The 136,479-nt window shown below is 40.2% G+C and overlaps 2 protein-coding genes across 6 annotated transcripts; one reads left to right on the top strand and one right to left on the bottom strand.

The window, feature by feature from the left end:
* Positions 1–18,600: 18,600 nt before the first annotated feature.
* Positions 18,601–48,938, bottom strand: chac2 (ChaC, cation transport regulator homolog 2 (E. coli)). 2 transcript variants are annotated; one of them, XM_060830928.1, is made up of 3 exons: positions 48,715–48,938; positions 27,866–27,901; positions 18,601–19,061 (listed from the first exon to the last, which is right to left on the bottom strand). In XM_060830928.1, exons 1-3 carry the CDS (start codon positions 48,847–48,849, stop codon positions 18,678–18,680), a joined length of 555 nt encoding a protein of 184 aa, XP_060686911.1. In that variant the 5' UTR covers positions 48,850–48,938; the 3' UTR covers positions 18,601–18,677. The 2 variants fall into 2 exon arrangements, with proteins under 2 accessions (XP_060686911.1, XP_060686912.1); XM_060830929.1 differs by lacking the exon at positions 27,866–27,901.
* A 208-nt stretch (positions 48,939–49,146) lies between these two features.
* On the top strand, positions 49,147–132,269 carry asb3 (ankyrin repeat and SOCS box containing 3). 4 transcript variants are annotated; one of them, XM_060830924.1, is made up of 13 exons: positions 49,147–49,491; positions 57,455–57,573; positions 57,791–57,974; positions 58,532–58,728; positions 63,416–63,574; positions 64,735–64,847; positions 68,005–68,140; positions 80,276–80,453; positions 81,201–81,398; positions 98,382–98,633; positions 117,255–117,388; positions 123,365–123,618; positions 131,927–132,269. In XM_060830924.1, the coding sequence occupies exons 3-12, from the start codon at positions 57,949–57,951 to the stop codon at positions 123,574–123,576; spliced, it is 1,605 nt and encodes a 534-aa protein (XP_060686907.1). In that variant the 5' UTR covers positions 49,147–49,491; positions 57,455–57,573; positions 57,791–57,948; the 3' UTR covers positions 123,577–123,618; positions 131,927–132,269. The 4 variants fall into 4 exon arrangements, with proteins under 4 accessions (XP_060686907.1, XP_060686908.1, XP_060686909.1 ...); XM_060830925.1 differs by lacking the exon at positions 57,455–57,573; XM_060830926.1 differs by lacking the exon at positions 57,791–57,974.
* Positions 132,270–136,479: the final 4,210 nt, after the last annotated feature.

The raw sequence follows: 136,479 nt of genomic DNA, 5'->3' as shown, positions 1-136,479 counted from the left end.
AGGAGCAGGAGATTCGACGTTTCGGGCAAAAGCCCTCCTAAATGTGGTTGCACCGGGACCTTACCTGTAGACTTCAGCTCTTCTGGTTACACTTGATACCAGGGTGTAATGTAACCACTGGCAAAGAGGCCCTGGCAGAATTTGAAAGGTTATTGCTGTTTAAGTATCATTTGATAACTATTATCAACACTGCCATTCAGCAATCTGTTGGTAGGACAGGAATGGTCCAGAATTTTTTTTTATGATTTACCTGAGCAATGTTTTTCATTGTCAGGGAGACAGCAGTTTTATAGCTGTGCTGGAACAGCTTGCTCTGGTGTGTGGCTAGTTCCGGAGCACACATCTTTAGTACCACTGCCATCATGTTGCCAGGGTCAAAAAGCATGGCACTGGAAAAGCACAGCAGGTCATGCAGCATCTAAGGAGCAGGAGAGTCTGAGTGCACGACTAAGGACTCTGGTCACTTTCCACAGGTTCACCCTTAAGGCCGATCTAACATCTGCAGCAGTGACTGAGTGTACAGGTGCCTCAGGCTGATGGGACACTGTCCTTCAGTTCAAAGTGAGTGTAGAATTCATTGAGCTCATCAGGTAGGGATGGACTGTTGCCTATGATTCTGTTCGACTTTGCTTTGTAGCTCATTACATCGTGCAAGCCTTGAGACAAGTGACGGGTGTCTGTGAGGTTGGTTTGTCTCGAACTTAGTTTGCCTCTTGGCATCCCTGATAGCCTTGTGAAAGTTGTACCTAGATTTCCTGTATAGGTCAGGGTTGCTTGACTTGAATGCCACAGAACTGGACTTCAGTAGGGAATGGATCCCTGATTAGAATCATAGAGATGTACAGCATGGAAACAGACTCTTTAGTCCAACCTGTCCATGCCAACCAGATATCTCAACCCAATCTAGTCCCACCTGCCAGCACCCAACCCGTATCCCTCCAAACCTTTCCTATTCATACATCCATCCAAATGCCTTTTAAATGCTGTACTAGTCTCCACCACTTCCTTTGGCAGCTCATTCCATACATAAACCGCCCTCTGTGTGAAAAAGTTGCCCCTTAGGTCTCTTTTATATCTTTCCCCTCTCATCCTAAACCTATGCCCTCTAGTTCTGGACTCCCCAACCCCAGGTAAAAGACTTTATCTATTTATCCTTTCCATAAACCTCATAATTTTGTAAACCCCTATAAGGTCACCCTCAGCCATGATATCTGTTTGGGGAATGTTTGGATTGACTTCTTCAGCATGCAGTCATCTGTATACTTACTAATGAAGTCTGTAATGTGTTAGGACGGAGCTACCGTCCCCGTGTTTGTTTGAAGGAGAGAGACACTGGATCTGATTCAAAATATAAGCTGGTTTAATGAGAGAGAGACGTACACAGAAAATACAGTGAGATATTTACTGCTCACTGGAGAAGGCGCGTTCCGAAATCTTTCCAAAAACCCCTGCTTGATATATTGTTTGCTAAGCTAACGCTACGTAATCACTCACACACGTGATCTCTCACAGACAAAGGCCTCCTGTGAACAGGCCTCAGCCTTGGCAGGTATCCACGAGATGGTCTGTCTTGTAAACAAGGTCTCCGAGTAAAGGCTGCCATTGTATTGGTCTGACCTTGGTAGTCCAGCTGCACAGGCAGTTTCGGTAAACAGTCCAAACAGCAGTTCCGCAGCGCCCCCCGATTTCCCAAGCAGCAACTACAGGTCCACCCTCCCTCGGCGTATAGATATACATCCCAACACTCCCTCCCTTGGCCTCGAAAGAGGCCACACAAAATACAGCAGTTCGCGCGCAGCAGTCAGGACCCGGACGGTCGGTGGGCGCCCCCCTGTCGCTCCTTTGCAAGACCGACCATTTAGCTAAACCCGGCTTGTCTGACTCTAGGGAGACATAGTTATAGGGGATAGGAATCCCTAAGCAGCATACAACTACACAAAGCATTCCGCGCCGCAAAATCCCTACTCTATGCGCCTCTCCAGTTCGCATACAATCGTTAAGGCACAAGAAGCAGTGAAATAATACATAACAGACGTAAGCACTTAAAAGTTGTAAACATATACAAAAAGCCATCACAAAACCAACAAAACGATTACTGAGTATGATAACAAAAGCGAAGAGAACCAGAGGAAAACACAAAGTGGATGAGTTAGGACGCCTGCAGAATGAAGCTCTGCTGTTCAAAGAACACCCAATTGTACAACCTCCCAGTAAAATCGGTCGTATTATACCATGACACCTTAAAATAAAATTTCAAACTACTGACATAGTGTCAAATCTTTTTGCAATAGGATTCAATGAGCTCTCCTTCCTTCCTAAAGGGTTGTTGTTAAGTCGGTTCTGGAAGATGACACAAAGCTGGCATTTTCCTTCGTCAAAAATACAGTGAATACAATGTCAAACTGCTGGGTCCACGATTCTCCTTATATCAAGTTGCTTTGCAAGCCAGAAACTTGACCAGATTCCTGACACGGATACAAAAGCCAGGCATCTGTTAAAACCAGATGACCACAGGCCATTATTCTGAAGGTCAATGCACGACTGTGCCTGTCTTAGGTTGTCCCTCACTCGAGGAATCTTACCCGTCATTGGCTAACCAGTCACCTTCACTTGACCAATAAAAACCCACATCCATTTTACAGCTGTCAAGTACGGACACGGGCAGTGGTAACTGGCTTATCATTGTGAACAGTGGCCGTCGAGACCAATCGAAGCCATTTAGGAATACCAGATGATGGCTAGGAATCTCTTGAGTCTCGAGGCATATAGCACTTCACAATCTCTAACTGCAGCATAAAAGCACAAATTTACCTGTTGTCAATTTGAACGGGAAAGAGAGAGAAAAAATACACAACTAGGGGGTCTCTGCACCTCAGCCCTCACATTCTGAGGCCCTAATATGGGAAGGATTAGAAATGAGAGATACAGTTATAAAGTAAAATCATAAGTTGTCCCGCGCTTCCCTCTCAGGCATATCTCCTCCATTCCCTCTGATACCGATCTCGTAATCTTTCCATGGGGTGCCCCCATCACAGGCTCCTCCAGCCCCGCTGCCTGGTATGCGGGTGGGGAGTTATCCTTTCCCGTCAGGGCATGGTCGATCGTACGTGTCACAAGCGTCCTGATACATGGTATACAACAACAATCACAGGTAATAAAGATAGCAACAGAAATGCATAAACCAAGGGCCAGCTGTCCCAGCACAGTTCCCCATATACCGAATGTGCTATTCAGCCAATCTATCACTGGGTTTTTTTTTACCCCCGGCTGTTGCTTCAGCTCAGTGGCTAAGGCTCGGAGTTTTATCAAGGTTTTAGTGAGCTTGCCATCCGGGCCAGTGTTGTTTGATACTGTCCCTCATTCCCAGCCTCCCATTCAGTAAATAACCTGTTTCTTCATAATCTTTCCACTTGCCAACCAATTTTATATCCACCTCAATAAACTAAATCTATTCCCACATTCTTTAATTTTACGCACTAATCCCTTAATGAGACTTTGTTAAAAGTCTTCAGAAATTCCCAATAAACCACCTCCACTGGCTCCCTTTCGGTAACCTCATTATTTACATCCTCAAAACATTCCAGTAAATTTGTCAAGCTTGACTTCCCTTTCATAAATCTATGCTGACTGTCTCCAATCCTGATAATGGTTCCCAAATGCTCAGCTATTCAGGCGATGGAGGATCAATTTACTGTGTAATCCCACGTATCTTAGGACCCAAATAGAAAAGTACAACACAGAAGATTTCCCTCCCTGCTGATACAGAATCTATATTTAACACCACATTTTGCAGAACAGTTCCAAAGGTTCCCCATTTTCCATAAGGACGAAAAAATGTTCAAATCTGTGGCCTTTGAAACAGTGACCTCCAATCCTCATCTCATTTTTAAATGGACTAACTCCTGAACGCAACTTTCCTTTCAAATACAGTTTTTTCATGGATTATTCCACAAGTGTAGTCATCACTATCCTTTATAAGAGCTCTAACAGATCATAATTTCATTTTCCTCTGCAACAGCACAGTGAAAATATTTAATGATAATAAAAGTACTGGCGATGTTTAAGTAAACAAAATGACCACTTTCACCTTAAGATTACCTCATCTGTTTTGACTATGCTTTTATACTACATTATATTCTTGATTTTATCATTCCAAATGCCACTTTCTCATTCCTTTATTTTCCTTCTGTTGCTTTTGCTTTAGTAGCTCAAATCTAAATGTATTTTCTTCAGTCAGACTATATTACCTTGCTCTCTGTTCAACTGGTTTTAAAACATTCTGCACGGTTATCTCACTATTCAAACTGTTTCTTTTAAATGTCGTCACTAAAATAAACATCCCGATGACTTTATCTTTCAGACTCCATTTTTTGATCTGAACCTAATCTGGTCGTTACTACCATATGCTAAGAGTTGAACCTTCAACCTTCAAGTCATTCACTCTTCTGTTTAACCACCTAGAACCAAAACTGGAAACATTCCTGGTCAGACATGCAAACTGCTGATTAACAACTAGTCCAGGATGCGCCCCAAAACCTTTTCTCATTTGTCCTCTATACAATTAGCGTGTGCATTATCATGATTCTGTTCCGACTTCAAACATCTCTGAATATTAGAACATAGAACATAGAAAAATACAGTGCAGTACAGGTCCTTAAACATCCTTAATTATAGCGTATTTCATTATAGTACCTAGTTCCAACACATCAAAACTGGCTGCACACCCAACTGAACTGGTCAAACAAGCTAACAACTTTCTTCTTTCAGATACAAAACCACCTTCCTGTGATGACCCAGCAGAATTTATCAGAATGCAAACAAGCTTAAGGCTGTTGTCTCAAAGTCAATTCCAACTTATCCTGCCCAATGTCTAAGCCTATAAAGTTTCCCAAAACCCGACCTCCAATGTTAAAATTGACTTTAAACATAGCTATAATAATTGCTCAAATACCACAGAATCACTCATAGAAAATTATTGGCATTTATTAACATGAAACATATCTGAAAGTTTAACTGTGGCACTGATAGAACATTGCTAGATCTAATTCAGTAAGACAAATTTAAATTCAATCCATAAATGCATTTGTACGATTTCCACAGCTTCCATTTTATACTTCCCACCTCTTCCGTTGATTTCAAAACTCAGCTTGGTCTGGGGCCAGGCTGACAGCCGCTGCAATTCCCTCTTTGCCTGCTATGAGGTAGATTAGCTTAACCGGTTCTCTCCTGTTCCTCTAAAATGCCCTATCCTTCCACAATAATGGCATCCTGCCTGTGGAGACCTTTGTCTCTGCCCCTGTCGCTCAAACTCTCTATCAAATGCTCCTCCATGTCTCTCCCTACTCCCTTTCTTCCCTGCCCTACATGCTATCACTCGCTGCTCCGGTTGCTCACTTTTGGCTGCATTCTTCCCCTAATTAACTCATCAACCGCAGCTACCATCATTTACGCGTTCTGCTCCTATCACTCGCCCTTTCTCTCTTTACAAACACTTTCTGTGCCCCTCCTAACAATGCGTGATGACAAAATGTTCAAGAACAAACCTTTCAGCTCAGTGAGTAAACTTAGAACCTGAGCTACATATCTTCTCAAAAAACTGCAAATACACTTCCTTTCTGAAAGATAGTCCTAATTTACTAAACTAGGCAAGATTCACCTGTGATCTGTTGTTGAATCTCAGAAGAGATTAGCGTCTGGTATTTGTACTGTAACCCATACCCATTATCCATTCACAAATTAATTACAGACCCATAAGCTCCTCCATCAACAGGGGTACAGTCATCTTCCAGTTTTTTGAAATCTTGTACTAAATTCATATCCAGTACTTAATAGTGAACAAGGGGAATAAGTCTCTTACTCTTAACCACAACTAAAATTTAGTGAATGAAAAGGCTAAAGTTAATCATAGCTGTCTTTGTACAGCCTACTAGGTATGTGTCCAGATGCTCAATAACGAAGACCTGTTCAAAGTATTAAAAAGGTTTTAGCCACCATCAGATCTGCATAAATGAAAAAAATGAAGAGAAAGTGCTTGACTTGAAGTCTGTAGGAATATAAATGCAACATTTTAGTACACTGTGGTATATTACCAATATGGAAAAAAATCCAACTGATTTCTTATCTCATCTTTCCTAGAACCGTCATAACCAGGTTTGGAATTGTGGAATTAAAATTAGGTGTTTGACCACAGTTGTATTAGGCATTGGCACAAAATCTGCGTGACCAGGACTGAATCCCTCCTGTTAGTGAATAGCTGTGAAAAGTACTACAAAACAACCAGAAATTTAAATCCAGACTTTATAATACAAAAATATAATATTACTCTATCATCCAAGCATCCTTAAGACTTAAAATTTATTCCTCTTCAGAAAATCCCATTTCCCTCTAGAACTAAATTTCGAATCAACCTTGTGCAAATAAACCATTCAGCAAGATTGATACCATAATGATGTCATTCACTGCAGAGTGCGAAGCTTGAACAGATAGAGCTTCAACACCCATTCCACGCAATCAGAATCTAAGCAAAACCGATGGCAGAATATTGGCATCTCAAAATCATTGATTGCTGAGGCTAAAGCAGAAGCACGATGGATCATGTAAAAAATGCTTGCCTGCAGGTCCTAGAAAAGACAGACACAGAGACCCACCAAACTTCACCCACAAAACTAAATATTAAATTGAGAGAGAAAAAAAATGCTGTTTGATTATTTTGATAAACTGCGAACAACTCCGGATGGTGCAAACGTCTTGTTAACACAAACAAAAGATCGAGTAAATAGAGATCCAAAAGTAGTTTTCTTAAGCACTGCTGATCAATCATTACTCAATTAAAATACTTTAGGTCGTAAAAATAATCAGAGCTGTCTTACAACAATTTGTCAATTCAAGTTAAAAAAAACTTCTAACGCATGCACAATGGTCGAATCCAAGGTCACAGATAATAACCATGGAAACATTCGTTTATAACAATTACCCACTGTCGAACGAAACTTTGTCCTTCATATATTGCTTTTATGTAAAAATAAAAGAGGTTAGTAAGAAAAGTAGTTAGGGAGTCATGACTCATAAAAGAACAGAAGTTATTAGCCTTAAAAAGTCATGTTAAGCTCACATAAAAAGAAATCAATTTAAACAGCAGTCCTGGAATTCAAGCTCTAGAAACAAAACTTACTCCTTCAATCACCAACAAACCAATGTGCATTCAAACCAAATCACAAAGGTTTAAATGTTTTGCTAGCTATACACGCGCTCTCTCTCTGTTTGCACAGTCCTTTGTGAATCCCCTTACCCCTAACCCTTATTTCTCGCATTCCTTCTATCTATCCTTCTCTCTTGGTTTCTCTTCCCTTTGTCTTTTTTTTCCTTCCATTTTCCTTTATCTGTCTCTGTTTGTTCTGAAACTTCAGTTCGTTATTTTGGTTAAAAGAAAAATTAACTCTGTCTGCAACTTGACCATGAAGTCACTGTCAACATAATACTGGGTCCAGGGCACTACATATTTTGGCTCTATATTGTTTTAATTTTAAAAATATCTCAATGTCGCTTATACAACTGTGAATTAAACTCAATGGGAGTTTAGGGGAAAAAACACACACAGACCTGGCTGCCGCCGAAGTCCATTGAAAAAAAATCACAGAAATTCACACCCACTTGAGAAAAGCAATCAAACCGCCAGTTGTGCAAACAGAAACCCTTTGAAAAAAAATCATTATAAACCACAAGCAATTTCACCCCGTGGCAATGGAAACCAGAGAGAAAAGAAAAAAAATTGAAAGTCAATGACTGCCAAACCATAAAATATATACATTAAAACATATTTACAATTTATTTGGAATTTGTACTTGCTATGAACTGACACAGGGAGTACATAAAAGGGAACTTTATAGGTTCAGTAATTATACCAAAGTTCAAAGCATTTTTTTCGTAATGTTTTAAAAACTTTACTCACGCAAAATAGAGTGTCTGAGCTATAGCTGAATCCCATAATACAAATACTCTAATATCTGGACTAGAAATTGCTTCGCTTATAATCCTTATCTGCAGCTTTAATACTATATTTCGAAATTGAGTCAACAATTATTAATTTAGAACATTAATTATTAAAATCAGTTTGTATTTCATAACTGATTACTAAATTCCATATTAATTTAGTTGCTTTACTGTCCTGATTCCCACAATACAGACATCCCAAGCTTTTTTGGACCCTATCCAATAAGATGCACTCTAAACAAGATATTCTTTTAAAATATTAATTTTGTTTTCCGACGTGTTACCTGGTGTGGTAAATTTTGAGCACGATTACCTACTGTCTCTTCTATATTTATAAGAACATTGGAATAGTCGGATGGAAAACTTTTTTTTATAATAGAACATAATCAAATCTGCCCTGTCTATCCTCAGCTAACTCTGCAGTCTCAATAGTGGGCAGCGTTAGTAAGTGGCTCTGGAATCGTGCCAATAATTCCCATAGATAGACATCCTCATCATCTATTTTCGTTGACAATTTGATTTTACTAAAAATATTCTCCTTTGCTTCCTCTTTTCTCTCTGTCAAATTATCTTGAATGTTTGATTGAAATTCGTCAAAATCAGCAGCTGTAAAAAACAGTTGGTCATCTGCGGGGAATCCGTTTCTGCTCCTCCACAGCTTAAGATTCTTATCCAGATTCTGTATTTCTCTTTGAGTTTCTTTAAATGTAATATATTTTATTCAATAAGTTTCTTAATGTCTTCTAAAACCTTCCCTGTCTGTGTTATCGGGTTTGTCGTTACAGGTGCTGGGTTGGACTCATTATTTTTTAACTCCGGGGGGATGTACACAGACGCTACCAAACAGTTCAAATCCAATTGTGGTGTAAAAGTTACCACAAATTTGGTCTTCCACCCCAGTGACTCAATCGTGTCCTTACTTATCCCCTTGGTAGGGGGTTTGCCCAAGTCAATCACTTGGCGTACTAAAATATTAGGAGACTCTCGGAGACCCCCTAGTATATTTGTCATTAATGTAACATTCTGAAAAGTCTCCTTAATCTTTTTATAATAAGTTCTTTTTGATTTAAAGCCTGTCCTAAGACTAGGTCTAAAGTTTCTTTCTGTAAAGCTACACAGTCCAATAGCAGTCGACCCGCTAGGGTCGTATTCCCACCTAGACTGAGTCTCCACCAGGGAACTCCAGGACATTCTGTCCTGAGGTAGCGCAAATTTGGTGGTCCAAAATTTAATTCCTCCATCTTATTTTCTCTTATCTGACTCTAAGCTTGCCCCCCCTTTGTTTCTGTTTCTATCTTTCTTTGACACTTTCCCCTTTTTCTCACTGTAAGCTGTTGTCAAAAATAAATTATTCTGCTGTCCACCTTATACTACTTTCATTTAAACATAAAATTTTCTCTCAAAAAATGGGGTTTAACCTTATCAGTTACCAACTAATCTTTTCTCCTTTCTCAATATCTATTAAAATTCTATCCTGAAAGAAAATCACGTTAAGTATTCATAAAATTGCAATAAAAAAACACACTGAATCAAATGACAAACAACAAGTTTCAAACATAAAACCATTAACAAACAGATGAATTCAAGCCAGAGCACAAAGTGTTAAACTGCTTGTTAGCTGAGAAGCCTTCTGTTCACAGACAGACACACTGATAAAGCTTGCAGCAGTAAAATTCTCTCTCTTTTTGAGATATGACACACAGTTTCTTAATTTCACAGACCCATACAAATTTTCACACAAAGAGATTCTTTTTTTTCCCTTACAGAGATTTTTATACAAAAAGATTCTCACACACACACAAATTCTCACATACACACAGAGACTACCTTTCTCTCGCAATCAGTTTTTACACACACAGAGATTCTTATACACACTTAGATCTTCACAAACACAGAAACTCTCTTACTCTCTCAGATTTTTACAAATTTAAAAATACTTAAACTCACACATTTTACACACCAAGAGACTCTCTCTCTCCCTCTCTCTTTCACAGGCACTGTCAGCTAACGATCAGCAGCATTCACACTCTCTCTCTCTCCCTCCAGGGCAACAATGCAAACCTCTCTCACAGACTTTCACACACAAACTGTTCTTCTCCCACACACTTTTGCTAACACCACAATACTTATACATACATACACACACCACACAGTCAATCTGTCAATGAATCTGTGTCTGTCACTGTCCCCGGTCCGCGGTCTTTGTCTCACGCTCCACCATGGAATTCCTGGGTGTCGGGCGCACGAAAGCACCACCTCGACTCCCGACAAGACCAGTCCCGATCAGTGCTCGTCCTCCGGTCAAGGGAAGTAAAATTTTTTTTACTCACCGGTCCTTAGTGCAAGTTGGGAAGCCTACGCTTAACCCGGATTCGTACTGCGCGGGGGGAAGCATACGCTTAACCCGGATTCGTACTGCGCGGGGGGAAGCATACGCTTAACCCGGATTCGTACTGCGCGAGGGGAAGCCTACGCTTAACCCAGATTCGTTCTGCGCAGGGTAAAGCCTAAGCTTTACCCATAAAAATACTTTCAGCGCCCACAAATGGGATTTTTCTCTTTAAAACACTAACCACCTCTAGGAATTTCAGTGCCCACCTAGAGGACTTTTTTCTCTAAAACACTACCCACCTCTAGGACTTTCAGCGCCCACCTAGAGGACTTTTTTCCAAAACAATAATACTCACCACCCCTAGGAATTTCAGAAACCGCGCGGCCGGGATGACCCTTCACCTAGGGGACTTTTCTTCATAAATAAACGGTCCGACTCTCTCTCGGGCTGCCAAGCCCACAATTTTGGTTGGCAAAGAGTTGTGAGACGCCGAGCAAATAAGAATTTAGCGTATTCAAATCCCTACTGGAGATCTTTTTTGAAAAAGGTGCCTCCGAGCCTGATTAGAAGTGGCCGGCCGTTCGGCGACCTCTCAATCCCTGCCAACAGGCGTGTCTCCACTCCCTTCACATGTTCGGGGTCACCAAAACTGTTAGGACGGAGCTACCGTCCCCGTGTTCGTTTGAAGGAGAGAGACACTGGATCTGATTCAAAATATAAGCTGGTTTAATGAGAGAGAGACGTACACAGAAAATACAGTGAGATATTTACTGCTCACTGGAGAAGGCGCGTTCTGAAATCTTTCCAAAAACCCCTGCTTGATATATTGTTTGCTAAGCTAACGCTACGTAATCACTCACACATGTGATCTCTCACAGACAAAGGCCTCCTGTGAACAGGCCTCGGCCTTGGCAGGTATCCACGAGATGGTCTGTCTTGTAAACAAGGTCTCCGAGTAAAGGCTGCCATTGTATTGGTCTGACCTTGGTAGTCCAGCTGCACAGGCAGTTTCGGTAAACAGTCCAAACAGCAGCTCCGCAGTGCCCCCCGATTTCCCAAGCAGCAACTACAGGTCCACCCTCCCTCGGCATATAGATATACATCCCAACAAATGGCATACTTGTTTAGGTTGGCCACTGAGTTCTTGAATATGGACCAGTCCACTAACTCTATGCAGTCCCGTAGAAGCCCTCAGACCAACATTGCACTACTTTCTGTGCTGGGTCCTCATGTTTCAATTTCTGCTTGTAAGTTGGGAGAAGGAGCACAGTGTTGTGGTCTGATTTTCCAAAGTGTGGATGGGGGATGGAGCAGTAGGCACTTTTTTATGACTGCAGCAATGGTCAAGAATGTTTGGACCACTAGTGAGACACGAGATCTGGTGGTGGAATTTTAGTAGCACATTCTTGTGGTTGGCCTAGTTGGAGTCATCGGCTACAACGAACAAGGCTTCAGGATATTGCAAGACTGTTAGTAGCATTGTACACTTCATCGAGTGCAGTCTTCACTTCTGCATGATGGCACAGAACCAAAAGAGGAAATGTAGGTCTAACTATTTCCTGCATGATCTGCAGATTAGCTCCACTCCAGTGGGAAGCGTGATGGCTTTTGGGGTGGGGTGTCGCAGCATGGAAATTAAAGGAGAGCAATGATAGTCTTGATTGATTCCAGGTTATTTATAACTGGGTAAGTGATGAAGGGCTTTTGCCCGAAACGTCGATTTCGCTGCTCGTTGGATGCTGCCTGAACTGCTGTGCTCTTCCAGCACCACTGATCCAGAATCTGGTTTCCAGCATCTGCAGTCATTGTTTTTACCTGGGTAAGTGGTAAATCTATTGTTGAGGATCACAGCTTGCATTTTGTCATGCAGCAAGTGGAATTTGATGACAACATTTCTATGAGCAGTCAAATTTGAAGAGAATGTCCCATAGTCCCTTTTGGTTGACAGAGTTGGAAGTGTTTGTGAGATTGAAGGTGATCATATATATATCTCTGATTTCTCAGATAGTCCCTTCAGCAGAAATGACATTAATCTCAGCCATGGGGTCCAGCAAAATTCTTCCTTCCCAATTAGCAATTCAGTTATTTTGTTCACTCAAAAGTTAACTGCAATATCTCATCTGATAGCAGCTTTATGTCTCCTAGGTCATCCACTTAAACAAATATCTTCACATCTCCTGTCTGAAATCAACCATTGCAGTCTACTTCCTCATCTAATGACTTTCTACCTTATTCGTTTTACACTGTTCATCTCAAAACCCCGGTCATTTCTTCAGCTGAAAATTCTGATGGGCCAAATGGCCTACTTGAACACTATAGGGATTCTATATATGGAAGTTGTTGCTGCTCTGCATTTTTCTTGAATTGGTCCTATCGTGTAGATCACGTCCATTGTGCTTCTTTTGGTGGACGGAACCCATGAGTCCAGAAAGAGTTCTTCAGCTACTGGAAGGAGGTTGTTGAGGAGAATGTTTGCAATGACCTTCCCTATCACAAACCGCAGGGATATACCCCTTTGTAGTTCCTGCAATTTGTGTTTGTCTTCAAGAAAGGAATAGTCACAATTACAACATTTTGGAGATCAGCTCTCCTCCTAGATGAGGGAGATAAAGTGGGTGGCACTGCTGCCTCACAGTGCCAGAGACCCGGGTTCAATTCCCGCCTCAGGCAACTGACTGTGTGGAGTTTGCACCTTCTCCCCATATCTGCGTGTGCTTCCTCCGGGTGCTCTGGTCTCCTCCCACAGTCCAAAGATGTGCAGGTCAGGTGAATTGGCTATGCTAAATTGCCCATAGTGTTAGGTGAACGGGTAAATGTATGGGTGGGTTGCGCTTCGGTGGGTTGGTGTGGACCTATTGGGCCGTAGGGCCTGTTTTCACACTGTAAGTAATATAATCTAAAGTCTTGTATCAGTGGTGAGTGATTTACTTCCATATTTCACTATTTTGGCAGGTGTGATTTATAATCTATTTTAATGTGATTAATTTGAGAGTTTGGATTTTGAATAGTGGCATGGAAGATTGGGCAAAGAATCTTCATGAAAGTTTAATAATTATAAACATTCTATAGCATCGATGATGTTTTTAAAAACATAATAAAAGGTACAAAATCCTATAGTTAGATAGGACTTTTATGCAGCATTTCTCAATTATTGTGTTCATTTTTCATTTCTGTATGAAGAATAAATGTACTTGCCTTGGAGGTTATACAGTGAAGCTTCTCCAGATTGGTCCTGTGATCAGAGAGCTGTTCAGTGACGAAAGGCTGAGCAAAATACATCTTTGCTTCTCATTTTAAAAAAAAACTCCAGAAAGTCATCTTATTTAAGCACAAAGTTCTGACGGGACCTGACAGGATGGACACCGAGCAGTTATTTCTCACAGCTGGGAACATCTCGCAGGGATGTAGTCTCTGGAAACAGCACCGATTATTTAGGATTTTTTTTTAAAAAAAGAGCATTTTTCGTTTAAAGGGTTGTGGTTCTTTGAAATTCTCTACCCAAGACAATCACGGGTAGTTCAATGTTAAGTATCATGAAGACTGCATGATCTTTGGTCTTGGGGAAATCAAAGGAGACTGGACGAGGGCAAGAAAGCAGAGTTGAAGCAGAAGATTGTATTGAATGTTAAGACGAGGCTTGAGGTTATATGATCCACAGCTGCTGTTTTTCTTATTTTCTGTATAGCTGATTCGTACATACATTAGGAGTCTCAACATCAATGATCACAAGGCAGTGGAATTCATGTTTTTAAGTCTTAATAGGACCAGACTTTCAATTTTCTTCACCAATTTAAGAAAGTTTTGGCAAATTTCATTATTTGCATTGCTTCCAGTACCACGTACTAATAACAAAAAAAAGTGTAGGTAAAGAAGTGTGCTGGACAAGTGGTGCAGAGGGAGACCTTCAAACTTCTAGAGCATGAAGACAAGTATTGGGGCAAATTGGTCCTTTACAATATTGATGTAATTTTTTAAATGTTGATTTAAATAATGTTGTCAGGGTGGGAATTTCATATTAATTTGGTAGGGAGAGGGATACCAGAACATAGCAGCAGTGAGGCGAGAGGAAGCAAAAGAACAGGGGATATACCAATCTTAATGAAGAAGATTAGTTCCACAGAGTTCCAAGACAAAATTAATCCCTTAATCAATATCACAAGAAACCTTGAAGTAGTTATTTGAAGCTGAGAGTGTAAAAGTTTAGCTGTATGAAGGCCTCAGGAAGAGGATATCAGATTCTCTTCCTGAGGAGAATGGGATTTGAAGTCGACATTAAACTAAGCGCTGTCAGGATATTAGGAAATTTTCCTCAGTGAAAGAGCTGTAAAAAAAAAGATGCTTTTGGCATTAGATTTCTATCATGTGTTTCAATATTTTTAAACTTGTGTTATATGTAAATAGTTTGGTTTGTTGTATTTTATCTTAATTTCCTTTGTGCATTACACTTCTGTTAAGCACACAATATTGCAAAGTTGGTTTTGTTTTTCCGTGACAGCGTGCCTCATTAAAACAAAAGAGAAACAAGATAGGATCTTTCAATCCAGATTTCAGTCTGGGATCTGACTTGTCCATAACAGTTTCTCATACTGCCTCTTTGCCCGGAGGTAGAAACATTGAAAAGGAACCCAAAACACTCAAAAATGTGTCAAATTGACAAGTGTTAAAGGAATGGTAGGTCTAATTAAAGACAAGGAAGGAAATCTTGAAGGTACAATGAATGAATACTTTCACTGAGTCTTCACAAAGGTCGAAGTTAATATAGTAGTAATTGGCAGGGTGAGAGATAAGGTGCAGAGATATTGCACAGCACCAAAACAATTGGCATCATAAAATTACTATGGACCTGATTAAAAAGGAATGAATCTTGGGCTGCTGAGAAAAGTTAGAGTGGAGCTGCAGAATTTTCAAACCTGTTGGACAAGGGAGTAGTGCCAAAGGCCCGAGAGGATTGCAATGTTTTTTTGTTTAAAAACATTGTAGGGATAAAACTGTAACCAAGAGAAAAGGATACAACTGTTACTGCAGGCTAATCAATGTAATATAAAACTACAGAATAATGTTCAGAACAAAATTGATTTGGCCTCAGATGCAATAGTGGGTAGAATTCCACGTTCACGCTTTAGGAAGAATGTCACAGTAATGTGACAGTGATGTTTACAAGACTTGTACCAAGGAGCCAGGCATTTGAATTATGCAAGAAATTGGAGATGCTGGGATTGAGAAAGTTAAGCAAAGCCACAATAGATGCTTGACAGATTTGCATTATAATACAGGTAATATATTAGAACAATTAGTTTTAAAAGTAATTTCAGTGTAGATCAAAAGTCTGACTAAATGTTATTTTGTTTTGAAACTTTCTTTCATGGGAAGTGGATATCACTGACAAGACCAGCTACTATTACCAATCCCTAAAAGCCTTTAATTGAGTGGCTTGCTGAATCATTTCAAAGGGCAACTAAGAGACAGTTACATTGCTGAGGGAACTGGAATCACAGACAGGCCTTAATATCTAATATCTTTGGACATGTCCTAAAAAATATTAGTCAACTGAATGGGTTTTTACATCAGTCATAATTTGATGGTCATCATTACCCAGATTAGAATTCTATCAGTTGCCATGGTGGCATTTGAAGCCATACTCCACAGCATTAGTCTAGATAATGGATTAATTGCCTACTGACAATTATGCCACTGTCTCCTCATCTCATTTTTAGTTAACATTAAGCTCCTATATGGATAAATCGGAGGAATTTTGATGGAGCAAGTAGGAAGTAAGCGTTTCTTTTTGCAAATGGGTTGGTAACCTGAGATCATAGATGCAAAAAATTTTGCAAAAGAACAAAAGGGAGAAATTGTTTTGTGGAGGTACTTATAAATGATCCTATGAAAGCTGAGTAGAATCAGATTCCATTGTAACTTTCAAAAAGCAATTGGATACGCATTTGAAGAAAAAGAAACAAAGTTAACGTTTCACATCTGGTATGAAGTTGTATCCCACTTGGAATTCTTTCTCTTTCTGTATAGATGCTGTTAGACTTCCTATGTTTCTTCAACACTTGGTTCCAGAATTCCAGTACCTGCAATATTTTGCCTTTATGCATTTTAAGAAAACCAACTTTCAGGGTTCTAAAGAGAAAACTGGGGTGGGACTAAACTAGGTGTTCATTTTTCAAAGAACTGACCAATGAAAGTTCTGCACTGCAAGATACTTAAGAAATTCTCTTATTAAAAATTGTAAAGGAATGGATTCTAGAAATTAATCCAACTTGAAGCTGTGAAAACAGTTGTATAGTAAACAGGTTAGAAAGGAATTTCAAATCAAAAATTAAGATTGATTTTTATAGTTTGACAGCATCCAGCAGTAAACAGCAGAGAACAAATACATTTTAATCAACATTCTTATTAATGATATTGGATTTATTTTTCTAAAAATGGCTCAATGTTTCTTTGAGGTTTGTTCAAAACTGGTAAAGTTTGATAATGCCAATATTACAATAGATTACATTCATGAAACACAGGATCACACATGCTCGACAACAGCAGCTTGACAAATGTGAATTACAAAGGTACCATAATGGAATCCCAATTTAAATGGTTTTCAGTGCAAGCGAAAATTCAGATACTTCTACTATAACTTAAACCATGAGGAGATGTTTCTAGTGATAACTTTTACAGTCTGAAAATAATTATTGGAACATTGTTTAAGATCTCATCTTTTCCAAATATCAATGTATGTATTTGAAAAAAATCAGCACATCAATTAGTATTTAAATCCTGAAGTATGAGGCAGAGTAAACCAGGTACAACAAGCTTGAGTGCAACTCAAACGTTTTCTAGTTGGATTTAGATAAATTACATAGGATAGTCAATACAAACATTTTCTATTACAAGAACATAATGCTGCTCACACTCAAAACTGGAAAACATTTTCAAAAATGCTTGGAAAAATAGAATTTTTCACATTAATATCCTTACACCAGAACTAATGATCTGTTATGTGTAAAAATTGAAATGATTAAATAAAAAGGGATGACACTGCAAAGTCAAAAAGAGAGAGATTCTTGTGGTGGCACATGGAAAGAAAGCATTGATCAAAAGGAACTGTGACTATCAAGAGTAGAACTGCCAGAATTTCACATTTGAAAGAAGTGAAAGCAGTGTTATGATGGTAAAAATAAAATTGACATAGTACTAAAAGACCATAGGACTGCTCTCTCATCAGAAAGACAACCGGTGGTGAGTTTAATCAGTGGGTCACCAAGACACAGACAAGGGGGGAGGTTGAGAAGGCAGGACCGTTATGGCGACCTCAGCCAGTGTGGGAATTGGACCCATGTTGTTGGCAGCATTATAAACCAGTCATCCAGCCAACAGAGCTACATCATTGATCTGAAAGCTTAAATTTGTTTCTCTTTCAAAAGATGCTACTGAATATTTCCAGCGTTTTTTGCTTTTTAGTTAAGTATTCTCCAGGGTGCATTCAGATGTGCTATGGGGACAATAGTTTGCTAAAGAATACTTCATCATATGCAGTACAGACAACATAAACCTCTTGGACTAATTTTGTACTCCAAGATTCATCTATTGCACATGTGATACAATCCTCAGATGTCATTTGTTTCCAGCAACTAAAAAGGCAAGGGGAGCAGCTGTATAAATAACAATTACTGGATAATCCGATAATCTTGCCACATTGAGACTTGACTTGCAACTTCTCCACTTAAAACTTATGGACAAATTTAAAAATCACACAACACCAGATTATTAGTCCAACAGGTTCATTTGGAAGCACTAGCTTTCAGAGCACTGCTCCTTTATCAGATAGCTGTGGAACAGGACCAGAAGAGACTGAATTTAGCTATAAATTCTGTATCTTATGGCCCTGTTCCACAGCTACTTGATAAAGAAGCAGTGCTCTGAAAGATAGTGCTTCCAAATAAGTCTGTTGGTCTATAACCTGGTGTTGTGCGATTTTTTTAACTTTGCCCACCCCAGTTCAACACTGGCTCCACCACATCATAAAATTTATGGAAACATTAAAAATGACCCAATATTCAGAGTATGTTAGTGCAAACCAATCCTGTCATCAGGTTTGTCAACAATTATATTTACAGAGTAAGCATGACTTCACCAAGGTCCATGGTTAAATAATGAGAACATTTTGATATGCAGAATACATGGACACATGTGTTTTTAATATCAGACTATGGTCATCAGAATTGCATGTAATACCTTTTACTCTATGTTTTGGTGGACACTATCAGGAATAATAGTGATACAGCAAGTATAAATTAGAGAGTGAGGGTTTAAATTGAAGATAGTCACTATTCCAGTCCTACTTTATTGTGGCAATCCTTCATATACAGTTACTTTTTCCATTTCTCTCCAAGAGTTCCTTGACCATTTTCTCTAATGAAAAGAGGTGTTCATCTGTATCTTCTGGAACGATCTTTCGTAAGGAGTCAGCAAGTTCAAATAGGTACTCTGTGTTCCTTCCACTTTGCCCAACAGCATTTAAAATCTGCAAAGCCATGTCTTCCAAGGGTGCTGGACCCAAGTAATTGGGATTATCACATGTTCCTATGTATTGAATCACAGGGAAAGGATCTATTGAAGTATCCTTTGGATAAAATGTAACTGTAATAGTCCTGTAACCATCTTTTTCTCGTAAGTCAAGATATTCCTTCACTTCTTCTTCTTTTCCATCTGGAAGTTTATACACCACACCCCACACGAGGCCCTGAATATAAACATACAATACATTTGTCCAAAATTAGGATGTCATATTGAATAATAAATTGTATTTATGTACTAAAGAAAATAAATTTTAAAGGACATTATTCATATTTCATAAACTTGGAATGGGCTATCTGCATTAAAATTTGGTTCAATAATCTATAATACAACCTTAATTATGTTCATGCATCAATGCAAATATTCATGTTTTGTATCATCCCATATTAATAGCATAGCAAATCTTAATGCTGTAGAACATTTATTAACAAATAAAACAAGTCCTTTGTATATTTCATACCCTAATTGTTATTGGTACGGTTTTATAATGTTGTCATACAACACTACAATTGCACAATGTTAGTAACGCATTATCTCCTATCTTGAATTATACATTTTAAATTACTGACCTGACATGCAATGTGTAAAAGATGAATTGTCATGAAACTTCCCTAACCATATTAGAAATTCCATCCTTTTTTCCCTCTCCCCATCCAACATTCTTACCAGAAGCAATCCTATTCCAGGTAAAGTCTTGGTTTGATTTTCCGTACAAATATGCTTGACTCCCAACATCTTGGGGCAAGATCAGAAATTCAATTTGGAAAAAATACTCAATGGCATAGTGGTATTATCACTAAGCTAGTAATCTAGACACCCAGATTATGTCTGAATCCTACCACAACAGATATGAAGAAAGTCAATCTTGATTGTTGTACAAGCCCATCTGGCTCACTATTGCTTATTTTGGAAAGGAACACTACTGTCCGGCCTACAAACAGATCTAACAACTCAAGACTAGGCACTGTGGGCCATTACTGGTAGCATACTATACTTCAGCACACAATCTGAATACCTGACTCTACTCTCAGCATAAAGCCAGAGGATTAACGTGGTTCAAAGAAAAGTGCACAAAGTCATGTATGACACAAGGCATACTGAAAAATAACAAGTGCCAATCCGGTGAAGGCACACAGCAGGACTATTTGCATGTCGAACAGCAAAAGCAACATGTGCCAGAGAGGGCTAAGTGATTTAGTCTTGCCATGCAGTGGTGGACAATTAAACAACTCACTGGACGTGATGCGATTCCAAGAATATCTCCATTCTCAAAGATGGGGAAACCCCATGCACAAAATAAGACTGATGAACTTGCAACATTTTTAGCCTGAAGTGCTGAGTGGATGATCCATCTCTAGACATCCCCAGCAAGATTGTTTGTTTTGGCTAAATCTGTCTTTAGGCCAATTTAAGTCACTCTATGAGAGATCAAGAAACAAGTGGAGGCGTTACATACTCTAAAAGAACCTGATGACGTTGATGAATACTCAAGATATCTGCTCCAGAACTTGCTATGCCAAGATGTTACAGTACAGCAGCAACATAGGTAATTTTCCACAGTATTGGGTAGATGCCAATGTCCTATATACAAAAAGCAGGTCAAATACAACCCCACTAATTACTGCATCAGTCTACTTTCATCAGTAAAGTGATGGAAAGTGTCATCAACAGTGCTATCAGGCAGCACTTATTTAGCAATAAAGTGTTCACTAGTGAGTTTTAAGAACATTTGTAGCTCAGGTTGAGGTTCTAGATGTAGGTTTACTCTCTAAGCTGGAAGGTTCATTTTCAGATGTTTTGTCACCATACTACGTAACATCATCAGCAAACCTCCGGATGAAGCACTGGTGGCACGGCCCGCTTTCTATTTGTGTGTTTAGGTATCCTTGGGTTGGTGATGTCATTTCCTGTGGGGATGTAATTTCCTTCTTTTTTGTAAAATCAGGGGGGTGGTAAATGAAACCAGACAGATCCAACACACCCCGCTTCTACAGATTACCCAAAATTCATAAACTAGGAGCCCCCCTCAGACCCATAGTCTCGCTACCTGGAACACCAACTTGCAGATTGGCCAAGGAGTTACATCAAAGACTAGAACACCTAGTAGAAGACTCACACCACACAATCCACTCCACCCAAGAATTCCTGAAGATCAAACATGAGATAGAAGGGGATGAAATAATGGTCTCCTCTGACATAACAGCCCTGTTTACATCCATCATCAACATCAACCTGGCCAAGAAAACACTGACTACACTATTAGAAGAACCAAAGGCACATACACCAAACACCACCAACTTCATCAGCAACAATAATATCGTCAAGCTAGTGGACCTATGCCTTACCACCCACTTCACCTTCAACAACAAAACTCCAGACAAACCAACGGAACACCCATAGCATCTCTGATATCAGGGTTCTTAGCAGAGGCAGTAATACAGAGACCCGAACAAACAGCTCTGCCAACCATCCAACCCAAACTTTGGGTCCGCTCCATGGATGACACCTTTGTCATCACTAAATGAAACAAATTAGAGGAAACCTTCAAGACCATCAATAATACCCTTACTGGCATAAAATTCATTAAAGAGGAGGAAAACAACAACAAACTGCCTTTCCTCGATGTCGCAGTAGAGCGAACAGCCAATGGAAAACTTCAAACCAGCGTCTACAGGAAAACAACACACAGACCAAATACTGAACGACAGAAGCAATCATCCCAACACCCATAAATGATGCTGCACTAGAACCTTACTTCAACGAACCACCACACACTGCAGCACGGAGGAGCTACGAAGAGAAGAGGAAAATCACCTGTACAGTTATGCAAAATGAACGTGTACCCAATGAACACAGTCTGCCAATTTCTCAGCAACAAACCCAAACAAGCAGACAAAACATGTCCAGAAATCCTAGCCACTCTCCTCTACATCAAAGACATCTCCAAAATGAGACCAACTTTCATTAGTATCCTTACACACAGGTCAGGAACAATACCACTTTGACTGGGACAACACATCCATCCTAGAACAAGCCAAACAGAGACACGCACGAGAATTCTGAGAAGCATGGCATTTCAACCGGAACTCTGTCAAGAAACCCATTGACCACCACATGAGAAAGAAAACAGGGAATTACACTACCAACCCAAGGAAACCTAAACACACAAAAAGTGGGCCATACCACCAATGCTACATCCGGAGGCTCGCTGATGACGTTACCTAGTATGGTGACAAAATGTCTGAAAACGAACCTTCCAGCTCAGTGAGCAAACTTATATCCAAAATGTTCACTGGTGCTCAGTGTGGGTTCTGCCAGGGCCAATCAATCAGCTCCTGATGCCATTACAGATTTGGTTCAAACTTGCACACTGGAGCTAAATTCCAGAGGTGAGGCATGTGACTGGCCTTAAAAACAAGGCTGCATTTGATCAGGCAAAGCATCAAGAATATCTATCAAAATTTAAGTCTGTGGGAACCTTGGAAAAACTCTTCCTGTTTGAAGTCATACCTGATACAAAGATGATTATGCTTGTTGGAGGTCAGTCATCTCAACTCCAGGACATTTCTGAAGGAGTTCCTTACAGTCATGTTCTAGGCCCAATCATCTTCAGCTGCCTTGTAATATAACCTTCCCTCCATAAGTTCAGAGGTGGGTACGTTCTCTCATGCTTGCACAATGTTCAGCATCATTCATGACTCCTGAGATACTGAATATACAGTCTCTCTCAATGCAGCAAAAGCTGGACAACATCCAGATTTGGGGTGACTAATCGCAAGTATTTGCGCAAGTGCCAGGGAATGACCATTTCCAACAAGACAGAATCCAATCATGCCCCCTTGACATTCAAAGGGCATCATTAGCAACATCCGGGGGTTACCATTGATCAGAATCTGAACTGGACTAGCCATATAAATACTATAGCTACAAGATCAGTTCAGAGGCTAAGAATCCATCACTACCTGACTCCCCAAAGCCTGTTCACCAACTATGAGACCCAAGTCAGAAGTGTGATGAACACAGCTGCATTAACACAACGTCAGAAGTGCAGACGATCACTAATGATTGCACAATGTTCAGCACCATTCATGACTCCTCAGATATTGAAGCAGTGTTCAAATGCAACAACATCTGGATAACATCTAGGCTTGTGCTGACAAGTGGCAAGTAACATTTGTGCCACACAAATGTCAGGCTATGGCCATCAATCTAACCACCTCCCCACGACATTCAATGGTATTACCATCCCTGAATCTCCACTATCAACATCCTGTGGTTATCATTGACCAGAAACTCAACTGGACTCACCACAGACACAGTGGTTAGAACAGCAGGTCAGAGGTTAGGAATACTGTGGCAAGTAACTCACCTCTTGAATCCACAAAGCCTGTCCATCATTTACAAGGCACAAGACAGGAGTGTGACGGAATACTTCGCACCGTTTATTAGTATATAGGTTGGGAGGTCATGTTGCGGCTGTACAGGACATTGATTAGGCCACTATTGGAATACTGCATGCAATTCTGGTCTCCCTGCTCGAGAAAGGATGTTGTGAAACTTAAAAGAAAAGATTTACAAGGATGTTGCTAGGGTTGGAGGGTTTGAGCTATAGGGGGAGGCTGAATAGAATGGGACTGTTTTCACTGGAGCATCACAGGTTGAGGGGTGACCTTATAAAGATTTATAAAATGAGGGACATGGATAGGGTAAATAGACAAGTTCTTTTCCCTGGGGTGAGGGAGTCCAAACTAGAGGGCATAAGTTTAAGCTGACAGGAGAAAGAGTTAAAAGAGACCTAAGTGGCATCTTTTTCAAGCAGAGTGTGGTGCGTGTATGAAATGAGCTGTCAAAGTGGTAGAGGCTGGTACAATTACAACATTTAAAATGCATCTGGTTGAATACATGAATAGGAAGGATTTAGAGAGATATGGCCCAAGTGCTGGCAACTGGGACCAGATTTATTTAAGCTTTCTGGTCGGCATGGACGAGTTGGCTGAATATCTCTCTGACCACTTCCCTCCAGAATGACAAAGTTAGCAGATACATGGGAACACAAGCATCTGTATGTTCCCCACCAAGCCACTCGCCAGCCTGAACTGGAAATATTGTTGCACCTTCAGAGTCCTGGGTCAAAAACCTTATTGTGTGTCTACCTACATCAAAGGAACTGCAGTGGTTCAAGGCAGTAGCTCAGCACCCTTTCTCAAGGCAAGTATGGATAACAAAGCTCAGATTCCATGAATGAATTATAATAAATACCTAAAATCAAAAGTATTCACAAATGAACCAAAAAGTAATTCTATGAAACCTTTCATCAAAGTAAATAAAACAAAGATTTCCTGAAAGTTCGACATTCTTGAAATAGCAGGGGTTTAATCAGATTGCCGACCTAGTTTAATGTTGCTTGTATCAGCCTCTTCAAAGAAAACTTTAGGTCTGAATAATCTCATGGTTATAGAACTCATGTTAACAGATGGCTGCTGGCTTTCTCATGGACAACTTAAGGTATAATTGATCCAGTTACTGTATTACTTGGTGGATATGTTACTTGATGTGCTATGGTACCACAGTATAAGATCAACACTGTATTTTTATTAGTCAGGAAATACTATTTACATTTCTGCAATGTTAATGTTTTTCAGGTCAGAAAGATACAGAACTATCCAAGAAGCACCCGCATAGGCTTCAGGTTAGGGGATGTTCTGGGGAATTAACTTCAACTACATCCAGTAATGTTTTTAGATCAAATTTACCTCAGTAAATGTGACATATTCCAACTGGGAAAGATTGAAAGCAAAAGTTAGGATTAGGATGAAGTAAAAAGGACAAACAAGGATATAGTGAAATAGATATTTGGCAAAATTTGGGCGTGCCATCAACAACATGAATTTATGTAGCATCATTAATTGAAAATGACTTAAGGATATCAAAAGGGAGAAATTTGATGGCAACCAAACGAGAAAGATTGGAGGCATCATAGGTTTGATCAAAGAGATGGACTTTAAACACAGTATATCAGAATAGGTCAGGCAACCAAAAGCAAAACAGCTGACTGTACGCCAAAAAGAAGAGAGACTGAGGTCACTGTGAAAAGTAACAAAAGGAAAACAAAAGCTGAGAATTGCTGGAAAAACTCAGCAATTCTGGCAGAATCAGAGGAGAAAAATCAGAGTTAAACAAGTATTTTGCATCAGTATTTACTGTGGAAAATGACATGGAAGAAACAGAATGTAGAGAAATAGTTGGTGACATCTTGAAAAATGTCCATATTACAGACGAGGAAGCAGTGGATGTCCATGAAAAAAGTGGATTAATCCCCAGGACCTGGTCAGGTGTACCCTAGAACTCTGTGGGAAGCTAGGGAAGTGATTGCTGGTCGTCTTGCTGAGATATTTGTATCATCGGTAGTCACAGGTGAGGTGCCGGAGACTGGAGGTTGACTAACGTGGTGCCACTGTTTAAGAAAGGTGGTAAGGACAAGCCAGGGAACTATAGACCAGTGAGTGTGATGTCAGTGGTTGGCAAGGTGTTGGATGGAATCCTGAGGGACAGGATGTACATGTATTTGGAAAGGCAAAGACTGATTCAGGATAGGCAAAATGGCTTTATGCATGGGAAATCATGTCACACAAAACTTGATTGAGGTTTTTGAAGAAGTAACAAATGGGATTGATGAGGGTAGAGCGGTAGATGTGATCTATATGGACGTCAGTAAGGCGTTTGACAAGGTTCCCCATGGGAGACTGGTTAGCAAGGTTAGATCTTAGAGAGAACTCACTTTCTGGATACAGAACTGGCTCAAAATGTAGAAGACACAATGGTGGCGGAGGGTTATTTTTCAGATGGAGGCCTGTGACCAGTGGACTGTCACAAGGATCGGTGCTGGGTCCATTAGTTTTTTGTCATTTATATAAATGATTTGGATGCGAGCATAAGAGGTATAGTTAGTAAGTTTACTGGTGACGCCAAAATTGGAGGTGTAGTGGACAGTGAAGAAGGTTACCTCAGATTACAACGGGATCTTGATCAGAGGGGCCAATGGGCCGAGAAAAAAGAGATGGAGTTTAATTTAGATAAATGTGAGCTGCTGCATCTTGGGAAAGCAAATCTTAGCAGAATTTATACACTTAATGGGAAAGCCCTAGGGAGTGTTGCTGAACAAAGAGGTCTAGTAGTGTAGGTTCAACGCTCCTTTAAAGTGGAGTTGCAGATAGATAGGATAGTGAAGTAGGCATTTGGCATGTTTTCCTTTATTGATCAGAGTATTGAGTTAAGGACATTGGTTAGACCACTGTTGGAATATTGCTTGCAATGCTGGTCTCCTTCCTATCGGAAAGATGTTGTGAAACTTGAAAAAGTTCAGAAAAGATTTACAAGGATGTTGACGATTTGAGCTATAGGAACAGGTTGAATATGGTGGGGCTGGTTTCCCTGGAACGTCAGAATCTGAGGGGTGACCTTAGACAGGTTTATAAAATCATGAGGAGTATGGATAGGATAAATAGACAAAGTTTTTTCCTTGGGGTGGGAAAGTCCAGAACTAGAGGGCATAGGTTTAGGGTGAGAGGGGAAAGATATAAGAGATCTAAGGGGCAACATTTTCACTCAGAGGGTGGTAGGTGTATGCAATGAGCTGCCAGAGGAAGTGGTGGAGACTAGTACAATTGCACAATTTAAAAGGCATTTGGATGGGTATCTGCAGGTGCTGGCAGGTGGGACTAGATTGGGTTGGGATATCTGGTCAGCATGGACAAGTTGGACCAAAGGATCTGTTCCATGCTGTACATCTCTATGAATTCTGACTCTACGAGTGACCCTACCTCAGAACTGACCTATAAGGAGTGAATATAAATAAAACATATCTTGTGTAGTAACCTTTTCTATGGCATCACGTAATTAAATACCTTATGGAAATCTACATTGCTTGTTCATTTCTCAAAGAACTCTAATAAATTAATGAAGAAAGTGTTAATTTTGCCTCATACTTATGATTTTCCAAATGTCTTGGCATAACCGCCATCATGGATTGTAACATTTTTCTTCTGACAGATATTAGTTTCATAGGCTTTTGCATTCTTTACTTTCTTTCTCTTTAAATACAGATTTTACATGAGCTCTCCACCCCCCAATCTGCTGGGATCGTTTGAAAGATCACAGTGCTTCTATTGTCTCTGCAACCAATTTTTTAAGACCCTAGATTGCAAGCCATTAGATTTGAGACTTTAGCTGAAATAATTTTCTATGTACCCATTCTCTGATGATTATGATTGTTTTAAGTTCATCTCTCCCTTTAAGCCCTTGTTTTTCCAAGAATATTTTGGCATGGTTTTATGCTTTACACAGTGAAAGCAAACAAGGAACCAGAATAACACTTCTTTCATTTCCTTGTTTTCCATTATTAATTCTCCAGACTCTCTTTTTTGCAGAGGACCAAAACCTTACTTTACTCTTGATATTTTGAAACAGGTTAAAATGCTTACTGTTGTTATATTTCAAACTGGCTGTCCCTTTTTCTTAAAAAAAAGGGAAATTAAAATGTGATTCTTTATTGGCTTTTAAAACTGTCCAAACTTTTGATCTAATGTTAATCTTACTGAATTTTCTCCTCACCTCCTTAGACAAGATAACAAACTTTAAACTAGACTTTAGCCAACCTGTCCATATTAATTTTCAGTACTGTGCAATAAGCATACTGAAGTTAAGCGGAGTTTCCTTGCCTTAAGTTGCAAGCTGACAAATGGAGCACCTGTATTTTACAAAGCTTGCATCCTTCAGAACTATAGACTTTTACAATAATACACAATGCTACAATTTAGAACAATTTTACTGGCATTTTACACTTGATCAGCTAATTAATATGCAATAGTTGTTGTTCCTATGCAGAAACAAATATTTCAAATACATTTATGAATTAATTGTAAATCAGTCCTGAGTCAGTTTAAAATTTTCAATTATGCATTATTCTTTTACCTCAGGATCTTCAACAAGTGTGACAACTCTTCCAGGCTACAGGGATGGAATGAAAAAATACATAAAGTCTTAACGAGGTACATAATGACATAGTATAATTAAACTACGATTATGGACAAGCCAAATTTGGTTGAACTTTAAAAGACCTCAAAATAAAAATTATTTCCTTGCTTTCTGACAAAACTAAAATATATTGGATTGTAAATACACTGGTTCCAGTTACAAAACAGAACTTAAATCAAAACTTCATTAACTACACAGATTGTGTCCCTTTCTTTCAGAAACCACTCTGCAGACGACTTACCTGACTTTCCAACTATATAACAGTAACAGATTACCTCACTGCTATCAGGCAAAGTTAGCCACCATATTGGTGAATCATGCTACACAATTTTGTACATTAGACTTTTGAATGTACCGAATCAGAATTGTAAGCCATACGCTTTTACAGTTAGTTCTTCTATAACGTAATGGTTACACTCTTGTGCAACCCTGCATTATAGAAAAATTGTGCTCTAGGAACAGCACTTGAAGTGTTGCCGATGTAATCGGGTCACACTCAGTAAAGTTCGCCCTTTAGAAACAGTGTCCCCAACTGTGTTACAGCGAATTTGCATTAAAAAAAGCACGTGTTATAGCAGAACAACCTGTATAAAATATTGGGTATCTGTGGATGTGAGAATTTGTGTTTGTGTATGGATTTTTTAAAAAAGGCTTCTCAGCTAACAAGTAGATGTGTGAAACTTGTTGTTTGTCATTTGATTCAGTGTGCTATTTTTGATTGTAATTTTATGAATGCTCAACGTTATTTTTTCTCATGATGTGATTTTATTAGAACTTAAGGAGGACCCTGATACTGGGAGAAAACAGCAGTATAGGTCGACTGTCTTAGCTGAAGGTTTTACCGAGTCACCAAACTTGTTTGGACAGATCCTAGAACAACTTCTTGAGGGCTTGACTTTAAGACCAACTTTAAAGTTAATTCAGTATGTGGACGACCTCCTGTTGTCCGGTCCCACCCAAACTGACACACAGCAAGGAACCAATGATTTATTAAACTACCTTGCAGTGAAGGGATTGCGAGTTATTCAGAACAAACTACAGTATGTGGAACGGGAAGTAAGATATTTAGAGCATTTGATCAGTCAAGGGCAGAAGAGAATAAGCCCTGAAAGAGTAAAGGGAATTGTAGAATTAGGACTACCCCGAATTAAGAGGGAACTCCGAAAGTTCCTGGGTTTGCTAGGTTATTGCAGACTCTGGATATATAATTATGCTACTCTTACAAAAAGACTATACCTGCAGCTAACAGAGGAGGCTCCGGACAGGGTTAAATGGGACCCAGAAGGAAAAATGCTGATTGAAACTTTAAAAAAAAATTAGTTACAGCACCGGTTTTGAGCTTGCCAGATTTTAATAAAGATTTTCGACTCTTTGTTAACGCCAAGCACGGGACGGCTTTTGGGGTCTTGACTCAGGAATGGGGTGGACATAGAAAACCTGTAGCTTTCCTCTCCAGAATCCTAGACCCCGTTTCACGGGGTTGGCCCGAATGTGTACAAGCAGTAGCAGCCACTGCTAAGCTAGTGGAAGAAAGCCAGAAACTGACGTTTGGAGCACCACTGACTGTGGTTACTCCTCACCAACTATTCTGAATCAAAAAGCGGGACGATGGCTCACAGACTCCCGAATCCTGAAATATGAGGCAGTGCTCTTAGATAGAGAGGACCTTAAGATAGAGGTGGGTGCATGTTCAAATCCGGCTGATTTCTTATGGAAAGGAGGACCATTCATGAGATTGAGTGCAAGGTAGTAATAAGTTAGAACAATTCCAAATTCACACGACATGAGGGGTGGTATCCACCTTCAGGAAAATGAGGCAGGGGAGCAGGGGCTCCAGGGGCAAATGTACCCAGTTACACAGAGAGATAGGCTGCCAGTGAGGCAGGGGAGCAGTGGCTCCGGAACAGATGTACAAAGAAATAGGCTGCTGATAAGGCAGGGGGGAACAGAAACTCTGAGGGTAGATGCGAATTAATATGGGTCACTTGAGAGTGAGTTTCAGGACGTTGAGACAGTAAGTAGACTGTATTGCGCTGAGATTGTTCATGGGGGCTATACGGCGCGTAGGGCTGCATTGAAAAACGGTAGGTAGGGAGCGGGAGCTCCGGGGGCGGATGCGCCCAGACACAGGGAAAACATTACATTTGACAACTGCGATGTGCTTGAAAGAATTAAAATGTTACTGACAACCGACCCTGAACAGTTCATAAGTAGAGCAGTGACCTCCGGGAAAAAGGGGGGGAAGATCTGCCACATGGGGACTGCCCAGCAGTACTGGAGACTGCGAGTGGAGATAGTTGGGGAAAAGAATTAGCACTTGAAGACCTGGTGGTCGAGAGGAGGTCGCTATGAGCTCCGATGCGCAGACACATGAGACAGTGACAGGCAGACATAGACAGAGAGACCAACACCGTATGAGAGAGAGAGAGAGAGAGAGAGGGCTGTGTGTGAGGACCTACAGAGAGAGAACGGAAGCTATTACATTTTGTTGTGTTTCTGGCTGAAAGTCATCTGTTCGTTAGTGCATGAATGTTTGAGTGTTTATCACCTAGAGCTTGAGTCACGAGATATGTGTATCTGTAAATATGTTGAGACCCTGGGCTTCGCTGTTTCTCGTTTACTTCACCAGGGACTCCTGACTCAGACACCACATCTGGATTTCGCTGTGCACACTATTGAACCCGGTGAAGGGGTTTTGATCAAACACTGACAACAGTTAACTCTCGAACTTTTGTGGGACGGCCCGTTCCTAGTACTCCTCACCATTGAACGGCGGAGAAAAGCTGGCAAATGGCCAGTCACCTCTCCAGTTAAGAAAGGAGTCTGGACAGCCCAATCAACACGTGACCCACTATAACTCAGACTGAACAGACTTTGATTAACTGACTATACTATGGCGACGTGAGTGCGGGGACTGTTTCTTCAGAATTGTATGTTAATCTTGTTTTGTGCTTTGATATATTGTTTAAGTTCTTAGTACTAGTCAGAATTATGCTGCTATTCCTGCTACTTCTGAGTTTTGCTCATATATCTTTTTCAGATGTTGTGTTAATGATTTCTGTTTCGGAATTTCCACAAGTTATAAAAATTGATGCTTGCAGCCTAAGTAGAATGCCCAGATGTAGAGTTTCAAAGGGAATATCTTTCCTCCAAGATATTTCTTCACACCCTACCGAACCGCAAAAGCCACCGCCTAGCATCACTATCCATAGAACACCCTTTAGCCCAGCCCTAAACTGTTTTGACAGGAAGTGTCATCCTATATATATCTCACCATTAAAAATGCTTCCTCTGAAGTCTCATTTCCCCATAAAAATGGGTCCCAACTCCTTAGTAAAGATTTAAAGATAGAGATGACAGTGTATGGGAAGCGTTTGTGGGCTGCTATTTTTGAATTGGCGTTGGACGGGGACAGCCTTTGGGATTCCTTGATTCTAAACTGCAACCTTTAACCCCTTACACTGATCCAAAGTCACTGCAGATTATAGAGGTTAAAGACCTGAGACAGACTCTTGAAATAGAAACAGGATATGGATAAACAAATGCCTGGATTGAATGGGTTAAATATACTGTAAAAAGCCTGAACAAAAGCAATTTCTATGCATTGCCTCCGGTAGGACAGTGTCTCAGGTAGTTCCCTTTCCGCTCGGGTGGGAGCGAAACAAACAGGGCATGGAATGCATGATAGCCCTATATCAAGATGAGACAGCATGGAAAAATCCGAATTGTGCTTCTTTGTCTTTGATGTTCTCTTCCTTAAAAGGACATAAGAGGCAAGCTCCCCCTGTGTTTTCTGCCGCTGTTGGGAATCACACACCGTGTGTTTATAGACAGGGTGGATCTATTGATTTGGGGGAGCTGAGATTGTGTTCGGTGATTAAAAACGTTACTGAAGCAGTGGAAGGAAGAAATTACTCATCTTTAAACATTCCCCGAGCGGATCTGTGGTGGTATTGTGGAGGAAAACTACTGAGACCCACCCTGCCCCCTGATTGGAAGGGGATATGTGCAATTGTACAATTGGCAATACCATTCACCTTGGCATTTGAAAGAGAACAGTTAGTTGGGAGAAAAGGAAGAGATAAGAGATCACTGCTACCCACTTCTGTTGATGAAAAGATTTATCTTGATTCGATAGGGGTCCCTGGGGGGTGCCTGATGAGTTCAAAGCTCGTAACCAGACTTCAGCAGGCTTTGAATCATCCCTATTCTGGTGGGTTACTATTAATAAGAATGTGGATTGGATAAACTACATTTATTATAACCAAGCACGGTTTATTAACCATACTAGAGATGCAGTAAAGGGTTTGGCCGAATAACTGGATGCCACCAGTTGTATGGCTTGGGAAAATAGACTGGCCTTGGACATGCTCTTAGCTGAAAAGGGGGGCGTTTGTGTCATGATAGGCTCTCAATGTTGTACTTTTATTCCCAACAATACGGCCCCTGATGGCTCGGTGACCCGTGCCCTGGAAGGTCTCCAGGCACTGGCTGATGAGATAGCTGAGAATTCAGGTGTAAATACTAATTGGACTGGCTGGCTAGAGCGGTGGTTCGATAAATTGAAGGGGGTGATGGTCTCAGTGGTGATTACACTTCTGTTGGTAATCGGGATTTTAGTTGCTTTGGGCTGTTGTATAATTCCATGTCTGCGTGGTCTAATTACCCGCCTTATTGAGACTACTTTGATTAAGAGTGACCCGCATACAGTTGTGGGCATTCACCTTCAAGCTGATGCAAATGATCCTGAGGCTGATTGGAATAGACAGGCCATGATTATGTTGCAGAAATTACAGACTGCATAAAAAGACAGGGGGGATTGATATAATATGGTTAATGTAATTTCTGCAGTTTCATGCATTCACACACCTACACACACACAACACACACACACCTCACACATAACCCACACACCTACACACACCCTCACTCACACACATACACACACACATACACATACACTCACACACATACATACACCCTCACACACTCACTCACACCTACACACACACTCACTGTACTAAAACTGAGGTTTAATGAATAGAAGCTAAATTATGAAACTAATGAAGCATGAACTAGAAGTTACCTCTGTAAAGCCAGGAACATGGTAACCTTGGGCAAGAAACCAAGGAATGCTTCGATTAGACACAGAGGGCAAAATACAATGAAAGCTCTTTTCATGACATACACAAAAATCAATAAATGTTATAACTAGTAGAACATGAAGATACCAAACAGCAGAAATTGTAAAATAATATAACATTTTAATTAAAGAAATTGGCAGAGAAAAGCGTGAAATGCTTTAACCAATGGAATTGTCATTAATGATTTTTAATGTAAGAAAAATCCATAGCGTGAGATGTTTAAACCAATGAAATTATCACCAATGTATTTGAATGGAAAAATAATGTATAAGTATTAGTGCTGTAAAATCTCTCGTTGCGATTTCCGAAGTCCTTTTTGGAACTCGCCCAATCTTCGAAGATTGAATAAACATCTGTTGCTCCGTCTGTGTGTGTCTCGCAGTATTTCGATTTGCCACGGGAGAAGTGATAGCCGGTGGGGATAAGGGCTGATACCAGTCAACTTGGAGTTCGCCTTTTTGAACTTAACCTTGCGGACAGTCTCCCTTGATACAAGGGTTAAAGGACAGTCCGCGGTTGGCAGAGTTCGGAGGCAGGACCCGGTTGTTCTGAATCAGATCCCTAGAGTTAGAATAGTTAGCCAAGTGTCAGGAACTATTCTCCGGAGATTCAGAAAGCCTAGACAGAATTCACTTATAACACAAAGTATGCCTTATTTAAGTTTATTCTATCCAAACAATAGAAATAGTGAAAAACTACACAATTCATTTAAATGGAAATAAACTCAAAAGTAAAACACTGACAAAATTTAGACTATTTTTATTTAAAAATCTGCTTTCAGAAAGAAACAATGATCATACAACACAATAGTCTATTAGTCAAGACCTGGGACGAACAAGTCACAGATGGAAAGTTCAAATCTCATGTCAAGTTGTAAAGCCAAATCAATAATTTAGTTCATCATAAAAGTTCACCTAGCCCATAAAAAGACAAAAATCAACTGAATTGCTTAATTTACCACACTGATCTGACTCCATAAACGTGAGAATTTAGTTCCACGTTACTGCCCACAAGCAACTAGAGATGGGCAAAAGATACAGGTTATCAATATGCCAAGAACAAATATTTGAATGCATCATTCTGATATTTTTGGTTTATAAATAATGGGTATTTTATCAATACAGCAGTTGTGATAAACATAATCAATAATCAACTATAACAAATAATAGGTTGTATTTGCCATAAATGAACAGGTTCATGAATTTACATTACTGACACCCAACTAGCTGGGTATTAACATGGACAGGATTTGACCATCCATAAAACTGTGGGGGTTACAAAAGCAGGTTAGAGGCCAACAACTCTATAGTGAGTAACTTACTTTTTGTGTCCTCAAAATTTCTATACACCATCAAACAAGGCACAAGTGAATGGCATGATGAAACATTTTGCCCTTGCCTCGGTGAGGGTAGCAATGACAACACTCAAGATGCCTGTATAATTAACACCCCATTTTCCTTCCTCAACCACATGATGCACAGCAGCAACTCACCAAGACTCTAATTTCTCCCACATAGAAGGGGAAGGCACAAGGGAAGACCACCACTTGCAAATTCTCCTTCAAGCAACACACCATCACATTTGGAGACATATTGTTATTCCTTGGCTGTCAACGAATCAAAATCTTGGAACTCACTTCCTAACAGTAGCAATGGTGTAGCTGCAATAGATGTGTAATAGCATTTCAAGAAGATGGTTCACTACCACCTTTTCAAAAGCAACTATTGACGTGCAACAATTTGGTCTTCCTCGTGGTGTCCAGGATGGTGAAAAAAATAATCAAATTTAATCCCAGCAAAGAATTCAAAACAAAATATCTGACACTGCACAAAAATAAAAAGAAACAAATGCAGAACAGTTCTCATTTTCAATGAAACATATAAACATTGGCAGTCACTCGCATCTCAGCTCTAGAATACAAATCATGTCCAAAATGGGACAAAGTCTGTGGTAAGAAATGGAATAAGTCTTCTTGGCAGAATCTAAATTGAACATCAAATAACAGGTTAAATGCTGCCTGACAGCACTGTTGCCAAGTTGTTCCATCATTTTACTCATGATTGCCAGTTGATTAATAGTGCAACAATGGTTGGATAAGATTTTGCACTGCAGCAGCACAAATCTGAATCAGTTGACCAGATCTGGTAACCTATCAAGAATAAAGACAAATGGAATAAAGATGTGGAAGATACACAATGTGGGGAAATAAAGGATTCTGGATAATCCAAGATGGAGGATGGGAAAACTTTCTGGCTATAACAGCTGCTCCTTTTTTTGAGGTATTTTAGGAACAGCAATTAGTCTTAGATGCTGTTACATTGTTTTGGAACATTGGAAAAAAAGTCAAAAACAACAGCAGTTTCAAAAGGGATAAGAACAGACAAAGGAAGCACATGGTGAGGTCAGTGCAGGAGAGAGGGGGGGGAGAGAGAGAGAGAGAGAGAGAGAGAGAGAGAGAGAGAGAGAGAGAGAGAAAAAAAAGAAACTGACATCACAGTTACTGCCTTTGCTGTTTGAAATCATGTATCGCTGGACATCGGATTGCGTTTGGGAAAATTAACAAACAGTGAAATTCACAACTGATCTTGGAAGAACTGTTTGGGCGAAGTCACAGCACAGAAACTGATAAGTGAATTGTTTTAAATGTGGCCTACAGAAAGTCTGCAGTAGAGTGGGTTCTTTCTTGATGATGGTTCTTGAGATACATCTCTTGATTAAACCTAAAATATAAGCCATAACTATTAATTTAATCTGGGGCAGTGTTTTGTAGAGGTTATTTTCTGGATCTATAGATCTGTAGATTGTGAAGGAGCAAACATGGCCTTCAGTAGAGTGATATGCGCTTAGAGACAGATGTACAGCATGGAAACAGACCCTTCGGTCCATGCCGACCAGATATCCCAACCCAATCTAGTCCCACCTGCCAGCACTCGGTCCATATCCCTCCAAACCATTCCTATTCATATACCCATCCAAATGCCTCTTAAATGTTGCAATTGTACTAGCCTCCACCTCTTCCTCTGGCAGCTCATTCCATTCACGTACCACGCTCTGTGTGAAAACGTTGCCCCTGAGGTCTCTTTTATATCTTTCTCCTCTCACCCTAAACCTATGCCTTCTAGTTTTGGACTCCCCCCACCCCAGGGAAAAGACTTTGCCTACTTACCCTATCCAAGCCCCTCATAATTTTGTAAACCTCTATAAGGTCACCCCTCAGCTTCCGACGCCCCAGGAAAAACAGCCTCAACCTGTTCAGCCTCTCCCATTAGCTCAAATCCTCCACCCTGGCAACATCCTTGTAAATCTTTTCTGAACCCTTTCAGGTTTCACAACATCTTTCCAAGAGGAAGGAGACCAGAACTGCATGCAATATTCCAACAGTGGCCTAACCAATGTCCTGTAGAGCCGCAACATGACCTCCCGACTCCTGTACTCAATACACTGACCAATACAGGAAAGCATACCAAATGCCTCCTTCACTATCCTATCTACCTGCGACTCCACTTTCAAGGAGCTATGAACCTGCACTCCAATGTCTCTTTGTTCAGCAATACTCCCTAGGACCTCACCATTAGGTGTATAAGTCCTGCTAAGATTTGCTTTCCCAAAATGCAGCACCTCACATTTATCGGAATTAAACTCCATCTGCCACTTCTCAGCCTACTGGCCCATTTGGTCAAGATCCTATTGTGATAGGAGGTAACTCTCTTTGCTGTCTACTACACCTCCAATTTTGGTGTCATCTGCAAACTTACTAACTGTACCTCTTATGCTAACATCCGAATGATTTATGTAAATGACAAAAAGTAGAGGGCCCTCCACCACTTGCCCACCAGCGACATCAGGCTCACTGGTCTATAGTTCCCTGGCCTATAGTTCCCTGGCTTGGCCTTACCACCCTTCTTAAACAGTGGCACCACGTTAGCCAACCTCCAGTCTTCCAGCACCTCATCTGTGACTATCGATGATACAAATATCTCAGCAAAAGGCCCAGCAATCACTTCTCTAGCTTTCCACAGAGTTCTCGGGTACACCTGATCTGGTCTTGGGGATTTATCCACCTTTATCCATTTCAAGACATCCAGCACTTCCTCCTCTGTAATATGGACATTTTCCTAGATGTCACCATCTATTTCCCAACAGTCTATATCTTCCATATCCTTTTTCATAGTAAATACTGATGCAAAATATTCATTTAATATCTCCCCCATTTTCTGCAGCTCCATACAAAGGCTACCTTGCTGATCTTTGAGGGGCCCTATTCTCTCCCTCGTTACCCTTTTGTCCTTAATGTATTTGTTATATCTCTTTGGATTTTCCTTAACTATATTTGCCAAAGCTATCTCATGTCCCCTTTCTGCCCTCCTGATTTCCCTCTTAAGTATACTCCTACTTCCTTTATACTCTTCTAAGGATTCACTTGATCTATCCTATCTATACCTTACATATGCTTCCTTCTTTTTCTCAACCAAACCCTCAATTTTTTTAGTCATCTAGCATTCCCTATACCTACTAGCCTTTCCTTTCACCCTAACAGGAGTATTCTTTCTCTGGATTCTTGTTATTTCACTTCTGAAGGCTTCCCATTTTCCAGCCACCCCTAATACCGTCAAAATTGGCCTTTCTCCAATTTAGAACTTCAACTTTTTAGATCTGTTCTATCCTTTTCCATCACTATTTTAAATCTAATAGAATTATGGTCACTGGCCCCAAAGTGCTCCCCCACTGACATCTCGGTCACCTGCCCTGCCTTATTTGCCAAGAGTAGGTCAAGTGTTGCACGTTCTCTAGTAGGTACATCCACATACTGCATCAGAAAATTGTCTTGTACACACTTAACAAATTCCTCTCCATCTAAACCCTTAACAGTATGGCAGTCCCAGTCTATGTTTGGAAAGTTAAAATCCCCTACCATAACCACCTATTATTCTTACAGATAGCTGAGATCTCCTTACAAGTTTGTTTCTCAATTTTCCTCTAACTATTCGGGGGTCTATAATACAATCCCAATTATCATCCCTTTCTTATTTCTCAGTTCCACCCAACTAACTTCCCTGGATGTATTTCCAGGAATATTCTCCCTCAGCACAGTTGTAATGCTATCCCTTACCAAAAATGCCAACCCCCCCCTCCTCTCTTGCCTCCCTTTCTATCCTACCTGTAGCATTTGTATCCTTGAACATTAAACTACCAGTCCTGCCCATCCCTGAGCTATGTTTCTGTAATTGCTATGATATCCCAGTGCCATGTTCCTAACCATGCCGAGTTCAACTGCCTTCCCTGTTAGGCCCCTTGGATTGAAATAAAATGCAGTTTAATTTATTAGTCCTACTTTGTCCCTGCCTGTTTGACTCACTTCTGTTCTCAAATGTACCAGTCACCGATTGATCTCTTTCCTCACTATCTCTCTGATGCTCTTACTAGTTTAAATCCTCCCGAGCAGCTCTTGCAAATCTCCCTGTCAGTATTTTAGTGCTCTTCCAATTTAGGTGCAATCTGTCCTTCTTGTAGATGTTAATTCTACCCCAAAAGAGATTCCAATGGTCCAAAAATGTGAATCCTTCTACCATACACCAGCTCCTTAGCCATGCATTCATCAGCTCTATCCTCCTATTCCTGCCCTCACTAGCTCGTAGCACCAAGTGTAATCCAGATATTACTACTCTCAAGGACCTCCTTTTTAAATTTCTGCCTAAGTCTCTGTAATCTCCCTCCAGAATCTCAACCTTTTCCCTTTCTGTGTCATTGGTTCCAATGTGGACAATGACCTTTTGCTGGCCCCTCTCCCCAGTGAGAACATTCTGCACTCTCTCTGAGACATCCTTGATCCTGGCACCAGGGAAACAATACACCACTTTGCTTTTTCGCTGCTGGCCACAGAAACATCTGTCTGTACCTTGGACTAGAGAATCCCCTACCAAAATTGATCTCTTGGAACCTGACGTACCCCTCGAGCCAGTCTCAATACCTGTATGCCCTAATTATTTATTGAACACTCTGAAGTTTAAATAAAAATCTAGGGTGAATAATGCATTTCACTTCCTGTAATCAGTTGAGATTGATATGGTTAATGTAATTTCTGCAGTTTCATGCATACACACACACACACACCTACACACACACACCTCACACATAACCCACACACATACCTACACATACACACCTACACACACACACACTCACACACACCTACACACACACTCACTGTACTAAAACTGAGGTTTAATGAATAGAAGCTAAATTATGAAACTAATGATTGACTAGGCCATAATGAAGCATGAACTAGAAGTTACCTCTGTAAAGCCAGGAACATGGTAACCTTGGGCAAGAAACCAAGGAATGCTTCGATTAGACACAGAGGGCAAAATACAATGAAAGCTCTTTTCATGACATACACAAAAATCAATAAATGTTATAACTAGTAGAACATGAAGATACCGAATAGCAGAAATTGTAAAATAATATAACATTTTAATTAAAGAAATTGGCAGAGAAAAGCGTGAAATGCTTTAACCAATGGAATTGTCATTAATGATTTTTAATGTAAGAAAAATCCATAGCGTGAGATGTTTAAACCAATGAAATTATCACCAATGTATTTGAATGGAAAAATAATGTATAAGTATTAGTGCTGTAAAATCTCCCGTTGCGATTTCCGAAGTCCTTTTTGGAACTCGCCCAATCTTCGAAGATTGAATAAACATCTGTTGCTCCGTTTGTGTGTGTCTCGCAGTATTTCGATTTGCCACGGGAGAAGTGATAGCCGGTGGGGATAAGGGCTGATACCAGTCAACTTGGAGTTCGCCTTTTTGAACTTAACCTTGCGGACAGTCTCCCTTGATACAAGGGTTAAAGGACAGTCCGCGGTTGGCAGAGTTCGGAGGCAGGACCCGGTTGTTCTGAATCAGATCCCTAGAGTTAGAATAGTTAGCCAAGTGTCAGGAACTATTCTCCGGAGATTCAGAAAGCCTAGACAGAATTCACTTATAACAAATTTGGGGGCTCATGTCCGGGATCCTAAATAGAACTCCCACGGGAGGCTCTGAATGATTCTGGGACACTGTGACACACACAGATGTTTGAGCAAACGATGTGAATAGGTGGCGCTCGCAATAAAGTAAAAAGGTTGAAGCTTCGAAAAAGTAAAAAGGTGATTTTTTACTTTGAGTCGGACAACTCCGTGCACAGGATCAAGGTAAGAACCTTCTCTGGTATTTTGGGGTTTTCGCGGAATTGAGAAGGGTACACTGCCTTGTCGACTCGGTGGTTGTGACAGGTAACCGGGATACAAGGGTTAATTGAGTAACCAGAGTGTAGGTTAGCCTGAAGACCAACCATGGGTGGCCGAGGTTCCAGGTCTAAAAAGGAACGGGAAAACGAAACCCCACAGATTCTCCTTAATAGTCTGCTGGGACGAAAATTGGGGAATTGGAGTCCCTACGAAAGTCAGGGCTTAAAGAAAAAGGAAATGATAAAATACTGTTGTTTTGTTTGGGTAAAAGAACCCATCCGTCCGCCATCAGTGATCTGGCCAAAATTTGGATCGGACGAGGATTGGGTTTGTCAAATTTTAAATGATTATGTAAAGAATAAACAGTATCCAGGTTTAAAAGAGAGCGAGTATGTTGCATGTTGGGTAGGGAACCTGACAGCAACTGCTCCAACCCCAGTACCCTTATATCCTTTAACCCCACTGAATGAGAGTACGTGGGAAGTGTTAGAGAACTTACCCCCGCCTGTGGCACCCCCGCCATATGCTCTTCAGGAGGAACAACGGCAGCGGCCGTTGGAGAATCGGGAGCGGGATCCAGGGGATCTGGCGAAGGGGACGTGGAAGCCACAGCAGCAGGGGCTGAGGGGGTAAGGAGATCTGCACGACTAAAGGAGAGAGAGATGAGGGGAAAAGGTGATAAAGAAGTAGTGAGACTGTGTCCCCTACGGGAGGTCCCGTTTGGGGAACGGACCACAGGATTTGTTGTAGCCCCATTAAACTCAAATTATATAAGACAACTGAAGTTTATTTTTTACCAGCAGCTTGCAGTAAGACCGACAGAGAGAGAGAGAGTGCGAGAACTGCTCGCAAAACATTTAACCCTCTGTGATTCGGTTTGAATGCACATTGGTTTGTTGGTGATTGAATGAGGAAGTTTTATTCACTGGAGCTTGAGTTCCAGGATTGTTTTAAATGTGATCTTTATGTAAACATAACAGGATTTATTTTCAATATGTGAAGGACAGTTGTAGTTTCAGTTCAACAGTAGACTGTCGGGAAAAAAAAGACGATAACTTCCATGGTTATTATCTGAGACCTTGGATTCGGCCATTAGAATTTTTTAAAAAAAAACTTGAATTGACAAATTATTGTAAGACAGCTCTGATTATTTTACGACCTAAAGTATTGTAATTGAGAAATAATTGGTCAGGAGTACATAAGAAAACTAATTTTGGATTTAAAATTAGGGTACTAAATCTGGGTGAATACAGTGGATTTTAAAATTGGGAACTGTATGCATTTTACATTTTAAATATTAAATACTGAATAAATGGACGTAAATATATAAATATGTTTACAAGTTAGGAACAGGCTTTAAAGTTAGTCAAGCATGAATTAATAAATTGGTGTTTGAGGATATGAGAAGCTAGGAACATTGCAATATTTCTTAAAAAAGGAAGAACGTATCGACTAAAGTGCCGATAGGGGACAAGGAGATTGGGTTTGTGTGTGACCCCCTCACCAGTGGGGAGGTCGGAACATTTAAAAGGAAATGACGGTCCTGGATGAGAATCCGATAGGATTGTCAGAACAAATTAATTTTTGAGGCCCAGTCTGTATATGTGGGCTGAGTTAATGTCTATTTTTGAATATACTATTTACTGGGGGAGAAAGGAGACTTATATGGGGATACTGGATAGGGAAAGTGTTAATTGAGATTAAAAAAAACTAGTAGCAGTGCCGGTATTAAGCTTGCCGGACAATTTGGCATGAGAGGGGGATGGTTAGGGGTGAAGACAAATATCCCCTTCAGAACCCTAACTGGGACCACCACAATATAGAAGGGTGGAATAATATGTTAGACATGCAAAATTTGATAATCCAAGGGATACAAACTTGCATCCCCAAACAACAAAATTTAGCCAAGGTTTTCGACCTGAGGCAGGGAAAGGATGAGTCTCCCTGTGCATTCTTACACAGATTAAGGGAGTCGGTTAGGAAATGTTCGGGTATAGACCCAGATGGGGAAATAGGATGACGGATGGTAAAGGTTCACTTCGTGACAAAGGCATGGCCTGATATCCAGAAGAAGTTACAGAAGATAGAGGACGGGAACGGTAGAAATGAGTCGGAGTTGTTACAGGAGGTTCAGAAAGTATTTGTATAGAGAGACATAATGGCGGAGGAACGGAAGGCTAAGATAATGGTAGCAGTAGTAAGGGAGGACTGTATGAAAGACAAAAGGAGTCGGATAAATAAGGTGGTTATCTAAATCTGAATATTTATGTCTTTGTGGGCCGGCCCCCGATAGGAATTTTGTGTTGGTGAAGATTTATGTGTGTCTTTGTGTGTGTAAATTTGATTGTAAAAAAAGTCTCTGTGGATGTGAGAATTTGTGTTTGTGTATGGATTTTTTTTAAAAAGGCTTCTCAGCTAACAAGCAGTTTAACACTTTGTGCTCTGGCTTGAATTCATCTGTTTGTTAATGGTTTTATGTGTGAAACTTGTTGTTTGTCATTTGATTCAGTGTGCTATTTTTGATTGTAATTTTATGAATGCTCAACGTTATTTTTTTTCTCATGATATGATTTTATTAGAACTTAAGGAGGACCCTGATACTGGGAGAAAACAGCAGTATAGGTCGACTGTCTTAGCTGAAGGTTTTACCGAGTCACCAAACTTGTTTGGACAGATCGTGGAACAAGTTCTTGAGGGCTTGATTTTAAGACCAACTTTAAAGTTAATTCAGTATGTGGACGACCTCCTGTTGTCCGGTCCCACCCAAACTGACACACAGCAGGGAACCAATGATTTATTAAACTACCTTGCAGTGAAGGGATTGCGAGTTAGTCAGAACAAACTACAGTATGTGGAACGGGAAGTAAGATATTTAAAGCATTTGATCAGTCAAGGGCAGAAGAGAATAAGCCCTGAAAGGGTAAAGGGAATTGTAGAATTAGGACTACCCCGAATTAAGAGGGAACTCCGAAAGTTCCTGGGTTTGCTAGGTTATTGCAGACTCTGGATATATAATTATGCTACTCTTACAAAAAGACTATACCTGCAGCTAACAGAGGAGGCTCCGGACAGGGTTAAATGGGACCCAGAAGGAAAAATGCTGATTGAAACTTTAAAAAAAAAATTAGTTACAGCACCGGTTTTGAGCTTGCCAGATTTTAATAAAGATTTTCGACTCTTTGTTAACGCCAAGCATGGGACGGCTTTTGGGGTCTTGACTCAGGAATGGGGTGGACATAGAAAATCTGTAGCTTTCCTCTCCAGAATCCTAGACTCCGTTTCACGGGGTTGGCCCGAATGTGTACAAGCAGTAGCAGCCACTGCTAAGCTAGTGGAAGAAAGCCAGAAACTGACGTTTGGAGCACCACTGACTGTGGTTACTCCTCACCAAGTCCGCACTATTCTGAATCAAAAAGCGGGACGATGGCTCACAGACTCCCGAATCCTGAAATATGAGGCAGTGCTCTTAGATAGAGAGGACCTTAAGATAGAGGTGGGTGCATGTTCAAATCCGGCTGACTTCTTATGGAAAGGAGGACCATTCATGAGATTGAGTGCAAGGTAGTAATAAGTTAGAACAATTCCAAATTCACACGACATGAGGGGTGGTATCCACCTTCAGGAAAATGAGGCAGGGGAGCAGGGGCTCCAGGGGCAAATGTACCCAATTACACAGAGAGATAGGCTGCCGGTGAGGCAGGGGAGCAGAAACTCTGAGGGTAGATGCGAATTAATATGGGTAACTTGAGAGTGAGTTTCAGGACGTTGAGACAGTAAGTAGACTGTATTGCGCTGAGATTGTTCGTGGGGGCTATACGGCTCGTAGGGCTGCATTGATGTTCCTGACAACCGACGCTGAACAGTTCCCAGACACAGAATACAGTGACAGGCAGACATAGACAGAGAGACCAACACCGTATGAGAGAGAGAGAGAGAGAACGGAAGCTATTACATTTTGTTGAGTTTCTGGCTGAAAGTCATCTGTTCGTTAGTGCATGAATGTTTGAGTGTTTATCACCTAGAGCTTGAGTCATGAGATATGTGTATCTGTAAATATGTTGAGACTCTGGGCTTCGCTGTTTCTCGTTTACTCCACCAGGAATTCCTGACTCAGACACCACCTCTGGATTTCGCTGTGCACACTATTGAACCTGGTGAAGGGGTTTTGATCAAACACTGACAACAGTTAACTCTCGAACTTGTGTGGGACGGCCCGTTCCTAGTACTCCTCACCACTGAACGGCGGAGAAAAGCTGGCAAATGGCCAGTCACCTCTCCAGTTAAGAAAGGAGTCTGGACAGCCGAATCAACACGTGACCCACTATAACTCAGACTGAACAGACTTTGATTAACTGACTATACTATGGCGACGTGAGTGCGGGGACTGTTTCTTCAAAATTGTATGTTAATCTTGTTTTGTGCTTTGATATATTGTTTAAGTTCTTAGTACTAGTCAGAATTATGCTGCTATTCCTGTTACTTCTGAGTTTTGCTCATATATCTTTTTCAGATGTTGTGTTAATGATTTCTGTTTCGGAATTTCCACAAGTTATAAAAATTGATGCTTGCAGCCTAAGTAGAATGCCCAGATGTAGAGTTTCAAAGGGAATATCTTTCCTTCAAGATATTTCTTCACACCCTACCGAACCGCAAAAGCCACCGCCTAGCATCACTATCCATAGAACACCCTTTAGCCCAGCCCTAAACTGTTTTGACAGGAAGTGTCATCCTATATATATCTCACCATTAAAAATGCTTCCTCTGAAGACTCATTTCCCCATAAAAATGGGTCTCAACTCCTTAGTAAAGATTTAAAGATAGAGATTACAGTGTATGGGAAGCGTTTTGTGGGCTGCTATTTTTGAATTGGCGTCGGACGGGGACAGCCTTTGGGATTCCTTGATTCTAAACTGCAACCTTTAACCCCTTACACTGATCCAAAGTCACTGCAGATTATAGAGGTTAAAGACCTGAGACAGACTCTTGAAATAGAAACAGGATATGGATAAACAAATGCCTGGATTGAATGGGTTAAATATACTGTAAAAAGCCTGAACAAAAGCAATTGCTATGCATGTGCCTCCGGTAGGACAGTGTCTCAGGTAGTTCCCTTTCCGCTCGGGTGGGAGTGAAACAAACAGGGCATGGAATGCATGATAGCCCTATATCAAGATGAGACTGCATGGAAAAATCCGAATTGTGCCTCTTTGTCTTTGATGTTCTCTTCCTTAAAAGGACATACGAGGCAAGCTCCCCCTGTGTTTTCTGCCGCTGTTGGGAATCACACATCGTGTGTTTATAGACAGGGTGGATCCATTGATTTGGGGGAGCTCAGATTGTGTTCGGTGATTAAAAACGTTACTGAAGCAGTGGAAGGAAGAAATTACTCATCTTTAAACGTTCCCCGAGCGGATCTGTGGTGGTATTGTGGAGGAAAACTACTGAGACCCACCCTGCCCCCTGATTGGAAGGGGATATGTGCAATTGTACAATTGGCAATACCATTCACCTTGGCATTTGAAAGAGAACAGTTAGTTGGGAGAAAAGGAAGAGATAAGAGATCACTGCTACCCACTTCTGTTGATGAAAGGATTTATCTTGATTCAATAGGGGTCCCTAGGGGGGGTGCCTGATGAGTTCAAAGCTCGTAACCAGATTTCAGCAGGCTTTGAATCATCCCTATTCTGGTGGGTTACTATTAATAAGAATGTGGATTGGATAAACTACATTTATTATAACCAAGCACGGTTTATTAACCATACTAGAGATGCAGTAAAGGGTTTGGCCGAATAACTGGATGCCACCAGTTGTATGGCTTGGGAAAATAGACTGGCCTTGAACATGCTCTTAGCTGAAAAGGGGGGCGTTTGTGTCATGATAGGCTCTCAATGTTGTACTTTTATTCCCAACAATACGGCCCCTGATGGCTCGGTGACCCGTGCCCTGGAAGGTCTCCAGGCACTGGCTGATGAGATAGCTGAGAATTCAGGTGTAAATACTAATTGGACTGGCTGGCTAGAGCGGTGGTTCGATAAATGGAAGGGGGTGATGGTCTCAGTGGTGATTACACTTCTGTTGGTAATCGGGATTTTAGTTGCTTTGGGCTGTTGTATAATTCCATGTCTGCGTGGTCTAATTACCCGCCTTATTGAGACTACTTTGATTAAGAGTGACCCGCATACAGTTGTGGGCATTCACCTTCAAGCTGATGCAAATGATCCTGAGGCTGATTGGAATAGACAGGCCATGATTATGTTGCAGAAATTACAGACTGCATAAAAAGACAGGGGGGATTGATATAATATGGTTAATGTAATTTCTGCAGTTTCATGCATTCACACATACACACCTCACACACCTACACACACACACATACACACTCACTCACACATACACACTCACACACACACACCTACACACATACACACTCACACACATACATACACACACACTCACACACACACACATACACACACACACACACACTCTCACACACATACATACACACACACTCTCACACACATACATACACACACACTCACACACATACATACACACACACTCTCACACACATACACACACTCTCACACACATACACACACTCTCACACACTCTCACACACATACATACACACACTCTCACACACTCTCACACACATACATACACACACTCTCACACACTCTCACACACATACATACACACACTCTCACACACTCTCACACACATACATACACACACTCTCACACACATACATACACACACTCTCACACACATACATACACACACTCTCACACACATACATACACACACTCTCACACACATACATACACACACACCTACACACACACTCACTGTACTAAAACTGAGGTTTAATGAATAGAAGCTAAATTATGAAACTAATGATTGACTAGGCCATAATGAAGCATGAACTAGAAGTTACCTCTGTAAAGCCAGGAACATGGTAACCTTGGGCAAGAAACCAAGGAATGCTTCGATTAGACACATAGGGCAAAATACAATGAAAGCTCTTTTCATGACATACACAAAAATCAATAAATGTTATAACTAGTAGAACATGAAGATACCGAATAGCAGAAATTGTAAAATAATATAACATTTTAATTAAAGAAATTGGCAGAGAAAAGCGTGAAATGCTTTAACCAATGGAATTATCATTAATGATTTTTAATGTAAGAAAAATCCATAGCGTGAGATGTTTAAACCAATGAAATTATCACCAATGTATTTGAATGGAAAAATAATGTATAAGTATTAGTGCTGTAAAATCTCCCGTTGCGATTTCCGAAGTCCTTTTTGGAACTCGCCCAATCTTCGAAGATTGAATAAACATCTGTTGCTCCGTTTGTGTGTGTCTCGCAGTATTTCGATTTGCCACGGGAGAAGTGATAGCCGGTGGGGATAAGGGCTGATACCAGTCAACTTGGAGTTCGCCTTTTTGAACTTAACCTTGCGGACAGTCTCCCTTGATACAAGGGTTAAAGGACAGTCCGCGGTTGGCAGAGTTCGGAGGCAGGACCCGGTTGTTCTGAATCAGATCCCTAGAGTTAGAATAGTTAGCCAAGTGTCAGGAACTATTCTCCGGAGATTCAGAAAGCCTAGACAGAATTCACTTATAACAAGATCAACAGTACACCATGGTTACTTCACTGCTTATTGCGAAAATTAGGCCAAAGGCTAATAGTATGATTTACTTATGTTTGATTCATGCTCATTTCGGTAGCTTCCCAGATGATGACAAAGAAGATGCTCTGGCCGTAAAAATTGTTGCTCCTGCTCCTTGGATGCTGCCTACTCTGCTGTGGCTTTCCAGTGCCACCCTTTCCAACTCCAGCACCTACAGTCCTGACTTTCTCCTAATTAAGGCTGAAGACTGTCCCCAAACGGAAAATGAGTTGTTCTTCCAGCGTGCGTTTCTGATTTCCAGAATTTGCAGTTCTTTAGTTTTGTTTAGTGTCACATATGCTATGGTGCCAGGCAAATATTTGGACTAGACTTATTCTAGACATTAGGCGAAAGTGAGGAATGCAGATGCTGGAGATTAAAGTCGAGAGTGTGGTGCTTGACCGGCTGTGCTTTTCCAGCACCACACTCTCGACTCTTATTCTGGACATTGGCTGTTTACGTATCTAGCATAAGGGACAAGTCCTGTCTGCACTGCTCCGAATTCTTACCGAGCAGATGTGTTACCATATGGAGAAGGGGAGGGGAGGGAACCCTCAGGGAAGCTCTGCGGCTTGGACAAGGAGACTCACCCGCTCCTAAAGATTTGGAAGGTGGCTGAGAAGGAACACCTTCCAGCCCCACTGGCAGCCGCCAGGATTTAAACAGCCGTCACATCTGGGGACGGTTATTGGGAGCAGCCAGAGGCGGTGCCGCCTACCCTGACTCACCTTGCCCGGGACACCCCGGTGGTCGGTGCTGCCCTGCCAGAATCGACGGATGTAGCCCCGAATATAACCCACCAACTTCTCCTGATAAGGGAAATCCACTTTCCAGATCAGCGAGCCGTACCCGAATATCCACATGCCGACACGTTCCTCCAGCACAGTGACCGCGTCCTTTCTTAACCGCAAACCGACCGACCACTGTCTCCGCCACGATCAGCCCAAGAACCGACTCACCAACGCATGCACGCATGGCACGGCGCCCTAAAACCCTCATGGGAAATGTAGTTTTACAGCCGACATATATCACGTGACCTCGTGCCATGCGGACTACAGTCCCCGGCAGTCCACACGCCCTGCCCCCGATTCCACCTGTCACTGAAGGGCTAGTGCGAGACGTACGAAATCGTTACCAGCCCCTTGCGCGAGCCAGCGGGCATGCGCACATGCACCGGCGAGGTCTCGGCTCAACAGGAAGTTGAGTCTCGAGGTGGTGATGATTCTCGGTAACGGAGCCTTCAGGCATTTCTGGGCAATGGGCTTGATTTTCTGGTTCTATTTCCATTCGTTCCTTTAACTGTGCTTTCGTAGCAGAGCCAGATTCTGAGGGGTGTTGCATCTGGAGGAAACGTATCGACTGCTCGTTCATTGCCATCGTTTAAAGTAAAGTTCATGTCAGTCTTGACACAAAAGCAAAACATCACGAATACTGGAAACTCTACAGAAAACTTAGGAAACACACAACAGGCGTCTGCGGAGAAATAAAAAGAACTAAAGTTTCAGGTTGGTAGTCCTGCAGCTGCAGTTCCGATACTGCCTGGCCTGCTGAGTATTTGCAGCATTTTCTGTTTTTATTCATTGTAATCGTGTGGCTGTTGAAGAATTGGTTTAAACTCGGAATGGTAACCGCGATTTATGTCTGTCTACCTTATCCTCATGTACGTCCTTTCAGTGTGTCAAACTATAGCGCTTTTTCCAATGGGATCAGGAAGTTGTTCGAAACAAACAACATGGCTTGGTGGATACTGGAGCACAGGTTCAGGGTCAATCTTTAGAGACTATGAACATACATGCAAAAATAGACTATTCGGCCCTCGAACTTCCATTGTGGTTCAATAAGATCACGGCTGATCTGTTGTATTTTGAATTCGCACATAACTCCGATAACCTTTGATTCCCTTATGAAATAAGGATTTGCCTTAAAATATTTAATGGCCATGCTTCCATACAGCTAGGGAATTCTGAAGTTTCACAACCCTTTGAGAGAAAATATTTCTCTTCATCTCTGCCCAAAAGGGCAAGCAGTATTTTAACAAGTTGTTCTCTAATTCTGGACTCACCCACAAGTGGAAGCATCAGGCCAGATTTTCCATTCCATTTTTTTTGTGATGAAAGAATGAACCTCTGTATTCTAATAGGTTTGTTTTGTATTGTTGAACAGTGGGGAAAGCAAACTATGCCCACTTCTCACAGCAATCAGCTGTCAAATTCTGAAATTTAAATATCATGAATGCCACTTTGACAACTGCTGTCAATTGGTAAGTACATAATGTAAGTGTGATGTTTGGGTGCTAGGATTGTAGGCTTCCAGATGGGTAGAGTGGTAGTATTATGACATGGAAGTCAAACCCATCTGCTAATTAAACTAAAATACCCAGAGACTATCGCCTCACTTCCTACTGTTAAAAAATGTGTGAATGAAAGAAGATCCTTGATTTCCACTGTATAAATAGAAAGTAACAATTTATTTATTCAATCCTAACTGTGAATACTAACCAAAACTATTAACTCTTCCCCCAATTAACCACTATTGCTTAGCTGACCTCAATTCTATTAATATGTTGTTCCAATAGCACAATGGTTAAACATAACATTAACTTAATTACTCAGAGTCCATACAATCTCTTATGCTGTCTTTCTTCTAGTCTTCCAATTCTACTGTCTTCTCCCTGGGGCATCTTTTTTACTTATTGCTGATTTTACAAGAAAAGGTATCTTTTGATAGCGCCTTCTGAGATTTCTTTGAGAGCAAGATGTTTATTTTCTTGGATGGCATTTGCTGTCCGACTCTGTGGCTGTTGCTCTGACCAAATTTCAAAGTGCCCTCGTAATTTATACCTCGCAACAACATACTCTGTCATTGGTCTGATGTTGTGAATTCAATAACTTGAAACTCAATTGTGTTTTAGTATCATCAGCAAAATTTAACCAATTAATTTAAATTCGAATCATCAAAACAGCAGCCATTTAATTGTCACATGGATCTATTTTGGACAGCCAGTTGTCTATACTGGCAGCTGTAGCTGTACTTAAAATTCAGAAAACACTTTCTATCTTAAAGTGACCATACACTGTTTCGACTTTGTAACAGTAGGTTCAAGGTAAGTAAATGCTAAATGATTAGGTGGCCAGGTAAGTAGGATGTCAGGTTTAGGGAAGGATGCCACATGGGAAACAGTTCAGCTTCCAGATGGCAAAGGGGCCAAGTAAGTGATGTAGTATTTAGGTTAGAGTCGATAAGATGTGGAGCTGGAAAAAGCATAGAAGGTCAAGCAGCACCAAAAGAGCAGGAGAGTCGACTTTTCAGTTGAAAGATCCTGACCTGAAATATTGACTGTTCTGCTTCTCTGATGCTTGACTTGCTCAGCTTTTTCTAGTTCCACATTTTATCGATTCCAGTATCTGCAGCCCTTGCTATCTCCAAGTACTTAGATTAGGTCAATGTGGATAGAAGAAATCAGGTTAGGGAGGGCAGGTGTCAGCACTGGGGAGGGGAGGTCTGGTATATTGATGGGGATCAATATACCAGGTCTGGTGGTCGGAGAGGGGGCCAGGTCGGGTCCGGTGCTGGGGGAGGTCTGGTCAGGTCCAGGCTGGCGATGCATGTAGGGTGTTGGGTGGTCTAGTAGGTAGGTGGGAAGAGAGACAATGTTCCATATTTTCGCTACATTAATTTAGGAAAGTACTCCCTTCTTCTAAATTTCCCATCGTGGGAAATCCTTTTATTACTTCAAACAAATAAAGTTAAAAATCACACAACACCAGGTTATAATCCAACAAGGTGAAAACAATGACTGCATTAGCTGGAAACCAGATACTGGATTAGTGGTGCTGGAAGAACACAGCAGTTTAGGCAGCATCCAAGGAGCAGCAAAATCGATGTTTCGGGCAAAAGCCCTTCATCAGGAATACAGGAATATAATCCAGCAAGCTTATTTGGAAGCACTGGCTTCCGGAGTAGCACTCCGAAAGCTAATGCTTCCAAATAAATCTGTTGGACTATAACCTTGTTATGTGATTTTCAACTTTGTACACCCCAGTTCAACACCAGCACCTCCATATCAAACAAATAAGTTAGATGATGCCTCTATTGTCTTAATTTGCTGGAATTCTGTCTTAATTTCGTTAACTGACTTTAATTGACAGTTCAGCAGAATCAGATTGTCATGGTGCTGAAGAGGGGTCACCAGAATTAAAACATTAACTCTACTTTCTCTTCACAATTGCTGCCAGATCTGATAACTTTATCCAGCAATTTTTTTTTCATTTCAAATCTTCAGCATCTACAGTTTTTATTTTAGTGATATCCCTAGGTAACATTTTGAGAAATTTGTTCAGTAGCTTTTGCACGGCCATTCCATCCTTTGCGTTTGGGTTTGGGTAGCCACAGTTGAATGTTGAGCTTTGAATTGAGTAGGCTTCAGTATAACTGAAAAATAGTTTAATTTATATTCTAGCCCTGTTGATAAAGCCAACCTTTTGTCTGTTTGTGTGGAGTTTTCATGTTCTCCCAGCATCTGGGTGGGTTTCCTCCCACAGACCAAAGATGTACAGGTTAGGTGCATTGGCATGGTAAATTGCTCCATAGTGTCCAGGAATGTGCAGGCTAGATAGGAAAGCCCTGGTAAAAGTAGGGCTCTGGGTGTAGGGTCAAGGTCTAGGTGGGATGCACTTCAGAGGGTTAGTGCAGACTCTGGGTTGAATGGCCTCTTTCCACACTGTAGGATTCTATAATCCCTATGTTATCTGATAATGTGAATCGTTTCCTCAGGCCTTATTCCTCTCCTCTTGAAATATGCTGTCATCATTCCACTCTTTAAACACATCCACGCTAGACATTGTGGTTTTGCAAACTAATGTCCCTTTCCAACTTCTCTTTCTTCTAACCAAATGTTGCCCACTTTTTCTTGTAACGTCAGTCTGAGTGCCTTCAAACCTCCTTTAATAAATGGTATTCTACTTGAGTGAAAGAAACGGTTCCTCCCCATCCTTTCCACCCTACATGCCTTCTTTGAGGATGACTACTATATCTTTTTCCAGGACCTACCCAGTACTGTTCAGCTGGATGGAATGGCCCACCTATACTATCCTTTTTTTTATTAAACAATTACAAAACACAGTTTACAAAAAACAGTTAACACATATAGCTATAATCAACAGCAATTTTACAAGGGAGAGGAGCAGCAAAGCCAGGCCCCAAACCCTACTGTTCAACCAGTTTACAGAGAGATGAAGACAAACCAAATGCTAGTTCCACATATAAAAGACAGCGACAATGACACTTGTACACGAGACAATCCAGTTACAAAAAAAATAGTGCAGACAATACAGACCCAGCAAGCCCCCATCCCTCCCACCTTCCGACCTAAGGCAGCCCGCCCTGCGCACCTTTCGGCTACTATCCTTGTTTATTTGGATATAGCCAATAAATTTTTTCTGTTGATCTCAGCTGTTTTCTGTCATCTCTGGAATCCTCTAATGATTTCTCCTTGGCTCAATGCCTTTTTCCATCTAAGTGCTGTGACTTAGTACATTAATAATGTCCAACTCTATCTGCTATATTTCTCAACCTCTCCACTGTCCATGGTTTGTCATGCTACTTGTCTAAGATCCAATTCTGACTGGAGACAAGTCTTTTCCAGCCAAGATGTAAGAAGATATAAGACTATTTTCAATCCTTGTCAAAACTCTGTTTGAGTGCTTGACCTCACTCTTGTTTAAGGCTGAAAAATAACATTTGCAAACCAGGTGTCCTATTTCGTCCAGGCATGAGTTTTTGACAGCACCTGTACTTCATTGCTAAGGCCATCTATGTTTACCTTGAACATCTCTGTCTCCGTCCTGCCTCAGCTCATCATTGAGGTGGTCTTTTGGCACCATGTAATGCCCGTACCTCTGGGCCAGGAGGTCCGAGTTCAAGTTCAATCTTCTCTAGTGTTGTGTAGTAACAACTCAGAGCAAGTTGATTAGAAAATATCCAACTAAACTTGTATGTGGTGAAAACACTATAACCACTTGTTGTTGTGGTTAATCAGTGAATTTCATTAGACAATGCATGAGTTTTTTAATAGGAGCTCTTGTGTGCAATGTTAGCTAGGAGGTCCAGGTTCAAGTCCCACCTGCTCCACAGATTGGTTAAAAAGATCTCTTAAACAGGTTGATTAGAAAATATGTGTTGGCTCATCAGCTGTTAAAACTCCTTTCTATGTCTGTATTACCTCTAGACTATTCCAGTGGAGTCCTGGTCGTTCTTCCATCTTTCACCTTCCATAAACCTGAGCTCATTCAGAACTTTGTTGTCTTATCCTATCAAAAACTCCCATTCCCATCACTGCTCGAATGCTTGCAGGAGTCATTGAGGAAATTTACAGCTGAAGCTCATGTTCCACCTCTCCTCCAATCCAAGTTGTAATTTCACAGGGCTATAAAGTCATCCAGCATAGAAGTAGACCCTTCAATTCACTATGTCCATGCTGACCAACAAACATCAGATTGAATTAATCCCATTTATCTGCATTTGGTCCATAGCCTATTATGTCCTGATAATTTTTTGTACTCCTCCAGATGCTTCTTAAATGTTGTGAGAATCTTTACCCACCGTCTTCTCAGGCAGCACATTCCTTATTTCTTCTAAACTTCTTACTCCTCACCTTGATGCCCCCTGGTATTAGACACATCTGCCATGGGGGAAGTGTCTTGTGATGCACTCTGTTTATACATCTCATCATTTTCTATGCTCTCAGTCTCCTCTGCTCCAAGGAGAGCAAACCCAGCTTATCCAGTCTTTCCTTGTAACTGAAACTTTTCATCCTAGGCAACAACCTGGTGGATCTCCTCTGCATCCTTTCTAGTGCAATCGCATCCTTCCGATCATGTGGCAATCAGAACTGTATATAGTATTTCATCTGTAGCATAACCAATATTTCGTAAAGTTGTATCAAGACATTTTGTTACTGTATTCTACACTCCAGCTAATTGAGGCAAGCATCCTGTATGCCGCCTTCACCACCCTGTTTACTGAGCTGACACCTTCAGGGATATATTTATGACTGATTTCACTCTAAAGTTTTGTTGGATTGCTGTGTTGGCTTATATGCTTGACACCTTGTTGGCAACACCATTGTATCCAACTCCAAAGAGATCTGTCTGGCTGTCTGTAATTCTGGCATCATTGTTGCATTGGCAGCTTTGTCTTTTTCTTTTGTAGCCTTCTCCTCCTTCGGACGCTGCACTGGTAAATCACTATTGCTTCTCCTTTCTATTCCATTAAACACATTTATATGCTTTTTTCTACAGCATCCTCCCTCGTTTCCCACAGTTCCTTTAAACTGGTGCAGTGAGCTGTCAGACAATGTGCTTGATTCCAGACTCCTCAGAGATGTAGTCTCAAAAATAAATGAGCTGAACTGTAAACCTCTGAAAGGAAAGAAACATGTCACATAATAGTGCTGTGAAAGCATTCAAATTGAAATTGGGGCTGTAGTCCTTGAGTCTGGAGAAAATACTAGAATAAAAGGAAAATTATTTCTCCCAGAAAACAACCCAAGGATATTAACAGAAATTCAACAGGTGATTTCAGGAATTAGATGTGACGAACAAATTGTCATATTTGTCTCAAATCCATTCCTCCAAGTAGACGTTGGTGGGTTTGTTACCAGTTCCATCAGGTAATTGTTTTTAAAAGCAGTGGAGTTGATATTGGAGATACTGTGCAAAATGATGTTGAGCTGAAAGTCCAATCAAGGTACAGTGATTTCTGAGGACTCACAGAGAAAACTACCCATTTCTATCATGCTTTGCTTTCAAAATGAAAGTTTACTTTGATTCCACATACCTCCTAAGCTTACATTCTTCCGAATGGAGATAATTCAGTCCAAATATCATACTTGCCTCACAGATAACCATTTGGTGAATTGTCTGACTGGACTTTCAAACTACAATCCTGATTTGAAGGTACTGGCATATAACGTATAGTCACAGTTTGTCATACAGAAACTTGGCAAGTCAAGGACAAAATGAAGAATTGTATATGCTTTCTTTAACATGTAAATAGCATTAAAAAATATCTGTATTCTGTGTTTTCTTCGAATGAGATGCTGGGTTGTACTTACATTCAAAAAAGACTTCTGGCCTAGAGAATATGATGTCACCTTTTGAGTGAGTTAACTCAACCCAAAGGTCACAATTGATACATCTGTACGTAAGCTCACATGCATACATGTGATACATATGTAAATTACAAAACTTAAGTATTTTAACACATAGCTGTGTTCTTGAATCAAACCTTCTCATGTCAAAGCATTCTCAAGTGTTAATTTAAGTTTACATTAGCTTCAATTATAAACAAGCAATAAAACATTAAACTTTACTTTTGATCTAGCCATTTGGATTGCTTCCTGAAATAAACAGTTTGCAATTAAACAAATCCAAATTTAATTTTTGTTTATTTGATCAAGTTAACATGGTTAATTATTGAAAAATAACTTAATCGTTACACCTCAATTTTCACCTCTAATGAGAAGCTCAAGGAGCTCACGGAGCTTTTTGTCACCTTTTTATTTCTAGATTTGCTTCCATCTTCCTCTCTGTACTTTTTAAGCTGGGTTCATTCCGTAGACCTGTTGTCTTTTCTCCTGATCTCCCTTCCATAAATTCCCATCCAACATCCCTTCCTGGCTTCATGCATGTTGGCCATGTAAGTGGATATGTTAACTATTTGGTTTTCGTAATGTCATTATTATTCCAGTCTTCAAAGAGAACCATCGGCTGTTGGCTCTTTTGCTTTTGTAGGTGGACAGATGACTGTTTTATGCAGGAGACTTAATTTTGAGTTCTTCTTTGTGATTGAAATCTTGTTTGACTTTTGTCAGAAAATGGCTATTTCAAAGATTGTTGCATTTCTCTTCTTCAAAGTGGAGCTTATGAACTTGTTGAAGCAGAGAGTTGTTGCAACGTGCTGTGGACCAGACCAGACCCCTCCAAAGTATATTGTGGAGATAGGGTCGACCCTAACTTTCATATTTATTATGCAAGTGTAAGATCTGTGTTCCAGATATGATTAAATTGGTCCACTACTAATCTTTAATCAAAACATGCTTTATTCTTACAACATAGTTAAGAGAAGAATTGGCATAACTTTACTCTGTTGAAATACTTAATAAGATAATATATTATTTAACCACTAATCTTCAACTATTCCCATTTAAACAGCATTCCAAAAACACACCCTTGGCAAAAATGCACTTCAGCAAAACAGTTATCATTCTCATGTTTCCAGTCGAGAAGAAAAAGAAACAATTACTCCCGTTTGATTTTTAAGAGAAAGTGTCTTAGTCTAAGACTTCACGTTAGCATCAGAGAACTCAAGCAGCCAGCAGGAACTAACTGTAAGCAAAACTAAAAGCTTTTCTGGCCTTGTGTGAGCCCTCACCCTACCCATTCAAAATTCTTTTTGTCTTATTTCAAGAAAATCATTCAGGAGAACTCAAAAACTGCTTACCAACTGCCTGTCTGAGGAAGACATTTTGATACCATTGTGACAACACCCCTCTGCAAGAGAAATAGGACAGAACACATTTATTATAGGTAAGGTACCATCATGCATGGATAGGGTAAATAAACAAGGTCTTTTCTCCGGGGTGGGGGAGTCCCTGGTATGATTTCCTACAGACAGTGGTTTAGACAGGCAACTGCATCTGTTTGAAAGAAAACAAAATAAATATTTAAACGCAGAGAATTATAACAGGGCTATAATGAGTGAGAATAATGGAAATAAATAGCTTTTCTTTATATTAATCTTTAGTGTCTCTGGACAGAAGAAACTTTAATGCTATGAAGTTCAGAGGAATCTTGCTTGAAATTGGGATTTGTTTAGTAAGGCAGAGTTCTCAGCAACGGCGCCATCAATTCTTGTGCATCAGTTAGTAGTTCGTATATCAACCGGACCTTTATTCTCTTCTGATGGTTTTTAACAGTTTCCAACACAGGTCAGTAATCAGCAGAGTTTTTTGGAGAGTTTTATTTTAGTAATGTTAACTAATACTTTTGATTGCGAGTGGGTGAAAATTAGTTCTGGAATATATTTACCAACTGTTATTGATACTTATGTGATTCATTTGTCTAATCACGCATCTGTTTGAGCAATATACAGAGAATCCTGGCTACCTCAATTTACCTGCTTATTTCATCCCTTGTTTTCTCACACTTACATTTTACCTACATTGGGGAAATAATGTTTAGCTTCAATATTAGATAGTCATGGCAGTTTGGTTTTCTACAGAGATATTAATCAGCCTCTAATCCTGTGGAGGCACTTCATGTATGTTCAATTTGTCATAAGGTATTGAACACATTTTCTAATAATTACACATGAGACCTTTGAATTTATGAACGCGTTTTGTTTCATTTCAGTTATTACTCGAATTGTAACCATTGTTCAATATTTCGGCACCAACTTTAATGATAGAATGTGCAGATGTGAGATGACTCTTAACATTTTCTAAACTCTATTTAATGTTCTTGCTTTAATAATTCAACCCTGCAGGATGGACTTCAGTGAGGCATACTCTAATACTTGTTCAGCTGCTGGATTTGCTGCAAAAAAAGGAAATGTAGAACTTTTGAAAACCTTGATTCAAAAAGGTCATAGCCTTGACATTGCAGACAACCGTGGTTGGTGCCCAATCCATGAAGCTGCAACTCACAAATCTTTGAGATGTTTGAGACTCTTAATTCATGCAGGTACTGCAGTTACCTTACTGTTATTGTTGAAAAAGACTTGTTCCCATCACCGAAACAACTGTTGTTATAAGTTGAATCTTGCTTTGATATCTTTTACAACCATAGAGTCATAGAAATAATTAGCATGGAAATAGACCTTTCTGTCCAAATCGTCCATGCCGACCAGATATGCTAAATACATCTAGTTCCATTTGCCAGCACCTGACCCATATCCTCTCAACCCTTCCCATTCACATACCCATCCAGATGCCAAATAAATGCTGTAATTGTATCAGCCTCCACCAGTTCCTCTGGCAGCTCATTCCATACATGCATGACTCTGCGTGAAGAAGTTGCCCCTTAGGTCCCTTTTGTATCTATTCCCTCTCACCCTAAACCTATACTGTCTGCTTTTGGACTCCCCCGACGCAGGGAAAAGATCTTGTTTATTTACCCTATCCATGCTGCTCATGATTTTATAAACCTTTCAGTCCCTGATGCTCCAGGAAAAATAGCCCAGGCCTATTCAGCCTCTCCCTATAGCTCTAACTCTCAAACCCTGGCCACGTCCTTGTAAATCTTTTCTGAACCCTTTCAAGTTTCACAACATCCTTCCCGTAGCAGGAAGGTCAGAATTGCATGCAGTATTTCAGTAGTGGCCTAACCAATGAACTGTACAGCTGCAACATGACCTCCCATCTCCTGTACTAAATGCACTGACTAATAAATGCATGCATACCAAACACCGTCTTCACTCTCCTGTATATCTGTGACTCCATTTCGAAGGAACTTTGAACCTGCACTCTAAGGTCTCTTTGTTCAGTAACACTCCCCAAGACCTTACCATTGAGTGTATAAGTCCTGCTCTGATCTAAATTAAACTCCCATCTGATCAAGATCCCATTGTACTCTAAGGTAATCTTCTTTGCTGTCCACTTCAGCTCCAATTTTAGTGTAATTGCAAATTTACCAACTACACCTCCTATGTTGACATTCAAGTCATTTATGTAAATGATGAAAAGCAGTGGACCCAGCACTGATCCTTGTGGCACACCACTCGTCGCAGACCTCCAGTCTGAAAAGCAACCCTCCACATCACTTTGTCTTCTACCTTTAAGTCAGTTCTGTATCCAAATGGATAGTTCTCCCTCTATATTTGACAACTAGTCTACCATATGGAACCTTGTCAAAAGTCTTACTGAAGTCCATATAGATCACCTCCACTGCTCTGCCCTCATCAATACACTTTGTTACTTCTTCAAAAAATTCAAGAAAGTTAGTGAAGCATGATTTCCCATGGACAAAGCCATGTTGACTATCCCATATTAGTCCTTGTCTTTCCAAATACATCCTGCCCCTCAGGATTCCCTCTAACCAATTGCCCACCATTGTTATCAGGCTCACTAGTCAATACAGAGGAACCTCTATATTCCGAAGGACACAGGCAGGGAGTACTTTGTTTGATTAATCAACTTCCGGATATTCAAATACCAGATAATGTAGTTTAGCTGCGCATCGGGACCTTACACTCTTGCTGGATAATCCAAAATTCAGATAATCGAATGCCAGCTAATCGAAGTTTCTCTGTAGTTCCCAGGCTAATCATTGCCACCCTTCTTAAATATTAGCCTGCCTCCAGTCTTCCTCCACCTCTTTTGTGGCTACCAATGATATAAATATCTCAGCAAGTGACCCAGCAATCTCTTCCCTAGCTTAACACAGTATTCTAGGATACACCTGATCAGGTCCGGGGGGATTTATCCACTTTTATGTGGTTTAAAATGACCAGCATCTCCTCCTCTGTAATATGGGCACTTTTCAAGATGTCACTGTTTATTTCCCCAAATTCTCTGGCTTCCATCTCCACAGTAAACACTGATGCAAAATACTTGTTTAGTATCTCCCCTATTTCCTGTGGTTCCATACAAGGGTAGCTTTGTTCATCTTTAAGGCGTCCTGTTCTCCCCCAGTTATCCTTTTATTCTTAATATATTTGTAGAATCTCTTTGGATTCTCCTTAATATTATTTGCCAAAGCCAACTCATGTGCCCCTTTTGCCCTCCTAATTGCCTTTTTAAGTATACTCCTACTACCTTTATAATCTTCAAGGGAATCACTCGATTTCTGCTGTCTATAGCTGACATCTGCTTCTTTCTTATTCTTGACCAAAACTTGAATTTTTCTCATCATCCAGTATTCCCTACACCTACGAGCCTTACCCTTAACCCCAACAGGAATATGCTGTCTCTGGACTCTCGTTATCTCATTTCTGAAGGCTTTCCATTTTCCAGATGTCCCATTACTTGCGAACATCTGCCCCCCAGTCAACCTTTGAAAGTTCTTGTCTAAAATTGTCAGAATTGGCCTTCTGGTAGTAGGAAGTGAGGACCGTGGATGCTGGAGAACTTTAACTTGTAAATTTGGTCTATTCTTTTCCATCACTATTTTAAAATTAATAGAATTATAGTCACTGGTCTCAAAGTGCTCCCCCACTGACACCTAAGTCACTTGTCTTGCCTTATTTCTCAAGAGTACATCAGGTTTTGCACCTTCTCCAGTAGATGTATTCACATACTAAATCAGAAAGTTTTCTTGTACACACTTCACAAATTCCTCTTCATTCAAATCCTTAACGCTATGGCAGTCCCAGTCTATGGTTGGAAAGTTAAAAATCCCCTACCATAACAGCCTTATTATTTTTACAGATAACTGAGATCTCCTTACAAATTTAGATTAGATTAGATTAGATTACTTACAGTGTGGAAACAGGCCCTTCGGCCCAACAAGTCCACACCGACCCGCCGAAGCGCAACCCACCAATTCCCTTACCTAACACTACGGGCAATTTAGCATGGCCAATTCACCTGACCCGCACATCTTTGGACTGTGGGAGGAAACCGGAGCACCCAGAGGAAACCCACGCAGACACGGGGAGAACGTGCAAACTCCACACAGTCAGTCGCCTGAGTCGGGAATTGAACCCGGGTCTCAGGCGCTATGAGGCCGCAGTGCTAACCACTGTGCCACCGTGCCGCCCTTATTCTCAATTTGTTTCTCAATTTACAACTGACTATTTTGGAGGGGAGTGGCATCTATAATGCAATTCCAAAAAGATCCCTTTCTTATTTCTCATTTCCACCAAATAATGTCCCTGGACGTATTCCCAGGATATCCTCCCTAAATACAGCTGTAATGTTATCCCTTATCCTTACATTTCACCAGAGTCATACTGTTCTCTAATATCCTTCATTCTCTATGAAATGTAACTTGATTGAAATCTTACTAAGTGTGGTCTATTCCAATTTTTGCTGATCTACATTCTCAATGTGCTCAACAATAACATTTAAAATTCTTGTTTGCAAATTTCTCCATCATTGTGGCCTTGTCACACACTATGCAATTTCATCCTTCCCTACTCCTAAAGGCTTTATTCCTCTGGCTGCAGCGTTCTGTGCATCTCACCTCTTCCCCTGTCTCTTACTTTCAAACCAGATAATTGCTGGTCGTGCTTTCAGTCATCTTGAAACATACTCTTTATTTCAAAATTTTGTAATTGATCAATTCTATAACCTCTTCTAAACTTATCCTTATTGACTCAATATCCATTTTTATGCACAGCTGTGAACGAGTTTGGGGTTTATATATATTGAATTTAGCATAATAATCCAAGATGTTTCAGCTTTCTCATCTGTTGTTTGATTCTTGCACTGCAATCTGACAGTGATTAGTATTGGTAAGTAGAGGAACCAAAAGATATAATGGGATGATAGGGAATTAGATTGGTGGTTAATGAATGTTGGCAATAAGTCTGGAAGGATCAGGAAAGCTTGACATTATATTTGTCTAGGTCATATTGCAAAGCTGGTCTGCATGAAACCTTGTCCGCTTACTTAACATCCATACAAAATGGGTAAGGCATCATTGAGCTTCTCACAATCATGGTGTGAGCACACAAAATGATCAACATGGCCACGAAGCTGAGTCCACATGTCTTATTGTCGTACCAACTGGAACGACTGTCAGAAAGACTTTGAAAAGAACATCAAAGGTGTCATGTAATTTGGACATCTCCCACCAGGGTTATCTCCGTAAGATCTTGGACAGCACTTGGAATGATAGAGGTCTGCTCAGAGATGCTGAAACTGAAACATATGTTGCCTCCAGACATATGCCCCACCAAAGTAGCAGTCAACTGGACAGGTATAAAGGGAAGGAACTATTTTGTTTTAAAAACTTGGTGATAAACATTTAAGAATGACTTTCAAGAACAGTAATCTACTCCGATTGCAATAGATCAGTCACTGGTGAGGTTTTGCTACCTATTGTCATGTTCAGGGGAAGATAAATTTAAATAGGTCTGGAATGTCTCCCACCCTATTCTCATTTTCCATTTCTGAAATTCCTTCTGAACGATTGGCTTATCTTGCCTGTTTGTTTCTATGTCAGTCCAGTGTGAATGGCTCTTGACCTTTTTCTAGTGTGTGTCATCTGTGCACTCAACTGCATGAGTTCTTCTGGTTTGCTGCGATGTGAAATTGGACAGTATGGGACAGCAAGAAGCAGAGGAGCAGTGAATGATAAACACAAAATTATAAGAACAAAGGAGAGGGCAATAGAGCCTGAGATACTGGAGTATATTATGTAAGCAATTTGAAGAAACTATCTTCATTTGGATAAGAATTGCTAATTTTTGTGTTTATTCCTCTAGCTTCTTCTGCTCAGTACATAGATTTAAAGACTTTTGAAGGTGAAACAGCTCTACATCTTGCTGCAAAATGTGGCCATTTAAAAATCGTTCAGATTCTGCTAAAGGCTGGGGCAAATCCGAATGCCATCACAAATGAAAACGTAACACCACTTTTTTTAGGTAAGGTTCTAAAATCGTGAATTTTTGGTTCATAATCTTCACATAGGAAACTTGAAGTGTCTTTAATTATTGAGACTTATTTTTGCAGTGGCAGGGTTTAAAAATTTCTGCAAGGCAAGTAGTTTAAATTGTTAGTTGTTTCCACCGCAGGGAGAGAAACCAGGGCTTGATGTTTTTTTGTTTGAGATAATTCAAGTCTTGCTGTGCGGTCAATAAAGCTCCATTTGTGAATAGCCAAATGACTGGGTGGTAGGTTGGGAGTAGAGCTTAGAAGGGAGCTGTTGGTTGTCAGTACTTTGGTAAGTGGTACGCTGATGATGTCTACAGATACACTCTGAGGTTGCTTTCTTTTTCTAATCTGCCATTCTTCTTAGTCTCTTCCATTCCTAGTTCATCCTTACCCTACTACTCTCTTACTCTCTTCAGTACAGTGACACTCGTACATAACTGAATACAATTCTCTGAAGATGAAATCCTGCTGTTTGCATGCTTGTCTCTAGTCAAATTTCTGTTCTGTCAGAGCAACATAATATCAGTATCTAAGCTACTGATAAATTTACGTAAGAGCAGAAACAGTTTCTCTCAGTAAGGACACATCACAGCTTACCTTAGTCCAGAGATCCTGATTACTGCACAGCCAAGGTTAAGGATCCCAATTGTGCATGGGATTGCATAAAAAGGAGCATCTTCCTTCCACAGGGATATCATTGATCATTAGATAACTATCAAACACACTTCCAACATATTCTGGGAATTAATATGTTGCCCTTGTGCAATCAATTAGCAACAAAAATGCACTAATGGTGTACATACTTGAACCAGATTGAGGGAAGGTGATTTCGGTGTAATATTTAAAACAGGAACGTATCTCCGAATTCTGGAAATAAAATTACTTGCAACTATAAAAGAATCCGCCCACAAAATCCCAAGCAGCAATCACGTGGATTCTAGATATAAAATTTTCAGTTTCTACTTGGAATTATATTTCAACTTGGTATCATTTAAGTTTATGGTTAATTTTTCATTCAATATAACTAGGACTTTAAATGAGTCTGTGTATCTTCTATGTATTCATATTGCTACAAGCTTAAATGCTTTTATATTGTATTATGTTGAAGCAAAAGTTTGATTTTATTTGTCCCAACTTGGCCTATTTGAAGCGATTGAGAAAGGTGACATTGCTGTTGCAAAGACTCTTTTAAAGCATGGAGGAAGAATTAATGGGCCCCATTCTGCGTGTTTATGGAGCGTTCTACATCAGGCTGCTTATCAGGTACTGCTACATTCATTATAGATTCTAATGGGGGAGGGTGTGGGTGGGGTGGAAAAGGGAGGTGGGGTTGGGTGTGGTGGGGTGGGAAGGGGGTTGAGTGGGCAGTGGGGTGGGTGGGGTATGTTGAGGGGGATGGAGGTTGGGATCCAGGGAGATAGTGAGGAAAGAGATCAGTCTGAGACTGGTCGGGCAGGCAGGACCAAAGCTGAGAACAGGGTAGGACTGGTAATTAAACTGCATTTATTTCATTGCAAGAGGCCTAACAGGTAAGGCAAATGAACTCAGGACATGATTGGTAACATGGGACTGGATAGCTTAGAGATGTGGCTCAGGAATGGACTGGGTTGGCAGCTTAATGTTCCAGGATATATGCAATAAAAAGAGGGGGCAAGAGAGGAGGAGGCTTGGTGTTTTTGAATAGGGATAACATTACGGCTGTACTTAGGGAGGGTATTTCTGGGAATATGTCCAGGGAAGTTATTTGAGTGGAACTGAGAAATAAGAAAGGGATGATCACCTTATTGGGATTGTATTATAGACCTTCTAATAGTCAGGGGGAAATTGAGAAACAAATTTGTAAGGAGATCTCAGTTATCTCTAAGAATAGTAGGGTGGTTATGGTAGGGGATTTTAACTTTGCAAACATAGACTGGGACTGCCATTGTGTTAAGGGTTGAGGTGGAGAGGAATTTGTTAAGCGTGTCCAAGAAAATTTTCTGATTTCAGTTTGTGGATGTACCTACTAGAGAAGGTCAAGTTTTGCACCTACTCTTGGAAAATAAGGTAAGGCAGGTGACTGAGGTGTCAGTGGGGGTGACCTTGGGGTCAGTGACCATAATCCTATTAGTTTTTAAATACTAATGGAGAAGGATCGACCAGATCTAAAAGTTAAATTGGAGGAAGGACCATTTTGACAGTTTTAGGCAAGAACTTTCAAAAGTTGATGGTGGATAGGAGGGGAGGAGGAATGTTTGCAGATAAAGGGACAATTGGAAAATGGAAAATGAGGTAGAGTCCAGAGACAATATGTTCATGTTTGGGTGAAGGGCAAGTCTGGTAGGTATGAGGAATGCTGGATGATGAATGAAATTGAAGTTTTGGTCAAGGAAAAGAAAGAAGCATACGTTAGCTAGAAGAGTATAAATGGAATAAAAGTATACATTAAAGGGAAATCAGGAGGGCAAAAAAGGGACATGAGACAGCTTTGTTAAGTAGGGTTAAGGAGAATCCAAAAGGATTCTACAAATACATTAAGGATAAAATGGCAACTAAGGAGAGAATAGGGCCCCTTAAAGATCAGCAATGTGTGGAACCACAGGAAGTGGGAGAGGTACTAAACAAGTATTTTGCATCAGGGGTATGGAAAGGATGAGTAGCCATGTTCTTTTACCCAAAGTGTGAGTGTCCAAAACTAGAGGGCATTGGTTTAAGGTGAGAGGGAAAAGTTTTAAAAGGGTAGTACGTGCATGGAATGAGCTGCCAGTGGAAGTGGTGGAGTCTGGTGCAATTACATTTAAAAGGCATCTGTATGGATGTCTGAATAGGAAGAGTTTAGTGGAACATGAGCCAAATGCTGGCAAACAGGACTAGATTCATTTAGGAAATCTCATCAGCCATTTGTGAGTTGGACTGAAGGATCTGTTTCCGTGCTGTACATCTCTAGGGCTGTGTGCCCACCTGTGTTGTAAGACTATTTATTGACCCTGCTTCCGTCGCCTTCTGAGGCAGAGATTCAAAAGTTGCTGAAAGGCCTAATTTTACAGTATTGCCGTCCAGTCTAGACTCCATCCAAGTGGAACATCAAGACTATTCAAGATATTAATCAAGCCATCTCTCACTCTTCTAAACTCCAGTGCAAATAAGCCCAAACTGCTCATCCTATTCTCATGAGACAATCCACTCATTCCTGGCATTGATTCAAGTTCCTCTAAACTTCCTCCAGTGCATTTACACCCTTCCTTTACAAGGAAATCAAAACCACAGTGTTTGAGATGTGGTTTCAACTATGCCTTGTAAAATTGAAGCATAACTTCCATACTTTTCGGTTCAGTTCTGGAGAGGATCCTGTTGACCTTTTGGATTACAAACTGTACCTGCATATTAACATATTATGTACTGGAATGCCCAAATCCCTCCCTCCCTTGGAATTCCAGTCATTCTCCATTTAAATGATGCTTTGCTTTGTTATTCTTCCTACCAAAATTGTATATCTTCACATTTCCCACTTCATGGTCCTTCTGCCAGATTTTCTGCCAGTCAGGCTACATATCCTTACTAATTTGCAATTTCCTTGTTTCTTCTTCACAGTATACTTTACTATCTATTTTGCAGTTTTCTGCAAATTTAGTTACCATTCCTTCACTTTCTTCATCTAAGTTATTGATGTAAATTATGCACAGTTGAGGCTCCAGCACAGAACTCTGGAGGATCCACTTATCAAATCCTGCTCATCAGATAAAAACGCAATTGAGCATACTGTCTGGTTTCTGTCAGCTGGGTAATCGTTGATTCATGCTAATTTGTTGCCACTTATACTATGAGCCTTTACTTTTTGCAATAAAATTTGATTTGGGACCTTATCAAATGCATTCTGAAGATCCGAGTTCAATATGTTTACAGTCACTCACTGTTTCGGCCTGACATGCATGCGCAGACAGACATGCACACGCATGTAATTATTAAATTTGTCACTTAACCTTGTCTGTTAATATTGAAATTTCACATGCTGTTATATTAAAATTCGTAATCATTTTGTTTGTGACTATATCTGACTGTTTGCTTAATTTTTGGGAAAAGGTTAATTCGTTTATTCTGCTGATGTGATCCTGCTAGAAAGTTGATCATGTAAATGCCAGCCCTGTCTGGTTGATGTGAGGAAGATGGGTGATTGAAGTTTAGGTGTAATTAACGTCTAGGCAGAGACGGATGATCATCCTAAAATAGTTCCTTGACAAGAATTTAAGGTGAAGGGATAACTGTCATTGAGTGAAAAATGGTAATCCATTTTTAGTTACATGAGCTTATAACTGCTCAGTAATTTAACTGAATGATTGCACTGAGCTGTTAAACTAGATTTCACATGCATTTGTACAAGTTCTAATCATAGTTAACTTCAAAAGAATCATGTCTACAGCCTTTAACTTATAATGTATTTTAGGAACACTTAGAAATACTGAAGCTCTTGCTTGAAAAAGGTGCTGATAAAGAAGCCAGGGACGATTATGGAATTACACCATTGTTTCTTGCTGCTCAGTATGGAAAACTGGAAAGTATAAGAGTTCTTCTGCAACATGGTAATTGTTCAGTCTTAATACTTTCATCTAATACAGTAAGCTGGCAATTTTGGATAGGCTAATTTAAAATCTTAATATTGTAAATGCTCTGTGTGTGTTGTTTTCTTTAAATGAGTATTCCAAAGCGCATCATTCCACTCCTAGTTAAAGTGCCTCAAGTCCTTTCAAATTAACTAGCTTGCTGTTTCAAACTTTTGAACAATATTTGCATATAGGCAATATTTCTGAAGTGTAAATATTCTCTGCTAGTCTAAGAACCTCCAATGAATCCAGTGACTGTTCCAATATACTTTTGGAGTACTATGACTATTTATTTTCAGACATAACAGTGTTTGGTTTCCAATAATAATTCATTACTTGATTGAGAAACTTCTTGTAGAAAAGCTACTACATTGTCTAAATACAAGCAATTTTTATTTTATGTGATGTGTTTGAACAAAGTAACTATAAATCCACTAAGTTTGTAATAGATATGAATGTACTATTTTAGTCAGAGAGAACATAAGGGCAACAGAAGAATACACTGCAGTGATTTTTTTTTCCAAAATATTAATTAAAGTATGGTATTGAGTGGAGAAGAGAACATGTTCTGCTTCAAAATATAAAATTTTATCTGACATTGCTTGATGCTAACACTTGGCAAAATGGAAAAGTAATCACTTTTTAATGCTTTATCCTTTGGTTGAATAAGAAAATTAATAGTCTTTGACCATTACAGTTCATCTATCCTTGATTGTCACCATCAATATTTACAAAATGTAATTGATGAATATTCTGCCCTCTGTCTCATACCTTCAATATTTAATACAAATATCACATTGTAATGTGATCTGTTCTACGAGTGATTTGTATTCTTTATCCACAACTCTGGCATTCATTAACAGTAGCTTTGATTGTTGTGATGAGGGATGAGCAAATTGTTTATGCACTTTCCATATAACCCTCTTCCTATCAGCCTGACTTCTATCTGCCGATGTCAATTATACTTCTTGGACCTTCTGATGAAAAATTCCAGGTTTCCTGAATAGAATACAAAAATATCTGGATTCCATGAATTGCAAGCTTACTGTGTTACCAAATAGAAATACTTTGTCATTTCACAAATCCAAACGTGTTTTCACACTTTTTAAAGGATGATGAGTAATGATTGGATGTTACTCTGGATGATGTCCTCATAATGAAATTATGTAGTCCTGCAATTTCACACAGGAGCATCATCCCCAAGTGGAAAGCAGGTGGAGTTTTTCTATTCTTTGATCCTATTCTTGCTTGTTTTGTCCAGCCTTTCCAAATAAAGTTTAGTCAAACACTGTTGAGGTACACCATTATCTATTACATCATAATTGAAGAACCAGCAATGAAGATACTCATGGAGTATCATATTCAATCTCTCAGCCATGTCTTTCTCATTACTTCAAATAGTTGACTCCTTATCCTTGAAGAATTCATGACAGTGATATTAAGAGTCACACTGGAAACATACCTTAATTATCCTTTATGAACTTTTGGGATTTACTTATTGTCTGCTATCATGTCAATTCTGACTCCGCCATGATTCAGAAATCTATCAAAGCCACAAAGCTCCAAAAATGTCTTTCAGCAATTCTATCCTCATACACCTGCAATTTAGGCCCCTTTCAACTCTGAGAGTTGGTAATCATAGATCTTTTGTTTTCTGCACCACCATGGAACTCCCAATATTTTCTCTAAGATACTTTGAAACAATTGACTTGCTGAAACATTTTTCGCGCGGCAGCCAATTGTTCAAAAAGGGGATCATTCCCGTGAAATTGAACATCAACCAAATATCAATATGATTGCTGCACAGTTTAACCGTTTCAGTACCTGCATATATTGTAGAATTTGTATATTAAATTAGATTTATTTCATATAACCTCTCAAATTCCGTGTTATATTCTTCCATCGACTGATTATCCATCTTATTAAAATGATCGATTTTAGGATTCCAACAATTCAACTTTTTTTCTCAGCTCTGTCCATAAATCATATTTAAATCACCAGATTGTCCTTGGTATCCATGTGTGTTACACCAGTCCAGAAAACACTTTATTTCTTATTTTGTTTTCTATTGGTAAGAATAAAGAGAACACCTTTTCTTTTCATGCTGCTTCGTAGTTAGAGAGATGATACAAGGCCACATCCCTACCATATTCCTCTTCTGCTCCAAATCTGAAAACACTATGGATTATCATAACTTTTGATCTTGCAATGTGACTCAGCATTTCATTTTAAAAAGCTATTGAAAAAGTTGTTTCTTCCACATATCTGAATTACCTTAGTGTTCTTTAACTTCTCATGGAGAGATTTACATTAATCTTCTACTACCTCAGCCTGAGTGTAACCATGCATCAGGTGAGGGGAGAAACTAAAAAGGACAGTCCTTCATGATAATCTCAGCTGGTGTGGCATTTAAACCACGTTGTTGGCATCACTCTGCATTGCAAATAGTTGTCCACCCAGCTGAGCTAACTGACTCAAAAACAGAAATTGCCAGAAAAGCTCATTGAGAGATTTCTAGCTTCTGACGTGCTGTTGTAGCCATAATATTTTTATAGCTGGTTCAGTTTCTGGATAATAGGAGCCTCGATGATATTGATAATAGAAGATTTAGTAATGGTAATGTTGATTCTCTCTTGTTGGAGATGGTCATTGCTGAACACTCCTGTGGCATAAACATTACTTACGTGGCTCAAACCGAGATAGTTTCCAGCTCTTGTGCATTTGGACATAGACTGCTTCTGTATCTGAGGAGTTGTGAATGGTGTTGAACATTGTATAATTATCAGCTACCCTCCATATTTCTGACTTTATGATCAACATTTCCTTGTAATGTTTTTCTGGCTATGCAGTACATGGCAGTGATTTCCAGATTTGGAAGTCAGTGCCCTTTTGGTGTGCTGATACTGAATGTCATGAATGGAACATTAGAGCAACCATGTAGTTGACATGGAATGTTGCTTATGATGGAGGGTAAGTTATTGAAGCAGCTAAAGGTGGTTGAGCATAAGACATTACTCTGAAGAGGTATTGCTGAATTGCCATGGAGCTGAGATGATTCACCTCCAACAACCACAATTATCTTCCTTTATGCCAGATATGATTCCAACCAGTGTAGAGCTATCCCACATTCCCATTGACTCCAGATTCACCATGGCTCCTTAATGCCACACTCAATCAAAATAGCACACCTTGCAATAGGGAATAGTTTGAGATACTGAGCATCAACTTGCATCTTGGTGTTGTAAGCATTATTCATGAGTGATCCTTAGTGGTCATTGTGGTGGAGGAGAGAAGGAGATTCACACATCTTGACCAAATGCTGTCTTTACATGGCAAAAACAGAAATGTATTTTCAGCATTTGCACAGCAATCGGGACTGCAGTTTATGTGCAACTTAAGAACCTTGAGGAGAAATTAGTTAGTGTGTGACTGTTTACAAGAAACTGCAGCCCTGGATAAATTAAAAAAGCATAAGGAAAATTAGTGTTTTTTTTAAACACACTGATGTTTTGAGTTACTGAAATGTGTCATAATGATTTATAGCCGTCACTTCTAGTTTTCACAACAATTGAGATTTTATGAAAGCTAGAACTAAGTCACATTATGCACAGTTTTGAGGGGGGGGGGGTGGCGTGGGGGGAATGTAGAGGATTTTGGTGTAATTTGATTTTTCTGTCTGAAAATAATGTTTGCCAGTGTGATTAAACTCACTTTTAACAAATCTCTGTATAATTTGCAATGGCCAATGAGTGATGAGCAGTGGAGCCTGCACTTTTCAATAAACTGGTCAGTATAGTGCCTCTGGTTTGCACTGCTGCCTCACAGCATCAGGGACTCTGGTTTGATTCCAGCCTTGGGTGACTGTCTGTATAGAGTTTGCAAACTATCCCTGTGTCGCGTGGGTTTCCTCCGGGTGCTCCGGTTTCCTCCCACATTCCAAAGATATGCAGGTTAGGTGGATTGGTCATGCTAAATTGCTCATAATGTCCAGATATGTGCTAGCTAGGTGGATTAGACATGGGAGTTGCAGAGTTTCAGGGATAGGTAAGGGATGGGTCTGGGTAGGAAGCTCTTCGGAGGAGCAGTGTGGACCCAATGGGTCAAATGGCCTGCTTCCACACTGTAGGGATTCTATAATTCTAAATCCACACACCTTGGGTATTGTCTAGTTTCAGGTTACTCCTGTCAGATAGCAAATCATGGCAGGGAGCATTAAACTGCATGTCATCAGGAAGGAGACATCACATCTGCGTATGAGACATAGCCCAAGTCAGTGTTTAGTTTGAGGAATGTAGAGGCATCATGGGAATTTTATGCAGAAGAGTGGAGGTGCTTTTTGCTTACCTTTTTCATTGTCAGGCCTTTTAATGGGATATTGATCAGGATCAGGGATGCAGCACAAAAGAAGGAGTAGCAACACAGGAAAACTATAAATTCATTGTATGGTAATAGCTACTCATTTGATTATATGTGATGGGTTACTCTCAGATTGAAGGTAATTAGGAGAAATATGTATAGGTTACAAACTAAAAGACCAGTAGGGATTTTTTTAAAGAAACGAATTAAGAACTAAGTAAATAAAATAGAGATGTTGTGTCTGAGCAATATGAGAGCTGGTGGGGCCCATTATGGTTCATTGTGACCACATCTGTAGCAAGTATTGTTTGCTTCATGAACTCTGTCTCAAAGGTGATGAGTTCAAGTCTAAGCTTTGGACACTGTGGCACATCAGGCAGAAGGGGAAGAATTAATTGGGATCCTATGTTTCAGGAGGCAGTCACATTCTTTAAATTAACTCTAATTTGGTCAGTGATCAGAGACAGGAGAGTGTGACTATGAGCAAGGCAGGTGAAGAGAGCTAAGAGGTAGTGCTTCAGCCTTGAGATTCTCTAACAGATTTGAGATTCTTGCTCCCTGTTTGGAATAGAGTAAGGGCTATAAGAATGATGAGCAAACTGAATATGGCTCTGTGGTACAGGAAGCCATTCAAGAGATGGAAGGAAAGAGAATTGTGGTTGTATTTGGGGATATTATAGTCAGGAATAGATATTGTTGTCTGTGGCAAAAATATGAGGGAGGAAGTTGATTGGAAGAATGGCCTAGCAGAGAAGACAGTGGGCAGCAATGGCTGGAGCTTCTGGGGGAAACTCGGGAGGCACAGAAGAAATTCATCCCAAGGAAGAAGAAATATATTAAGGTTGAGGTGACAAGGGAATTCAGAGACAGGATAAAAGCAAAAGAAAATATATTTAATATGGTGAAGATTAATGGGAAGCCAGAGGATTGGGAAGCCTTTTTAAAAAGCAGCAGAGGACAACTGAAAAAGCAATAAGGGGGGGAAGATGATGAAATATGAGAGTAAGCTCACTAGTAACATAAAAGAAGATTGCAAGAGTTTTTACAGATATATGAAAGGTAAGCGAGAGGCAAGAGTAGAATTGAACTGCTGGAAAATGAGGCTGGAGAAGTAGTAATTGGGAATAAAGAAATGACAGAAAACTGAATAGGTAATTTGTGTCAATCTTCATGGTGTAAGACGCCAGTAGCATACCAGAACTTCAAGGGAGTCAGAGGGCAGAGGTGAGTGTAATGTCCATCCCTAGTGCTGGAAAAGCTGAACAATCTGTAGGTGGATAAATCACCCAGATCCCAGATGGCCTACAACCAGATTTCTGAAGGAGATAGCCAAGGCGACTGTAGAGGAATTGGTGGTGATCTTTCAGGAATGACCAGAGTCCGGGATGATCCCAGAGCACTGGAAAATTTAAGAAGGGAGGTAGACGGAAGACTGGAAACTAAAGGTCAGTTAACCTCACCTTTGACATGGTAAGATTTTACAGTCCATTATTAAGGATGAGTTTGTAGAGTACCTGGAAGTGCACAATACAATATGGCTGAGCCAGCATGGCTTTGTCAAAGTAAAGTCATGCCTGACAAACCTGTTTAAAATTCTTTGAGAAGATAACAAGCAAGCTAGGCAAAGGAGAGCCAGTGGACGTGATTTATTTAGATTTCTAAATAAGTTGTGACACTAGAGGCTGCTAACTAAATAAGAGACGGTGGTGTTAGGGACAAAGTTCTGGCATGGATAGAGGACTAGTTGACTGACAGATGGATGAGAATGGAGATAGAGGTTTTCCGGATGGCAGCCGATGACTAGTGGATTTCCACTGGGTCAGGGTTGGGACCTCTATTCATATTATACATTAATTATCTGGATGAAGGAACTGAGGGCATTGTTGCTAAGTTAACAGGTGGCACAAAGATAGGTGGAGGGACATGTAGTATTGAGTTGGTGGGGAGGTTGCCGAAAGACTTGGACAGGCCAGGAGACTGGACTAAAAAAGGGCGGGTGGGAATACAGTGTGAAAATATGAGCTCATGTACTTTGGTCGGAAGAATAGAGGCATTGACTATATTTTTCAAGGGAAAAAGCTTTAGAAATCTGAAGCACAAAGAGACTTGTGAGTCCCAGCTCAGGATTTTCTTAAGGTTAACATGTAGTTTCAGCTGACAGTTAGGAAGGCAAATGCAATGATAGCATTTGTTTCAAGAGGGCTAGAATGCAAAAGTAGGGATGTATGACTGAGGCTGTATCAGACTCTGGTGAGACTGCATTTGAAGTATTGTGAACACCTTTGGGCCTTGTATTAAAGGAAGTATGTGCTGACATTAGGGGTCATCCAGAAAAGGTATCTAAAAATAATCCCAGGGTTAAAGAACTTGTCATGAGAGGAGTTGAGGAATTTGGGACTGTATTCGATTAAGCGTCGAAGGTTGAAGGAGAGAGTCTGATTGAAATTTACAGCATACGAGAGGCATGGAATGGGCATAGAGAAGATCTTTCTAATAGTCAGATAGACTAGGACCTGAGGGCATAGCCTCCAAATGAAAGGACAAACCTTTAGAATTGAGTTGAGGAGGAATTTCTTCAGCCAGAGGGTGATGAATCTATGGACCTCATTGCCATAGAAGGTTATGGAGGCGAAGCCATTGAGTATTTTTAAGTATGTATAGGTTCTTGATTAGTAAGGTGATCAAAAGTTATAGGAAGAAGGCAGGAGAATGGAGTTGAGAAACATATTAGACATGAATGAATGATAGAGCAGACGCAATGGGCCAAATGTTGTAATTCTGCTCCAATATCTTGTGGTCTTATGGTAGCCTTTTATCTTGTTCTAGCCAGATAGCTAATTTCTCTCCAATTTCTTGCTTGTCTCGCCACAAAATGTAGAAATTCACCACATAGGGCTCCATCTCCAGCTTTATTCTTCTAGCCCTTGAGCCTCAACATGACACTGTGTACTGATGCTCATTGGGGTTCTGTACCCTACCCCCTGGAAATAATTGTGGTGGTCACTGCTCATTTCCCTGCCGCAGCTTGCTTCTTTTCATTCATCTACTGTCACTACAGAGCTCCTGCAAGAACAGACTGTTTTCTAGCTCCAAGACTGATTTTGATGGACAGCCCCAGGAAAGACTGACTAGGCAGCTGACTGCTGCCCTTGCAGTTCCATAATTGATGAAGGATGATTTCCCCTGACTGCTTGCAATAGCCTTATAGGATTGAGTATAGCCCACTGTCTGGAGTTTAATCAGATAGTACCTGACAGTCACTGTCCCAAGTGGGCAAATGACCGTGGCAAAAGCTGGACTACGTGTGGACTTTGTTTAACTGATGTTTGTGAGACTCCCTGCGTGACAGCAGCCCTCTTTGACTTAATGAAGGACAACTTCCCATAAACAATGAGACATGACCCATTTGGATGAAAAATCATGCAGTGTGTTTGTCGTCTCGACAACTGTCACCTGCTGTTGGTGAGAGATTGATGTCTTATTGTGCCATACAGCAAGATGCCCGCCTGAACTGATCGCTATTTGCAAACCTAGTTAGCAGCGTTGCTCATTGTGTGCACTAAACAGCAAGTCAGCATGGCATACTGTGAGCAGTTAGGCCCTGGCTGAAGTGTCAATGTGTGAAAACACATGACAGGCCAAGGCAAGAGTAAGCAAAGGAGAAATGCTACAACCATCCAGGTAGGTGTTAAGTGAGTGAGTACAGTGAGAGTACGCAAGGAGCTTTGATGTATAGTCAGTTCTCCCAACCTGTACTCATCCCTTCGTGCAAAGTTTCCTTGCAGCGATGTTTAAATAGTAGTTGCTGAAGCACCCCTTAATGAAGCTTTAAAGTGCAAAAGTGGACCAGACCAATGCTGTGAAGTTTCTGCTAGTTGTCAGGTGCCTGCACCCATGGACATGAGGTGCAAATGGCCTGTGTCCTGAGATGTTGCTATGTGTCCAAGCTGGCAGTCTGGGGGAGCAAATAGCAACCTGAAGTCACCAAGTACCTGATCTGACTCTCATGTTGGTAAGTGTTGATGTCCAGTTTGCTCACAGCGGGTGGCAGAGTCGGAAGCTGCATGTTAATGAGACAAGATTCGGTGTTCCTGAGGCTATTAATGAATAGTAGTACCTTGTGAGAATCTCATTGTATTAGCTGGAAATCCTTGTGAAAATGCAATGAGTTATTTCAATAGTAGGAATAACCTCAGCTGTCTTCTCACACAATGAGTCCAAAATAACTCTTCTGAGCAGAGAATAAAAATTGATCCTGTATTTTAGTGAATGTACAGATTACTTTTTTTTGTTTATTCCAAAAGTATTGACTCTAGGTGACCTTGATTCTTAAGATTCTTGGCAATATTAGAGGTCAATATCCACATATACATTACTGTGTACAAGATTTCTAAAGGTGTGATAACTTGAGAGAAGAAAACATTTGTCTTGGCCAATGCCTATCAACATTTTCACTCAAAGAAAGCAAATAGTGTAATCATATTTTATTCAACATGTTCCTGTAGCTCAGTATTTTGTTTACTTTTTCTTTTTTCCCCTCTTCAATCTAATCTTGAATGTTGAACATTTCTGCCTTGACTGCTCATATTGTGCTGGAAATGGATTCCACAGCAGTATAGCTCTGTAAAAGAATATTCTCTTATAAACTTTGTATTTGTGGCACTTTTTTTTAAAGGAATACATATATATTCTGATACTCTGCATAGTTTAGCTAACCTACTTTATAAGAACTGTTGGTTAAGTTAATATTGAATGTTCGTTGCAGGTATATTGGGCTGAAAATAACTATGGTTGCTGGCATTGGTCCTGAATTCAGCAGAAAATAGCTGGTCCCAGCTATCTAATCATTTTTCTGTCATTTAAATGACAAAAGAGCGATTGTAAAAAAGATTTACTTTAGCGTCCCATTGACTTCACACTCAAAACTAGTAGAAGGAAAATTAAAAATAAAAGATTTTAGGGCTGAATATCAGGAATCAAGTTATACATGCAATACATGAAAAGCTAAAAATTTGATGCCAGAAGTGGGGAATCAACTCTTAAGATGTAGAAGCAGACGTAAGCCTTTGAGTCTACTCTTCCTATTGAATATTGACCCATTCAATAAGGTCAAGACTAATTTGATGCTCCTCAACTGCTTTCATTTTTTTTCCCATACTGAGTGTTGTCTCAGCCTTGAATATACTTAGCAACCCAACCTCTACACTGCTGTGTCATAAAGAAGTACACAGATTACTCTGAGAGAAGAAATTCTTACTTATATAAGTCCTAACTGTGCAACCCCTCACTCAGACTTTTTGCTCTGGTCCATGATGTGTATGGAATGAGCTGCCAGAGGATGTGATGGAGGCTGGTACAATTGCAACATTTAAGAGGCATTTGGATGGGTATATGAATAGGAAGGGTTTGGAGGGATGTGGGCTGGGTGCTGGCAGGTGGGACTAGATTGGGTTGGGATATCTGGTCGGATATGGACGGCTTGGACTGAAGGGTCTGTTTCTATGCTGTACATCTCTATGACTCTAATTCCCCAACATTTGCAATTTTTGCCTTAAGTTTGTGTTCTGCCAGGAAACATACTTGTGTTTGTTTGAGACCAGCCATCTTTGGACTTTTCTGCAGAAGCTACTCACTGTAGATATTTTCTAATCAACCTGTTTGGAGGTATCATTACACATCTCTGGAGCAGGTGGGACTTGAACCTGGGCATGCTGGCGCAGAGGTAGGATGTTATCCAGGACAGATTTGCTCAATGGATCAGTACTCCATCCACCAGCTTAACCATTCACTTCCTCTACCATCAGCACGTTGTATTAACAGAGTGTGCCAAAAAGTTGCTAAACTCTCTAAGGCAGCACACTCTAAACCTGAGAGCTAGATGTGTAAGAGCAGCTGATGCATGGGAACACCACTACCTGCAAGTTCTCCTTCAAGTTGCAAACCATCCTGAACTCAAACAGTATTCCCATTCCGTTACTATTGATGAGTCAACTCTTTCTAACAGCGTCGTGGTTGTACTTGTGCCATGTGAATGGCAATGGATGAAGAAGGTTGTTCTGTATCACTTATTGAGGGGAATTAGGGATGAACAACAAATGCTCGTCTTGCCTGCAATATTTACTTCCCATAGATAAATATATAAACAAAATTCAGCATGTACATAACTTACGAATATTTCCTCCATAATAAACTACCACTAATGTTCTGATAACCAGTTTAACCAGTGAGAATAAAGCAATCTTATTCAATGCTGTGTTTCTCGAATTAGTTGACCTTGAAAACAGGTTCTCCCATTGTGCTACTTTAGATAGAATGTTACTATTGATAAATAACTGGGCAAGATGCTGTACAATAACTATTTCAATTGATACAGGGTTTGCTTGGGAAATTGCTTCTATTTTTTGGACTAAACATTTTGGTATTTAACCAATGCTTTAGCTAGTTCTTTGCTTGTACACTTTGGAGTAGTAGGCTTTTTCATTTGAATGAGACTTGTTTCTCTTGGTTTTGCCTGATTAATTTATTTGATAGGTCTCTTTCCAAGCTGTATGACTCTGTCAGTCCAACTCATCCATGCTGACCAGACATCCCAATCTAGTCCCATTTGTCAGCATTTGGCCCATGTCCCTCAAAATCTTTCCTGTTCATATATCCATCCAGATGCCTTTCAAATGTGGTAATTGTACTTGCCTCCAACACATCCTCTGGAAGCTTATTCTTGACACATACCACCCTCTGTGTGAAAAAGCTACCTCTCAGGACCTTTTTAAATCTTTTTCCTCTCACTGTAGACTTATGATCTCAAGTTTTGGGTTCTGCACCTGAGGAAAAATACATTGACTATTCAGGTTATCCGTGCTCCTTATGTTTTTATAAACTTCTATAAGGTTACCCTTAGACTCTGACTCTCCAGGGAGAAAAAAGCCCCAGTCTATTCAGTCTGTCTCTGTAGCTCAAACCCTGCAGTTCTGGCAACATCCTTGTAAATCTTTTCTGTACCATCCCAAGTGTAACAACATCCTTCCTATTGTAACATATCAAAAAAAATAAGGTGAGTTAACTTTTGCAGATGAATTTGAATTGCAAGCCATTGATTTTGTTTTTTTATGTCTTTATCTGCTGTCTTCCAAGTGCGATTGGAGAACATATTATTTAGAGTTCTAAAAAATTAACAGCAAAAGTTTTAGCAGGTGAAAGATGGAGATCTGCAGGGATACCTTTTAAGCATGGCTCAGATTTCTGTATCTCCTATCTGTTTCAATAAACTAATCTACAGTTGATACCTAACAAATAATTTGGATTGCGTCTTCCCCATTAACATTATCAGCTGGGTAAATGGATTGGCATAGAATTTGCATGTAAAAGAAGTACTTATGTAAGAGCCAGATGTTCCTGAAACATGAAATCCAGGACTGTTCTCAATTGTAGTGTAAACTAAAAAATAGTGAAATTTAAAAGAAGTAGATTTGCTGTCATACTGCATTCTATCCATATAATTAATGGTGCTTTTATAAAAATGATTTGCATACAAATTGAGCTTTATTAGGTTGAACACTTGGATAAATTCTTCTATCATACAGATGCATTCTGATTATTTTGTCTAATTGCAAAATAATGGTGAAAATGCTTAGATGCTCAGTAACGAAATCGTTTGTATTTTAATATTCATGCACAATAGCCTTCTAACATAACTTTTTTTTAATCCATGAGACATGAACTGAATTTGCAGTGGACTAACCTATTGAATCTATTTTGCAGGTAGTGATGTTAATTGCCAGGCCTTTGATAAGGCCACACCTTTGTTTATAGCAGCTCAGGAAGGCCATGTAGAATGTGTTGAACTGCTGTTGTCAAATGGTGCTGATACAAACCTTTACTGTAGTGAAGATGATTGGCAGTTGCCCATTCATGCTGCTGCCCAGATGGGGAAAGTCAAGTGAGTGCTCTGACATATACTTTAAGTTGTGCTTGGAAAATTTTCACTGGGTAAATGCGAGGTGATGCATTTTGAAAGATCCAAATCAAGAGTGAACTATACAGTAAATGGAAAAGTTCTGGGAAAAATTTATGTACAGAGAGATCTGGGTGTTCAGGTTCATTGTTCCCTGAAGGTGGCAATGCAGATTGGTAGAGTGATCAAGAAGGCATACGGCATACTTTTCTTCATCAGGGAGGGCTTTGGGTTTCACCCTCAGACTCCCACATATATTTTCCTCGCCGTAAAGGTGAAGAAATGTTGCATATCCCTATTGCTTACATTACAAAGGCCTTGTATTTATCTGCTTTCACATGTCAGGATTGCTCAGAAATTTTCGACTTTTGAGGACAATATTTTTCATTTTCTAGATTGCCATCTGTGTGTTTCTACTTGGCATTTTGTTGAGGTTCATTGCTACAATGACTTATACCAGCTCAAATACAGAAATGGCTCTCTTGAGTAACCTTAACCAAAACAATTATCTTAAATCAACTTGTAAGAGATCTCACCCAATCTACTTCAAATTCTTTATGGCTTGTGTTTTTACAACATTGATTAGAATAAATTTACATATATTACATTGGCTGTATGAGCATTCAAAGTCTTGCACTATTTGTATTTTAAACTAAGAACCAAAAATATTTTTTGTGTTTCTGATGTGTGCGAATGAAAACTAATTTCATGACATACGTGGATTTTTGGCAGGGTATTGGAATTCTTGATACCAATCACTGATCGACTATGTGATACAGAAAGGAATAAAGTGAGCCCAGTCTATTCAGCCGTGTATGGAGGACAGCAAACATGCTTAAAAATGTTACTACAGGCAGGTTACAGTCCCGATGCCCAAGAGTGCCCATTGTATGACTGCCTATCACCATTGTGCATGGCTTTTTCTCGGAGGTAAGCTTGCAACTTTTAAAGCTTAAATTACAATTCCTGTGCAATTGTAAAATACTTATTAGCTAAGCAGCTACATCCACAGACATTGTAATATTGTTTAAAAGTATATTTGCATTTGCCTGATTATAGGATAATACTTTATGATCATTATGCTCAACGGGCAATTATTTACGCTTGCGCAGATTTTCTGTGGGATTTGACATTGGAACTCCATGTGATCAGAATGCCATCAAATGTACTGCTTTTTACATAGCTACTGTAAAGACACCAACTGAAAATTCATAATCCCTAAGATTTAAGAACAGTTACTGAGCAGCACAGTAACATTGGAGGTATCATCCATTGAGCATAATAACTTTTTGTTAATATTAATTTTTCCAGGATTTCCCATCTCACAACGGCAGCAACCTGTATTTTTATAGCACCTTTAGATTAAAACTTGAAGGAGCTGCCCAAAAGTGGTTTAAAACAAAACTTATTTTACAGGGATATATATTTGAACAAATTAGCAAATGCATATAAGAACATCTTAAAGAAAGAATGAGATGTATTTAGATTAGATTAGATTAGATTAGATTAGACTTACAGTGTGGAAACAGGCCCTTCGGCCCAACAAGCCCACACCGACCCGCCGAAGCGCAACCCACCCATACCCCTACATTTACCCCTTACCTAACACTACGGGCAATTTAGCTTGACCAATTCACCTGACCCGCACATCTTTGTGACTGTGGGAGGAAACCGGAGCACCCGGAGGAAACCCACGCAGACACGGGGAGAACGTGCAAACTCCACACAGTCAGTCACCTGAGTCGGGAATTGAACCCGGGTCTACAGGCGCTGTGAGGCAGCAGTGCTAACCACTGTGCCACCGTGCCGCCCACTATTGGCGATGGGAAAGCCAGAGCTCAGGGTTTTGACAGTTGAAGCCACTGTCAATGCTAGAACAATTATAGTTGGAAATGCTGAGGCCAGAGTTTGAGCAGTGCAAATAATGGAGACTTATGGTGCTAGATAATATTAGAGTCAGGAAGGGGCAAGTCAGTGAATTGATCTGGAAACAAGGACGAGAATGATAAAATTGTGATGTTTATTAAGAGGGAACCAGTGTGGGGCACAGTGAGCACATGAGTGGTGGTTGAAAGGGATTGGATGTGAGTTTGGATAAGGATAGTAGAGTTTTTGATGATCCCAAGTTTATTAAAGAAAGAGCTTGCAAGAGCTATGTGTACATTGAAATAGTCAAGTCTCAAGGTAATTAAAGCATGGATAAGGAGGGTAAAGTCACATCAAAGTTAAAAATTGCATCCCAAAAGCTGTTTCAGGGGATCTTGTGGCATTGGTTGTATCTTTATCTATGGGCCAGAAGGTCTGAGGCCACCTCTCTGTAGATGTGCCATAACATGTTTGAACAAGTTGATTTAAAAACAGAAGCTGTTTTCGTACTCTTTCAGGATGGAAACTTGGTTTAAGAGTTTTGAATACTGAGTTATAGGATTGCTGAGCATGGATTTGGGAGGCACCAACAAGTTCAATGACTTTGGACAGGAAAGGGAGGTTGGAAATGGGCGGTAATTTGGAGAGTTGCGGGGGTAAGTGTTTTATCTTTCTTTGGTGAGGGATGTTGAAGGCATATTTAAATAGGGAACAGTACCTGAAGAGAACAGGTTTTTTGCGAGCCATCAAGCAATGTTGGGTCATCAGAGGTTTAATGGGAATATGGTACAGCTTGGAGTGAGTTATTCACTTCAGAATTCCCAGTATCTAAATAAAGCTGTTCAGCAGTGACTTTTAGGATGATGGATGTTGCTACAGTGTTTTTCAAGTCCTTCAGACATTCCCTGAAACCATTTATAATCAATGAAATACTTTTGAAAAGTCGTTGTACAGGAAACATGGTAGCCAATTTACGTGTGCACAGCAAATTCCCAAAAACTGCAATATAATGTTTAGATATTTTATTTTGTATTGTTGGTTGAGTATTAAGAATTTTCTAGGATGCTGAGAACACCTCTCCTGCTCTTTTGAAATACTGACATGATCGTTTGTATTCGCTGAAGAGATAGATTGAGTCTCAGTTAAATGTCTTGTCCAGAAGACCTCTTCTCTAATAGCATAACACCCCTTCAATGCTAATGTGGAATATGGACCTAGGTTTCTATGTTCAAGTCAGTGAAATGTGTTTTGAACACAAAACCACCTGAGAGCTAGAAGCGTAAGAGCAGTTGATACATGGGAACACCACTACCTGCAAGTTCTCCTTCAAGCAGAGAAATGTCATGTGATTAATTTTGGTAGGAAGAATGAGGAGAGGCAAAATTGCAAGTATAATTTAAAGGGAGTGCCAAAACTTTGTGTATTTATATCGGTCTTTGGAAGTATAAGGACAAGTTGAGCAGGCTGTTAAAAAGGTATGTTTGATTTTTAGCTTTATAAACACTGGTTACGGCCCATACAGTGTATTGTGTCTAATAACTGGACATCACACTTTGACTACAGACAGGGCTCAGAAGATACTTAGTAGATATTGCCAGGAATGAAAGACTTCAGTTATACTGTGAGACTAGACAAACTGGAGAAGGTTAAGCAACTTGAACTGAATTACCACCACCTATGTAAATTAGATTAGATTACTTAGTGTGTAAACAGGCCCTTCAGCCCAACAAGTCCACACCGACTCGCCGAAGCGCAACCCACCCATACCCCTACATTTACCCCTTACCTAACACTACGGGCAATTTAGCATGGCCAATTCACCTGACCCGCACATCTTTGGACTGTGGGAGGAAACCGGAGCACCTGGAGGAAACCCACGCAGACACGGGGAGAATGTGCAAACTCCACACAGTCAGTTGCCTGAGGCAGGAATTGAACCCGGGCCTCTGGCGCTGTGAGGCAGCAGTGCTAACCACTGTGTTGTACGGTTCTCTGCCAAACTTAGGAAGAAAGGACATTATACTTCAGAAGAACATGGACACATGAAAAATGGAATTCAGAAGGTGAAGCAGATATTTTTGATAAGAACAAATCTATCATGTTTTCATGAAAAAAGTGATTGCAGCAACGGAACAGAGGATCTCTGTACAATTACACAGATCTTTGAAAGTAGGATTGCAGATGAGGAGCTCCATAAATGCATACCTGGAAATTTAATATAAATATTTGAGACATACCTTGCACAATTTCATCAATATCAACTCAGGTTATCAGTCAACCTCCTGTGACTTTGTTCAGCTGTTCAAGGCCAAGTGTAATTTTAATATAATGTGGGAGTGAAAGGTCTGACAAATTTGTGAACCCAGATGTGAGTGTTCAAAATTTGATTGCTGTCTTAAAGCTGTGTGTATTTTCTGTATGAATATTTTGCAATACATTATCTTATAATAAGGAGAAAGTGAGGACTGCAGATGCTGGAGACCAGAGTTGAAATATGTGATGCTAGAAAAACACAGCAGGCCAGGCAGCATCCGAGGAGCAGGAGAATCGACATTTCGGACATAAGCCCTTCTCAGGAGTGAGGCTGGTGTGCCAGGAGGGCTGAGATAAAAGGTAGGGGGGAGGGCATTTGGGGGAAGGGCGCTGGGAATACGATAGGTGGAAGGAGGTGAGGGTGAGGGTGATAGGCTGGAGAGGGGGTGGGCGCGGAGAGGTCGGGAAGAAGATTGCAGGTCAAGAGGGCAGTGCTGAATCTTGGAGTAGGGACTGAGATAAGGTGGGGGGAGGGGAATTGAGGAAGCTGGAGAAATCTACATTCATCCCATGTGGTTGGAGGGTTCCTAGGTGGAAGATGATGTGCTCTTCCTCCAGGCGTCGTGTGGTCAGGTCTGGCGATGGAGGAGGCCAAGGACCAGCATGTCCTTGGCGGAGTGGGAGGGGGAGTTAAAGTGTTCAACCACGGGACAGTTGGGTTGGTTGGTCCGGGTGTCCCAGCGGTGTTCTCTGAAACGTTCCGCAAGTAGGCCGTCTGTCTCCCCAATGTAGGGGAGACCACATCGGGTGCAACGGATACAGTAAATGATGTGCGTGGAGGTGCAGGTGAATTTGCGACGGATATAGAAGGATCCACTGGGGCCTTGGAGGGAGGTGAGGGGGTGAAATGTGGGTGCAAGTTTTGCACTTCTTGCGGTTGCAGGGGAAGGTGCCGGGTCTGGAGGTTGGGTTGGTGGAGGGTGTGGATCTGACGAGGGAGTTGCGGAGGGAGTGGTCTCTCCGGAATGCTGATAGGGGTGGGGAGGGGAATATATCCCTGGTGGTGGGGTCTGTTTGGAGGTGGCGGAAATGACAGAGAATGATACGATGTATCTGGAGGTTGGTGGGGTGGAAGGTGAAGACCAGTGGGGTTCTGTCGTGCTGGCGATTGGAGGGGCGGAGTTCAAGGGCGGAGGAGTGGGAAGTGGAGGCGATGCTGTGGAGAGCATCGTCGACCATGTCGGAGGGGAAATTGTGGTCTTTGAAGAAGGAGGCCATTTGGGTTGTTCAGTAGTGGAATTGGTCCTCCCGGGAGCAGATGCGGCAAAGGAATTGGGAATATGGGAAGGTGTTTTTACAGGGGGCAGGGTGGGAGAAGGTGTAATCTAGGTAGCTGTAGGAGTCGGTCAGTTTGTAGTAAATGTCTGTGTTGAGTCGGTTGCCCGAGATAGAAACGAAGAGGTCTAGGAAGGGGAGGGAGGAGACTGAGACGGTACAGGTAAATTTGAGGTCGTGGCGGAAGGTGTTAGTAAAGTAGATGAACTGTTCAACCTCCTCGTGGGAGCACGAGGTAGTGCCCGTACAATCATCGATATAGTGGAGGAAAAGGTGGGGGGTGGTGCCAGTGTAGCTGCGGAAAATGGACTGTTCCACATATCTGACGAAGAGGCAGACATAGCTGGGACACCTGCGGGTGACCCATGGCTATTCCTTTGGTTTGGAGGAAGTGGGAGGATTGGAAGGAGGAGTGTAGATTTCTCCAGCTTCCTCATTTCCCCTCCCCCTACCTTTTCTCAGTCCCAACCCCCGGATTCAGCACCGCCCTCTTGACCTGCAATCTTCTTCCCGACCTCTCTGCCCCCACCCCCTCTCCAGCCTATCACCCTCACCCTCACCTCCTTCCACCTATCATATTCCCAGCGCCCCTCCCCCCTACCTTTTATCTCAGCCCGCCTGGCACACCAGCCTCATTCCTGAAGAAGGGCTTATGCCTGAAACATCGATTCTCCTGCTCCTCGGATGCTGCCTGGCCTGCTGTGTTTTTCCAGCATCACATTTTTCAAAATTAGCTTTATAAGCTTGTTTATTTAATGTTTGTTCATTATGGTGTGTAATTTTTATGCTTTTTAAAGAAAACACTAAAGTTTTTAATAGCATTCTTTAAACTTTTTCTCATTCTTTTAATGCTGCAAGACTTAAAGAAAAGTATTTTTAAAACTGTATTTTGGAAATCAGTGGGATCTCCCTTCTGCTTCCTTTAGCTTCCTTTGCAACTGTGCTTTGGGGATGAAGGTCAGGATGACAGCAAGGATATCAGACTTAACAGTCACTAGGTCCCAGCAGGCAAATGCAGTTTGGGTTCTTTTCAATGTGGCTTTGTAGCCTTTAAACTTGTTTACTTAGCAAAGGTAGAACAAGAGAAAGCAAAAAAAAACCTTTTGTTGAATTGTATCCAGGTGATATTTTTCAATTCACATTTGGCATTGTGATTTTCCTGACTCTTATGTAATCCACAGTTACCACCTCACTCGATGTTACATACCCCATTAGTAACCAGAGGTTTCATCGTGGACTGAAGGGCCTGTTCATGTCCTGTCCAGTTCTATGTTCTATAACTCTGAAAAAGCCATACAGCCCAATACACCATTCTTATAATATTTTAAAATGGCAATCAAATATTTGCATTTGATATAGACATTAGTGTGTCAGTTGTCTGTTCTTTATCTTAAACAACAGTTTTATTTTTAAAAATTAACTAATTTTGCTGATTATGTCTGATAATGCACTACTTGTTAGTGATTATTTAATTTCTAAAGTCAAGCCACATCTTTGAAATGCAACCCAAATAGTAGAATTCGCTGTGAGGTTGAATGCCTACTAACCTTGTTACTTTCTGCATGTCAAGTGATCTGGGATTGTTGGGTTTTTTTAAAACAGTAAAAGCAAAGAATCCACTGTGAAGCTGATTAATTTCTTAAAATACATCAATTTGGAACTTCAAATTTAACTTGCATCTTTCCAAACTTTTGGCTTATTTAAGGAGATTTCCAAACCAAGATATATGATATCATCAAGCGCAATATCAACTGGAATGATCTCAAAAGTCCCAAATTTGAATTAACACTATTAAATAAGAAAATATTTTTAAAACTACCAATCTTGAATTAAAATTCACATGTATCATTGAAAGCCAAAATTCATCAATGCTTCAGCCGACTTCATATTTTCATGACTTAACAGATCAATGTTAATTCTGCATTAATTCAGATTGATGGTTATCAGTTAAACATACACAAAACATTTTTTATCACCTTGCTCTTTTCCACAGACACCTTTTCAAAATGGTTTTCATAAAAGTAAGTCGTGCCTCACAGCTAAACAATTTAATGGTGTGTTGCTTCCCTGGTGCCAGGATCAAGGATGCCTCAGAGAGGGTGCAGAATGTTCTCACCGGGGAGAGGGGTCTGCAGGAGATCATTGTCCACATTGGAACCAACAACATTGGAAGGGAAAAGGTTGAGACTCTGAAGGGAGATTACAGACAGTTAGGTAGAAATTTAAAAAGGAGGTCCTCAAGGGTAGTAATATTTGGATTACTCCCAGTGCTACGAGTTTGTGAGGGCAGCAATAGGAGGATAGAGCAGATGAATGCATGGCTGAGGAGCTGGTGTATGGGAGAAGGATTCACATTTTTGGATGATTGGAATCCCTTTTGGGGTAGAAGTGACCTGTACAAGAAGGACGGATTGCACCTAAATTGGAAGGGGACTAATATACTGGCAGGGAAACTTGCTAGAACTGCTTGGGAGAATTAAACTAGTAAGGTGGGGGAGTGGGACCCAGGGAGATAGTGAGGACAGAGATCGATCTGAGACTGGTACAGCTGAGAACATAAGTGAGTCAAACAGTCAGGGCAGGCAGGGACAAGGTAGGATTAATAAATTAAACTGCATTTATTTCAATGCAAGGGGCCTAACAGGGAAGGCAGATGAACTCAGGGCATGGTTAGGAACATGGGACTGGAATATAATAGCAATTACAGAAACATGGCTCAGGGATGGGCAGGAGTGGCAGCTTAATGTTCCAGGATACAAATGCTACAGGAAGGATAGAAAGGGAGGCAAGAGAGGAGGGGGAGTGGCATTTTTGACAAGGGATAGAATTACAGCTGTGCTAAGGGAGGATATCCCCGGAAATACATCCAGGGAAAGTTATTTGGGTGGAACTGAGAAATAAGAAAGGGATGATCACCTTATTGGGATTGCATTATAGACCCCCCCCCCCCCCCCCCAATAGTCAGAGGGAAATTGAGAAACAAATTTGTAAGGAGATCTCAGCTATCTGTAAGAATTAGAGGGTGATTATGGTAGGGAATTTTAACTTACCAAACATCGACTGGGACTGCCATAGTGTTAAAGGTTTAGATGGAGAGGAATTTCTTAAGTGTCATTTACATAAATGATTTGGATGCGAGCATAAGAGGTACAGTTAGTAAGTTTGCAGATGACCCCCAAATTGGTGTGTGGTGGAGTATTTACACATGGAGGAGGGTGTGAGGTGGAGCATTTACACATGGAGGAAGGTGTGAGGTGGAGTATTTACACATGGAGGAAGGTATGAGGTGGAGTATTTACGCATGGAGGAGGGTGTGAGGTATAATGTTTACACATGGAGGAGCGTGTGAGGTGGAGTGTTTATTGGAGGTGTAGTGGACAGCGAAGAGGGTTACCTCAGACTACAACAGGATCTGGACCAGATGGGCCAATGGGCTGAGAAGTGGCAGATGGAGTTTAATTCAGATAAATGTGAGATGCTGCATTTTGGGAAAGCAAATCTTAGCAGGACTTATACACTTAATGGTAAGATCCTAGGGAGTTTTGCTGAACAAAGAGACCTTGGAGTGCAGGTTCATAGCTCCTTGAAAGTGGAGTCGCAGGTAGATAAGATAGTGAAGTCGGCGTTTGGTATGCTTTCCTTTATTGTTCAGAGTGTTGAGTACAGGAGTTGGGATGTCATGTTGTGGCTGTACAGGACATTGGTTAGGCCACTGTTGGAATATTGCGTGCGATTCTGGTCTCCTTCCTATCGAAAGATGTTGTGAAACTTGAAAGGGTTCAGAAAAAATTTACAAGGATGTAGCCAGGGTTGGAGGATCTGAGCTACAGGGAGAGGCTGAACAGGCTGGGGCTGTTTTCCCTGGAGCGTCGGAGGCTGAGGGGTGACCTTATAGAGATTTACAAAATTATGGGGCGTGGATAGATAAATAGGCAAAGTCTCTTCCCTGGGGTCAGGGAGTCCAGAACTAGAGGTTTAGGGTGAGAGGGGAAAGATATAGAAGAGACCTAAGGGGCAACGTTTTCATACACAGGGTGGTACGTGTATGGAATGAGCTGCCAGAGAATGTAGTGGAGGCTGGTACAATTGCAACATTTAAGAGGCATTTGGATGGGTATATGAATAGGTAGGGTTTGGAGGGACATGGGCCGGGTGCTGGCAGATGGGACTAGATTGAGTTGGGATATCTGGTCGGCATGGACGGGTTGGACCGAAGGGTCTGTTTCCATGCTGTACATCTCTATGACTCTATAACTTTTCCATGAACATTTCTCCTCTCCATAGCTTCATGGGTAGACTTTGATTAAGTTGTTTATTAAAATCTGGATTTTGAGTGCGCAATTTTAAGTTGACATGGACACCTTCAATCAAATTCACATCTTTTATATTTCTATGCATCCTAGAAATATGATTTCTATATTGTGCTTAAAGCTCAAAGTGCCAATTTTCCTCTATCCTCAAAACTTGAACTCTGCAAAAGAAATTTAAAGTTTGACCTTGTTTGAAATCTGATGCATAATTCAAAGATATACTGGCATTGAATAAACAAAAACTTTTAAGGCAACATCCAAGCATAGACCAGAAAGAGTCAACCATTTTTTAGTTTTGAGTACAGAACAGTGAGGTTTACACATGGGAGAAAAGAAACATTTTAAACTAAATAAGCACACCAATGAATCTCTCACTCTCATGCAAATTGAAAAAAGTCTTGCAATTCGCAAATTAGGAAGCCTCACCTCTACACAAACTCCAATCATCCCTTCCTTTCTCTCAGCATTTTATGCTTTGCTATAAATTTATTTAAATTCTTTGATTATCTTTATTTTAATCTGCTTCTATAATACCATTAACTAGATGATGTCAACTTGTCCATGAGGGGCATCAGAATTTAAATCTCCATCCTGAATCCATACTGTACTGTTTTTATATCTTTATTATCTTTTGGTCTTTTCTACCTTTATTGCTCATAGCTGTACACAACTTCTCTCCAAGTTTCAATTTCCCTTTCTTATCCACGCAATGATTATTTTAGATAGAAGAATGCTTCCCTAATGGCATTCTGGGTCAACCCACAGGAGGTGGAATGGGGGTTCAAGAAAGCAGCTGCTCAAGGACAACTCTGGACAGGCAATAAATGCTGGTCAACCAGTTACATTCATGTCCCACAAATGAATGACAAAATGTTTTAAATGGGTTACCTGTTCTCTTATGAACTTTTCTTGTTTCTACTCTGGTTCTTTTAATAGTCTGATCATTATCATTAATTATTATCTTGTCTATGCTTAAATGCTGATAGTAGTAAATTTCTCACCCCTAGTACCTAGTGCAAACATCCTTTGAGATAGTTCTAGAATCGTAATCCATTTGTAAGTATGTAATGAAGTTTCACTCAAAACATTTGCGTTATTCAACTTATGAACATTCATTCCAATGAAGGCAACTGTGGCAAACATAATCCCTAACAAGTTAGATTTAATTGAGGTAGCATTATTAATGTTAATAACATCAAAATCATTCCTTGGGAAATATGGTCAAAATATTGGAAAATATCTGTTTTATTGCAATAAGCAAAGGGAGAGGAAGTTGTATGCTGCAGTGGGTAGAATTTCTGCCTTGGTGATTCAGGAATTTCAGGTTTGAAATCCACTGGAGGCTTGATGACTAAGGAATGTCCTTTCACAATTTGGTCATGCAGATTGATTGTCAATGTTCAGATTGGCATTCGTAGTCATTCAACATCAAAGATCAGCAAGGCAGTCAATGTGTAGAACCACAGGAGATGGGAGAGATAGTCAACATGACATTGTGCATGTCGAATCATGTCTCACTAATCTGAAGAAGTAACGAAGGGGATTGATGAAGGCAGAGTGTTGGATTTGATTCATATGGACGTCAGGAAGGCATTCGACAAGTTTCCTCATGGTAGACTAGTTAGCAAGGTTAGATCACATGGAACAGAAGGAGAACTAGTTATTTAGATACAGAACTGGATTGAAGGTAGAAGAGAGAGAGAGTGGTGCTGGAGGGTTGTTTTTCAGACTGACCAGCGGTGTGCCACAAGGATCAGTGCTGGGTCCACTGCTTTTAGTTATTTATGTAAATGACTTGGATGTGAACATAGGAAGTATAGTTAGTAAGTTTGCAGATGACCCCAAAACTGGAAATGTAGTGGACAGCAAAGATTACTTAAAGAATACAATGGGACCTTGATCAGATGGGTCAATGGGGCGAAGAGTAGCAGATGGAGTTTAATTTAGATAAATGTGAGGTGCTACGTTTTGGAAAGGCAAATCAGGGCAGGACTTAAATACTTAATGGTAAAGTGGGTTGTATTGCTAAACAAAGAGATCTTGGAGTGCAGGTTCATAGTTCCTTGAAAGTGGAGTCGCAGTAGATAAAGATAGTGAGGAGGGTGTTTCATATACTTTCCTTTATTGGTCATAGTATAGGTGTTGGGAGGTCATGTTGCAGCTGTACAGGACATTGATTAGGCCACTTTTGGAATATTGTCTGCAATTCTGGTCTCCCTGCAATGGGAAGGATGTTGTGAAACTTGAAAGGGTTCAGAAAAGATTTACAAGTATGTTGCCAGGGTTGGAGGATTTGAGCTAGAGGGAGAGGCTGAAAAGGTTGGGGCTGTTTTCCCTGGAGTGTTGGAGGCTGAGGGGTGACTGTATACTGGTTTATAAAATTATGAAGGGCATGCCTAGGGTAAATAAACACTATCTTTCCCTTGGAGAAAGTGAGGACTGCAGATGCTGGAGATCAGAATCGAAAAGTGTGGCACAGGAAAAGCGCAGCAGATCAGGCAGCATTTGAGGAGCAGGAGATTTAACGTTTCTGGCACAAGCCCTTCATGAATGTAAGGTTTTTTTCCTTTGGGTAGGGGAGTCCCGAACTGGAGAGCATAAGTTTAAGCTGAGAGGAGAAAGATTTAACAGGGATCTAAGGGGCAGCTTTTTCACGCAGATAGTGGTGTGTGTACAGAATGAGCTGCCAGACGAAGTAGGGGAGGCTGGTACAATTACAACATTTGTAAGCCGTCTGGATAGGTATATGAATAGGAAGGGTTTGGAGGGATATGGGTAAAGCGCTGGCAAATGGGGCTAGATTAGTTTCGGATATCTGGTTGGCATGGACGAGTTGGAAGGAAGTGTCTGTTTTCGTGCTGTACATCTCTGTGACTCGATATGAAAGACTCGTCATCTTTGTTTTGGAAACAAAGTTTGAGCATCCATCCTCTCAACCATACCAATACATGTAAAAGTGCACAATGCTGTAGCACGAGTGGTCTACGAGTAATTTGTAATGCATCACCAAACATCAGGAAAAAAGTGTTTAGTTCAAAATCAAAATGTAACTTTGTATAACTGAAAAATAATGTCTTTTGATGTTACAGTAGTTTTGATAATGAATTGCATTGTCCCACTGTATTGTTCCTTGAATATAAGTTATCAGAGAATGTGGAATGTTTTGCAGAAGAACAGTTTATTTGATTGGAGAGATTTGGTTAAAGTGCTGATTTCATTACTTTGCAATGCATTTTAAGAAAATGAGAATATATTGAAAGACTTAAGTACCTTAGTTTAATGATCTAATTACATGCAGCTGTGCCTTTTTTAAAACTCCACTAACATAAGATTTTTTTTGTGTCAAATTTACATTGTAGTTCACCATCTAAGAATAAGAGGAGTAAGTTTGTTTGTGTTCAAAGAAGCATTTTGAAATAAGAGCACAAGGTTTGAAATTTAAGTTTTTTTTTAAAATGGAAAGAATAAGGAAGAATTACCAGGAATTAACTGTACAGGTTGAAAATGATACATCTGCAAAACTGAAAGGAAATTAGATGGGAAAGTGAATAGCATTTGAAGTCATAATTTAAAATTTAAATGAGTAATTTGGCCTCTCTATTTTGCTGATTTTGTCTTCTATTCTTTCGTTGAAGTTTAGACATCAAGAATCTGGATTTTTAAAATATGCCCATTCACAAGCAAAAATTGCAACACGTGCTGTTATTAAAGAATGAATACTGTCATCTAAAATGAAAATTGATTCAAGTATTGAGGAGAGGTGACAATGGAAGAACGTCTTGTTTTTACTGGAATTAATAATACAAATTGTTATCAACTAATTAATGGAATGATGAAGCCAAAAAAGGCATAGAATTATATAGATTGTACTGTATAGTACAGATTCAAACCATTCAGCCCAACTGGTTGATACCAGTGTTTATGCCCCATGAGAGTGCCCATGTCAACTCAATTGAGTAAACAGCTGATGGGTGTTAATATCAAGTTATTGTGGCTAAAAGGCAGGACATTTGTCAGGCAGTAATAGTGTTGCTTTGGAATAGGAGGTCGGTGTTTGGGATGTGCCTCTGAACAGGGTGATTAGGGAAAAAATGGTTGAAAGGAAAAAAGGTGGTGGGAAAGGAGTGGGGGTGATCTTATGGCATAGTGACAGAAGCCTCACCTTGGGCTAGAAGGTCTGGCTTCAAGTTCCACCTGCTACACTGGTATGTCACATGTCTGAACAGGCTGATTTTAAAAATCATTTTATAAGGTTGAGATAGCTGTGACTTGAGAGTGAGAAAGTTAGTAAGCCCTCTTCAAAGAAAAGTTTGTGACTTGTAGCTGCTTCCCTTCAAGCTTGGATCCAATTTAGCAGTGTGCTTCCTTCCACTTTACTTTGTCTAATCTATGTACGTAATTGTTTGTTCCTTTACATTCTCCCAATATATTTACTTAACTTGTATAAAATGTTTTGTGGTAATTCTTGATTTCAGTTCTAGCCCCATGTTTTTGCTTTCCTGGGTGGGAAGCGTTTCATCAAATTGGTTCAGCCATCATTTTAGTATATTTGCAATTTAAACTGCTGTTTGGAACTAGCTGTTCTTATACTATTATCTTGTCTTCAGTTTAATCTTTTATTAGTTTGTATGTACCCATTAACTGTGTGTTAAAGCAGGTCCTAAAGCCGATTACGAAGGTTTGAAGGGAGGACTGTTACAGTTTATTGATTAAAGGTCAAATAAACCATGGAAAATATTTAAAGAAACAATTCAAGCTGTTCAACAAAAATGCATTTATTAAGAACCGTAAAACTTAGCAAGAGACCTATTTGTGACAATCTAGGAAAGTGCAGGATAGTATGAGGTTTAAGGATGACATGTCTAATGTTGTAAAGGACAGTAATCGGTTTGAGGATTAGTAGCATTTAGAAACCCAGCAGAAGACCATCACAATTTTCATAAAAAGGGGAAAAAGTAAGATAAGCGCAAATGTACCAAAAATATAAAAACCACTTTTAAGCCCTGTGTAAGTATATAAGAAAGAGTAGTTAAAAAAATTCAATCTGAGCCGAATAAAGAAATTAAGGTATTTGAGCAGAGAACAAGTGCTGAAGAAACCAGACGGACTAAAATCTGACCGATCCCCCAGAACATGATGGTTTACATCCTTGGGTGAGCTGCAATGACAGTAGAAGTGCTGAGTATGATTTTCCAAAATTCCCTATGTTTGGAATTGCCTCAGTGGATTGTAAGTTAGCAAACTCAATACTGGTATTCAAGCGTGGAAAGATAGTCAAAACTGGGACCTAAAGGCCAGTTAGTTTGATATCCGTCACCTGAAACAGACTGGACGCTATTAATAAGGCAGTTTTAACAGTGTACTTAAAATATTGTACTACTACGTAAAATCAGTATGGTTTTAACAAACGGGAAATCCCATTTGACAAATTTATTGTGGTTTCTTGAGGATGTAACCAGTGGGTAAATAAAGGGGCACCAGATATTTAACGCACTCTGAGTCCAAGAAACATATAGAGTCATCGTCATCCAGCACGGAAACAAATTTTTGATTCAACTCCTTCATGCTGACCAGACATCCTAACCTAAACTAGTCCCACCTGTCAGAACCCAGCCCATATCCCTCTGAACCCTTCCTATTCATATAGCCATCCAGATACCTTTTAAATATTGCAATTGTACTAGCACCCACCACTTCCTCTGGCATCCCATTCCCCACACACATCACCCTCTGTGTGGAAAAAGTTGTCCTTTCGGTCCCTTTAACATCTTTCTCCTCTCCCTCTAAACCTATGCCCTCTAGTTATGGATTCCCCCACTCCAGGGAAAAGAGCTTGTCTATTTACCATATCCATGCTCCTCATGATTTTATAAACCTCCATAAGGTCACCCCTCAGCCTCTGATGCTCCAGGGAAAACAGCCCCAACTTATTCACCCTCTCCCTATAGCACAAATCCTTCAACGTTGGCAACGTCCTCAGAAATCTTGTCTGAACTCTTTCAAGTTTTGCAACATCATTCCGATCAGGAGGAGACCGGAATTGCATGCAATATTCCAAAAGTGGCCTAACCACTGTCCTGCATAACCTCAACATGACCTCCCAACTCCTATACTTGATACTCTGACCAATAAAGGAAAGCATACCAAACGCCTTCTTCACTATCCTATCTACTTGCAACTCTGCTTTCAAGGAGCAATGAACCTGCACTCCAAGGTCTCTTTGTTCAGCAATACTCCCTAGGACCTTACCATTAAGTGTATAAGTCCTGCTAAGATTTGCTTTCCTAAAATGCAGCACCTGGAATTTATCTAAATTAAACCCCATCTGCCATTGGCCCAGCTGATCAAGATCCTGTTGTAATCTGAGGTATAAGTTGCCCTACAAAAGATTAATACACAAGGAAAGGGCTCTTGTGGTTGGTGGCGATATACTTGCTTATATAAAGGATAGTTTAACAGACAGGAAGCAAAGAGTATAAGTGGGACTCATAGCTGTTTGCAGCACAGAAGAGATGATTCAGCCCATCTTGTCCATACTGGTCAATAAAGAAATTACTACATTAATCCCTGTCTCTCGCTTTTGGCTAATATCCCTGGAACTATAGCAATGCTTAATGTATATCTAAATATTGCTCAAATCCTCTCTTGTGCTCTCTCTGTGCTCAACCTGCGTCTTAACCTTCTCCCTCTAACTTTAAATCTTAGTTATTGACCCTTCTACTAATGGGGTAAAAAGTTCCTTCCTATTTAAAGTCTGGTTGAAGATTTGTAGCTCGGGTGTCCGTTATTGTGGTTCTGTTCGCCGAGCTGGAAGTTTTTTTGCAGCAAAAACTTCCAGCTCGGCGAACAGAACCACAACAACAGTTCCTTCCTATCCTACATTATCTACGTCCCTCAACATTTATCAGCTCCCCTCTCAAATATCATTGCTCAAGGAAAACAACTTCAACATGTCAAGTCTTTCCTTATAATTCAGATGCTCCAGCCCAAGTAGCATCCTGGTAAATCCTTGTGTCCCCTCCAATGCAATCACATACTTTCTATACTCAGAGACCCAGAACTGCACATAGTACTCCAGTTGTGGCCTAACCAGCACTTTGTACAGTTTCAGCATAACCGTTGAGCTCTTGTAGCCTCATCTAATAAAAGGAAAGTATCCCATACGTGTCTTCAACCACCTTATCTAACTGGCTTACAAACTTCAGGGACTTGCATGCCAAGCCTCCTCTGATGTTCAGTCCTCTTCAGGGTCCTACCATTTATACTATAATCTATTGCCTTGTTAGCCCTCTCCAAGTGCATTATCTTGCACCTTTCCGGCTTGACTTCTGTTTGCCAGTGCTGTGCCCAGCTGACCAGTCCAGTGATGCCTTACTGTGCTTTATGGCTATCCTCCTCGCTATTTACCACTCTGTCACTTTTCGTGTCATCTGCAAATTTCTTGACTGTACCACCGATATTCAACTCCAAGCAAGTGCTCTGTGCCCTGTAGAACCCAACAGGAAACAGACTCCCAGTCACAGAAACACCCTTCTACTATCAACCTTTGCTTCCTGCCTCAGAATATTTTTGTACAATATATCACTTTGCCTTGGGATTCCTGGTTACTCTCTTGACCACTTTTCTCTTTAAGGTATGTATTCAAAGGAAACAGAACATTTATTTCCAAATTAGTAATATCAGCATTTAACACTTATTATAAGGGAAATACACCTTTCAATGATCTTATTTTTCATTGATTAATTAGCAGTCTGGTGTAATATGTTCTTCATTTAAGTTAAAGGTCTGTGTTGTCAAAGTTAATATTTTTGATATATTGATAATGCTATTGAATAATTTACACTGCAGGTATTTCTCTTTATTGTTACAGAGCCAAAATTAAAATTTTCTTTCTTCGGCATATGTTTGAGACAGATGCCATTGGCTTTATCATAGCATCTGGCAAAACAGGCTAGTTGTGACTTTTCTCAGCTTGATGTGCATATGTAAAATGATTAACTGCATGTAGATTTATTTATTCATTGTTAACCAACCTTGGGGAATAGCTTAACTGACAAATTGAAGATAGTTGGATGTCCTGGGGAAAAAAAATTGTTGTTCATATGATTCAAGAAACTAGATTAATTTTTCCATTTATTTTGTTCTCTAGGTTTTTTGCACTTGTTTACATCCTTCTTAAAGCTGGAGCTGTTGTAACAGGTCTTCATTATTGTTATTGCCTGCAATATCAGTGCTTCCATCTGCTGCAGTTTCTTCTGGCACAGGGTTATACATTACCATCAGGCACTCATTTGGCTGATATTGTAAAATATGGATTATTATCAGGACATCAATACAAGCAGTGGTTGCCTCACCTATTACTAGCTGGATTGAATCCTGTTGATTTGCTTAGTGAAGTGTGGTAAGTAACACATTCAGAGATGCATCTGCTTGTTAATTTTAAAATAAACAGTAAATGACTTCTTTAAAGTTAAAATAATACAGAAAATAGATGTGCAAGTCAATACATTATCATTCAGGATCACTTGTTTGTATCCTCAAGCTCTTAGTTAAATATAATGTTATATTATTTATAAGCTTCATTTGGTAAAGGATAACATAGCCAAGACTAACTGTAGACAACAGGCTGGTATTCCAAAAGCATTGATTAAACATATATATACAGGAATGTCTGGTTGATTTGTAGTGGCCAACTTAAGATTATGGTATTAACCATTTAGTATGCATGTTAACATTAGATCAAGCAGAAGTGTAACTTTGCAGGTCAGTAACAAAGCATATTTCTCATGTTTATAGTTAGATTTTTGTTTATATAAATTAAAGCATCATTCACAATCCAATATCTGATCTTTACTCTTGTTTCATTGGAATGGGTAACTTAATTTAAAAACTCACTTTTTCTATTATAACCCTGAAATACATGCCTCAGTAATGGTTTACTTGTTATATTTCCTTATTTTAGGTAATTTTTGGTGTCAGTTACATTGCTTAAAAACAATGAGAAGAAAATAACACAAGGAAAATATGCAATTAAGAATCAAAACTCAAATCTGCAGTTTGATATTTCTGAGATTATCAGTGCAATGTGTGTAAAAGGAAAATCCAGGAGTATAAATTGCTCACTCTCATCAGACAGTCCTCTTAACCGTGTCAGAGCAGGAATATAATCCAGACTGAGATTTGACCATGACTTAATGCAGTGTTATAAAGACTGTATCTTTTTTTTTGATATTTTTGATTGTGGACTGAAATGGAGAAGGGATGATCTAAAAGTCAAGGATTGCCACACTTTTTAAAAGCAAATTACCTGACAACTGTTGTAGGTGCTGTTTGATTAGCTGTTAGTGCATAGAGTGGGGAAAGTCAGGTTGCAGGCAAATTAGAGCAAAAGGGTGTTTACAGATACAGGTTGTTTTGCTTTAATGCAAGTTTCGTTAATGAAAATTTGCTATAACATGATTGACGAGTTGGGGACTCTGTTTCTAAAGCACAAACCTTTAAAGCATGTATTGGTTAAAATGCGATTCTGGCCCCATTAGTTTAAATGGTGCTGCTATTTTGTGATTTTCTTATACCACGGGATTGCATGAGAATGGAACTACTGCGTTATAGTAGAACTGACCATTGAGGTATGTCCAGGAACGAGTAAGTAATTGATCTGTGAATTAATGACTGTCTAGCAACAACGAAGCTTTCCTCCCTGCCAAAAACTCTGAAATTGGCTCCTAAAGACGAACAGCTTGGGTGCATGAATGTTCAGGTCAGAAGCAATCAGATCTTCGGAAAGGAAGGATCTGTGTTTCTGCTGTGTCATTTTAAAATATACTAAAGTCTGAATACAGCCAGTTTGTTTCCCCTCGTCACTTGCTGTAAGTTTTGACTTTAATAAGTTAGAGACTTTTATTATTGTGCCTCCTTTGATCAAGTACCTGAAAAAGGAAAATTTAAGGAGCAATGGTCTGATTAGCAATAGGATCGGCTCAGCAACCGTGTAGACCACAACCACTTCCCAGTCTTTTCCCTCCGCCCAAAACATCCATTTTCTTTTTGCATCTGTTGTGTTTGTCATTGTGTAGAGTGATAGTTTATAAGGAATGGAGTTTTAATTAATTATGTCGATGGTTCATAATTACTTATCTGTAGTTAGAATCTATTTTGTCTGTTTACTCAGGTAATGAAACAGGCCTGTTCGTTTTGGCAACCTAGGCCTAAAAGGCATGTGCATTAGAACTTTTGCATATTTTTAAAAATATTTAATTTCTGTGACAACTCAGGATAGTGGGGCTTGATTTCAAATATGCTATGCCTCTCAAGTGTGAAAGAATCCAATGTTAGATTATTTCAATTAAAAAAAATTTTCATACTAATATGATGCATCTTGGATCTCCATTGGAAGGTAGGCTGTAAAATGTGGTTTCAGTATAGCCACTCAGGAAAACCTGGTTAAGATATTAAAATTTCTGGAAAAATTCATAAGTGGAATGATTTGAAAGTGTTTGTCTATCATCATCTTTGGTGTTTCAGATCAACCAAACACCCTTGTGGGGTGTACTTAAGTTCCTCAAGTGACTTTGTAGCTATTTTGTATCATCCAGGTTTCCTCAGTCAGCAATGATGTTGGTTGGTGATTCTCATACTCCTCCTCCATATTGATGTTGAGCCTCAAATTGAGCCTCAAGGTGTCCATCTTCCCCTTGCTTTCAGGTGGAATAGCCAGCCTCAGACTTTTGGAACAGGGTTCTGGCATTTTTGGCTTCTAATCAATTTCTCACTCTTCTCTATCTATTCCAGACACCTCTATATTTAAAAAAATGTTTGTATTTTTCATGAGTCTTTGTCATGAGAAGATTCAAGTGCTAGGTATCTGGAATATAGCAGAAGTTGAATCAACATTGAAGGAGCCTGTGTACGTTGTGCAACTTATATAAAAAAAAGCTTCAACATTTTTATTTGCAAACAATATCTCTAACTTGGTGTACCAGAGAACATAGATAAAGTCACAAAAGCAAATTGCTGGTAAAACTCAGTAGTCTGGCAGCATCTGTGGAGAAAACATGTTAACCTTTTAGGTCCAGTGACCCTTAAGAACTGGGCAGATAAGGTTCTCTTTTTAAGTCTCCAGCATTTAAAGAAAATGTTGATGTCTGTCGATAGGGTTTATTTTAAGAATCTTATTGTGAAGGCTCATCCTATCTTACTTTTGGTTCAAGGCCTGGTCATTTGGTTTATTGTGTGTAGTTTTTTTACAACAAATTAATCTGTTAAATGTTTAATTTTTTTTAATGCAGTTGTTAACTCATCAAAATTGATTGAAAATTAACATACTTAAACACCAAAAAGACATTTATTTCTGTTAGTTTGGATAAATGTGAGGTATTGTATTTTGGTAATACAAACAAGGATAGGACTTATACAGTTACTTGTAGCACACTGGTAGTGTTGTAGAACAGAGTCTTCTCGGGGCTTCAGGTACAAAATTTCTTGAAATTTACATCGCAGGTAGACAGGGTGGTTAAGAAAGCCTTTAGCATGCTTGGCTTAATAACTGAGACCTCTGAGTATAGGAGTTGGAGCATCATGTTGAGGTTATACTGGACATTGGTGAAGCCTCTTTTGGAGTAGTGTGTGTAGTTCTGGTCATCCTGTTCTAGGAAGGAGATTATTAAACTGGAGAGTGTTTGGAAGAGATTAACAAGGATGTTGTCACAAATGAAGGGTTTGAGATGAAGAAGTAGACTGGAAAGACTGGGATTTTTTTCACTGCAGGTTGAGAGGTGACCTTATTGAGGTGTATAAAATCAGGAGGAGCATAGATAAGATAGATAATAAAGGTCTTTTCTCTAATATGGCGAAGTTCAAACTTGTGGGCATATTTTTAAGGTGAGAGGAGAAAGATTTAAAAAGGACGTGATGGGAAATTTTTTTACACAGATTGGTTCATGTGTGGAATGAACTGCCAGAGAATGTGGTCAATGTGGGTATAGTTACAACATCTAAAAGACATTTGGTAAGTTCAAGAATAGGAAAAGGGTCTGTTTCCATGCTGCATGACTCGATGACTATTTCTATAACATTGAAGAATCTAATCCACAGTTTATTTGGTCTTTAGTCTTCTGTTTTTTTTTGAAGAGAAAAGTAATGTATGTAGTTTTAAAATATTTGAAGAATGCAAAAATGAAGACGTAAATATCCATTCGAGAAACTATTATCCCGAATACCAAATATGGTATCCATCATGCCTGACTTGCTTGAAGAACAAATGAAGACTAGTTCTCAGATCCCAAGAATACTAAGGAATGATTCCAAATGCTGCAAAATAGCCTGAGCAGATTAAAATATGTATTTTAGGACTGGTACAAGGCAGACTTTAACAAATATCTGCTTCAAACTATACCTTGGTCCCACCAAGCACCTGTTTGGTCTGAATCATGGAAGTAGCTTGAAACAGCAGGCTGGAGCAGACAGGTTTATCTGAGAGACAAAATGATTGGGAAAATTAGTATTACCTACAAATTAAGTGTACTGTAACAGTTAGGGAGGAACATCTGCACGTAATATAGCTCCTTCCAGTTTCTATGTATCTACATTTCTGGAGCTTCATAGACTTCAGCAATTGTAGCAATTAATGACATAAATATAAACTAATCTTTGGTTAGGATTTTTTTTGCAAACATGCTTTAAATTCTAAAAAATATTAATGGCACTTGAGTGTGGAATGAGTGCTGCAAAGGCCAGAGTTCTGGAAATTTGCAATGGGATTTCTAATTTACCAAGTTTGTCGGCAGTTAAAAGATGTTTGATTATGTTTCTTTAAATAAATGTTTGAAAGTAGGAAATGTTTTGACTTGCTTGCTTCTGTGACAGCAGCAGATCATAGTCACAGATCTTGTTCATTGAAGGCAGATATTTGCACCTGTGAGGAATGTAGATGCTGGAGATCAGAGTCAAAATGTGTGATGCTGGGAAAGCATAGCCGGTCAGGCAGCATCCAAGCGCCCGAGAGTCAAAGGTTCAAACACGGGCTGTTCATCAGGAGCATTCCTGATGAACAGCTTATGCTTGAAACTTTGACTGTTTTGCTCCTCGGATGCTGCCTGACTGGCTGTGCTTTTCCAGCACAGCACTTTTCCACTCAGGTATCTGCACCTATCTATTATCAGTTGTGAAATCTGCTTTATTTGTGCGATAATCATGTCCAAACCTAAATAATAGATTTTCAGCTCAAAAATGTTTCTAGTAAATTTATCTAATAAAATTCAAATATTTCAGTATTACTTTCTGCCAATCATAAGATTTCATTAAGAGGTTGCACATTACGAATCTAACTTTTAGATCTTTCAATTTAGAGGTAATTTTATTTGTGATGAAACAAAGCAGATTAATAGTAAATGCCAGCTATGTATTTGGTTGATTATTTGGCAATGGTTCATGATTATCAACAATATAATCATAAAAGGTGATCATCGCTTTTGCTATTGCTGATTTGTTGTCCAGAGGTAAATAATCTGTCTACAATTGTAAGGCGAATTCACTGTTGCATAAATTAGTGCAATGTAATATAATTTATCACTAGGAAATTAATTTCCTTGTTTGTTCAAACATCAGTACGACTGATTATTTTGCTTAACCCAAATGGCCAGCAGCATGCTGCTGGACCATATGCTTTTGGCTGTCTATATTAGCTATTTTAAAATGAATTCTTGATGCAAAAAACTTGATTTAGCACAATTTGTAGATTTTTTTCAACATTATAGATATTACATATGATTCCTACAATTGTAGCAAAATATTACAATCAAATAATTTAATTTCTAAGTTAATAGTCTATACCGGTACATGTTCCTTGGAAAGGACTGGATGACCATCCTGGGAGACCTGACACACTGTTCTGTTGCCTTGATTTTATCTTCTGTTCCTGTTCGATATAAACTAAAACTTTTCATGCAGAGTTACAGTTGGTTTCTTTTTGAATTACAACAATTGATGCTGCTCACATTGCAAGCCTAATGAAAGGTTAGTTTCCACTGTATTCTTTAACTTTACCAGGTGGTCATATTTTGAAAGAGATCTCTGGCCTTTTTACTGGCTTCAATTCTGTACTAAGTACCCTCTGCATGCAAAAGTTGTACCTTAGGTTTTTTTTTTATCTTTCCCCTCTCATTCTAAACCTGTGCCCTCTTGTTCTGGACTCTCCCACCCCAGGGAAAAGACCTTGTCTATTTATCCTGTCCATTCCCCTCATGATTTTATAAACCTCTATAAGGTCACCCCTCAGCCTCTGATGTTCCAGGGAAATAGCCCTACACTATTCAGCCTTTCCCTGTAGCTCAAATCCTCCAACCCTGGCAACATCCTTGTAAATCTTGTCTGAACCCTTTCAAGTTTCACAACATACTTCTGAAAGGAAGGAGACCAGAATTGCATGCAGTATTCCAAAAGTTGACTAACCACTCTCCTGTACAGCCACAATGTGACCTCCCAACTCCTGTACTCAATACTTTGACCAATAAAGGAATGCATACCAAATGCCTTCACTATCCTATCTACCTGTAACTCCACTTTCAAGGAGCTATGAACCTGCACTCCAAGGTCTCTTTGTTCAGCACCACTCCCTAGGACCTTACCAGTAAGTGTATAAATCCTGCTAAGATTTGCTTTCCCAAATTGCAGCACCTCGCATTTATCTGAAATCAACTCCATCTGCCACTCCTCAGCCCATTGGCCCATTTGATCAAGATCCCATTATAATCTGAGATAACCTTCTTCTCTGTCCACTACACCTCCAATTTTGGTGTCATTTGCAAACTTACTAACTATACCTCCTATGTTCATATCCAAATCATTTATAAAAATGACAAAAAGTAGTGGACCCAGCACCGATCCTTGTGGCACTCCACTGGTCACAGCCCTCTAGTCTGAAAAGCAACCCTCCACCAACACCCTCTGTCTTCTATCTTTGAGCCAGTTCTGTATTCAAATGGCTAGTTCTCCCTGTATTCCATGAGATCTAACCTTGCTAATCAGTCTCCCTGGAGAACCTTGTCGACTACCTTACTGAAGTCTACATAGATTACGTCCACTGCTCTGCCCTCATCAATCCTCTTTGTTACTTCTTCAAAAAACACAATCAAGTTTGTGAGACATGATTTCCCACGCACAAAGCCATGTTGACTATCCCTAATCAGTCCTAGCCTTTCCAAATACATGTAAATCCTCAGGATTCCCTCCAACAGCTTGCCCACCACCGACCTCAGGCTCACTGGTCTATAGTTCCCTGGCTTATCCTTACCACCGTTCTTAAAAAATGGTACCACATTAATGGCACCTGTGTCTATTGATATAAATATCTCAGTAAGGGGCTCAGCAATCATTTCCCTAGCTTCTCACAGAGTTCTAGGTCAGGCCCTGGTGATTTATCCACCTTTTGTGTTTCAAGATGTCCAGCAATTCCTCCTCTATAATATGGACACTTTTCAAGATGTCACCATCTATTTCCCTGCATTCTCTATCTTCCATGTCCTTCTCCACAGTAAACACTGATGCAAAATACTCGTTTAGTATCTCCTCCATCTCCTGCAGCTCCACACAAAGGTTGTCTTGTTGATCTCTGAGGGCCCTATTCTCTCCTGGTTACCCTTATGTCCTTAACATATTTTGTAAAACCTCTGGTTTCCCCTTAACCCTATTTGCCAAAGCTATCTGATGTGCCCTTTTTGCCCACTTGATTTCCCACTTCTGTATACTCCTACTTCCTTTATACTCTTCTAAGGATTCACTTGATCTATCCTGTCTATATCTATCCTGTCTTCCTTCTTTTTCTTAACTAAATCATGAACTGCCAGAAGAAGCAGTGGAGGTTAGTACAACTGCAACATTTAAAAGACATTTGGATGGGTATATGAATAGGAAGAGTTTACAGGGATATGGACCAAGTCTGGCACATGGTACTACTAAGTTGGGATATAAGATCGGCATAGATAAATTGGACCAAAGGGTCTGTTTCAATGCTGTACATCTCTATGACTTTAACTATAGCCAAATACCTGTTCTGCTTTTTATCAGAAACTAATGCCTATCGTTATAAAATCCACTTTTGGTCTAATTTGACACTCATTGAGACCAGTTTTAGAGATCTAATAAATCTGAGGCTATCCTACAAAATTGCTTTATTTGAAAGAGAGGAAGCAAAATGGTGTTGACAAACCCTGTTTAACTAGGTGGTGGTTCAATGACACCAGCTCTAAATAAGGCCTGGGGAGGTAATATTTTGTCTTTTATTGCTGTACAATGGATCAAGTTAGTATTAACTGGCCTAGTCAGTGTTCCTGTTGGAACTCTTGATATTATTCCAATCAAGCAAAATTTCTTTCTGTCATTTGTCTTTTTTTTGGAAGCAGGAGTCAGCTTAGCTGTTTGATAAAGGGACATGGACCATTGTTAGGAATTACCCATTACTTCTGAATCAGTCCATTTGGTTAATTCAATAATATTTTCTCATTCAGTCATTTTAAATGCTGTGAGTTAGTGTTTGAACGTAAGATCAAGATGAACACGTTCCTTGTAACTTGAAGAGAGAATTTTTTGGGGGGGATGTTTGCAGTACAGATGTAGACCAGTAGCTTGTTTTCTGCACTGCCTCTTTGTCCATCATCCTGTAAATTTCTCATGCTCCAGATTCTGTCCTGCTTCCATTTCCATCATATTTTCTGAAGCAGCATTTCAGATCCTGATAACTGTTAAATTTTAATACTTCTCTTGAACTTCTCCTGCATTGTTATTTCCAATGATTTCATGACCTTGAGTTATTAGCCCTTTTTGTTAAAGGATTATTCTTTCCTATTTGCTGTATCAAAACCTCTTATATTGGAAAGCTCTATTCAGACATTTTTAAACTTTTCCTGTTACAAGGAGATTAGACTTGATTCTTCAGTGAACTTCACACGAGCAGTTGGGAGCGAGAGCACATCCTGATGGAGGTACAATCAGAGTATGTTTGTGAATTTGGAGCACGGTGGGATTTCAGTGCAAAGGGGCAGAGCTTTCTTTGGTGATTTATTGTTTGTAAGGTCTTTTTATGATTTATTGGTTGTAAGGACTTTGTAACCTGAGTAATATCAACTGTAAGTTGCAGCAGGTGAGGTTAGCCTACTGGAATGTACAGCCTGTTATATTTGGAAAGTTATGGACCCTACTGACATCGTAGATGACCTTGTGTATAGGATATGATCTCAATGGCAGAAAGCTAAGCGCCTGATTCAGAACTTGAACTGTCCCTGGAGACACTGTGACACATTGTGAGGTGTAAAGTTATATGGATAGCATGTTTAGAGAGGTGGTCACAACACAGTTTAAGTGATTGGAAGAAAGAAGGGAATGGCTGACCACACGGCTGTCAAAGAGAATCAGGCAGGTTGTGCAGGGACCTCTGGGATCCTGTCACAAATTGGTTTTCCATTTTGGAAGCTGATGAGGGCGTCAATTCCTCAAGGGATTGCAGATAGTGCTAAGCTTCTGGCACCACAAGCAGCCTGACAATACAGAACAGGAGGAAGAAGAAAGCAGGCGTGATAGTGATGGGAGATTCAGTGGTTATATGACTCCAGGTTGGTGTATTGCCTTCCTAGTGCCAGGATCAGGAATGTTACTGAGCAGCTGCACGGTATCCTAATGGGGGAGAGTAATAAGGCAGAGGCAGTGGTATGCATTGGTACCAACAATATACTTTGAATGTGGGATGAGGTCTTGCATCAAGAAATGAGGGTGTTACTCTGTAGGTAACATAGCAGCACCTCAAAGTTTGTAACCTCTGAATTACTCCCGTTGACATGAGCTAGTGAGTATGGACATGGGAGAATAGGGCAGATGAATGTGTGGCTCAAGAGTTGGTGCAGGAGCAAGGTTTTGGACTGTTGGATTTCTGGAACCATTTCTGGAAAAGATGGGACTTGTACAAGTTGGCTGGTCTTCATCTGAACCAGAATGGGACCAACTCTTTGCAGATAGTTTTGCTTAGGCTTCTGGGAGGAATTTAAACTAGTTTGGCAAGAGGAGGAGACAAGAGGGACACAGCATACTTTCATAAAGGGAGTTCAACCATGATGAGTTTCTGTGGACTGAGGCGAAGTTTGATGACTTCTATTTTAATATTAGCAGTGTTATAGGTAAATCAGTTAAGTTAAGGGTGTGGATTGATGTGAAATTGCCATCACAGATGTGGTTGAGGATGGGGCAGGACTGACAACTCAACATTTTGGGGAATGGAATCTTAAGGCAGCAGAAGGCAGGAATGTAAAAGCGGAGATGGTTTCACATTATTATTTAAGGAGTCAGTTACTGCAGTAAGGAAAGATGATATCTTGGAAGAGTCCTAAAATGAGGTTTTGTAGGTAAAACTGAGGAATAAAAAGGGAACAATCACATTGCTGGGAGAATATTATAGACCCCCAGTTGGCGGGCAAGAGTGGAGCAGATATGTAGACAATTCACAAAGATATGTTATAAACAATAGTAGGGTAATTAAGTTGGGGGATTTCAACTTCCCCAGTATTATTTAGGACACTTGTAAAGTGTTTAGAGGGTGCAGATTTCTTGAAACATATTTAGAAGGATTTGTTTGTAAACATGTGGAGTATTCAACAGAAGACATTGCAGTGCTGGACCTAATTTTGGGGAATGGGGCCAGACAGTTGTTTGAGGTGGCTGTGAGACAGCATTTTAATGACAGTATACATTTTAAGTTTGTTATCAAAAAGGAAAAAAAAAGTCTCAAAAAGAAGAGTTGTGGATTGGAGGAAGGTAAGTTTTATTAAAATAAAGCAGCATCTGGTCTAAATAGACTAGGAACAGCTGCTTTTCTGTAAATCTACAGCAGAACAGTGCAGGCATTCAAAATGGAATGGGCCAGAATACAGGCCCAACATGTTCCCTTTTGAGTGAAATGTAGCAACAAGTCCAGAGGACATGGATGTCCAGGAATATTTAGGATTGGATAAAAAGTAAAAGAAAGGGCTTTAAAAGGTACAAAGTGAGCAAATCAGTAGAAGCCCTAGAGTAGTGTATAAAGTGCAGGGAAAGATCTGAATAAAGCTTGTAGGAGAGCAAAGGGGGCCATGGAAAAAAAAATACGGATAGGATTAGAGAGAATTCCAAAATATTCTATAAGTTTATCAAGGGGATGAGGATAACCAGGGAAGGAGTAAGACTTTAGGGACCAAGGGGACAATCTGTGTGTGGAGCTGGAGGACATTGATAGGGAAGATATTGAGATACAAGCATAGAAACAGGTCCTAAGGTCCACTATGTCTATGCCAAAAAACAAACACCAAATAATCCCCTTTATCTGTGCTTGGTCCACCTCCCCCAGCATTTTAAGTACTCATCCGAGTGTTTTATAAATGTTGCAGGAGTATCTGCTTCCACCATCCTTTCAGACAGCACTTTCCATATATCTACCACCAGGGTGGAAAAAATTTTTTGTCCTATCTCTAAACCACTTGCTCCTCAGCTTAAACTTATGTCCTCTGGTCTTAGACACATCTGCCATGGGGAAGAAATTATCAAAATCTACTCTGACTAACCTCTCATAATTTTGTATCCCTCAATCACGTCTGCTCCAAGGAAAACAAACCCAGCCTATCCAGTCTCTCCTCATAACTGAGACCTTTCATCCCAGGCAGCATCCTGGATAATCTCCTCTGCGCCCCCTGCAGTATAATCATGTCCTTTTGATAGTGTGACAACCACAACTGTATGCAGTATTCCTTCCATGGCCTAACCAATGTTTCATAAAGTTGTAAGGACTTCCTTGCACTTATATTCTATGCCCTGGATAATGAAGGCGAGCATTTCGTATGCCATCTTCACCACCCTATCCACTTATGCTGACACTTTAAAGGATCTATAAGTTTTGTACACCAAAGTCCCGCTGTTACTCGGGACTCCCATTCATCTTATATATGTCCTTCCCTTATTAGACCTCCCAAAATTCATCACTTTGCACATACCAGGGTCAAACTCCATCTGCCATTACTCTGCCCAGGTTACCCATGATTAATATCAGACCGTAACCTGCGACTGTTTTTCCTCAGTATCAATGGCACCACCAATTTTTGTGTCATTCGCAAGTAAGTATACCTTTTATGTTTAATTGAATTGAATTAGCTTTATTGTCACATATTCAAAAGAGTACAATGAAAAGTTTATAAGTTGCCACTCACAGCACCATCTCAGGTACAAAAGTATCTAAGTACAATCCTTAGTTGCAGAATAGAAAAATGAAAAAAAAAGGTTACATTATAGCTGTACACAAATAGATCAGCAAAACAAAAAGTAAAGTTAAAAAGACAAACATTATACTGTAGTCTCTCTCCAACGTCTCTGCAGCAGGCCAGTGTAGGGGGCCACCAAGTGGCTTTACATCCAAGTCATTAAAAGAGCAAAAAGACAAGTGGCATTTGTAGGGGACTCTATAATTAGGGAAATAGATAGTAACCTTTGTAAGCAGGATAGAGAGTCCACCATGTTATGTTGCCTGCCTGGTGAAGGACATCACTGTAGTGTTTCCTTCCTTCCCTCCCTCCTTCTCTAACCAAAGAAAATAGTCAGGAGGGTAGAGAGATGTGTTATGGAAATTTTGTTGGTAGCAGGGTGAGTTGTAAGGCTTTGGCTCGAGACACTTTGGAGAGAAAAAAGGCTGCTGAGTAAGATAAGGGCCCATGCTATTAGAGACAAGGTACTAGAATGGATGGAAGATTGGCTGTCTGGCAAAAGGCAGAGATTGGGGATAAAAAGATCCTTCTCTGATTGGAAGCCGGTGACTAGTGATATTCCACAAGGGTTGGTGTTGGGACCAACTTTTTCAGGCTGTTCAGAATTTATGAACCCATAGAATTCAAGGCAAGTTTTTTCACTTTTTACACCTTAATGATCTGGATGAAGGAACTGAGAGTATTCTGGCTAAGATTGCATATGATACAAAGATAGGTGAAGGGACAAGTAGTACTGTGGAGGTGGGGAGGCTGCTGAAAGATTTAGACAGTTTAGGAGAGTGGGCAAAGTGGCAGATGGAATGCAATGTGGGAAAGTGTGAGGTCATGTATTTTGGTAGGAAGAATAAAGGCATGGACCATTTTCTGAATGGGAGAACATTCAGAAATCTGAAGTGCAAGGGACTTGGGAGTCTGAATCTGGGTTTTTCATAAGGTAAATGTGCAGGTTGAGTCAGTAGTTAGGACGGCAAATACAATGTTAGCATTCATCTCAAGAGGATTGAAATATAAAAGTATGTTTGTGGTTTATGAAACTTTGGTCAGACCACATTTCGAATGTTGTGAACAATTTTGGGCCAGATACCCAAAGAAAGATTCACTGGTCCTGGAGCAGGTCGAGAGGAGACTCCCAGAAATGAAAGGCTCAGCATATGAGGAGCATTTGAGGACTCCGAGTCTATACTTAATGGAGTTGAGAAGGATGAGGGAGGGAGCCAATTGAAACTTACAGAATACTTAATGACCTGGACAGTGTGGACATTGGGAAGATGTTTCCATTGATAAGAGAGACTAGATCTCAAGGGCCTAGCCTTAGAATAAAGGGAAGACGCTTAAGAATAGAGATAAGGAGAAATTCTTCAGCCAGAGAATGGTGACTCTGTGGAATTCATTGCCACAGAAGGCTATGGAGGCCAGGTCATTGAATATATTTAAGACTGAGATAGATAAGTTCTTGTTTGTCAAGAGGATCAACAGTTTTGGGGAGAATGAGGTGGAAAAACTTATCAGCCATGATAAAATGATGGAGCTGACTGGATGGGCTGAATGGTTTAATTTCTGCTCCTATGTCTTATTGTTAATAACAAAAAGCAAGGGTCCCAACATCAAACCCTCTGGTAAAGGACAGGTAACGGTTTCGAATTACAAAAACAGCACTCCACCATCTTTGCCTCCAATTTATAAGCCAGTTTTGGATCCAGTTTGTTAACTTGCCTTGAATTCTATGGGTTCATAAATTCTGAATCAGCCTTCCAGATGGGAACTTGTCAAAGGCCTATTGAAGTCCATGTAAATCACATCAACTGCAGTAGCCTTATCAATATATTCTGTCACCCTTTTTAAAAAAAAACTCAACCACATTCATGAGACAGACTCCCTGTAACAAATCCATACTGGATATCCCTGAGCAATCTCTGCCTTTTCAAAGTATTGATTAATCCTGTATTTCAGAATATTTTTCAATAATTTCCCTAGTACTGATGAAGAACTAACTAGTCTGTAATTACCTCGCCTATCCCTACTGCCCTTCTTAGTTATCAACTTACCATATTAGCTATCCTCCAGTCATCTGGCACTTCACATGTGGCCATCAAATTATTAAATATCTTTGCCAGGGCCCCAGCAATCTACCCCCTTGCCACCCATTGCAGCCTGAAATGTATCTCATCAGGCCCTGTGTAGTTGTGCACCTCTACCTATTAAAACATTTAATACCTCCTTATTAATTTTAATATGTTCTAAAATCTCACCAACCCAATTGGAATCATCAGCTATAACGTTTTTCTCCTCTGTGAATATAGATGAGAAGTATTAATTTAAGATCTCGTCTACATCTACTGGCACAGGTTGCCCCTTTGTATTCTATTAGATCCACTCTTTTTCTGGTAATTCTCTTATTGTTAATATACTTATAAAAAGTCTTAGAGTTTTTCTTGATCCCATCTGTCAAAGATATTTGTGGCCTTTCCTTGCCCTTCTAATCACCTTTTTAAGCCATGATGTGGAGGTGCTGGTGTTGGATTGGAGTGCTCAAGGTCAGAGGTCACACGCACCAGGTTATAGTCCAACAGGTTTATTTGAAATCACAAGCTTTCGAAGCGCTGCCTCTTCGTTAGGTGAAGTGAAGAAAAGCACACAGGCACAGAATTTATAGGCAGAGAGATCAATGGGCATAGAGATCAAAAGATCATACAAATGGTTTGAGTGGAGTGTTGATTTGCTAAATAGTAAGTCTCTGCAGGTGATCAAAAGTGTCAAAGGTATGAATAAAGTGTCAACAACTGAATAGGAAATGAAAGGTTGATCTATAATCCGATTAATTGAGGCAGAGAGATAAGTACAAAAAAATTAGAAATAAGCTGGTGTTGGAAACCAACCAAATGGCTGGAATAACATGATGGTGTGAGTCGTGAGCCAAGGGTCTAACCAAAGTCACAAGCAATCCAAAACTGTATCAACTAATTAAGTTGAGTGATCATAACAAGTTATCAAGGTGCTAGTGTCAAAACAGGACAGTAAGGAAGATTTTATGATTATAGAATAATGTGGTGGGGTTACATATAGCTCAACATGAAACCAAGATTCCACGTGAGGCTGTCATCATGGGTATGGAACTCGGCTATTAGTTTCTGCTTGGCGATTCTACATTATTGTGTTTCTCAAAAGTTGTCTTAACCAGCCTGTCATGTAAACATCAACTACAACGCCACACAATCCTGTCATGGCAACCTCTGCAAGACATGTCAGATCATTGACATGGATGCTACTATCTCACGTGGGAACACAACCCGCCATGTACGTGGCAGGCACTCATGTGACTCGGCCAATGTTGTCTAATACATACACTGCAGGGAAGCATGCCCTGAGGCATGGTATATAGTGAGACTATGCAGATGCCACGACAACAGATGAATGGACACTGCAACAGTCACCAGACAGTAATATTTCCTCCCAATCAGGGAACATTTCAGTGGTCAAGAACATTCAGCCTCCAATCTTCAGGTATGTATCCTCCAAGGTGGCCATCACGATATTCAACAGAGCAGAATTGCCTAACAGAAGCTGATAGCCAAGTTCCGCACCCATGAAGACTGTCTCAACCGTGATCTTGGGTTCATGTTGCGCTACATGTAACTCCATTATACTGTTGTAGACAATAGACAATAGCTGCAGGAGTAGTCCATTCTGCCCTTCGGGCCTGCACCACCATTCATTATGATCATGGCTGATTATCCTCAATCAGTATCCTGTTCCTGCCTTATCTCCATAATCCGTGATTCCACTATCCTGGAGAGCTCTATCCAACTCCTTCTTAAGCAAATCCAGAGACTGGGCCTCTACTGCCTTCTGGGGCAGAGTATTCCACACACCCACCTCTCTCTGGGTGAAGAAGTTTCTCCTCATCTCCAAATGGCCTGCCCCTTATTTTTAAGCTGTGTCCTCTGGTTTGGGACTCATCCATCAGCGGAAACAGGTTTCCTGCCTCCAGAGTGTCCAATCCTTTAATAATCCTTTAATAATCTTATACGTCTCAATCAGATCCCCTCTCAGTCTTCTAAACTCGAGGGTATACAAGTCGCTCCAATCTTTGAACATAAGATAGTCCCGCCATTCCAGGAATTGACCTCGTGAACCTACACTGCACTCCCTCAATAGCCAGAATGTCTTTCCTCAAATTTGGAGACAAGAACTGCACACAATACTCCAGTTGCAGTCTCACCAGGGCCCTGTACAGCTGCAGAAGAACCTCTTTGCTTCTATACTCAATCCCTCTTGTAATGAAGGCCAGCATGCTATTAGCTTTCTTCACTACCTGCTGTACTTGCATGCTTGCCTTCATTGACTGGTATACAAGAACACCCAATCTCTTTGTACTGTCCCTTTACCTAACTTGACTCCATTGTGTATTTGTAAAATCTTCCTTACTGTCCTGTTTTGACACCATCACCTGATAACTGTTATGATTGCTCTACCTTAATTAGTTTGTGCAGTTGTGGCTTACTTGTTACTTTGGTTAGACCCTTGACGTGAGACTCTTATATCTATCATGTTATTTCAGCCGTTTGGGTTGTCTCCAGCAGCACCTTATTTTTTATTTTTTTGTAATTATCCCTATGCCTCCTATAATCATATTATAGGTCATTTCTGCACTTACTATTCAGCTGTTGACAATCTACTCACACTGTCTGACACTTTTGATCGCCTGCAGAGACTTATTATTCCACCTCTCGACACGCCACTCACACCATTTAATGATCTTTTGATCTCTCTGCCTTTAAATTCTGTGCTATAGCTTTTCTTCACTTCACCTGATGAAGGGGTAGTGCTCAGAGGCTATGATTTCAAATAAATCTGTTGGACTATAATCTAGTGTTGTGTGACTTCTGCCCTTTTTAAACAACCTCCTGCACTCTCTGTACTTGTGAAGGGCCTCTCTTGTTTTAATGCACTGTATCTGACATATGCTTCCTTCTGTTTCTCTAGCAAACTCTCTATCCCCTGGCATCCAGCGTTCTTTCAACAATGTTGTCCTTGCCCTTAACTATTAGAGGGCCATGCTAGATCTGCCTTTTAACTATACTACTTTTAAAAGACTCCCGCTTTCCAAACGTAGACTTACTTGCAGACAGCTGCTCCCAATCTATACTTGCCAGATCCTGTCTAATGATGTTGAAATCATGCTTCCCCCAATTTAGACACTAAACCTCTGCACCAGCCTTATCCCTTTCTATTATGATTTTGGAACCTATGGTTACTATTCGCAAAATGCTCACCCGTTGAAAATTCAACTATTTGACCAGCTTCATTCCTGAGGATTAAGTTTGGTGCTACCCCATCTCTAGTAGGATGGTGTACTGGCACAAAAAGCAGTCCTGGGTGCACTTTAAAATTTCCACCATGTCTGGCCCTTCCACATGAAGTATTAGGAAGTGTTTTCAGCTGCAGTTCCTGATTCATCAAATGGAGTGCTGGAGCTGCAAATAGACTCACTACGGTTATGGACATTCTGCCTTCTTAATCAACCTGTCTCTGTGACGCAAGTTTCAAAGAATGTGGAATTCAAAACACAAACCAATTGTTGTTGGTCTTATGGAATAGTAGAACTGGTTCAAGAGGCTAATTTATCTACTTCTGGTTCTGAATAAGTACGGAGTTCAACTTTTGGAATGCAGGGCACTGTTGACCCAGGAAAGGAGAGTGATCAACCAGAACAGCAGTTCTTGCTGCAGTTCATGATGGAACAACTTTTGAGAACATCTGGAGGAAATTACTGAGAAATCTGTGGGATCTGGCTTGATCACATTTGCCATCTGATGGGTGCTGTAGGGTGCTTGATGATTGGATAATTATCCTTGATCAATTCTGGGTGTTAGAATTAGGTATACTTGCATTGTAGACTGTTTTACTTTTACTGTACTACTGATTATTCAAAGCTGCAGAACCATTTGGCTTTAATTCTCCTGCTTCTTGTCTTTCTTCCACTGTGGAGATAAAGATGCTTGGTCCCAAACCAATTCTGATGAAGAATTATCAGACTGGAAATGTTAACTCTGCTTTCTTCCCACGGTTGCTGCCAGATCTGCTAAGTTTTGCCAGAAATTTCCTTTTAGTTTGAGTTCATAATATCATTTGGCAATCTCCATTGTCTGGATTGTTTCATAATGTAACTTGAGAGCTCTTACAGGATTAGTAATCCATGTAGAAATACGAGTGCTGGAAGTTGCTGAGGTTAAACCTGATTAAGATTTTCAGGGTGAATTTTACTGTACCACGTTGAAAACCAAAATGACTTTGTTAGTTGCTACAACTTTTCTAGAGAATGAAGACCTATTCCCGAGTTATTAACAAACACTGACCAAAGTCTGGTTAACAGCATTAGCAGAAAAGTTACAATTGAACTATGCTTAAAATTGAGGGCTAAGATAACAAATATGGAGTCTCCTTTTAGTTGCTATCATAACTCGCTGACCTTCGATTCCTGTCTAATAATGTATTGAACCACTCTTCAATGATTTCTAAACTAACCTAATTGACCAATTGACAACCTGTCAATGAGCCATCTTCACTTGCTAGGTAGAATTAAATGTTGACACCTAGTAACTCCTGGAATTGCCTGTTCCTTAAACGCTATGGGTTATGGATTGCTGGCTTGTTCAATATAAAAGAAATGAATGCAATGAGAAGTTTTATGTTTAAATCTTAAGTAATTGAAAACTTTACATCTTAGCGATGTTTCATTTGTGTTTGTTCTACAGGTTAAATACTGCCAATGATAACATGCTTAACTTTACACTTGAATTTACAAACTGGAAGAGGCTTCCTTCAGTTGTGGAGCAGATTCTTTTCTGTCGTAGAGCAAACTCCACTTGGATTCATCAGAAATATTTTGGTATGCAAGCTTTCAAAGTGCGAATTAAATTGAAGTACCAGTTGAGTTGCTGTGACTCTTAATTTGATACATACTCTTACTCTTACTGAGATCACTAAATTTAGAGCAATCTTTTTGAAATAGATTCTGTTTGAAACATGTTTATTTAACTTTTGTTACTGCACTCTCTCTGCCTATGCTGATTGATTTTTTTTTTGTCTGATTTTCCCCTGTTGTGAAAGGCTATATTTTTATTCCTCCTTCATAGTTTTAAACATATGTTTTGCTTCATATTTACCCTGAGATTTCTGTCTTTGTGGCACATAATCTTTTCAAACTTTTTATCTATGTAAATCACTGTTGTATTCCAGTAATTTTAGTTACACAATTATAATCATTCTGATATTCTTAAATGTTACCTGTTTCTTGGTTAGTTGGAAAGTGAAGGTTACGGAAGTAATTACTGGACAATTGTATAGACCAGAGTACTGAAATAATGCTCTGGGGAAAAAGATGTAGAACAGTCTCATTAGTACATTGCTGTAGTCCGGTTTGGTGAGGAGGGAACCCTGGTCCTGTTTGACTGTGAGAGAATGATTGTTATTTGCAACATGTCCATGTGTGTGATGCTGTTGGTGTGCTCTTTGAAAGGGTGAGTTAACCTTTTATTTCTTAGACCGCATGAGATTCATGAATGGCAGATTTACACATGGGAAATGGCATATAACTCAAATTTTATTGCAAGAGTAAAGGTTATATGTATTTTTTAAACTGGTAACAAGCTTCCAAAAACAGATAATGCATTTACTTACCACTATCTCCACCCATTTGTTCACATCTCAAATGGCTAATCTATATTTTGTAATTACCAGTGGGATGACATTAAATTTTCTCATGAGATACGTCTTGATCACCGAAACTTACTTATTCTTTCCAAGCCATACCCACAGCATGACCAATTATATAATTACAATCTGATTGGCCCAAGTTAAACTGACTTAAAGGTGATGGACATTGACTGATGTCACCTCCCACTATCTCCTGACCGGCTCTCGATGTTGCCATTTATCATTGGGTCCATCCTCTTCATGAAGTTTGGTATTGTGACTTCACTAAGGCAAAAAATGTTTGTTTCTTTGTTAAAAGGAAAAAAGGGAGGCCTGTGTAATCCGCACTCAATGTCTTATATCTCAGTCCTAGTTTAATTAGTGAAGTTCCCAACGAAACAGAGATTTCTATCTCACTAACAGTTTGTTTTCCACAGTTTGATTCTCTGTGCAGTTTATATTCTTATAGAGTTAAAAATCACACAACACCAAGTTACTGTCCAACAGGTTTATTTAGAAGCACTAGCTTTCGGAGGGCTTCTCCTTCATCAGGTAGCTATGGGACAGATTCATAAGACACAATTTATAGCAAAAGATTACAGTGTCATGCATGCAACTGATACAATATATAGAAAAAACATAGATTGCTGTTCAGTCTTTCATCTTTTAGAATGGGTTGCAGGTTTCAGTTCTGAAAATGTGTTGCTGGAAAAGCGCAGCAGGTCACAGCATCCAAGGAGCAGGAGAATCGACGTTTCGGGCACGAGCCCTTCTTCAGGAATGAGGAGAGTGTGCCAAGCAGGCTAAGATAAAAGGTAGGGAGGAGGGACTTGGGGGAGATCCCTGCAGGTTTCAGTTTATTAATATGTAAATCCCAGCTACTTTCAAGTTACATTCTTGAGATAACTTAAGGTTTGATTAAAAAAAATGACCTCTCAGCTCAGACAATGCATTAAAGGTGTGAGGTTAGATTCTGTCTGTATCCTAATCTTGAGTCAGACTGGTTCCATTTCCAAAAAAGGAATTAATAAGTAGTTCTGGAATTTGCATATTAATGAACTGAAACCTGCATCCCATTCTAAAAGAGGAAAGACTTAACAGCAATCTAGTTGCCCAACTGATTTCCCTGAAGGGCTCCAGCCCGAAGCATCGATTCTCCTCATCCTCGGATGCTGCCTGAACCTGCTGTGCTTTTCCAGCAACATGCTTTCGACTCTGATCTCCAGCGTGTGCAGACCTCACTTTCTCCATCTGATTTCCCTTGTAAGTATACTTCTACTGCCCTCATCATAGAGTCATAGAGATGTACAGCATGGAAACAGACCCTTCGGTCCAACCTGTCCATGCTGACCAGATATCCCTACCTAATCTAGTCCCACCTGCCAGCGCCCGGCCCATATCCCTCCAAACCCTTCCACTTCATATACCCATCCAAATGCCTCTTACATGTTGCAATTGTACTAGCCTCCACCACATCCTCTGGCAACTCATTCCATACACGTACCACCATCTGCGTGAAAAAGTTGCCCCTTAGGTCTCTTTTATATCTTTCCCCTTTCGCCCTAAACCTATGCTCTCTAATTCTGGACTCACCGATCCCAGAGAAAAGACTTTGTCTATTTATTCTACCCATGCCCCTCATGATTTTAATAACCTCTATAAGGTTTATTATTCGAGGGATTCACTGAATTTCAGCTGTTTATACCTGACATATACCTCCTTTTTCATGAACAGAGCCTCAATTTCCCTGGTCATTCAGCATTCCCTATACCTATCAGCCTTGCATTTCACATTAACAGGAGCATACTGCCTCTGAACTCTCATATCCTCCTTCCCTAAAGGACATTAGGGAACCACATAGGTTTTTCCAACAATCGACAATGGTTTGATGGTCATCATTAGACTTAATTCCAGATTTTTATTGAATACAAATTATTGAATTCTGCACCATTTGTAACTGAAATGAAATGACAGCAAACAAAAATAGGCCACTGAACTTAAAGGATTGTTGTTTCTATTTAGACTCACTTGAGCTTCCTCTCACGCTTCTACTCACCCGATCAACATATTCTTCAATTCCTTACTTCTCACAACAGAAAATCTATGTACCTTGAAACTGAAGCTTCTCCATGATTGCCTGTGTACTATTAGTTAGTTATTACTTCACCCATTGTCTGGGTGAAGAATTTTGTCCTGAATATCCTATTGGCTGCAGTATTAACTAATTTTGCTAATGTTTCCATTAGTTGGACAATTTTAACTAGGTCCAAGTTACAGAATAAGGGGAAGCTCATTTTAAACTGAAATGCAGAGACGTTATGTCTCCCAGAGGTAGTGAATATCTTGAATTTTCTATCCCAGAAAATTGTGGGATGAGATCACTGAAGTATTCAAAGAGGAGGTAGATTTTTGAAATATCAGCGTGTTAACTGCTCTGAGAAGCTGATATGAAAGAGGAGTTGAAGCCTAGGCAGATCATCCGATTGCTTATTGAATGGCAGAGATGCTTGAGGGGCCAAATGATCAACTACTACTCCCATTTCATATATTCTTGTTGAATTCTGTGTATGATCTATCTACATGGGAAAATGATGGTGTAGTAGCAGTGTCATTAGGCTAGACGAATACTTCAGAAGCGGAATCTCCTATTAAGATTACATGGGGTTAAATCCCATTATGGGAGCTGGTGGGCTTTAAATTTAAATGCAATTAATACAATATGGAATTAAAGCTAGTATCAGTAATTGTGATTTTTTTTTTGTAGAAACCTATCTGATTCACTGATGTCCTTTAGGGAATGAAATCTGCCATCCTTACCTGGTCTGGTCTGCACACTGACCTAGCAATTCAGGCGCAACAAAGACACGCATGAGAATTCTTAGAGGCATGGCATTCTAACCAGAACTCCATCAACAAACACATCGATTTAGATTCCCTTAAAAAAAAACTGGAAATCACATCACCCGCCTTAAGAAACCAAGGCCTATAAATAGGCGGGACATACCTCTAGCACTTCACCAGAGACTCTCACTGATAATGTTACCTAGTATGGTGATGAAACTTCTGAAAGCAAACCTTCAAGCTCAGTGAGCTAACTTAATACTTATTCAGTTCAAAGCACTTATGGAAGGGCAATAAATGCCATACATGCCAACAATGCCCACATCCCATGAAAGTGTAAAGAAATAAAATCAGTCACTATCTCAATTTTATCATCTGACTGTCAGGTTTTCACTGCAAGTATATTTTGTTTTGTTGTAGTGGATGCTCCGTTCAGGAACAGTACCTGTTATTATGACACACAGATAGCAAGCCAGACCAAATCAGACTCTGGATTCATAACACAATGAAATTAAAACATTCAATAATCCTCAAAATTACTTAACAGTTCCTAACTAGGCTTTACAAATAACCATTCTTTGGCACAGTTTAAAACTTAAACCAAAATTAACTATTTATTGTTAATAAAGTGACTTTAGCAAAACAGATGAACTGTAAGGTAATCTAATTAATATCTATGATCTAACCCTAATCATCTTTGATCACCAAACTCCCACTCTCACACCACCAGACAGTTAGGGGATAAATTAACAAAAAGTAAAAGAAACATAAGTTGACAGTTCAATAACTGTTTCAATGATGAATACCAATCCTTCATGAAATATGATGGGATGTGTTACAGGTGCGCAGGATTGTATCGTGTTTGAATTCGAAAGTTATTGATCAATGCAAACAGTTTCCACATACTTGCCTGATTTCTTAGAGATTGGGGTTAGTTTCTCAGGACTTCCAACAAGTTGATAACTGGAGAATCACTTGAGAGAGTAAAATCAAAGAAGCTCAGTTCGGCAGCTTCCAATGCAACACACTGCTTACTACTTTCAAAAATCTGGTCAAAGCCGGTACATTCTTTGGTTTTTCTTTCCATTTTTTAACATTACTTGTGTTGGCTGGCCAGCATCTATCCTCTCTTGATTGACCAGTTCAACATCCAACCAGCTGCCAGTTCCTAAGCGAAATAACATCTTGATGCTGGTTTGTCTATCGTACTCCCAGTGCAGTACTTAGCCTGCATCATCTTTGCAGGTCAGTGCCCTGCAGCAAACACCAGTTTTTTTTTTGTGGTCTCCTTCTTTTAAGAATAAGCTGCTATTCAAAGTTCAATTCTCAACTGCAACTCTCCATTCCAAACCAAAAATGAGAATAATAAAAGAAAAACACTGATGGTCCCAACACTGCTTTATGTGGCTTTGAGTTGTAGCCTTCATAATCCTTCTTTTAAGACTGTATTTGCCAGCAGTTTTTAGGTATTTATTTTATCTGCATCTGTCTGTGAAGGCATTACCTCCTATTTAGATTCCTCCTATATGAATTGATATTCTTTGGATTCAGGGAAGCCGCTTATAACTGACCAATGCTTATTCTTCCTCAAAATCCAAAAAGAAATTGGTTGGACCAGAATCTTTAACTTTTAAACATTTCCTGGAATATTGTTTGAGGAGAGTTCAGATTAGGGTTAGATCATCAATTTTTATTTTTGTTCCTGTTCCACTTTTACTCTCTAGAGATGCTGAGGCCTTTTGCAGAGGTCCAGTTTTTCTTCACTTGAAATTAAGTTTGGATCTCTGGTCTGTAAAGCATTGAAACATAACTCAACATAATTCAATAAGTGAGCATGAGGAATTCCTAATGTGTAACCAGTGACCACGTAGCAGCTAAAAGTATAGGAGCAATAGAAAGTATATTTTAAAAAAACCTCTAACAGGCATCCAGGATCGAGAGATAACTATGAATTTGGCAAGCTAAGAGTGACTCACATTTATTATTGTCACAAAAGTGAAATAACCACTTTCTCAGCATTTTACTTGTCAGCATTTTTAATGCATTAAAATGAACTTGGTAATAACCATAGCCATTGCGGAATTATTAGGAAGAGGGATTAGTGAAAAAGTGAAATGTCATGAACTAAATTAGTTTTGAATGTTATCATGCATGAATATCTGAAAGCTGCTGTAATAACGCAAGCATTAAGAAAAAAATGTACATGCATTAAGTTTCAACTAAATTCTTCTGGAGCTGAGGCATAGCAGAAAGCTTGACCCAAAGACTCTAATTTTGATATGTATTTGATTATTTTTTCATGATGTTTTAATTTTCTATTCCAATTTAGATGATATTCCTTCGTTGACACACCTCTGTCGTTTAAAAATTCGATCAACTCTGAAAAGTGAATTCCTTCGTTCTGATAAATTTATTCGTCAATTACCACTCCCTGTCTGTCTGCATGATTTTCTTCTTTATAAAGAAATATTGAAATTATATGGCATTCCAGAAACTTCAGAGATTCCAGAAGAGATCCACAGTGAAAATAATTACATATAATATTCAGAAGACTGATTATAGCAAACATCTGATGTGTATAAGGTAAATTGAAAAATATGTAAGGTGTGGCTGTTGTGTCTTGATGCTTACATTGTCAGTCATCATAAAGTGTGCATGTCTATATGTATTTGTATACCTGTGCCACCATAAGATTTTAATTTAGCAGGTCAGTTTTGTTTCAAATTAAACTTTTTGCTAACTATTTCATTTTAACATCTGCCACTGTAAAAGGTTGTGGAATGTGAACTGTAAACAATACTTCACAATCATTATGCGTTGTACTTTTGACTTCAAATATCAAATGAAGGGAGAATTTCTCACTATATCTGTCCCTCATGGTTAACTCTCCCCTTTTGATGTCTTCCATTCTAGTTTAGTTACATAGTTCCCAGCATTCTACAGTAGCTCACCCAAGAGGCAGCTGTTCATTTGCGAGCCTTGACAGTGAATCTTGGCAGACTGTTCGACTAGGGATTATTACACTCCAGTGCAATTCTGTTCTCAACTAATATCCACATATGTGCACTTTCAACGGTGGTAATGGATTCCGATAGATGAAAACCTTATTTAATTTTTCTCTTCTGTGCATAGGCCAGTTGTAATATTGTTTTTCTTGTTCTGATTGAAACTTGGCAGAGCAACAGAAGCTAGGATTGAAACGGGGTCTTTATTGTTGGGGTAGTTCAGCTACTCCATGTCAATTTTCAGAGAGACATAGAATACTATAGTATTCCACAAAGTTGTTTGCCCTCCCCTGAGTGTGTGCTAGATTTTTGAAAGACCTGTAAGTTTCCCTCTCCCTCCCATTGCTACAAATGTAGTAAAAAGACAGAACTAAAGGCACTGAACCAAAAGCAGAAATTGTCGAAAAAACTCAGCCAAACTGGCAGCATCTCTGGAGAGAAACTAGAGTTAAAGTTTTTGATCCAGTAACCTCCTTCAGAACCTTTCTTCTGTTCTGAGGAAGGGTCACTGACTTTAACTTTGCTTTCTCTCCATAGATGCTGCTAGACATGCTGAGTTTTCCAGCAATTTCTGCTTTTGTTTCTGATTTTCAGTGTCTGTTGTTTTTCATTCTTTTGTATTTACTAAAGGGTCTGAGTCTGCATGCACACAGTATATTTTACAAATCGGATTATTGGAAAGGGCAATCAGGTTTGACTGAGTTATTGGAGGTATTTGAGGATGTGAGAGTGTGGTGCTGGAAAAGCACAGCAGGTCAGGCAGCATCCGAGGAGCAGGAGAATCGACGTTTTGGGGATAAGTCCTTCATCAGGAATGAGTTTTGTGGCCCGGGGTCTGAGAGATAAATGGGAGGGGGTTGGGGTTGGCGGAAGGTAGCTGAGAATACGATAGGTGGATGAAGGTGGGGGAGAACGTCATAGGTTGGAGAAGAGGCTGTAGCGGATAGTTGGGAAAAATGATGGGCAGGTCAAGAGAGTGATGCCAAGTTGGAGTCTTGGGACTGGGATAATGTGGGGGGGAGGAGAAATGAGGAAACTGGTGAAATCCACATTTATCCCATGTGGTTGCAGGGTCCCAAGGGGCAATGTGAGGTGTTCTTCTTCCAGGCATCAGGTGGTAAGGGTTTGGTGATGGAGGAGGCCCAGGACCTGTATGTCCTTGGTGGAGTATGAGGGGGAGTTGAAGTGTTCAGTCACGGGGCAGTGTGATTGGTTGGTGTGGGTTTCCCAGAAATTTTCTCAGAAATGATCCACAAGTTGGCATCCTGTCTCCCTGATGCAGAAGAGACCACACGGGTGCATTGGATACAGTATATGACATTGGTGGCAATACAGGTAAATTTGCGCACTAACCTCTACACGGTTGAAGTCAGGCACCAACTTGTAGACAAGAAGGGCACAGTGGTAGTTTGGCACACCAATCTCTACACCACTGAAGCCAGGCCCCAACTCGCAGGCACCTCCTCCTATTGCCACCTTGACCATGACCTCTCCTCCCATCACCAAACCATTGTCTCCAAGACCTTCCACAACCTCATCTCACATCTACAGCCTCCAACCTCATCGTCCGTGAACCCTGCACTGCCCGATTCTACTTTCTTCTGAAGATTCTCAAACCTGACTTCTCCAGTCGACCCATTGTGTCAGCCTGCTCCTGTCCAACTGAACTCATCTCTGCGTCCCTTGGCATCATCCTGTACCTCTTAGTTCAGGAACTCTCCACCTAAGTTTGGGACACCACTCATGCCCTTCACCTCTTCCAAGACTTTTGTTTCCCAGGACCCCTTAGCCTTATCTTCACCATGGACCTCCAGTCCTTGTACCTGCTTGTACGTCTCTCTGCTATGACGAAGGCCTCCAAGCCCTCCGTTTCTTCACGCCATCCCAACCAGTACCCTTCCACTGACAACCAACCCTCAATACCCTCCCTATCTCTCCCGCCACAGCGCTCCAATAAACACAGAGCCTGTGGTATGTCCAGAAGCAATGGCTAAGAGTACCTACACTTATTTTACATTTGGTGCACATTGAAAGTGCCCCTTTTTTAAACGTCACCAAATGGTCTGGTGCCAGATGAACCCTGTGCAGGACTTTTAACTGCATAGCACATGTCCTATTAGAGATTGAGGTCTTTCAAGCATTTTCCCATATGTTCTCCCATGTTTCAGAAGAGATCTCCACTCTTAGCTCTTGCTCCCACCTCACATAACCGGTTAATATCCTGCCAGGCCCTGCCACCCAGCAGGCGATAGAGGGCACTAACTGAAAGGGTGTTTGTGGAACATAGCAACAACCTCTCTGTACTGGGCTTATAAGGCTTAGACAAAGGAACCAAACCATCCCATAAGTTTCCGCAGCGTTGACCTGGGAAACATTATAGGGAGTATACGCATGGGATAAAGCAAGCGAGGAAGAACATTCATCTTAATGAGAGTTATTTGGCCCAGCCATGAAATTGGAAGAGCCTCCCATCTCTGAAGATCCTACCTAATATTGTCGAGCAAGTGAGCAAAGTTAGTCCAAAATAACAGATCAGATTTGGGAGTAATAAAAATGCCTAGGTACCGGAACCCTGCCCTTGACCACTTGAAAGGGAACTTCGGTCCACCTTCAATTTCTGGTACATCCTTAAGGTTCCCCAAAGGCATAGCCTCTGATTTTGCAAAGTTAATCTTATATCCTGAAATAGTCCCAAATGAATTGATACATTTTATCAAATGGGGTACAGAGGTCATCAGATTCGATTTAAAAACAGAAGGACATCGTCTGCATACAATGTAATCTTGTGTGCCCTCGATCCCACTTCCAGAGCGGTTATGTGGACGTTCTGATAAATGGTCTCTGCCAGCGGCTCTATCACCAACGGTGAGAGGGGGGCAGCCTTGCTGATTTACCCCAACCAATCCTAAAATTCCCAGACTTCACCCCATTGGTGATGACCGCGGCCAGAGGGTGGTGATATAAAACCTCCACCCACCTAGCAAAGCCTCCACTCAACCTAAAAGATGCGGCCATTCCACCGGTCAAATGCTTTCTCTGCATCTAAGGAAATCACCAATCCCTGAATCTATCATTGCTGACAAACGTGGACCACATTCAGCAACCTTCTAATATTAACAGAGGACCTATGGCCCCTTATAAAGACTGTATGGTCCTCTTTAACAATATTAGGCAACACCCTTTCCAATCTCAGCACCAGAATCTTAGACATAATCTTGAAATCTGAATTTAATAGAGAGGTGGTCCTGTATGAGGCACCATCTTCGGGAACCTTCCCCTTCTTAAGAATTAAGGAAATATTAGCTGCTGTCAAAGATGGTGGTAGGCGTTCATGCATATAGGAGTGGCTGCACATCTCCAACATCTGCTCTGAGAGAATCCCTATAAACACTTTTTAAAACTCGCTAGGAGACCATCAGGGCCAGGCGCTTTCCCACTCTGAAGTTGCCTAGCTGCCTCCTGCATTTCCTAAACTGTCAAGGGGACATTAAAGAGAGAGGCCTGTTCCATGGTTACCCCTGGGAGATCCAGGTTCTTAGAAAAGGCTTCCATTTTATCCCTCCTGTCCTCGCAACCTTCAGACCGATGCTTTTCAGAGTTTTTACTCTGAATTGTCTCATTAATCTTTTTAGCATCATATGTAAGGACCCTGGCACTGTTCTGAATGCAGTATGGATTGGGGAGCATGCTTTTTCCTAGTCAGGTACGATAAATACTTCCTTGGCATATCCCCATACTCGAACAGCCTTTGTCTAGCAAAAGCAAGTTCGTTCTTTGCGTTTTGTGTCAGTATTGAATTCAAGGCAGCCCAGAGGGCTGTGATCCGCTGTAGCTTAGTTACCGAACGCCGCGCAAAATGTGTTGCCTCAGTGGTTGTCAACTGTGTCTCAAGTAGATGCTGCTGTTCCCTCTTCTGTGGTTTCTGGCTAGTCAAATAGGAAACCGCTAATCCCCTAGCAAAGGCCTTAGCAGTTTTCCATAGCATAGACAGACTACTAGCTGTGCCTGAGTTGATAGTCAAGAATTCCTGAAACACCTTCAAAAAGTATTCCACAAATTTGGAATCCTTAAGGAGAAAAGGGTCCAAACACCAGTGCCGCAAACCTAGCCCCTCACTCTTGGCTTTAACTTTCAAATATACTGCCGTGTGATCAGAGATGGCTATACTCCCAATTTTGCAAGTCATAATCAAATCCAGAAGGGCCGAGGGAGCCAGAAAGAGATCAATCCTTCTGTGACATTTATGTGAATTTGAAAAAAAGGTGAAGTCCTTGCCGGTACAGTGAAGACATCTCCAAACATCCACCTGCCCCAACTCCTCACATAAGTCAACCACTTGCTTGGCTTGCGAAGAAATAGCTGGGGGCCCACAAGACATCCTGTCCACTGTTGGATCCAAAAGACAATTAACCCCACCCCCCCTATAATAATGTGCTGTGTTCTAAAGGCACTCAGCTTAGAGAAAGCAGTTATCAAACATTTGAGGGGATGTGCCGGAGGACATTAGAGATTTAAAATGCCATATACCTCCCCATGTATCAGAGCTTTAAATATCCCAAACCGTCCCTGCTCATCTTTCACCTGCTCTAACAATGTGAACAGAAGATTTTTCTGGATAAGTACCGCCACTCCCCTACTTTTACTAGTAAAGATGAAAAGAATACCTGGTCATAATCCCCCTGTTGTAACTTCAGGTGTTCCCCATCATCAAGATGGGTTTCCTGTAACAAAGCAATATCAACCCTTTCTGTTTTAAGGCTAGAAAGCACTTTTTTTCCTTTTAACAGGCGAATGACTTCCCTTGATATTTCAGGTGCACCATTTAATAAGACACTTAGCCATATCCCCTTTCAGAGACCCTTGAACCACTGGGAGGGGGATCCCTGCTTACAAAGGGCCAAGTACAAGTAAATAAAGGCTCATAGTGTCGAAGAATTATGGATGCTAAAAACTACTCTATCATAACTACAACTATTACTACCAAAAACCTACAAAGAAAACCAACTCTAAAACTGTGAATGGAAGACTCTTTCCCCCTGCCCTTTGGGGGCATTCACCCTACCCATCCCCTACTTCATAGCTCCTTCAAACCTGGACTGTTCCCAGTCTTAGGCCAGATAAAAAACAAGGAGATGATCCTTAAATCAACAGAAAAAAGACAACAGATGAGCCATCCCATCCCTGGCTTCATGCCACCCCTACTTGTGACTAAAAGAGAAACAGAACAAACACAGAAAAAGAGGAGACAACTAAGAACATTCACAAAATTTCCCATTATAAAATCCAGTTATAAAAAAAAGGAACAACTTATTCCAAGTTTTTTATCCCCCTTTCCAAAAAAGAAATTATTAGGAAGAAAGAAAGGAATAAAAAAAGGAAGGGAAGACATGGGGAACGAAGGAAAAGAGAACAAACACTAACCGTATTCTTCAGGCCAGTCCGTCTATTTTAAAATGTCTACAAAGTTTTTAGCTTTATCCCTTTAGTCAAATGTATAAACTGAGTCCTCGCGGCTGAAATGGAGTACTGCAGGGTATTTCATGGAGTACTGGAGGCCCAGGTTCCTCAGCCTCTTTTTAACTTCATTGAAGGACTTCCTCTTTCGAATTAAAGCTGTCGAAAAATCATGGAAAAACATGATTTTTGACCCGTTGTGCAGCAGTGCCTGTGCAGATTCTATGATTTTTGTTTGTCCTTATATGAATGGAAGTGCACTAGGACCAAGCGTGGGTGCTGCACTGGCCATGACCTGTGCACTGTAACCCAATAAGCCCTTCCAATCTGCAGCCTGCTGAACTCGATGTGAAGGCCCAAAATCTGCAGCAGCCAGCTTTCAAAGAAGTTGAGTGGCTGCTCACCTTCCTCGCCTTCAGGGAGCCCGACAATTCAGAGATTCATCGTCTGACCCCGCACCTCTCGCTCCAGCACCTGGATCTAACTGGATGAGGACTACGTTGCAGCTTCCAAAACCTTAGTTCAACCCTCCATCTCCTCCAGCCGCTCCCCGAGGCCCTGGATCTCCTGCTCATGCTTCTGCAGCATGGATGCGATAGGTTGGACCTGGGGATGGATGGATCTCCTCATTCGTAGCCCCAACTTTCAAGGTAAGTCCATCGCCGCAGCCAATTCCTGTGAGTCTGTCAGGTCCCCGGGGGGTTCAGGAGAGGCTGCTGCTGCTGCTGTCTCTGGTATGCCTGGCGCTGCAGGGGAGTGTCCTCCCTGCTGCTGCTTGCTAGCTCCTTTTCCCTTTGGTATCCTTCCCACTCCCAAATATTAACAAATATATGTTCTGTAAGGTTTAACCTAATAATTCCACCACATAAGTTGGCCAGGGATGGCAAAAAACACCAGTATGCCTTGGCTGTTAGGGAGAGCTGTCCACAGCAGCTCTACTGAATTGCTGCCATTTTGCTGAGTCCTAACCAGTGTTTTATACAGTTCCACTGTATCGTCTTTGTCCTTAAGCTCTCTGCCTCAGCTGTTAAAGACAGGAACTCCATATATCATCTTAACTACTTTATCTGCCTGCTCTGCTACCTTAAGGGACTGAATACCAAGATCCCTATGATCCTTGGTACTTACCAGGATCCTACCGTTCTTTTATGCCCTTGCCTTGTCTGTCCTGCCCAAGTGCATCACCTCTATTATTGTTACTGATTATTTTCTGCTATTGAATTCCATTTGCCACCAATCAGCCCATCTGACTGTCTATATCCTCCTCCAATCGAAGGCTATCACTATTTGCCTCCCTATTTACCACTCCACCAATGTTTGTATCATCTGCAAACTTACTGATCAACGCTCCTAATGCAAGTCTACATTGTTTATATATTTATTTATAATGTATTTATATAAATATCAAGCAGCAAGTGCCCCAACATTGATCCCTGTGAATGGGCATAATTCAGTTTCTTTTTTGATACAACGATGCATAAGCTGTATTAATCTGAAAGAAAATATCTCAAAGCTGTCGGAAGTTTGTACATAAGAATTAAATGAAACCACCGTCACAATGTGTGACTGATGAATAAGATGAACTGGACCTATAACCTACCAACTGAAATTATGTCTTGTAAATGGTTGGTATTTTTCAATATAAAATGTGGATAAAATTTCCAGTTGTGTTACCACTGAAATTTTTATTGCAAAGCTTGGGAAGCTGCAAATAAGTATATTTGGAGAAGTAGATCATTAATCATTGCTTGTATCTTGTAGTCACAGTGTTTCGATAATGTGAAAATATGGAACAAATGGGTAATCGTCTATGGAGGGCAGCAAAGACTCACCAAAGCAATGTGAGCACAGTGGTAGCATTATAGTCTCTCCAAAAACATGCATTATCACTGTCAGGTTATAAATTTTATGGGCAGAATGGGGGATGACTAGCGAGAAGACAGAGACACTCACCTGCTGAGCTGTCAAAAGGATATTTTATTTTGCAGCTTTTACATCCATATTGTCGTTTCTTCACTTCTAATGTAGTTGAATGCAGTCTATTTTTATATCTTGGAGACGTGTTTTTTTTGTATATGAACCTTTATGGATTCTTTTGTGCTATTGGCATTCATGTCATCAGTCACTACCTTTAAGATAATGCGCCATGCTTGTACAGCTGAATTTTATTTTATCTTCATTTAAACTGATAAAAGCATTATTATCTAAAAGAAAGGAGAAATATTATTTGTAATTTTTTGAATGTAGTAAGGATCCTTTCTCTTTGGGCTTTTCTGTGAAGTACTGCTTTGATGTGAAACAAAATCAGAAATTGCTGGTGAAACTCAGCTGGTCTGGCAGCATTTACAGAGAGAAAACAGAGTTAACGTTTCGAGACTGATGATTCTTCATTAGAATTGCTTTGATATTTTTTTTTCATTTACCTCCTATAGAAAGAAGAAAAAGAAGTGATGAATAGTCTGCAGCAAAAGTTCATTTTCACCATTGCCATTTGAAGATGTGAAAAACAGGATGGCTTGGACGACCAGAACAGAATTATTCGATATAAAATATAACTGAACAAAGGAAATAGAGTTGGTGACTGACCTTCCAAGCAGAGAGAGTTCAGACACAGATTGTGATGAGACGAAGAAATGAAACCAGTTACCTACTGGAGATTCCTTTCCCTGACTTCACTTTGCTCCTGATCATTTATTCAGTACCACTGTGCAATGTATTAAACTTATTTCACCGCTGCTTTATTTAATTAAAACTGTACGGAAACATTTTCATAAATGGATGATGTATTTGAATCTTTAACCCCCTAGTAAATTTAATATTTTCTGGCAATAGAATATGACTGACAGTGGGGAAAAGCACAGCAAGTTAGGCAGTATCCGAGGGGCAGGAGAATCGACGTTTCGGGCATAAGCCCGTCATCAGGAATGAACCGTGGCCATTGCTAACACTAACAAAATGGTCCTTTTATAGTTTCTCAAGAAACTAATGAACCACTTAAACTAGTTAATAAATTAGGGGAATGTACATATTTGTATGTAAAAAAACTTGACAGTTGCAGATATGTGACTTAATCATGATGCTTGGCATTTAGACACTATTATTTTGCTATATCCTAAAAATGCAGTGGATCTCAGGAGTGAAGATTATCTGCTCCTTCTGTTTGGACAGCATTTGCAGTCAGGTGGAACTTTGTTTCTGAGTTTTCTTTTTGGCTTCAGCACTATTTCAAGTCCAGTGGCCTGATGTTTAGTTTAATTGTGTTCCAGTTTCTTCTGAGGAATTGAATTTGCCTGGAGAAGGTGACCTCCAATACTGTTCTTGATAACCTATATGGATAGATGAAAAGAGAATGGCCATCAAGCTACTAATGGAAAACACTTCACAAATATCTAAATTATTAATGGAATGCAGCATGGCAGCATTCTAAAAACATTTGTGCAGACTATTTTCACGTCCAGTTTGTAGACAGTTTTCATTGATTCTGAATGCCAGATATCAGGTGTTCCCATGTATCTGCTGTCCTTGTTCTTCCAGGTAGTGAGGGTCATGGGTTTGGAGGTGCTGTCAAGGAGCAGTTGCTGCAGTGCTTCTTGTAGATGGGACACATTGCAGCCATGTCTGGTGGTATAAAAGGTACTGAATGAGTAAGGTTTCAGGTATCAATGAACCAAACTGGGTGACATTAAAATTCTTGTGTGGTGGAGCTGCACTCATCCCAGGTAGGTGGAAGGTATTCCATTGCATTCCTGACTTGTGCTTTGTAAATATTGACCGACTTTGGGGAGTTTTGCCTTTGACATGTTCTTGTAGCGTCAGTGTTTATATGGCTGTTCTGGTTCAGTTTCTAATTAATGAAAAGGCCGTGATGCTGGTAATGGCATCTGAGGGACAGTAATACCATCAATGATTAGATTCTTGTGTTTTCAGTGGTCATTGTTTAGTACTTGCATGGCACAAAGGTTACTGGTGCCTATTAACTCAAGTCTGAATGTTTTTGAAGTTTTGCTGCAGATAGACAAAGACTACTTCAATATCTGAAGAGTGGTGCATGCTATTGAACATTATGCAATCATCAGCAAGCATTCCTCTCAGGAAGGGAAAGTGATTGAAGCATTAAGCACAAAGATCGTTAATCCTTAAGACACTACACCTTGAGGACCTCCTGAAGTGATACTGTCTTCCTTTGTACTTGATATGACTAGCTAGTGGAGAATTTATAGCCACATTCCCACTCATTTAAATATTACTAGGACTCCTTGATGCCAAACTCTGTCCTTGATATCAAAGTTGTTGCTGACTGTCACTTAGCTTCTGGAATTCAGCTCTTTTGTTCATGTTTGGGTGCAATGAGGTGTAATATAATGAGATCTGGAGCTGAGGGGCTTTGACAGCCCACATAACTCCATTGCAAGCTTTCATCTCTGATAATTGAGTGAATGGCAATTGACCGGGTTGACTTCATCCAGATTTTGATGGACAGTATTCCACACAGTTAGCTCAATGCAGTTGTAGCTTGGCTGGAACAGTTTTGTTGTGACAAATGTTGATGTGAGGCTCTCTATTCCATTATGTTGCTCACTAATAAAGTTACTAAAAAACTATGACCCCCCACGTGACTATGTGGGGCACTGTTGGTCACATTCTGCTGATTAGAATACTTGTTATCTTGTTTTCTGCCACTCAGTTAATTTCTTCCTCTTGGCAGTAGCTGTCATTTTTAGAAGCTTCAACGTTTCGACTGACTCATCCATAATTCTCTGGTTTCCTCCTCTCACTACCTGATACAGTGAAGTGATGTGCATTTTTCCAATCTAATGAAATGGCTCCTGAATTGAGGACATGTGTATGATTATAGTTGGTTCATCTTTTAGCTCGTCACTTCACATTTTGTTGGTGTTCTGGAATGAAATCACCCAGTCCTCTGTATTTGTCACTCTTTATTGCCATTATCTTCTTCATTATTTTTGTGTAGTTTGCATTAATTTTGGTGAATCTGCATCCACTATTTAAAATATGTTTCCTTTGAATGCTTGACTCTTTATTGAACTGGTGACTGCAGATGTCACAGGGTTTGAGATAAATTTGCTCACAATTTAACAATCCCATTGGATGATATTTTACTATCATCAGTAGGATAAATTTTACATGTGTGAAAAATGTGTGGGGAGGTGGTACTTGGAAATGAGGCATTAAATGTTTATTCTGCTAGCAAACAATTTCTCAAATTTGGGAACAGACTTTGCTCAGTTCCTAATGTCATCATGGAATGGATCAATGAGCAAAAATGAAATGAAGCCAAAAGAGGTGCCAAAATTTCTGATAAGTACTAGTCACAGGTAAAGTTCCATGCTGAAAGCATGAAGTCATGTAATTTTACCTATTTGTTCAGTTGAGACCTGATCATCGTTTAATTTTAAAAATTATCAAATAATCAGTCATTACTTTATCTAGTATATTTGAGGTATTGTAACAATAATTTACAGTGAAAGATATTGGTGTCAGTACCTCAAATCAGTTTGCTTTTTTAATGTAAACTAATTTAAAAAAACACATTTCTTATGTGATTATTGAATTTTCTAAAAGATTAACTGAAGTGAGCCTAAAATGCACTGGAAGCTTAATCTCCTGTGAAGGTTTGTCTAGTTAATTTTTATAGCTGGAGGTTACTGGAAGGTATAAATCAAGTGGTGTGTAAAATGGACAATTGATTCAATTCTGTCTTCTTCCCACCAATTAGGCCAGATTACAATCATTGCCATAATTATAAAGAAAGCAAATTGTATCTTTTATGATTTCATGCACTAAGGGCAATGGCAGAGTGTATGACTTGGAATTCAATACTTCACACAGCTTGTGTTTATTGTACATATTGTAGAGAGGAGAATCTCAAGGAGCAGTTTAATCAGAAGACCATAGGAGGCCATTCAGCCCATTGAGTCTGCTCTGCAATTCAGTGAGATCATGGCTGATCTGATAATCCTCAACTCCACTTTCTTGCCTTTTCTCTATAACACTCAATTCCCTTACTGATTAGAAATCTGTCTATTTCAGCCTTGAATATACTTAATAACTCAACCTCTGTGGTAAAGAATTTCTCAGATTCACTATCCTCAGAAGAAATTCTGTCTCAAAACGAGAAACTTCTTATTAGATTACTTACAGTGTGTAAACAGGCCCTTCGGCCCAACAAGTTCACACCGACCCGCCGAAGCGACAACCCACCCATACCCCTACATATACCCCTTACCTAACGCAACGGGCAATTTAGCATGGCCAATTCACCTGACCCGCACATCTTTGGACTGTGGGAGGAAACCGGAGCACCCGGAGGAAACCCACGCAGACACGGGGAGAACGTGCAAATTCCACACAGTCAGTCGCCTGAGGCGGGAATTGAACCCAGGTCCCTGGCGCTGTGAGGCAGCAGTGCTAACCACTGTGCCACCGTGCCGCCCTAATTATGTTGAAGTTATACTCTGGTGAAAGTGAGGACTGCAGATGCGGGAGATTAGAGTCAAGATTAGAGTGGTGCTGGAAATGCACAGCAGATCAGATCAAAAAGAGTCGAGCAGGATTTCGACATTTTGGGCAGGAGCCTGATGAAGGGCTCCTGCCCGAAATATCGATTTTCCTGCTCCTTGGATGCTGCCTGACTTGCTGTGCATTTTTTATACTCTCTGGGCATATACTTTCCCACAAAGGGAAAGAACCTCTCAGCATCTACCTGCCAAGCCTCCTAAGAATCTTACATTTTAATAACTTAACTCATTCCTCTAACTCCTATTAGTATAGGCCAAATGCACTCAACTTCTCCTCACAAGAAAATAAATCCATACTTGGGATCAAACTTGGGATCCTTCTCTGGACTGCCTTCAATAACACTATATCTTTCCTTGTATAATGGTACCATAACTGTTCATAGTTTTCTAAGTGTGGTCTAATGAGTCATAGAGATGTACAGCATGGAAACAGACCCTTCAGTCCA

This window comes from Hemiscyllium ocellatum, chromosome 10, assembly GCF_020745735.1.
Source record: "Hemiscyllium ocellatum isolate sHemOce1 chromosome 10, sHemOce1.pat.X.cur, whole genome shotgun sequence".
Classification (NCBI taxonomy): Eukaryota; Metazoa; Chordata; class Chondrichthyes; order Orectolobiformes; family Hemiscylliidae; genus Hemiscyllium; species Hemiscyllium ocellatum.
Note: the sequence above shows the minus strand (reverse complement) of the source record. Positions and strands in the feature narration are given on the sequence as shown.

Excerpts from the sequence above, each read along its gene's own strand:
- asb3 (XM_060830925.1), top strand. The coding sequence starts at position 57,949 with ATGGTTTTTAACAGTTTCCAACACAG. Across the intron at positions 58,729-63,415 it reads GAGACTCTTAATTCATGCAG|CTTCTTCTGCTCAGTACATA; the intron begins GTACTGCAGTTA and ends TTATTCCTCTAG. Across the intron at positions 81,399-98,381 it reads TGCATGGCTTTTTCTCGGAG|GTTTTTTGCACTTGTTTACA; the intron begins GTAAGCTTGCAA and ends TTTGTTCTCTAG.
- chac2 (XM_060830928.1), bottom strand. The coding sequence starts at position 48,849 with ATGTGGATATTCGGGTACGGCTCGCTGATCTGGAAAGTGGATTTCCCT. Across the intron at positions 27,902-48,714 it reads ACCGGGGTGTCCCGGGCAAG|CCTGGAAGAGTTGTCACACT; the intron begins GTGAGTCAGGGT and ends CCATCCCTGTAG. Across the intron at positions 19,062-27,865 it reads CACTTGTTGAAGATCCTGAG|GGCCTCGTGTGGGGTGTGGT; the intron begins GTAAAAGAATAA and ends GTTTATATTCAG.